Raw genomic sequence first — 120,077 nt, forward strand, 5'->3', positions numbered from 1 at the left:
CTGTTCATGCTTTTGAGTGAATGTGGTAATAGTCAATAGGAAATGGAAATTAGAAACACTAAAATGTGGAATCTGAAGTGGCAGCTATCTAATTGGCCACCAGAGATCCAGACCAGCCAGTTAGCACAAAAGCATCATTGCCCTCACTGATTTGTGCTTCTCCCCCCCACAGTTCTGATCACTCTGTGTCTGTATCCAGTCGTTTATAAAGCTGCCTGGTTAACATACAAACGCAGCCATGCAGGATTTGTCAGAATTTGGTGAGGCTGCACCTTTCCTAAGGAAAAGTGATAAGGAACTAATGGTTCTTCAAACCATCGCCTTTGACGGTAAGCTGCCAACTGCATTCACATTGTTTATCCCTCCTCAGTAAAACACAAGCTAAATGATGCAGCCTAAGGAACGTCTCCAATTCTCCATGCAGAGCTGTGCTGTTTATAACCCAATAACCCAGTGAGTCAGCTCTGGGCAGAATACAGTGGAGAGGAGCCAGGTGTAAGTCCTGGCTAAGTGAGCTGGTCTGGTGCTGGGTGAATTTATAACACATCTTGTGGAGGGTTGCAGCAGTTCCTTACTATTTGGAGGCAATTGTGATTCCTCCCCTGACCAGTAGCCAACAGTCTGGCAAAACATGAGAATCCATCCATTTTGTGTATAACTACCTAAGCAGGTCTGAAATGCTCAAGTGCTATACTGACAAGTGAAAAGACAAGTTTCTGCTCCATTCCTGAGCCTTTCCTTACAGAATTACTAAAGTGTAGAAACATTGAGCACACAAGCACACCATTCACCTATTGCCTCTGTGCCCAGTGGGTCCTCCAATGAATCCCACCCCCACAATTTTATTTCCCATTCAGTATTTGTCCAGTTCTCTTTTGAGAGTTCCTTTCTAAATTTGTTTCCACAGCCTCCTCAGGCAGTGCCTTCCAGGTGATAGCAACTCTGTGAAATATTTTACTAAATTTCCTTTGCACACTCACCATGGTCTTGACATCCTTTCCAGAGCATGTTGCCCTGAAATGGGCAAAGTAGTGCAATTGGCACCAAACCTGTGAATTGCAAAGGTTCTAGCAATGTCCTTGCCTTTGTTCTCTATGTCTCTGCTTACTAAACTAAGGATGTTGTGCTTTGCAAACAAGTTCTCAACATGCCTGGTTAAGAATTTGTGTGCACACACAGCCAGGCCCCTCTGGTCCTTGCTGCAATTTAAGCAGAAATCTTATTGGTTTTCAGGACATGAGATAATATACGAATTCAACTTTTACTCTTGGCATTCTTGGTCTTTAGGCAAGAAAAGGTGCTGGATTCCTGATGAAAAGGAGGCTTATATTGAGGCTGAGATAATTGAAAGAAATGGCCCCAAGGTCACTGTGGAAAACAAGAATGGCAAAGTAAGTGAGATTGATTCGTAAAACGTTACTCCTTGCCTGGGGACATATGACAAACTATTACCTCAGATGCACCCTATTGTCCAGAGTCTGTGCCACTGTTCAGGAATTATCCTACTGTCCCAGGTCTGTTCTACTGTCCAACTTCTTGTTCAAGGATTATCCTACATTCCTGAGTCCAGCCTACAGTCTTGGGTCTATCCTGCAGTCCAGGGCCCATTCTACATTCTTGTGTCCACCCTACAGTCCTGTGTCCTTCCTACAGTCCCGGGTCTATAGTGCTTTTCTTTTCTATGTCTGACCCTTTTTTTATTTTTTTTCCAAAAATAAATTTATTACTAGTACTACAATACTACAACACTATGACAAAACACTATAAGCTACAACAATAGTCAACATAGACTAAATTAAAATATTTCCATCCTCATCTAGGATGCAGTTAGTCCCCTGCAGTGCCCAATGGTCCAGCAACACCTCCATGTTGCCCGTGGACACCGCATGCTCTTTTTCCAAGGAAACCTGGGCACGGACTACCCTAAGTCCTGGGTTCATTTTACAGTGCTGGGTCCACCCTACAGTTCTGGGTCCGTCCTGCAATCCTTTTTTTTCTACAAAAAAATAAGTTTATTTCAAGTTCTACAATACAACAAAACACTATTAACTACAACAATAACAAACACCAACTAAATTTGAATAGTTCCATCCTCATCTAGGATGCAATTTATCCCCTGCGGTGCTCAATGGTCCTGGAACACCTCCATGGTGCCCGTGGACATTCTGCAATCCTGGGTCCACACAGAAGTCCTTTATGTTTCAAAAACAAGTTTATTACAAGTACTACAATACTACAACACTATGACAAAACACTATAAACTACAACAATAATTATAACAACAACTAAATTAAGACATTCCCATGAAAAACACTATAATGCTGGAGGAACTCAACAAGCCAGGCAGCAGGATGGACCCAGGAATGTAGGATAGACCCAGGACTGTGGGGTGGACCCAGATTTGCAGAATGCCCACGGGCGAGCACAATGGAGGTGTTCTGGGACCATTGGGCACCGCACAGGATAAATTGCGTCCTAGATGAGGTTGGGAATATTTTCATTTAGTTGGTGTTCAGTATAGTTGTAGTTAATAGTGTGGTGTTGTAGTATTGTAATATAGGAGAGAAAAGCAGAGCAGTGATGGCTGGACAGAAGAGGGTGATAGGTGGTGATAGGTAGATGCAGGTAAGTGACAGTGATGGGCAGGTGCGGGGGAGGAGGGGAGAGCAGATCCACCGGAGGATGGGTCAAAGGTAAGGAGAGAAAGGAAAAAAAAGGTAGAAAAGAGAGATAGGCTAGGAAAGGGAGGGGGTTGTGGGGAAGGGGGTGGGAATTACTTAAAGTGGGAGAATTCAATGTTCATGCCATGAGGCTGCAAGGTTCCAAGATAGAAAATGAGGTGCTGTTCCTCCAGTTTGCACTTGGAACTCTCCTGGCAGTGGAGGAGGCCGAGGCCTGACATATCAGTGATAGTGTGGGAGGGGAGTTGAAGTGACCGGCAACGGGAACACTCTGATGCTGGAGGAACTCAGCAGGCCAGGCAGCATCTGTGGAGAAAAGCAGGCGGTCAACATTTCGGGTCAGAACCCTTCTTCAGGACTGAAGATAGGAAAAGGGGAAGCCCGATATATAGGAGGGAAAAGCAGAGCAGTGATAGGTGGACAAAAGAGGGGAGGCGGGGTGGGCACAAGGTGGTGATAGGTAGATGCCCCGTTGTCAGGCACTTCAACTCCCCCTCCCACACTATCACTGATATGTCAGTCCATGGCTGCCTCCACTGCCAGGAGAATTTCAAGTGCAAACTGGAGGAATAGCATCTCATTTTTCATCTTGGAACCTTGTAGCTCAGTGGCATGAACATTGAATTCTCCAACTTTAAGTAATCCCCCCCCCCTTCCCCCCAACGCCCCCTCTACCATGCTTCTTCTCTTCTTCCATTTCCTAGCCTATCTCTTTTTTCTACCTTTTTTCCCTTTCCTTACCTTTGACCCATCCCCTGGTGGATCTGCTCTCCCCTCCTCCCCCCCACACCTGCCCATCACTATCTCTTACTTGCATCTACCTATCACCACCATGTACCCACCCCACATCCCCTCTTTTGTCCATCTATCACTGCTCTGCTTTTACCCCCCTACATATTGAGCTTCCCCTTTTCCTATCTTCAGTCCTGAAGAAGAATCCTGACCTGAAATATTGACCGCCTGCTTACCTCCATGGATGCTGCCAAGCCTGCTGAGTTCCTCCAGCATCATAGTGTTTTTCTTCTAGATTCCAGCATCTGCAGTCCTTTGTTTCTCTAAAATATTCCCATCCTCATCTAGGATGCAATTTATCCCCTGCAGTGCCCAACGGTCCCGGAACACCTACATGGTGCCCGCGGACATTCTGCAATCCTTTTCTTTCCAAAAAGTTTATTATGAGTATTACAATACTACAACACCATGACAAAACACTATTAACTACAACAATAACAAACACCACTAAATTAAAAGATTGCCATCCTCATCGTGGATGCAATTTATCCCCTGCAGTGCCCAATGGTCCCAGAACACCTCCATGGTGCCTGTGGATATTCTGCAATTCTGGATCTACTCAACAGTGCTGGGTCTACCTGCAGCCTTGAGTTCATCCTACTGTTCAGGGATTTTCTTACAGTCTCAGGCCTGTTCCATTGTTCCAGGATTATCCTACAGTGTAGGCTGATCTATAGTCTTTAATACTGAATCCTTCCACACATACACAGATCATTGAACTATCAGATAACTGAACTCATTCATATTTGCACTGATCAATAAGCCCACTCACCACCAAATTCCCTCAACATTGACCCCAACCAGTAGTTGCCTGACAATGGAATCCCTCCAAACACCACCACTACATTAAATTTACTCATAGAACAGAGCAGTACAGTACAGGAGTTGGCCCTTCAGACCACCATATCTGTGGTGACCATGATGCCAATCTAAACCAGTCCCATTTGCCTGAACATGTTCTGAATCTCTCATATAACCCTCAAACAATGAACCCTGCCCAGACAACTACTGATCAATGAACTAATCCACACCTCTCCTGATTATCAACCTACTATTGGAGGAATTAATGGAACTGAAAAATGGTAGATCTCCCTATCTGATAACTTATGATTTAAGATTTTGAAAGAGCCAACAGCTGAAAGCCCAGTCAACTACGGGAGAAAGGAAGTGGCTGTCACAAAAAATGTAAGCTATTTCAGAATGACTGTTGAGGAAAGTTTCATCATCAGATCAGATACGACAGAGCCAGAGAAACTGGGAGAATAGAATGGAGTCCTGAGGAGGAGGAGGGTGGGAGGAGATGGAGAGAGAAATGTTAACAAAAGAAAGGGAAGAATCAGGGATGGTTCGTGTGAAAGTGAGAGCAAGATAGAAATTTACTGACAGAATATTATAGCACAGGAGGACATCAGTGCGTCAGGTCCATGCAGGTCTCCACCAGAATAACTCACTAGTTCCATCCACTGGCCTTTCTCTGCATAGCCTTGCAAATATTTCCTCATTATATTTTTATCCAGTTCCCTCTTAAAGGTCACAATGGAAACTGCCTTCACATATCTATGAGCAGTGCATTCCAGATTCCAACCACATACTGTGTATCAAACGTTTCCTAATGTCAATCTTAATTCTCTTCTCCATTATTTTGTACCTGTGACACTTTGTCCTCCACCCCTCCACCAAAGGGTACTGCCTCCCACTACCCACTCTACCCAGCTTCTCATCATTTTCTGTACTTTATCAAATATCTCCTTAATCTTTCTAAAAATAAATCACAGCCTCACTAATCTGTCCACGTACCTGCAGTTTCTCAACCCAGGAACCCTTCTTGTAATTTTTTTCTGGAACCCCTCCAATGCTCTGACATCCTTCCTTTAATAAGGTGACCAGAACTGACCATAATACTCCAGTTGAGGCCTAGCCAATGATTTATAAAGATTCAGCATTACTTCCCTGCTTTTATTCTCTATGCCTCTATTGATAATGCCCCAAATTGTGCTTATCTTATTGACTGCTTTCTCAACCTGCTCTGTCATTTTAATGATTTGTGCATCCTTGTCTGCTCTTGTGACCATTTCAGAACGGTAGTTTCTATTCTATTTGTATCTCCTCATTCTTCTTACTAAAATGCCTCATCACACAGATCCCCACATTAAACTTCATCTGCCATGTATTCGCCCATTCCTCTAGCCTATTTATATCCTGCCTCAACTTATCACTATCCTACTCGCAGCCTGCAATACTGTCATTTGGCAGCAAAAATAATGACATTTTTGAGTTGTGTGTGAGTGCAGCAAGCAGGACCAATATGGGTATCAATACCAGGTTCAAATCCGGCCACTGTCTGTAAAGAGTTTGTACGTTCTCCCCGTGTCTGCATGGGTTTCCTCCGGGTGCTCCGGTTTCCTCCCACATTCCAAAGACGTACAGGTTAGGAAGTTGTGGGCATGCTATGTTGGTGCCGGAAGCGTGGCGATATTTGCGGGCTGCCCCCAGAACACTCTACGCAAAAAGATGCATTTCACTGTGTGTTTCGATGTACATGTGACTAATAAAGATATCTTAAAAAAGAGGTGAGGGAGAGGGCCGGATATCCCATGATGAACCGGGCATAGCTTGGACCCATGGGAGTTCCCATAGCTATACCTATGATTTTGAGGAAGTGAGTGGAGTTAAAAGAGAAGTTATTGAACATAAGAATGAATTCAGCCAGGCAAATGATGGTGGTGATGAAGGGGACTGATTCAGCCTCTGTTCATGGGAAAAGTGATAGTCCTCAGACCATCCTGATGTCAATCTTGATCCATCCTGATCCAGAGACATCGATTTAAGGTCAGAGGAGGAAGGGTTAGAGGCAATGTCAGAGGTAAGTTTTTTTTACACAGAGAGTGGTGGGTGCCTGGAACACACTGCTGGGGGTGGGGGTGGAGGCTGATACAATAGGGACATGTAAAAGACTCGTAGATAGGCACATAGAAATTAGAAAAATGGTGGGTTATGGGATGTGTTGGAGGGAAGGGTTAGATTGATCAGGGAGTATGCGTTTATATAGGTCAGCACAACACTGTGGGCCGAAGGGCCCGTACTGTGCCGTACTCTTCTATGTTCTATGTGCAAATGGAGCAGTAGAGGAATGGTATGTGCATGGTGAAGATGTGCCAGTTGGGACCAGGAAACTGTCAAAGTGCAAGAGGACATCAGGGGTGTCAGGGTGTAAATGGAGGTGGTTTGTACAAGGGAAGAAAGAGTAGATACAAGGGAGGAAGAATTAAGTTCTATCAGGCCAGGAGGGTCAACACTAGCTTAATGTCAGGATCAGCATGAGGCAAAGCTAGTGAAGCTGCAGCACAGGTTTACATGTATGCTAAACAGCAAAAGCAGCATGCAATAGACAGAGCCGAGTGATCTCACAATCAACAGATCAAATTTAAGCTCTGCACTTCCGCCACATCTGGCCATGAAAAATGGTGGACAATTAAACTGTCGAATGGACAAGGCTTCAAGAATATCATCATTTTCACTAATGGTGGTGCCCAAAGCAAATGCTAAAGACAAAGTTGAAGCATTCACAACCAAGTTCAGCCGGGAGTCATAGAGTCATACAGCATGGAAAAAAGTTGCCCCTCAAGTTCCTATTTGATCTCTCTCCTCTCACCTTAAACCTATGCCCTCCAGTTCTTGATTCCCCAACCCTAGAAAAAAGACTGAGTGTATTCACTCTAACTATGCCACTCATGAATTTATACACCTCTCTAAGATCACCTCTCAGTCTCCTATGCTCCAAGGTGTAGAAGTCCTATCCTGTCCAACCTCTCCCTATAACTCAGTCCCTCAAGTCCTGGCAACTTCCCTGTAAATCTTTTCTGCACTCTTTCCAGTTTAAAAACATCTTTCCTATAGCAGGGTGACCAAAACTGAACACAATACTCCAAGTGTGGCTTCACCAGCATCTCGTGCAATCCCTGTTTCACTGGTTTAAACTTATCTGAGTAGAACTAGTGAACCTCCCTGCAAGGATATTGGTTCCCCTTCACTTTAGCTGCAATGTGTTCTTCTTGTACAGGTCACCCCTGCCCCAGGAGATATCCCAATAATCCAAATACCTAAAACCCTATCACCTGCACCAGATCATTAGCCATGAATTCAGCTGTCCTTTCTTCCTTTTCCTATACCCACTAGCTTGTGGCACGGGGAGTAATCCTGAGATTAAAAACCTAGAGTTCCCACTTTTCAACTTTCTACCTAACTCCCTAAGTTCTTGGTTAAAAGACCTCATCCTTCTTCTTACCCAAGTTAACCAACATGGACTACAATCATTGGCTGCTCACCCTCTTCTTTCAGAATGTCCTGCACCCGCTTCAAGTCATCCTTGACCCTGGCACCAGGGAGGCAATGCACCATCCTGAAGTCTTGCCTGTGGCAACAGAAATACCCCTCTCTCCCCTGGACTATCCCCCTATTTCTATTGCTTGTCCCTTCACACACATCCTGCCCACTGACCCCATCCATACTTCCCTAACCAGTAAAGAAAGGCAAACAAACTCTAACAATTAACCACCAAATCCCCTGACCCATGAATCTCACCACATTGCCCCTGACTACTGAAGTCTTCCACATTCCTCTGCTGAATGAAAATCTCCACATTTCTACTGACCATCAAACCCTTTCACACTCCCCCTTTTACTTCTGAACCTATCCAGCCTACCCTGACTACTGAGCTCATCTACACTCCTTCTCACCACTGAAACTCTCCACACACATCCTGACCAATGGACCAACCCACTTGCCCCCAACCATTGATCCCCAGACCAGTGAACCCAGCCACACACCCTAACAAATGTAACCTACCACAATCACTGACCACTGAACCAGCCCTCACACCTCCTCACCACTGAGCCCCTCCTCACTCCCCCTTTCCAGTGATCCCATCTTCCCACCACCTGACCATTAAAACCCTCCATGCAATCAAAGCAATCACAGAATCTTTCCACGTAATCATGCTACTGAATCCATCAGAATCCTCTGACCACTGAACCTATCAGACACACATTGACCAGTCAACACCTCCCACTAACCTGTAAACACAAGCATACATCCTCTGACCACTGAACGCCTTGATAGAACCCCATTAACCCACTGACGTATCATCTGACCTACTAATCTTCTCCACACCCCTCTAGCCAATGAACTGCTTGACACGTGTTCTGACCACTAATCTCGTCCATCTCCTGAGAATTGACCCCCGTCCACACCAACTGACCTCTCAAACCCTACATACCCCTGGCCAGTCTCCTTCACCTGGACCACTGAATCCTTCCACAGCTTGACCAATAAACCAATCTGTTCAATCTGCTCCAAAGACTGATCATCATCTCATCCTTCTGCCCAATATACTAATCTCACACACCCTGATCAATGAACCTCTCCATGGTCCCAATCACCATCGACACCATCCATAGTCTTCTTAACTACTGGCTCTATCCACACTCCCTCCTCACCACTGAGTTCATCTACCTTCCACATACCCCAATCCATTAACACAGACCTGACCATTACAATGGCTGACCCCATCCACACAGCCTGACCACTAAACCCATCAGCATATTCCATGACCTAGTGATCCCTTCATACTCCTTGACAATTGAAGCACTCCTCATACACACTGACCACCTGAATCCATCCGCTCAGCTACCGTCCATTCAACTCCTCCATGTGCCCACGGAGCCCACCAAACACTGAATCAATCTATGCACCCCAATCTCTGAACTTTTGAGACAACCTCCTGACCATTGATCTCGGCAACACTGCTCCTCACCAGTGAATGCCTCCATGCACACAATTCTTATCACAGTATTCCTTGGCCTGCTTTAACTCTCCTTTGACTGCGTCCTTGCTAAGCTAACTTGGCATTATTTGTTTGTTCTCTGATATGATGCTACATATTAAGGCTGTGAACATCCACAGCTGGCTCTCATTATACACCATTTAGCCATGTGGCCAATAGGATGTTTGCAGTTTATCCTCCTGCCTTCAATGGGAGAGAATTCTGTTTCTGCACAACCAGCTTAATTTGCAGAGTCTCTCTGACAGTCATTTAAGCCTGTGTTTCTCTGGCTCTTCCTCCATCTCTCTTTCAGACACTGACAATTAAAGAAGATGATATCCAGCTGATGAACCCACCAAAGTTCGACATGATTGAAGACATGGCCATGCTGACAAACTTGAATGAGGCATCGGTCCTGTACAACCTGCGCAAACGTTACAGTAACTGGATGATCTATGTAAGGACGCCCACATACTGAATGGCAGCAATTAAATGAATTCACACTGTAAATAGGGTGGCATTTGTATGATTAGCACTGTTCTCACGGTGAGAATTTCCTGGCTGATTCTCAGAGTCACGTTGAACTAGGCAGAGAAAATGGAGTCACTCAGTAATGGCAACTAAGGTCAAAGGCTCGTCTCTAGCTCTGACTTTCTAGTAGGCAGGTGGATAAGGACAAGGGGCAATGCTCCAAGACAAAAGAGGAAAATGACAAAGTATCTACACAAAAAAAAATCCTGACTTTTTTTACTAAATCCTGGAATGTAGGCATCCCAGGCTAGGCCAGCTATCATTGTCCTTAAAATTATAAAGTCAAGTTAACCATCAGCCATATTGCAAAGAGATTCTAATCAAGCTATGAGAGTAAAGTGGGAGAGCAGATTACCTTCTCTGAGAGACATGGATTAACCAGATGGACATGAAGTATTGGAGGATAGCTAATGTTGTTCCATTAATTAAGAAGGGCAGTAGGCACAAGGCAGGTAACTACAGGCCAATGTGCCTTATGTCAGTGGTAGGGAAATTATTGGAAAAAATTCTAAGGGACAAGATTTATTTATACCTGGAACAGCAGGGACTGATTAGAAATAATCAGCAAGGCTTTGCACATGAGAAATCGTATCTCACTAATTTGACTGAGTTTTTTGGTGTGGTGAGTCAGAAGATTGATGTGAAATAGATGTTGCCATGTACCCCCTGCCAACCTTGCCTTTCAATCTAACAGGAACATGCGGCAGCTGAACTCTCCCTAGCTCACTTTTAAAAGCCTCCCATTTGTCAGACGTTCCTTTACCTGCAAACAGCCTCTCCCAATCAACACAAATTCCTGTCTAATGCCATCAAAATTTGCCTTGGCCCAATTCAAGACTTTAGCTTGTGGACCAATCCTATCTTTTTCCATAACTATTTTAAAACTAATAGAATTATGGTCACTCGTCCCAAAGTGCTCCCCTACTGACACTTCAGCCACTTGTCCTGCCTCATTTCCTAGTAGGAAGTCTAGTACAGTAACAAATTAACCTACCGTCACATCTTTACAATATAGGAGGAAACCAGAGTTTATGGGAAAACCCCCATACAGTGACAGCCAGAACAGGCCCACTCCAGACAGACAGCACCCAATGTCAGGAATGAACTTGGGTCACTGGAGCTCTGTGCTTGTGGCACTAACTGCTGCACCACTGTGCTGCCCCTCATACAGCAGGCGCCTCATAGCAGTGTTATTGTATTGAGCAAGAAGGCAGAGGAGAGCTCCCAGGTGCTTCTGGATCATAGTGAAAGCTCCTGATGTGAGTGAGACAATTCTGCTGTAAACATTGGGGGCACAATCCATGAATTTGTCAAGGTGCCAATTCTTTCTGGTATCTCAGACTTCACTGATGAACACAGACCATTTCAATTCCATGAGTGTGGTCAGAATTTGAACCTAGATCCCTGAAGTGAAAAGACAATTAGCTTGTGTGCTGCCCACATCTCACAAAGCTAACCTGGATTTGGAAGTGTGGCCTAATTCTACCTTTTCCTTCTTGACAGACCTACTCTGGGCTGTTCTGTGTAACTGTGAACCCATACAAATGGCTTCCAGTGTACAGTGCTCCTGTGGTTGCTGCCTACAAGGGCAAGAGACGCTCTGAGGCTCCACCTCACATCTACTCGATTGCTGACAATGCCTACAATGACATGGTCCGAAGTAAGTAGAACCATCAGCAGATTTTAGACCAAGCTACAAAATGTGTGGAATTATGTCCAACTACACCTTTCGGGGCATGAAATATTAATGGTCGAATTACCAGAATGGTAACTAGGAGCTGGTCTTTGATCTAGAGACATGAGTTTGAATCCCACAATGGCTACTGTGGCACTTAAATTAAGTACATTTGGAATTTGAAAGCTAGCATCAATAACATTGGTGAATTAATAACGGGAAACAAAGAAATGGCAGATATGTTAAATTAACTATTTGCATTAGTCTTCACTGTGGATGACACTGTATATATCCCAAAACAACAGATGGGCTAACTTCAAATAAGAGGGAGGAGCTTGTAAAAATCCCAATCACATGGGATAAAGTATTAGAGAAATTCACAGGGCTATAGGTGGACAAATCACCCAGACCTGATGTTCTACACCCAAGGGTTTTAAAGGAAGTGGTTGCAGAGATAGTGGACCCATTGGTTGAAAATATTCAGAATGTGTCAGGTATCAGATTGGAAAACAGCCAATGTGACTCCTTTGTTTAAAAAGGTGGGGAACTATAGGCCAGTTAGTTAAAAACCTATTGTTGGCAAGATGCTAGAGTCAATAATCAAAGAACTATTTCATCATTTAGGAAAACTGAATATAATTAAACCTAGTAAACATGGTTTTGTGAAAGGTAAATCATGTTTGACAAATTTTCTCTAACTCTTTGAAGATGTGACAGCGAAAGTTTATTGAGGGGAACCCGTTGATGTCATGTATTTAGATTTCCAAAAAGCATATGACAAGGCGCCACATTTATGCTGATGCATAAATTAAGAGCCCAAGGTATTAGGGGAACTATTTAGCCTGAATTGAAAACTGACTGTCATATAGTAAACAAAGTGTTAGAATAAATGGGTGCTTTTCAGACTGGAGGGATATAATATAGGAAGGATGTGACTAAGCTAGAGAAGGTGCAGAAAAGATTCACAAGGATGTTTCCTGGACTGGAGGGTTTGAGTTCTAGGTAGAGGTTGGAAAGCGTGGGTGTGCTTTCCCTGGAGTGAAGAAGACTGAGAGGTGACATGATAAAGGTGTGTAGAATTACGAGAGGCATAGTTAGGGTAGATAGCCAGTGTCTGTGCCCCAAGTTAGGGGTGTCTAAAACCAGACAATATAGGTTTAAGGTGAAAGGGAGGATGTTTAAAAGGGTACATTTTTCACACAAGGACTAGCTGATGTCTGGAATGAGCTGCCAGATGTGGTGGTGGAGGCAGGAACAGTAACAATATTTAAGAAGCACTTGAATGAACAAGAGATAGAGGGATATAGAGGCAAGTGGGATCAGAATAGATAAGCACGATCGTCGGCCTGGACATGGTGGGTTGAAGGTCCTGTTTCTATGCTGAACGCTATGACTCCATAACTTGTGGAGTGTCCCAGGGATCTGTTTCTTTACTATTTATAGTAATGAACTGGAGGAGGGAATGAAATGTAAGATTTCCATGTTTGTCAATGATGCAAATATAGAGGGTAGAGCATGTTGTAATGAGGACATTCTGCAATGTGATATAGATAGATTGAGTGATTGGGTGAAAATCTGGCAAATGGAGTTTAATGTGGGGAAGTGTTAGTTCATGCACTTTGGTAAATGAAATAAAAAGATGCATTATTATCTAACTGGAGAGAACCTGCAAATGAGTGAAGTTCAGATGGATCCAGATGTCTAGTGCATGAATCACAAAAAGTTAGCAGGCAGGTCCATCAAGTAGCTAAGAAGGCAAACAACGTATTGGGCTTTAATGCAAAGGGGTTGGAGTATAAGAATAGAGAGGCTTTGACAGAGTTGTACTGTATATGGTGTTGGTGAGGCCATACCTGTAATACTGTGCACAGTTTTCATCCTCTTACCTGAAAAACCTTACAGTAAAGCATTCGCAGTCAGTATTGGGAAAGTTAAAATCCCCACTACTACTACCGTGTTGTTTTCACACCTTACTGCAATCTGCCTATATATCTGCTCTTCTACTTCCCACTGACTAAATAGAAGGCCTATAGTATAACAGCATTGAAGTGATTAACCCTTTCTTATTTCTAAATTCTATCCATATAGTCTCATTGGCCGATTCCCCTAGGATGTCCTCCCTGAGAACTGTTGTAATGCTCTCCCTGTTCAGCAATGGAACACCCTTCCCCTTTTTTACCCCCTCTGTCACATCTGAAACTTTTATACCCCAGAACATTGAGCTTCCAGTCCTGCTCTTCTCTCAACCACATTTTTGTAATCATGTGCTGGTCCTAGCTCTCAGCTCACCCGTCTTACCTGTGAGGCTCCTTGCATTAAAGTAAATGCAGTTAACTCTAGTAACCCTCCCATGCTTCCCCACCTGTCTCTGTCATCCTTATCTGGTCTAGCCTATATGTAACTCCACATGAATCAATCCTATTAATTTTTAGCTGTCCTCCAAAATGGTTGAGCAAGTCATTCAGTTTAAGGACAATTGGGGATGGGTAAAGATGATATGGACTGAGAAAGCAGGCAATGAGCTGCACTGTGTCCTGTATCACGTGAAATGTATGTTATGGACTGTGAGAAGGAAGCACCAGGTAGGAGAGTTAATAAATTATGATTAAATTTTCAGATCGGGAGAACCAATCAATGTTGATTACGTGAGTCCTTAACTTTTATTTGTTGATTCTAATACTTATTAGCCAATGATTGTAACTTATCAGCATTAATTAGATCTAAGCATGAATAATAATTCTTAGTACCTTCTCAAATATTAACCTTGATTAAGGTTTACCTGGTCACTGATTGGTTTGTGGTCCCATAGTTTAATATCTGGGTTGCTAGGCTGATCTTGACTATGTAACGCTGTGCATTTGCAGAATGCATGATTATGCAACATTTAACATTGCAGTGTAACACTCCTGTCAATATCATAGCAAAACACAGTGAATTACTGAGTGTTATGCTCCCATATTAATTATGATAACACACCATCTTTTCCTGGATGTAACACCATGTAAATCATAAAATAATATGTTCTATTAATGAGTTTAACACTGCATATATTGCAATAATATCACACCATGTATTATTTAGTTGTAACTATATATATTGTATAATTGTATACTGTGTGATCTTGGGTACAACAGTCACAACATAACACCATGTTAAATAATTACACACCATAAATTACTTGGTGTAACTCTCCTGTATATATTTTAGATAACAAGGGATGTATTACTGGTATAATACACTTGTATGATTTTACTATAAAAATTCTTACATCTGTGTAGACTATGGAACTTTGCTTCCCATTATTACATTATATTTTGTTTTGCAATATTTTGACTTACAAAATTCTGTCCACATTTAGAATGGGAAACTCCAATTTAAACCTGTCATTATGTAATTACATGCTTCTACCAGAAGTGGCAGTGCAGTTGGTGTACTGCAACTCCCCAACCGTACAACACTTAATTGTTCATCTGTAAGGAACAAGAATAAATTTAAGTATTATAACATTTGGAAATGAATTGGGCATGGCTCCCTGTTCCATTTTCACTGGAAAACTACATTCAATGTTCATTCTGGTGTGAGTGCCTCAGGACATCAACTAATGCATATTTCTAATAAGTTTGGTTTTGCCACTGCAAATTAGACCTCGGGCTTAACGTTAGTTATTGATGAGTCAAAATCCAATGTCCATAAAAGTATGTAATCCAGGCTCAGACTGTGCACAGTTGAAAGTTGGCCTAAAGTTGGTATGAAGTGAGGGTCTCTTCCAAGCACAACCAATCCTGAGCTGCTTCCAATCAGAAAGTCAGATCTACGTGGTCTTTAAACAAATCACCAACAAAGCATCTCATTCAAAAATACTTGCCAGCTGAAAGTGAAGCCAGCCATATTGAAATGATTCTCTCAAATCCAGTGTAGTACAAAAGCATGGCAGTGATTCTCAAATACCACTGACCACATTCCCTTCCTGATATCATCCCTCAAGACAGAGAAAGAAAGACAGACTGACATAGAAAGATTGAGAAAGACAGTCAGAAAAAGACAGAAGAGCAGATAGAATGTCCAATCTTCTGTAAACTAATTTCAAACAAAATTATGTTTATATTATATTACAACAGCATGCAAAATGTAAAGACTCACCTCTAGGGTAGGGACATGTTCGGTACAGCTTTGTGGGCTGAAGGTCCTGAATTGTGCTGTAGTTGTTCTATGTCCTATGTTCATTCAGTGCAAAAACATATTAATTGCTAAGAATGAAACTTCTTTCCAAAAAACTGGATCTTTTCTTTTTATATTTGACATTTTTATTGATTATATGAATATTTTGCTACACAATTTTGATTTTTTGGGGTTTAACTTTTTCACTTTTTTCCTTTCTGGGTTATGGTGGTGCCCAGCGGGGAGTCTGGAGCTGGGAAAACTGTCAACACTAAACGTGTTATTCAGTACTTTGCTATTGTTGCTGCCATGGGCGATGGAAGTGGAAAGAAGGGCGTAAGATCAATTCTTTCAAACCTCTTCACTTTTTCATGCTCCATTTTTGCCTTTTTCTTTAAAAGTGATTTTTGTCTCCGATTTGCTTTAATATGCAGTAATTTATACACAGATTGTACTTTACAAAGTAAATATTTTTTGCCCTGACGTTTCTTTTTCTTCTTTTATATGTCTTTAAAGCAAAACTTTTTAAATAATAGTTTTTTGTTTTTTTTACTCAAAACAAAATTGAAGCTTTTTCAGTAAAAGAAATTGTTTAAAGTTTTAAACAGAAGTGGATCAGATTTATTATTCTCTTTTTTCTATTTTCTCCAAGTCCCAACCAGCCACCAAGACTGGGGTAAGATTGCCTGTGCATTCACAGTTGTCTGTCAGTTTTGTATGCATGTTGTTATCTCCACAAAGCTAGTGAACAAATCCCTCCTTCAACACTGGATGCAGACACATTTGATCTGCTCTATTAATATTGCAATGCTCTGTGTGTGTGTGTGTGTGTGTGTGTGTGTGTGTGTGTGTGTGTGTGTGTGTGTGTGTGTGTGTGTGTATCTGTGGGGGGGGGGGGAGGTGGGGAGTGCTAGGGTGGGAGTGGTGAAGGGCTTTCCAGCTCATTGTTAAGGTTCCATATCCTTTGTCAAAGACATATCCAATTCCCTTTTAATTGAACTGAGGTTCAATTAACTGAACTGCACTCTCAATAATTCCAGAAATCTCTGTACTGACTTCTAGTTGTACTAGTAAATTTAAGACAGTTTGCTACTGCTTTGCTAACCAGTGGTCAGTTACCACACCAATTACCTCCCCAAATACTTTCAAAATGAACACAATCTGTGATGTCATGGAAGAATCAGGGAATCAGACTATCGTACAGTACAGAAACGGGCCCTTTCAGCCCACCTCGTTATGCCAGCAGTGATGTCCATCTACGCCAGTCCCATTTGCCTGTATTAGGCCGTTTCTGTCCAAATAACTGTCCAAATACATTTTAAATGTTGCAATTGTGTCTGTCGCCACCACCACCTAAGGTAACTTGTTCCATGCAACCAACACCGTCTATGTGAAAACTTACCTCTCAGATCTCCTTTAAAATTTTCCCTTCTCACCTTAAATCTGTGCCATCTAGTTCTATCCATCCCTGCCCTGGGAAAAAATTCTATCTATCCTATCTAGTCTCCTCATGACTTCATAAAACTCTGTAAGGGCACTCCTCAGCCTCCTACATTCTGGTGAGAACAAACCCAGCCTATTCCCTTGTAACTATAGATTTCCCCTCACCCCATTCCATTCCATTCCAGGCAACATCGTGTTGAATCTTTTCTGCGCTTTCTCTATTGCTACCACATCCTGCAATGAGGTCAGCCTGTTGGAAATTACTTGCCATTATGGAACTCTAGATGAAAAACTCTAGATGATAGAGCTCTAACTGATGCTGAGAGAACCACTGCATGCACTATCAAGGCCAAACACCCAAGGAACCACCCCTCATAGCCAGGAGTAGAGAAGCCTCACCATGAACAACTGGGCAGACTTCAGCACCTACTTGGACTGGCCAGCAGCTGACTAGCATTTTAAACATTACTCGTTCTTTTACTTAAAAAAAGATGTCTTTTTTATTATTTTGCATCGACCAGATTCAATGCTTGTGTTTCTAATTTCCTAAACTGAAGAGATATATTTGAGTTAACTTACCTCCACTGGAAGATTTCCCATGCAGGCCGCGCACGGCTGCCCTGGTAACGCTGCCTTGAGTTTATTCTCACTGGAACGTAGGAAGCTGAGGGCGACCTTATGGAGGTTTATAAAGTCATGAAGGGACTAGATCGGGTAGACAGTCAGAATCTGGCTGCCTCAGGAAAGGTTGTCGGCACTTCAAGTGACCACTGCAGGCCTCCAGCAACGGGGCACGGTGAAACCATGGTGTCTGGCAGAGAGGGCGTAGCTCAGGCCCCACATGGGTCGCTCCCTCATCCCCACAGCCATCCTCGACCCTGATCACAACCTTCAGCAAGATTCTGACTGAAGTTGGTGGAACCCGTGAGCTCATTCTTCTCTCTGGTTAAGAGTTGATGTCAGGAAACAGGAGTGTGAGGGAGGGAGGGGACAGTTGGCAGGAGGGAGGTGGAGGCCGAGTGCGGCCGCAGTCCCACTGCACGTCTGGCCTGACTCCAGCCTCATTCATATCCCAGGGGACTCTGGAAGACCAGATCATCGAAGCAAACCCAGCCATGGAGGCGTTTGGGAATGCCAAGACATTGAGGAATGACAACTCCTCCCGTTTTGTGAGTATTTAACTGAACGAGCATCACCCACCCATTGCACGTTAAACAATAAATAGAGTTAATAATGGATAATTCACCGGCAGTAAATACCGGTGCAGTGATGAATCTTTTTGTTGTGCAGGGGAAATTTATCCGGATCCACTTTGGTCCCACAGGAAAGCTTGCATCGGCTGATATCGACATCTGTAAGTGTAGAGAACACTTTGCTGCAAAGTTCAGACACAAACCAGGGACCGGGTATTGTCACCAGTTAGTGCAGCCAAATGTTCCTTACCAAACGTTGCCCACATTGATCACCCAGATAGCTGCCTGTGCCCCATTACTAGAAAAAAGACACTACCACCAAAGGCACCAGAAATAGAGGCAGGGCACATTGGGACCCAGTTTCCTGGGTTGGGGCTAAGATACATTAGGTTGGACAACGGAGGGAGCTTTATTTAATTAGTTGCGCTATACCTGGATATGCAGTGGGAAAAGTATTAGAACAGAAGAGTATGAGAAAATAGGAGCAGGAGTAGGCTACCATGCCCCTCAAACCTGCTCCACCATTCAATATGACCGTGGCTGATCCATGCTGGCCTCTTCTGCACCAGTTCCCTGTAACCCTCAATTCCTTGATCTTTCAAATATTTATCTATCTCCACCTTATGTATATATCAGAACAAAATGTTCACACCACCAGTCACACCTTGCCCTCTCCTGCCCTTCCTGCTTTTCGCTGGGACCACTCTCTTCATGACTTCCTGGTCTGCTCATTCCTTCCCACCCACTTCTTCTTGTTCCCGGCAGTTTTCCCTGCAACCGTAAGAGGTATAGCACCTGTCCCTTCACCTCCTCCCTCACCACAATTCAGGGACCAACACAGCCCTTCCAAGTGAGGCAGAGATTCACCTTCACCTCTTTCCAATTTGGTCTAGTGCAATTAGTAATCACAATGTGGCCTTCTTCTACATTGGAGAAACCAAGCATAGACTAGGCAACTGGTTTGCAGAGCAACTGCACTCTGTCCGCAATGGCCATCTCAACTTTCCATTTGCATGAGTTTCCATCTGCTTGTCATTTTAACTCTCCATCCCTCCCACAGTGCCCTTCTCCATTGCTCTGGTAAGACCAAACACAAATTGGAAGAACATCTCATATTCCACTAGGGTAGCTTGCAGCCCAATGGTTCGAACATTAAGTTTTCTAATTTCAGGTAACCTACACCCCTGGTGTTCTCCTCCCACGTTTACTCACCTGCTCACTTTGGTTTCTCCTCCCTTTGTTTACCTTTTCCATCCCCTCCCACTTCCCACCTACCCACATCTGACTCCACCTTTCACCTACCAGCCTCTGTTCCACCTGTCCCTCATATATACTGGCAATCATTCCTCTTCCTTCACAGTCTTGATGCAAAGTTTTGACCCAAAATGTCAACATACACCTTTTGCCTCCACAGATGCTGCTTGACCTGCTGAGTTCTTCCAGCATTCTGTTCTCTGTTACTCGTTGGGCCTGCTTGCTAACTTTTGATGCACTAGTGCACCCAGATCCTTCTGAATTTCACTCATTTCGCAGTCTCTCTCTATTTAGATAATAATTCCCCTTTTTATTCCTCTCATTGAAGTGCATTACCATATACTTCCCCACATTGAACTGCATTCAGCAGGTTAATCTATCAGTGAATCACAAATGTCTTTATCACGACATACCCTTCCACCAATCTTCATCTCATTGGCAAACTTGGAAACCTTACATTTTGTTCTCTACTCCAGGTCATAATGTAAATCATAAAAAATTGAGAGCCAAGACTGATCCCTGGGGTACTCCACTAGTTTCATTCCTCTAGTCTGGAAATGACCCATTTATTCCAACTCTAGATAAAAGAATTGGAACCCTCCTCTGCAAATTATTCAGCTTATGGAAGGGTCTGATAGAATAGATACGGACAATATGTTTCAACTTGTGAAGAAGAACAAGTCAAGGAGGATAAAATACAATTTCTATTTAACTCCAAACAACCCTGAAGAACCCCATACTTATCTGCAAGAGCTGTATTGTGACTTGTGATTACTCAGTGAAGCCCTGCTTCAGTGCCCTGCCCTGTTCACTCAGTGAACACTGAGTAATCACTGAAGCCCATACAGGTCCCAGTCTCAGAAGTAAGTTCTCATATTGTTTCTTTGAAGTCCAGTTTAGTTGTGCTGCATGGAGCTGGTTACAACCATTCTGTTTGGTAAGAAGGCAAATATATTGAACTGTCATAATATTTAACCTTTGACTTTCAGATCTCCTTGAAAAATCAAGAGTGATCTTTCAGCAGCCTGGTGAAAGGAGTTATCACATTTATTACCAGATCTTCTCTGGCAAAAAACCAGAGCTGTTTGGTGAGTGGAAATGGAAATAACTTGGCATCATTCCCAAATGATGAAATGCTCTCCATTCTAATAACTTGTAAGCATTCCCAACCTCAAAGGGTTCATACAGTGTTGAGGCACTTAGGTGAGGAAAGGCCAAATTTTAAACCCTGGATTGATTATCAAGGTGGCCACTTTTCTGCAGAAATAGTTCAAATAGCCACAGCAGCCTATGTTATCCAAGGTCAATGTCAACCAATGTTTTCCTTTTCAAGATCCAGTGGCCATTTTTTGCTAAATGGATATCAAGGATCTGGATTAGGTTGGGTTAAATATCACTGTCCTGCCTCATACTGGGGAATGGTGATTTGAATATATAGAATAGAATATAGAACATTACAGCACTGGACAGGCCATTCTGCCCACTATATTGTCTCGATTTGGGTGAGGATGTCATTTAAACACTGCACTGCAAGAATCTGGGTCTGATTTGGCTGAATTGGGGAACTGAGCCATCCCAAGCCAAATCCCATTATTTAAACTTACAATTAAACATTTAACTTTTCACAAGTTCTTGTCTAGGAGTGCACTGAAAATGGTTGAACAATGGTAACAGCACATCAGAAACAATGGGATCAACAGTGTGGTCTAAACCAATTGCTTGATGGGATTAGGAAATAAACAGTGTAAAGGCTGGGAAGGAAAATGAATTGGAGTCACTTAAGTACAGAAAGGAAAGTAAAGGGAAAATAAACTGAATTGAGAGAGAGGAAAAATAAGGACAGAGAGAACAAGATCAGACATTTTAAAATCTCCTGAAACAAGTAACCTGCTGAAGGAATGGGGCTTCCCATTGGGCTGGAGAGCCATTGATGGTTGTCATTTTGTGAAGTATTCACCAGATTTGTTTCTCTGCAGAATTTAATCGACAATTAATATTTTGTAAAATTGAAGGTGGTTAAAGGTGTGAAGTTAACACTGGAGCAGTACAAATCATCATGAATATTGTGGCTATTCAGACATTTAGTGAACTCTGGCTGTTAAGTGAAGAAAATTGGAGAAAATTTAATTTTTACAAATAGAACAATGTGAAAGAGGGTGGATTTCAACATCAACATTACTTCCTGGCAATAGACAGAACACTCTTCCTACCATCTCCAACATATCATTGCTTGCAGTTTTAATCAAGCTCTTCTACGTGGAAATGCAGACTTAAAGACTCTGAGAATATTATATAGTCAGAATCTGTTGTAAACCAAAAAAAAAAACAAATGTTAGAAATCTGAAACACAAGCAGAAAATGCAGGTAAAACTCAGCATTTGTGGAAAGAGTTAGCATTTCAAAACTAAACATTAGCTTTGTTTCTCTTTCCGCAGGTACCCTCAACCTGCTGAGTGCTCCCATCATTTTCTGTTTTTATTTCAGTATTTATTGTAGATTTATTTGTTGTTTCATGGGCTTTGTCTTTGTGGACCCATTTCTGGGCACCTCCCTTTGCTCAAAAGAGATTGTACCAAGTGTCATTGTTAATGGCCCATCCTGCCAGCAAAGAAATTCACTCTAGGGTTTTATGCATATTTCTGTATTTGAAAGAAAATTATAAAAAAAATACATGGCAAATGAGGTTGGCGCACAGAAGGACTGTGCCCACCCATCAAAGCCTTTGAGGTGAACACACCTGGATTTGTCATTGAAACTCTGTGTATATTCTGGTTCAAAATCATTCAGATGGGAGATCAACATGATCCTACAACTCTAGCAGAGTACAACCATTGGCATCTCTCATCCCTTACTGCAGGATTGTTGCCCTATCCGTGATCAGGAAACTACCAGTGAAGCATTTTCCCGTTCTTCACCTCATGCCACCAACAGGGAACCATGTAAAGGAGAGGCTGCCACATTGCATTGGATCTTGAATAGTTTCACCTTGGGTTTGCCAACACTCTTTACCCACTATCCTTTAGGCAATTAGACTTTCTGTAAGAAGTTTGCTCCACTGCATTTTTCCAGTAAATTTCATCCTTCCCCAATTTATCAACACTCCCATAATAGTCTTGCTCTCTAGAATAAGTCAGAACTCCACTGGAGGTTTGTGGATTATTATGGTCTGTACTAGATCTAAGGCGCAGGTAAGTAAGATACATAGAACTTAATTTCATCAGGATCTAAACATCTGTTCTTCATATCACCAAAACAGAGGGAAAGGAAAGTCTATGTTTCAAATGACGACAGTGCTTAGCCCTGAAAATACTATTTTTGGGTATTAGAATTTCCTCACTGATGATGTTTCTCTTTTCCAGATATGTTACTGGTGAGCAACAATCCCTTTGATTATCACTTCTGTTCTCAAGGGGTTGTTTTAGTGGACAACCTGGATGATGGGGAAGAACTCATGGCAACTGATGTAAGTATTTCATATGATGTTAATCAGTAATTGGGGAAAGGAAAAACAGCAACACATAAGAGGCTGGTACACAAGATAGAAGTTCACAATAATGGGGGGGATGTGCGTTAGCATGGATTGAAAAGAGGTTATCACATGGAGCACAGAGAGTTGGAATAAATGTGTGCTTTTAAGTCAGGAAGAATGTAAGGATTAGTTCTTGGGCCTCAATTATTATTATCAGAGTGTAAGATATCCATGTTTGCTGATGACACAACAATAAGTGGGAGGACATGATGCAGTGAGGACATTGGACTTTGCAACAGGATACAGATACGTTGAGTGAGTAAGGAAAAACTGTGGCCAATGGAGTTTAATGTAGGAATATGCCAGGTCATCCACTTTGGCAGGAGGAATCAAAAGGCAGGCTGTTATTTAAGTGGAGAGGGATTGCAAATGAGTGGAGTGCAGAGGAATCTAGGTGTTCTTGCCCATGAAGCACAAAAAGTTAGCAGGCAGATACAGCAAGTAGTTAGGACAGCAAATGGATTATTGTTTTTTTATTGTAAGGAGTCTGGAGTTTAGAATAGAGAAGTATTGTACAATTGTACAGGGTGTTGTTGAGGCTAAACCTGTAGTATTTTGTACAATTTGGATCTCCTTAGAAAAATATGTAGTAGCCATGGGGGGAATCCAGAAGAGATTTATGTTTAATTACTATGATGAGAGAATTGTCCTATAACAGAGAGCTAAAAAAAGTTATATCTGTATTTGAAATTTAGAAGAATGAGGTGTGATCTTATTGAAACATATAAGATCTTAAAGGGGCATTACAGGGTAGATATTGAGATGCTTCCACTGTTGAGAGAGTTTTGAACAAGGGAACATCATTGAGGTTGTTTAGGAGAGGTGAGGTGTGATGCATAGGAATTTCTTCACGCAGAAGATGGTAAACCTCTGGAATTCTCCACATTGGAGTGTTGTGGATACTGGATCACTGGAGATATTTAAAGATAAATTTTTGAAAGATCAGGGAATTGAGGGCAATGTGGAACTGGCACAGAAGAGGAGTTGAGGTCTGGAGCAGATCAGCCATGATTATATTGTACAGCAGGACAGGCTTGAGGGGCCACATGGCCTATTTCTGCTCCTATTTTCTTGTATTCATGTGTTGCAATTTTTAGCCATAATTACCACCTGTCACAATAAATGCTTCCTTAACCACTCTGACTTCTTCCATCTCCAATCTCCCATTTCCCTCAAAAGCCTATGATTGTGCAGCCTCTCTCAAACCTTCCTCAGAATCCCATGTTAGAATCTCTCCAGTCAGGCTTCTCCTCCAGCCTCAATATTGAAGCTCTTTGTTATCAAAATCACAGCAAGGCTGCAGGAGATGCCCATTAGGCATGGCTACACTAACAGAGAAAGAAAAACTGAGCCAAAATGATGACAGACAAGAAATGACCTGTTCTAATAAAGGGAGACAGGAAGACTGAGTTACTTCAATTTGGGGAATTCAGTATGGAGTCTGGATGACTTCTGCATGCTTTCATTGGGCCGTGTTGTAAGAGTGTTGGAGGCAACAGACAGATGAGTGGGATAAGGAGTGAGAGTGGCAGGCAACCAGAAGCTGAGGTCACTCCTATGGACTGAATGTAGGTGCTCCGCAAAGCAATCACGCATTTTGCATTTTGTTTCTCCATCGGAGAGATCACTGAATGCAGTACATTAGATTGGAAGAAGTGCAAATAAATCACAGCTTTACCTGGAAAGACTGTCCCTTACTGGTGGGAAGGGAAGAGATTAAAGTACAGGTGTTGCATCTCCTGTGGTTGCATGGGAAAGCCTCTTAAGATGGGGAACGATTGGGGACTGAAGAGTGGACCAGGGAGTTGAGAAGGAAGGAATCCCATTGAAGTGGTTAAAAGTGAGGGGAGGGTAATATATGTCTGGCAGTGGAATCTTGTTTAAGCTGGCAGAAGTTGCGAAGGATGGTCTGTTGAATGAGGAAGCTGGTGGGGTAGAATGTGTGAGGATGAGGGGAACATTGTTCCTACTCTGGGAGGAGAGGAAGTGAGAGCAGAGGTGTGGAAAATAGATGAGATGTGGTCAAGGGCTGTGGAGGGGTGGCCACAGTTCAGGAAGAAGGAAGATATTTCAGAGGCACCTGTGTGGAATGTTTCATCAGTGGAGAAAATGCGATGGAGATTCTTCTGTCATCTGCAAGTTTACTAATCAGATGTCTGACCTTCATATCCAAACAGTAAGAATCCCACCATTGATCCCTGTGATACTCTACTTGGTCACAGGCTTCCAATCCTAAAAACGGCTTCCACAATCACTCTCTGCCTCCTATTAACAAGCCAATTTTGGATCCAATTTACCAACTTGCTTTGGATCCCTTGGGCTCTAACTTCTTCATTTGGGTCCTTGTCAAAGGCCTTAGAGGCTAAGTGGCTCTAGTTCCCTGTTTTTACCCCATCTTTTTTTAACCACTCTGTAACATTTGCTATCTTTCAAACTGTGAGAACTTTTCTAGAATCTATGGAATTTTGGAAGATGACAACCAGCATTCACTACTTCCATTGCCACTTCTGACAAAGTTTTGGGATACTGGTCATAGTGGGGGTTTATTGATTTTCAGTCCCATTAGTTTCTCCAGTAGGAGACCCCCACATTAGGAGGTGGGGCAGTTGCATTCCTAGAAAACGGTCTGTATCACTGTTTTCCATAACACAAAGCCACGTCATCTGCGTGTGCATCAAGAAATGCATGTGAAAAGAATACATTCTGTGTTTATTTATTTACTTTCACATAAATTCTGTAAGAATGAGTTTTTATTCCGTATCCCAGATTTTTTGGTAGTGATTTGTGAATTCCACAAGGGCAAATATCCACTACCCGAACTTGCGTAAGGTGGGGGTTGCCTATACCTACTTTTATTAATACTAATTAATAAACACAGTCTCATCCACAACAGACCTGTTGTTCTCCACTGTTTCCAGGAGTCTTTCTATGTCTTCTGTGAAGACGTATACTAGATATTTGATTAATTACTCTGCCATTTCCTAACTCTCCAACATAATTTCTCCTGTTTCAGTCCATAAGAGGCCCACGTTAACTTTTGCTAACAATGCAAAGCAACATCTGCCCCATGAAATCAAAGTTTGTAAATTCCTGGAGAATCTTCCATATTAAGATTCCTGTATTTTCCTGGAGCTGTGTTTCCAGCAGTGGGAAGGCAGGACAAGGTGATGGAATTACTCATCTCCAGTACACATGAAATATTAATGATTGATCCTTACTGACTCAATAAACAAATGTGATCCTCCTGACCTCTTTGGCCTTGTGTTTAATTCCAAGTTAGTACTGAATTAACTGGTGCCTTGAACAACAAGATTGGTTATTTGATGTTAACTATTGTATCATTCATTTCATGTTAAATGAGGAATATCAGGTGCTATAAGAAATGTGCTTTTGTTATCAGACAAAATATTAAATGAAAATATTTAGGCGGTGGTTGAAGCAGTAAAGGCGGTAGTATTTTCTCAGTTTAGTTTCTGCGTTTGCTCTGTTACTTGGTTCTTCTCACCGGGGCAAAGTTTATAATAATCCACATTAATCAACAGTGTTATGGGAAGAGAGTGGGATGAGAGGGACAATTGGATTTCAATTTCAAAGAGCAGACATAGAACTATATATTTAGTCCCAGCTACCAACCTAACTTAAACCCTTCCCAACAGTTCCAGCAAATCAGAAAGAGATGATGTTGGCCCTGCCTCCGTTGAGGTGCAATCTATCTGGGCTATGTAGGTCCTACCTTGCCAGACTGGCAACAATGCACCAAGAATCTACACCTCTCCTTCCAACCAATTGCCTTCTTATTGCTATATATGCTGATGCATAGTATGAAGAGTCATTCAGTCTTATTTCTTATCTCATTCCTAACTCCTTAAAAGCTTCCTGCAGACCTTCATCCTTTTTCTACCAATTTTGTTCATATTGATTGTGGACCATAATCTGGTTGATCTGTCTCCTGTTCCAAAATTCCAAAAAAGGGAGGCAACATAACATTCTGGAATTATATCTGTGACTAGAAATGGTTGTCTGCTCCCCAAACTATGGTATGTCCAAGAACTATTACTCCCTTGAATACTCTCCTTCCTCCCTGTACAACCTATGTTGTTAAAGTTATGGCTGTGGCCACACTCCCCAGAGGAGCCCTCTACTCTGACAAAATACTCTCGAGGATCTGCTGAACCACCTTCCTGCTCCATTTTGTCTGTCTGGCAGTCATGCGGTCCATCTGTCTCCAAGGTCATGTGATGTGAGGCAACCATTTCCTGAAATGTTTAATGGCTGAAATACTCAGCTTGGTGGGTGCACTTCAGTGATATCACCTGGTCCTGGACCTGGACCTGGTCCTGGAATTCCTTCAGTGATGATACTTCCTGCACCTGTGGTTGTTGAGGAATGTGGAAATTAAGTACCAGAACAACATTTCCCCAACTCACTGCACCGAATTCATTTACTCACAATCGTCCAGTTTTACTGAAGCAATACTCCGCAGAAGTGGTCTCCATGCTCCTTACTGCCTATATTAGTAAAATCCTTCTAAAGTTATTCTAGCTGAAATTCCTGAGAACTGAGTCAGTCTCTGCTGATAGTAATTATCTGGCATCCAGGTCTCCCTAACCACCTAATTGTGCAACTGCCACCAGTAAGCAACGTATTTACCTCTAATTCATAGTTTCTTTCACATGCTTAATCAATGTCAAAATTAACTTATGTGTTAAATGCTAGTTGGAAAACCTAACTATAGAAAGAGATCAACCGCTAAAACTCTTTAAAATCCAGAGTGTCATACTATGTGGAGCTTAAAACTTGGGTGCTGGTCAAGCTGCTCTGTCCTCATGAAACTGTACTTAGCTAGGCAAGTGGAAGGCATCCTGTCATACTCCTGACTCATATTTGTGAAGTCAGTATGTGAGTCCTTTGACACAGGATACCCAGCCTCTGGCCTCTCTTGTAGCCATAATATTTATGTGGCTGGTTTGGTTGGGTTTCTGGTCAATGGTGATGGTAGGGAACTGAGTGATAGTTATGCCATTGAATATCCCAAGTAAATGGTAAGACTCACCCTTGTTGAAGATGTTCACCGCCTGTCACAAATCTTACTTACCACCTACCACCCTGTGCTGAACGTTGTGCAGATCTTGCTGCATGCAGACATGAAATGCTTCATTTCATGAGTTGCAATTGGAATTGGTCATTGTCCAATCATAAGTAAAAATTGCCATTCTGACTTTTGAATGGAAGAAGGTCATCACTGGAGGAGTTGAAGATGGTTGGGTGTAGGATACTGTCTCAGGATGCAACCCTAAAGCTGGTAGTAGCAATTCTGCAACATCTAGAGGTAGTCAAATCATGGTCCGGAGAACAATAGTGCATTGTCAGAGACTGACATGGAAATAAATATAACCAGGGAGAATTATTTATATCTGATTTTTGTTTAAATAGCATGCCATGGACATATTGGGCTTCAGCGCAGATGAGAAGTATGGCTGCTACAAGATAGTGGGAGCGATCATGCACTTTGGAAATATGAAGTTCAAACAGAAACAACGAGAGGAGCAGGCTGAACCAGATGGAACTGAAAGTAAGGCCAATGGCTTCTCTCATAGATACAGAGTAAAGTTCTATCTCTGCCGGAACCTGGCACAGACTCATGCCCTGCTTGCTGGTGCTCCAGCGGCAATGAATTGTTCTTTGCTTGGTGTGGGGAAGTTGACTGTGAGTTATGCAGGCCGGGATCAGTGGTGCAGTTCAGGGGTGTATCCTGAGTGCATGCCATTTGCTAGGACTGGTAGCATCTTTTCCATTTTTATGACGGACCACCCAGACGCTACAGCCTCCCTCATCACCTCCTGTTAGAGGTGCCAGAAGCTGCTGTCTACCCAGCCGTCCCTAACCCAATGTACTCACTGTGCTGGCCAGGATACAGGCCTGCACTAACCAACACCCGCCCCACAGGCAGTCTCTCCACATTAGGTTGTGGGTGATACGTTACTGCAGGAATGCCATTAGGGAAGGCAAGGGTTCACACCTAGTTCCTGACACTAAGTTTGCTGGCACAGCAAATGCCAGTCTTCCAGCACAGCAGCATTGTCAGTAGAGTATCATTCCATATATAATGACTCCTTTTAGCTCTGATTTTATTAACTCCCTTGTTCCTGAGTCCCTAACCCTAAGTGCTAAGCAAGATACCATTGTACATTGGAGTCCCAGGATGGAGAATGTTGGGCAGAGCAGTCTCATGCAACGTATTTTTTAAGATGGTTCATGGAATCGTAGGCTGACCGTCATTTCTAGGGCCTGGATGAGTCTGTGTGCCATATGTTCATAGAATGTGGGAGGCTGTTGTGCTTCTTCAAGTACCTGAAGGGGCTGTTTCTCAGGTTTTTATTGCACTTCAGCCACACGCTCCTGATTTTTGCCCACCTGGTGAGGGGGTGGTGGGAGGCGAGGTTGTCAGTGGCCACCTCATTGGTTTGCTCCTGGGACTGGTCATTCACAGATAAAGGGAGCAGGTTATTGAGTGAGTCCATCTATGCTGACTACCCCTCTTCTGATGTTATATTTATGCCTGGGTACTCCTGGGCAGGAAGCACACCACGTCTGCCAGCTTGCTTTAGGCCTTCTGAGACGTGAACACTGAAGATTGCTTCCTGAACACAGAGGAAAACATTTTAATTCGAGAATTTTGATGTGATACTTTATTAAGTTATTTTAAAAGAAAAAGGGTTAGATACAGAAAAATGCTTCCTTTACATTGCCTGTCACGCACTCCAAGGGGTTGGTCTATTTTACTGCCTGCTTTTTAACTTCACAGCAGAGTTTAGCCAAGCACTAGGGTTAGGTGCAGTGTTGCTGAGACAGATTATTAAATGTTTATTGGCCACAGCTGAGTCAGAAAGTCATAGAGTCATACAGCATAGAAATAACCTCTTTAGTCCACAATGTACATGTCAACCATTAATTATTCATCTACACCAATCCCATTTACCAGCACTTGCTTTGTAGCCTTCTATACCTTGGCAATTCAAATCTTCGTCTTAATACTCTTAAATGCTTAAATGTTATGAGAGTATTTGCTTCCACCAACCACTCAGGGAGTGCATTCCAGATTCCAACCAGTCATAGCCTGCTTGGAATACAGCACAGAAATGGGCCCTTTGGGCCCACTTTGTCCATGCCAACTGTGATGCCTATCTATGCTAATCCCATTTGCCTGCGTTAGGCCAAATCCCTCTATGTCATTCTTATCCTAGTTCCTATCCAACTGCCTTGTAATTGTATCTGCCTTCACTGCCTCCTCTGGCAGCTCGTTCCAGAAGTTCACCACCCTCTGTGTGAAAAACTTACCCCTCAGATCTCCTTTACAATTTTCCCCTCTCAACTTAAAGCTGTGCCTACTTCTAGACTACCCTGGAAAAAAGATTATGACTATCTGCCCTATCTATGTCCCTCATAATTTTGTAAACCTCTCACCCCTCAGCCTGCTACGTTCCAGTGAGAATAAACCCAGCTACCCAATTGCTCCATATAACTACAGCCCTCCATTCCAGGCAACATCCTGGTGAATCTCTTCTACACTCTTTCTGTTGCTACTACATCCTTCCTGTATGGCAACCACAACTATACACAATACTGCAAGTGTGGTCCAACCAATATTTTGTATGGCTGCAACATGTCATCCCAACCCTTATATTCAATGCCTTGGGCTATGACTGCAAGCATACCCAGTACCTTTTTCATTAGAGATATAAGAGACTGCAATTGCTGGGAGCTGGAGCAAAAAATAAACAACCTGTCCTGATGCAGGATCTTGACCTGAAACATTGACCATCCCTTTGCCTTCACAGATGCTGCTTGACCCGCTGAGTTCCTGCAGCAGCTTGTTTTATTGCTATATTTTTCACTACTCTATCCAACTGTGTTGCCACTTTCAGAGACCTATGGACTTGCACTCCAAGGTCTTTCTGTATATCATCGCTCCTATTGTCCTTGCCATTTACCTCATACTTATCTGGATTAAATTCCATCTGCCACCAGTCTGCCCAACTTTCCATGTCAAAGTAGGGAGAACAAAGCTATGAAGAAGCCATACGGCATGCTTGCCTTCATCAGTCATGACACTGAGTACAAGAGTTGGGATGTCAAGTTACAGTTGTACAAAATGTTGGTTAGACCACAGTTGCAGTATTGTGTGCAGTTCTGGTTGCCACGCTGTCGAAAGGATGTGATTAAGCTAGAGAGAATGCATGAAGGTTCACAGGGATGTTGCCTGGAATGGGGGGCTTGAGTTATAAGGAGAGAGTGGATGGGCTGGGGCTGTTTCCCCTGAGCAAAGGAGTCTGAGGGGTGACCTTATAGAGGCTTATAAAATCATGGAAAAAATGTGGTAGATAGCCACAGTCTTTTTCCCAGGGTAAAGGAGCAGAAGACTAGAGGGCGTAGGTTTCAGGTAAGAGGGGGAAGATTTAAAGGGGACCTGAGCGGCAAATTTTTCACACAAGGGTGTGGTGAATATATGGAATGAGCTGCCATGGTTTAAAGTGTTAGAGGCAGGTATAATTACAACATTAAAAGACATTTGGATAGGTTCATAGACAGGAAGGGTTTAGAGGAATATGGGCCAAATACAGGCAATTGGGACTAGCTCAGGAGGGCACCTTGGTTGGCATGGAGGAGTTGGGTCAAAAGTTTAACTCTATGACTAGATAGGGTAGATTTGAGAAACTTAGCAGAGGAGTCTATGATGAGAGGGCATACATTTAAGGTAAGCCAATAGGAGATTTAGAGCATATCTGGGGAAGAAGTTTTATCCAGAGAATGGTTGAACTCTGGAATGAGCTGCCTTGGAAGGTGGTGGAGTCAGGCGCTCTCACAACATTTAAGTAATCTTTAAATGCCTATGACTTTCTGTCATTCTGTAGTCCTGAGTAATTTCATCATTCATTCTTGGAGCCTAGTCAATCTCTTGTCTGTGGTCAGTGATTCTTTTGGCCTGGGGAAGCCAGCTTTGAACTCGTTTTGTTCTTGGTGGACTGATTATTCTCAAGGTAACTTGGTCCTTCATATTGTAGATGCAGACAAAGCTGCATACCTGATGGGGATCAGTTCTGCCGACCTCCTGAAAGGTCTCGTCCACCCACGGGTCAAAGTAGGAAATGAATACGTGACAAAGGGACAGACTGTTGCTCAGGTACTACAGCATGATGCATTTGGTTCAAAATTACTGGTGTGGATCCTTGTGTTGGTGAGTGGGCATGAGAATATGTGGTGTGAACTAGTGGAGGTGTAAATTGAGTGTGAATCTGAACAATTCTTTCACATCAATTTCCCTATCATGTGCACCCAGTATTTTCTTAACAACTGATTTAAGGTCAATCTGATCCAATGGTGCTCCATGTCTTCGACTCAACAAATTTTATTGATCAACCAAAAACTATGAGAAAATCTCACAGTCAGGAACCGAAGTTTGTTTGGCCAAGCACTTAGAGTACGGGTGTTTAGATCAGGGCATTCCAAAGCCTGGACTTCTTGCTTCCTGTGTGCATTTTCAGTGCTGACCACACCCGCTACATGATTATTGCAGCCTGAAGTCGCTGATCCTATTTCTTCATCTGGAATGTTGCAGACCAGGCTCGAATATCAGTTCTAACAATTTGTACCAATTGAGTACTCTTTCTGGAGCCCTAATGCTGCTTAGGCACTTCAGGGCATCTCACTGTCCTCTGCTTCTGATTCCACAGATGACTGGGCACCTGGCAGTGGGCTTGGGGTATCTGGTAGTGTGCTTGGGTTGTTGGGGTTCGGCACACTACAGGAGGGCAAGGAACTGATTCCCCTTCACACAATAATGAAAAATATTTGAGAGCTCTTGGTCAAGGCTCATCAGGAGAGCCACTATCAAGCACCTCAAGCTGGTTTAGCATACTAGAGTCTTGGCAGAAGGCAGACAGAGATAGGAACTTCCAGCATAGGAAATCCCTCCCTGTCTGTGCTTCACTCGAAGATCAGGAGCCATGTTTATTTTCATTATTTCATGACATGTGAGTATGATTTAGATTAATTGTCCATCTCCAAACACTCTTTAGATTGGGGCAGAATCATACAGTTGTACAGCACAGAAATGGGCCCTTCAGTCCACTGTGTCCATGCCAAACTTTTTGTCTATCTACACTGGGTACAGGGCTTTCCCCTGAAATCCTTAGATTCCTTGGTGGAAGTGCTTCCACAACACAGTTAGATTTGTGAGTTTTCGGATCCTAACACAGTTTACACCCTGAGTTTTGACTTCTGACCAACTTATACAGCAATAGATGTGGGACAAAATCCCCTAATGCTTCAGAAGTGTGACTGGAGGGATAGACATGACTCCTTGGTCCTGACTCCTAATCTCTCCTTATGTGGTTCACTGTTATTTGTTTGATAATGCTCTTGGGGTGTTTTGCTAAGTTACATAAGGTTATGTTGTTGTCAAAGGGGCAGTAATGCAGGGGTTGCTGGAACACATAATGGTTATTATTGATCCTCGGTAGAAAACTGTTCAGCATATGTGAAATGATATTTTATCTCCTCCAGGTTAACTATGCTGTAGGGGCACTGGCAAAGGCTACTTACGATCGTATGTTTAAGTGGCTAGTTCAACGCATCAATAAAACTTTGGACACAAAGTTATCAAGGCAGTTTTTCATTGGAGTCCTGGACATTGCAGGCTTTGAAATATTTGAGGTAAGATTTTCAATATGCAACCACTTGAGAGGTAACCTGATAGAAAGTTTCATGGCACCAGGTGCAGAGTCCACAGATTGTGATTATGTAGCAGATCTGACCCACAGCAAGTGTTGTTCTTATGCTGAAGAAAGATTTTGAAATGACCTCAGCAAAACTGTTCTCGAGCTTCAAGGAGTTGGTCACAGTCTAAAAATCTATCAGCACGGATAAACTAGAGAGACTATCTTCAATGTTGCAAACTGTGTACAAATTCACCAAGTGGTGGTGAGTTGCTGAGGGGTGGGAAAGAACCAGGGGAAGAAAAGAATCACAAGGAGACTTGAAGCTGAATGTATCAGATTTGGGTGGGGGAAATTGGGGGCAGGGATGTGGGTAGGGGAAGTTCGGGGTCCTTGTTGTTGGTGTGCCCAGGAGAGAAACAATGGATAAATCCCTGACTTGTTTTGACCTCCTTCACTTGATAACCTGGATTAAGCAGGGGGTTGAACTTCTCACACTGAGAATGCACTTAACAGCACAAGACACACAGTCTATGCTGAAAACTGCAGAATGACATTTACACCAGAAATTATTGCTCAGCTTTACTGTATTTGAGTTCATCAATCACATAGACTGAATACTTCATTAACTATAACACTCTCTTTTCTCCCCCCATCTTCCCTTTCTCTCCTAACTCTCTTTCCCTGGTTCTCTTTTCTTGCTGTTTGTCCTCCTCACCTTTCCTCTCTTTCCATCCCCTTTGTCCATGCTCCTCTCCCTTCACCAACCTCCCTTCCACTCCCTCCAACTGCCTGTTTTTTCTTTCTCTCTCCCTCCTGTCTTCCTTCCCTCTACCACCTTCCTGTCTCTCTGCTTCCCACTCTCGTCTGGCTTTTCCTCCCTCTTTCTCTTCTCAACACCTTGCCCCTCCTCCAATCCTTTCTCTCTCTCCTTTGCCTCATTCTTTCCTTCTTTCCCAATCCTTTCTATTCCTTTCTCCCTATCTATTTTCCCTCTCCCTCCTTCATGTTTTTTTTAAACCCCTTTTCTCCCCCTCTCTATTTCTCTGGACCTACAGTATAACAGTTTTGAGCAACTCTGCATCAACTTCACCAACGAAAAGCTGCAACAGTTTTTCAATCATCATATGTTTGTGCTGGAGCAGGAGGAGTACAAGAGGGAAGGTATCGACTGGGTCTTCATTGACTTTGGTCTGGATCTGCAGGCTTGTATTGATCTTATTGAAAAGGTATAAACTTGCACAAACCATTTATCTCCTTTAAGTATAAAATATGTGCTTGATGTTAGGGAAAAGATCAGTAGACATTCATATTTTTGTAACACTTGACAAATTGTTCTAATTTACTGATCTCTTCATAGGCTTCATCCTCGCAACCAAACATACTAAATCCAACTGTTCCACAAGGGGCAGAGAGTGTTTTAAGTGTTCTATTCCCTCCAAGGTTATGCCCCATCTTGTCTCTGAAATCTCCAGTCCGACAGCCCTCTGAGATCTCAGTGCTACTCCAATTCTGATTTCTTGTGCAATTTTGATTTTAATTACTCTGCACTTTTCACTGCCCGCAGTGCTCACCCTAGAGGCTCAGGAAGCCCCTGCTGGAACCCTTTCACTGCTCTTCAGCTCCTTCCTCCTTAAGGATGTTCCTTATGATCTACTGTGTAGTTTACTGTCTTCTGAATGCAGTGTCTGTGGGTGTGGACTTTGATGAGCAAGGCAATCTTTTATTTTCATTTTAAAAATGTGTTGAAAACATTTTAATCTTACCTTTAAATTTTCTCTTCACCTTGTAGTAATGATATAAAGTAGCCTTTAGTCCCCCAGGGAATTGGGTAACCAGCTAGAACTGATTAATTGAAGTCAGGTGACTTAGTTGGCATTACCTGGGAATATAAACCTATGGTCCCAACAAAAAGCAACATCATGTTTTTAGCCCAGCATCCTGAGTGCAGCAACTGTGTAATGTTGACTTTGAAAAAGACACTTCTGTGAGGTAAGGGTGATGGTGACAGAATTAAATAAAGTGATTAAACTAGAAAAAAATGTTTATTTACTGACATGGTAGGGCAGGGTGATGTATTGTACTTGTAATGTATGGAGTTAGTAGAAATCATCAGGATCCATAGTGTGTGCGTATGCACTGATGTCTACACCTCAATCAACTCTTCTCAGAATTGGTGCACTGGAGCCTGAGATTTGGAGAATGCAATGCACAAGGAAGGGGGAAAATTACCTGAACACCTTGTTCTAGGAGGCAGTCACACCTTAGAGTTAATATTGTACAATCTCTCAGTCAAGAGGGCAGGACTGTGTGACAACAAATGAAACAGGTGTGGGAATTCAGATGATAGTGTTGGAGAAGTCTGTAGTCCGAGAAGTAGATGTACTATCGTATGTTCTAAGTCTCAATTCTTGCAGCTGTCCAACAGGTAAAAGGTTCTTGCAGCCTTTGTGGCTGTGATCAGTTTGCTCAACTGCAGGATGGTTGAGCAATCTGATTACACCACCATTTTATAGAAGGCTGTTCAAGCTGGGAGGGGCTTGAAAGGAATCAGTGGTATTATAGGATATGGGACATTATAATTAGGGGGATAGATTTGTTCACTACAGCTGTGTGAGTAAGTCCTGAAGGGTGTGTTGCTACCCAGCGCTGGCACTAAGGATGTATCCTTGGAGCTGGAGAGGGAATTTTGAATGGAAGGGGAAAGATCCAATTGTTGTAGTCCATGTGGGAATCAATGAAATAGGACTAGGAAGAACGTTCTGCTGATGGAATACGAGCATCTATGGTCCAAATTAAAAACTAGAATCACAAAGGTGATCATTTCTGGATTATTATCTGAGCCAAGTGCAAATTGGCATAGGATATACAAGATCAGTAAAAGCTGGAAAAACTCAGCATGTCAAACAGCATCTGTGGAAAGAGAAACAGTTAAAATTTCATGGCTGAAGAGCCTCCATTGCTTCTGATGAAGAGTCCTTGACCTGAAATGTTAATTATTTCTGGACATGTCAGAGAGAATATTACAGGGAAATATGTGGGGAATGGGGTTGATAGGATTACTCTGTGCACATATGGACAATAGACAGATTGGCCTCCTTCTGTGTCATAAGGAAATGGTATAAAGAAGTTAAAGGTTGTATTAGATCAAAGGAAAGAAACAGTAATCCAGAGGGTATGGATAATTTCAGAATTTGAAATATCAAGGCATTGATGAGGAAAGGAGAAGTAGAATACGAGAGCAGTCGAGTGAGAAATAAACAGATTGTAAAAACTTCTATAGATGTAAAAACAAAAGGAATAGATTACACAAGTTAATGTTGGGGAATAAGGAAATGCCTCGCAGTGTCAGAGGCCAAGGTTCACAGTACCAGGTACCCAGGGTCACTTGACCCTGGGTGCTGTCTGCGGAGTTTGCACGTTCTCCCCATGAACATAGAACATTACAGCACAGTACAGGCCCTTCGGCCCACAATGTTGTGTCAACATTTTATCCTGCTCCAAGATCTATCTAACCCTTCTCTCCCACATAGCCACATGAATGATAGAGAAATGGAGAGCTATCTAAGAGTCTCATAAATGTCCCTAATGTATCTGCCCCCACAACCTCTGCTGTCAGTGCATTCCATGCACCCACCACTCTCCGTGTAAAAAAAAAAAACTTACCCCTAACATCCCCCTTATCTTCCTCCAATTACCTTAAAATTATGTCCCCTCGTGTTAGCCATTGTCGCCCTGGGAAAAAGTCTGACTGTCCACTCGATCTATGCCTCTTATCATCTTGTACACCTCTATCAAGTCACCTCTCATCCTCCTTCTCTCCAAAGAGAAAAGCCCTAGCTCGCTCAACCTATCTTCACAAGACATGCTCTCCAATCCAGGCAGCATCGTGGTAAATCTCCTCTGCGCCCTCTCTAAAGCTTCCACATCCTTCCTATAATGAGGTGACTAGAACTGGACACAATACTCCAAGTGTGGTCTAACCAGAGTTCTATAGAGCTGCAACATTACCTCGCAGCCCTTGAACTCAATACCCCAACTAATGAAGGCCAACACACCACACGCCTTCTTAACAATCCTATCAACCTTCGCAGCAACCTTGAGGGATCTATGGATGTGGACCCCAATATGCCTCTGTTCCTCCACACTGCTAAGGGTCTTGCCATTAACCTTGTATTCTGCCTTCAAATTCAATCTCCCGAAGTGTATCACTTCACACTTTTTCGGGTTGAAGTCCATCAGCCCAGGTCTGCATTCTATCAATATCCTGTTGTAATCTACAGCAACTTTCTACACTATCCACAACACCATCAACCTTTGTATCATCAGCAACCTTACTAACCCACCTTTCCACATCCTCATCCAAGTCATATATAAAAATCACAAAGAGCAGGGGTCCCAGAACAGATCCTTGTGGAACACCACTGGTCACTGGCCTCCAGGCAGAATACACTCCATCTACCACCTTTGTCTTCTACGAGCAAGCCAATTCTGAATCCAAACAGCCAAGTTTCCCTGGATCCCATATCTCCTGACTTTCTGAATGAGCCTTCCATGAAGAACCGTATCAAACGCCTTACTAAAATCCATGTATACCACATCCACTGCTCTACCTTCATCAATGTGCTTTGTCACATCCTCAAAGAATTCAATCAGACTTGTGAGGCACAACCTGCCCCCCACAAAGCCATGCTGAATCAACCTATGCTTCTCCAAATGCCCATAAATCCTGTCTCTAAGAATCTTCTCCAGTAATTTGCCCACCACTGAAATAAGGCTCACTGGTCTGTAATTCCCAGGGTTATCCCTACTCCTTTTCCTAAACAAAGGAACATTTGCCACCCTCCAATCATCTGGCACCACTCCTGTGGCCAGTGAGGATGCAAAGATCATCGCCAAAGGCACAGCAATCTCTTCCCTCACTTCCCTTAATAACCTTGGATATATCCCGTCCGGCCCCGGTGACTTATCTATCCTAATGTTTTTCAAAAGTTAAAGCACATCCTCTTCCCTTATGTTGACGTGCCCTAGCGTATCAGCCTGTCATACACTATCCTCACAAACATCAAGGTCTCTCTCTCTGGTGAATACTGAAGCAGGTTTCAGATCTCTCTGTGGGAGAGCATTTTGGAGATAATGACCATAAATCCTTGACCTTTACCATTGCCTTGGAGAGGGATTGGAGCAGACAATATGGGAAAGTATTTAACCAGGGAAGGGGGAATTATGATGCTATTAGGCAAGAGCTTGGGAGTGTAAATTGGGAGCAGATGTTCTTGGGGAAGTGCATGGCAGAAATTTGGAGGTTTTTTAGGGAGTACTTGAATGGGGTTCTGGAAAAGCATAGGCTGATTAGGGACAGTCAGCATGGCTTTGTGAGGGGCAGTAGGTGCAGAGTGTAGGAAGACTGTGAGGAAGGATAGGCTGTTGAAAGGGCAAAATCGCAGTCAGTTGGATGGGCGGAAGTGTGTCTACTTCAATGCGAGAAGTATCAGGAACAAGGTTGATGAACTTGGAGCATAGGAAAGTACCTGGAACTATGACGTGGTGGCCATTACAGAGACTTGGCTGTCGCAAAGGTAGCAATGGCTGCTGGATATTCCGGGGTTTAGTTGTTTCAAAAGGGATAAGGACGGAGGTAAAAAGAGGTGGAGGAGTAGCTTTGCTGCCCTTTCAACTGCCTGTCCTTCCTCACAGTCTTTCTACACTCTGCATCTACTAGTACACTAAATGAACCAACTTCTGACCTATCACTCTTCTCCCTATCCCCATGCCAAACTAGTTTAAACCCTCCCCAACAGTTCTAGCAAACTTGCCTGCACGAATATTGGTTCCCCCTCCTGTTCAGGTGTACCCCGTCTCTTTTGTACAGGTCACACCTTCCCCAGAAGAGATCCCAATGATAAACTAGTTTGCAAGGGGGATGGGAACCGGAGGGATAGGTCAGTGGAAGAAGTGCACGGAGTAAAGTCAGATCTAACATATAGAGAGGCTTTGAGGAGGGAGAAGCAGAGTAAAGGGTATAAAAGTAGTGAGGTGGATGGGCTAAAGTGCATTTACTAAAATGCAAGAAGCATCAGGAATAAGGGTGATGAACTGAGAACTTGGATAAATACATGGAACTATGATATTGTGGCTCTTGCAGAGACTTAGCTGTCACCAGGGCAAGAGTGGATACTAAATATTCCCGGATTTCAATCTTTTAAAAGGGATTCGGATGGTGGGGGGAGAAGAGGAGGAGGAGAGGCGTTACTGGTCAAAGATACCATTACAGCTGCAGAAAGGGTGGATAATGTGGCAGGATCCTCTCCAGAGTCAGTATGGGGGGAGGTTAGGAACAAGAAAGGAGCAGTTACTCTACTGGGAGTATTCTATAGCCACCCTGGTAACAGCAAGGATACTGAGGAGCAGATTGGGAATCAGATTTTGGAAAGGTGCCAAAATAACAGGGTTGTTATCATGGGAGACTTCAACTTCCCAAATCTTGATTGGCACCTGTTTAGTACCAAAGGTTTAGACGGGGCAGAGTTTAAGTGTGTCTAGGATGGATTCCTGTCACAGTATGTTAACAGGCCGACTGAGGTAATGCCATATTAGATCTATGACCCGGGTCAGGTGACAGATCTCTCAGTAGGTGAGCATTTGGGGGACAGTGACCACCGCTCCATAACCTTTAGCATTGTCATGGACAGGGATAGGAGCAGAGAGGACGGGAAGGTATTTAATTGGGGAAGGGCAAATTATGAGGCTATAAGGCTAGAAATTGCCAGAGTAAATTGGGATGACATTTTTGAAGGGACATGTACTATGGGGATGTGGCCATTGTCCAGGGATCTCTTGCAGGATGTTTGGGATAAATTTGTCCCAGCGAGGCAGAGAAAGAATGGCAGGGTGAAGGAACCATGGGTGACAAGAGAGGTGGAACATCTAGTTTGGAGGAAGAAGGCAGCACACGTAAGGTTTAGGAAGCAAGGATCAGGTAGGTCTTTTGAGGAATGTAGGGTAACAAGGAAGGAACTTAAGAAGTGGCTGAGGAGAGCAAGAAGGGGATGTGAAAAGTCCCTGGCGAGTAGGGTTAGGGAGAATCCCAAGGCATTTTTCACTTATGTGAAGAGCAGAAGGATGACGAGAGTAAAGGTCGGACCGATTAGGGATAAGGTTGGGAAAAAGTGCCTAGAAGCTGTGGAAGTGGGTGAGGTGCTCAATGAATACTTCTCTTCACTATTCACCAAGGAGAGGGGCCTTGATGATGCTGAGGACAGTGTTGGTAACGTTGATGTTCTCGAGCATGTTGATATCAAGAGAGAGGATGTATTGGAGTTGTTAGAAAATCTTAGGGTAGATAAGTCCCCGGGGCCTGACGGAATATTCCCCAGGCTGCTAGGCGAGTTGAGGGAGGAGATTGCTGCGCCTTTGGATAGGAACTTTGAGTCTTCGTTGTCCACGGGAATGGTACTGGAGGATTGGAGCGTGGCAAATGTTGTCCTCTTATTCATAAAAGGTAATAGGGATAGTCCAGGAATTACAGAGCAGTGAGCCTTACGTCTGTGCTAGGCAAGCTGTTGGAAAGGATTCTTTGAGGTAGGATCTATAGGCATTTGGAGAATCATGGTCTGATCAGGGACAGCCAGCATGGCTTTGTGAAGTTTGATTCATGTCTCTCAAGCCTGATAATGTTCTTTGAGGAGGTGACCAGACAGATTGATGAGGGTAGTGCAGTAGATGTGGTCCACATGGATTTTAGTAACGTGCTTGACAAGGTTCCACATGGTAGGCTTCTTAAGAAGGTCGGAGGGAATGAGATCCAGGAAAGCTTGGCCGTGTGAATTCAGAATTGGCTTGCCTGTAGAAAGCAGAGGGTTGTGGTGGAGGGAGTGCATTCAGATTGGGGGGGCTGTGACTAGCGGTGTCCCACAAGGATCGGTCCTGGGACCTGTGCTTTTCGTGATTTTTACTAATGACTTGGATGAGGGGGTAGAAAGGTGGGTTGGCAAGTTTGCAGACGACGCAAAGGTTGGTGGTGTTGTGGATAGTGTGGAGGATTGTTGAAGATTGCAGAGAGATATTGATAGGATGCAGAGCTGGGCTGAGAAGTGGCAGATGGAGTTCAATCCGGAAAAGTATGAGGTGGTGCACTTTGGAAGGACAAACTCCAAGGCAGAGTACAAGGTTAATGGCAGCTGTTACACCTTATTCTGCAAATGTTATTGTTTTCCCTTGTACTACCTCAGTGCACTGTGTCATGAGTGGTTAATGGAAGTTGGAGAAATGGATGTTGATGCCGTCCAAGACATATTGGTGTTGGCAGACTGGTAGTGTGGTCATGTTGGGGAGCAGAGGGATCTGGGGATCCATGTCCACAGATCTCTGAAAGTTGCCTCACAGGTGCATAGGGTAGTGAAAAAAGCCTATGGGGTGTTAGCTTTCATAAGTCGAGGTATCGAATTCAAGAGCCACGAGGTAATGATGCAGCTTATAAAACTCTGGTTAGACCACACTTAGAGTACGGTGTCTAGTTCTGGTCACCTCATATAAGAAGGATGTGGAAGCGTTGGAAAGGGTGCAGAGGAGATTTACCAGGATGCTTCCTGGTTTAGAGAGTATGCATTATGAGGAGAGGCAAAGGGAGCTCGGGCTTTACACTTTGGAGAGAAGGAGGATGAGGGGAGACATGATAGAGGTGAACAGAATATTAAGAGGAATAGATAGAGTGGACAGCCAGCGCCTCTTTCCCAGGGCACCAATGCTCAATACAAGAAGGCATGGCTTTTAAAGTAATGGGCGGGAAGTTCAAGGGAGATATCAGAGGAAGGTTTTTCCCCAGAGAGTGCATGGAATGCGCTGCCTGGGGCGGTGGTGGGGGCAGGTACATTGGTCGAATTCAAGGGATTGCTAGATAAGCACATGGAGGAATTTAAAATAGAGGGTAATGTGGTAGGAAGGGCTTAGACAGTCTTAGGCAAGGTTTAAAGGTCAGCACAACATTGTGGGCCAAAGGGCCTGTATTGTGCTGTACTGTTCTATGATTCTATGAAATCTGAAACCCTGCCCCCTGCACCAATTCCTTAGGTGCACATTCATCTGCCAAATCATCCTATTCTTACCCTCAGTGGTGCGTGGCACAGGCAGCAAACCAGAGATTACTGCCCTTTAGGTCCTGCTTTTCAGCTTCCTACCTAACTCCCTATATTCCCTCTTCAGGACCTCATCTCTTTTCCTACCTATGTCATTGGTACCAATATGTACCACGACCTCTGGCTGTTCACCCTCCCCCTTCAGAATGCTGTGGACCCGATACGAGATGTCCCTGACCCTGGCACGAGAGAGGCAACATACCATCAGGGAGTCTCTTTCACATCCACAGAATCTCCTGTCAGCCCTCCTTACTATGGAATCCCCTATCAGTAGTACCCTCCTCTTCTCCCCCCTTCCCTTCTGCACCACACGACCAAGCCCAGTGCCAGAGATCTGGTCACTGCAACTTTCCCCGGTAGGTCGTCCCTCCCAACAGTATCCAAAGTGGTATACCTGTTATTCAGGGGAACAGCCACAGGGGTACTATGCACTTTCTGCCTATTCTCAGTCCTTCTGACAGTCACCCAGCTACTTGCCTCCTGCAACTTAGGAGTGACTGCCTCCCTGTAGCTCTTATCTATGTACTCTACAGTATCCCGTAGGAGCCAAAGGTCATCCTGCTGCAGCTCCAGTTCCCTAACACCGTCTGTAAGAAGCTGCAGCTGGATGCACCTTGTGCAGATGTAGTTATCAGGGAGACTGGATGTCTCTCAGCACTCCCACATCTCACAAGCTGAACACACCACTGGCTCTGGAGCCATTCTCACTGCTCTGTCCTGGCACTGAAGGAAACACCCAAGCAAAAAAAGAAAGAAAGGAAGGAAGGAAGGAACTTACCATCACCTCTTCTCACCAAAGCCTCAATACCCCCACTTTAACACTGACCCACTCACACAATGGCTGCTCCACTTATACCTACCTTCCGTTTATTTGCTGCTGTTAATAAGCCAATCAACTGGTAACACTTTGCAAATGTACTTTGTTTAGACTCTTGCAAGGTGAAACTCACAAGCACAGGCACAGAGACTCACCCCTTTTCAAAGGTCCAGCTCCTTTGACTGCATGGGTTTTCTCTGGGTGCTCCATTTTCATTCCATTTCCCCAAAATATATGGGTTGGTCAGTTAATTGGCCTCTGTAAACTGTGTGGTAGAAGCTGGGAGGAGTTGATAATGTAGTTATGAGAATGTTGGGAAAACAAAAAATGGGATTACAGTAGGATTAGTGTAAATGGGTAGTTGATGATTGGTGCGGATTAGGTGGGCTGAGGGGTCTGTTTCCATGCTGTATATATCTCTGTGACTCTATGAAAATTAAAGTGCAGATTATTAGGGTAATATGCTAGAATGAATTGAGGATTGATTAACAAAGAAAGTGGGGCATAGGGATGAGAGTCAATTTTTGATCAGTCGGCTGTGACAGTTGGTTGTGGTGATCCCAGCTGTTCACAGTCCATGTCCATAATTTGGGTGAGTGTAACATATCCAGCTTTGATGCTGAGACACAGCTAGGTGGCAGTATGGGCTCTGACAAGGCTGCAGAGATACTTCATGGCTAAGTGAAGAGCAAGGTTATTCACTCTGGGGGAGAAAACTGGAGTACTCTTTAAATCATGAGAGGTGTTGCTATTCAGACAGACCTAGGTGTCCTCGTACACTTGTCACTGGAAATTAATGTACAGGCACAGCAAACAGTTAGAAAGCCAAACAGTATGTTGGTCTTTATTGCAAGAGGATTTGAGTGGAAGAATACAGGCATCTTGTACCAATTATAGAGAACCCTGGTGGGACCTCCTTGGGACTATTGGTACATGGCTGCTCTCCTTACATAATGGAGATATACTTGTGATAGACGGAGTGCAACGAGGGTTCACCAGATTGATTCCTGGGACTGCTACTGTTATATGAGGAAAGATTAATCCTATACTCTAACAATAACGGAAAATGGTATAGGTACTTAGCTGGTCAAACAGCATCAGTGAGGGAAAACACAGTTAGTTTTGGATCAAGGACTCTTCTTCAGAAATGGAAAAGTAAGAGGACAATGTGTTTGAAGTTGTGGAGCGTGCAGAGGTATGTCTGTAGCTGGGGCAGATCAAAGTTGTCAAGGGAGCAATTATTTTAAAAAACAGCATGTGGAGACAAAAGAGAAAACAAACAATTTGAAGCAGAAGGGTACGGACATATCTTTGAACAGAGGAGAAAAAGGGGGCCTTACCTGAATGTGTTAGATTTAATATTAAGTCCCTAGAATTACAAAAACCCAGGGTGAAGTTGACTGCTGTTCCTCGAGTTTATCTTGGGCATTGTTGGGGCAATATAGGAGGTTGAAGGCAGAGGTCAATGCGGGAGTGAGACAGAGTTAAATGACAGGAGACTGGAAGAGTCTTTTCTGTTTCTAGCTGCTGTTTCTTTAAAAATAATTGCTATCTTGACAACTTTTGCTCTGTCCCTTTCACAGACGTACCGTCTTCTCTCCACCCCCTCCCCCTCTATGCAAGTTAAAACATGATTGTCTACTCAGTTTTCTAGTTCACTTGATTTCTCACCCCACCTGATGCTGTCTGATGTGCTGAGTGCCTCTCACATGTTTTAAGGGGTCTAGTGGGGTAGTTGCAGAGTTGATGTTTCCATAGAACAATACAGGCCCTTCGGCCCACCATGTTGTGCCGCCTTTCCTGGTTGTTAAATCTGAAAAAAATGGAGTCAACCATTCAGAAATTTCTTCTCCCAGAGGAACTGAATTCTCTCCCCAAAAGGGCTGTGGAGGTTAATTCAAGACCAAGGTGATAGATTTGTTAGATATGAAGGGATTAAGGAGCTAATGCAGGATACTGGGCTTGGGTAAAAGAGCAGCCATAATTTTATTGAATGATGGAGCAAGCAGGATTGGCTGAATAGCCTGTTCCAGATTTTATTTCAAGTGTCCTTGTGTTCTCTCAACCAGGGAGACTAAACTTTAATCCCAAATTTGTGCACAACAGTGGACACAATTGCATTCACTGTATTTCCCTCCTGAGTCAATGGAGCTCCTACATGGAGTGAAGCCCAGAAGAAGAAGAAGCTTGTAGCTTGCCAAGAGCTGAGAAAGGAGGAGGAAAGAGCACCTGTTGTGAATCAAATATTACTGGAGTTTAGAGATGTAGATGCAAAGAGCTTTCATTCAAACAATATAAACTTTCAGGGAGAACTTTAGCAAGAGTCTCCTTGATGGTTTGAATAGATTGAGGTTTTTACAGTTATAGAGTCATAAAGCAATACAGCAAGGCTACAGGCCCTTTGGCCCAATGAGCCCATGCCAACCATGGTGCCCACCCAGCTAGTCCCAATTTCCTGTGTTCGGCCCATATCCCTCTCACCCCACCCCTCCATGTACCTATCCAAGTGCTTTTTAAATGATACTATTGTTCCTGCCTCAACCACTTCCTCTGGCAGCTCGTTCCAGATACTCGCCACCCTCTGTGTGGAAAAAGTTGCCCTTCAGGTCCCTTTTAAATCTTTCCCCTCTCACCATGTCCCCTAGTTTTTGACTCGCCTACCCTGGGGAAGAGACTGTTACCATCCACCTTATCTATGCCTCTCATAATTTTAAACATTTCTATAAAGTTGCCCCTCACTCTCCTACATTCCAAGGAATAAAGATGTAGCCTGGGCAACCTCTCCCTATAACTCAGGCCCTCTACCTTGGCAACATCCTTGTAAATCTTCTCTGCACTCTTTCTAGTTTAACCATGTCTCTCCTATAATGGGGTGACCAAAACTGTATGCAGTACTCCAAGTGTGGCCTTACCAACGACTTGTACAACTGCAAGTTAATGTCCCAGCTCCTATACTCAATGCCCAGACTGATGAAGGCCAGCGTGCTAAATGCCTTTTTCACCACCCTGTCTACCTATGATGCCACTTTCAACAAACTATGCACCTGTACTCCTGGGTCCCTTTGTTCCATTACACTCCCTAGTGCCCTACCATTCAAGGTATAAGTCCTATGCTGGTTTGACTTTCCAAAATGCATCACCTCACACTGTTTGAATTGAAATCCATTTGCCACTCCTCGGCCCATTTCCCTAACTGATCAGGATCCTCCTGTAATCTACAATAACCTTCTTCACTATAAACAATACCTCGTAATTTTGTGTCATCCACAGACTTACTGATTAAGCCTTGTGTTAGATGCAAAGACAATGATTGACATTCAGTTAGATACTAATATGACCGCTAATGGTTCTTACGAGTGGAGAGGTGACTATTTGGTACATCCCATTCTCCTGCTTGTAGGTTTAAGACAGAAGTCTCCTCCATCCCCACTCTTGTTATCTTAATGATACCAAGTTACTTCATTCCACATGTATTGTGGCCATAGTTCACAGCACATCAACATGTGATTCACAGCCCATCCATTTGTTCTTTGTCACCTTCATCTGTTGTCCTGTCCTTGAGTCTCTAATGAAACTAATGTTCCAATGATGACTGGTATATTTAATCATTTCAGTACTGAACTGTCGAACCTTTTGTTTCAGACTGGTTGTCAAATTTCTTAATATAAGCCAGAGTAATTAATGAGGGAGTTGGAAACTGGAGCTTGTAGTCTGTGTGTTTCTAGTGCTTGCCCTACCAAACAATATCTACAGACTACATCTAGTACCAATAGTGCCCAGTTCTGATTAACCGTTTGTTTTGTGTTTGATCTAGCCGCTGGGTATCCTGTCAATCCTGGAAGAGGAATGCATGTTCCCAAAAGCCACAGACATGTCATTCAAAGCAAAGCTGTATGACAATCACCTGGGCAAATCCCCCAATCTGCAGAAACCACGGCCAGACAAAAAACGCAAATATGAAGCTCACTTTGAGCTGGTTCATTATGCTGGTGTGGTAAGTTGGTCATTTTGTACACAAGTGTGATCACTTCACAGGTGTGAAAAAAATATAATGCACACGTAAAGATCACTGCACAAATGCAATAGTATATGAAAGGAAATGAGTGAGTAAAAGAGAGCAAAATAGGTTCAGGGCCAACGTGTTCTTGTAAGGATGAAAGGTAAGGACAGCAAGAAACCTAGGATGTCAAAGGATATTGAGGTCTTGATGAAGATAAAGGAAGCATATGGCAGGTACAGAGAACTCAAGGGTATAGAAAATGTAGGGGGTACTTGTAAAAGATATTAGGAGGGGAAAGAGGAGACACAAAATATCACAGTGGACAAGATTAAGGAAAATTCCAAAGCATTTTATGTTTACTATGGGCAAGAGGGTAACCAAGGAAAGAGTAGGGCACATTATGGACCAAAGTGGCAATCTGTGTGAAGAGTCAGATATAGGTGAGGTCTTAAATGAATATTTCTCATCTGAATTCACTAATGAGTGGGATTGAGTAGATGGAGAATTTGATGGGGGGAGGGGGCTGTGAAATTCTACAATGTATCTTTAAAAAGAAAAAAATACTCGATGATCTGGTGGGCTTAAAGGTTGATAACTTTCCAGGGTATGATGATATACATTGCAGACTAATATGGGAGGCAAGGGAGGAGATTATTGTGGCCCTGACAGAAATGGTTAAGTCTTTGCTAGCCGCAGGTGAAGTACCAGATATCTGAAGGACAACAGAAAAGAAAGGCAGCAAGGATAATGGTGACACAAGAGACTGCAGATGCTGAAAAATGGAGCTAAAAAAAAATCTGCTGGAGGAACTTAGCGGGTTAAGCAGCATTTGTGAAGGGAAAGGAATTGTTGATATTTCAGGTGAAGACTGATGCAGAGTCTTGTCCAAAAACAATCTGAGGGACAGAATTAATGAGATGGACTCTGACCTCACGATCTACCTTGTTGTGACCTTGCACCTTATTGCACTGCACTTTCTCTGTAGCTGGGACACTTTACTTTTTACTGTTATTGTTTTTACCTGTACTACATCAATGCACTCTGTACTAAGTCAACATAACTGCACTGTGTAAGGAATTGAACTGTACGATTGGTATGCAAGACAAGTTTTACACTGTTCCTTGGTACAGTGACAATAATAAACCAATACCAATACACGGAGGAGCAGGGATTAATCAAAGGTAGTCAACATTATTTTGTTAGGGGCAGATCCTGTTTGATCAACTTTTTCGGTGAGGTAACAAAACGTATTGGTGTAGTCTACATGGACCAGTAAGGTTTTTGACAAGGTTCTACATAGGAGACTGAAACAAAAGGTTAGAGCCTATGGATCCAAAGCAAGTTGGCAAATTGGATCCAAAATTGGCTTGGTAATGGAGTTGTACAGCAGAGAACTGGGCCCTTCAGCCCAACATGTCCATGCTGACCTTTTTGCCCATCTACACTAAACCCATTTGCCTGCATTAGGTCTGTATACTTCTATGTCTTGCCCATTTAAGCGCCTGTCTAAATGTCCCTTAAGCATAGTACAATAGGTTTTAGAGGTTGATGGTGGAGAGTTGTTCTTGTGATTGGAAGTCTGTGACCAGTGGTGTACCACAGGGATTGGTAGTGTATTATACTGTATACATTAATGATTTGGATATGAATGTAGGACATATGATTAATATGTAAAGATGACACCACATTTGGCATTTTAAGAGGCTTTTAGACAGACATATGAATGTGGAGGGATATGGATCATGCACAGGGAGAAAAGATTTAGTTTAATTTGGCATCCTGTTGGTCACGGACACCATGGGCCAAAGAGCCTGTTCATGTGCTGTACCGTTCTATATTCTATGGCTTTGTAGATGTATGTCTGTCTCCACAGGTGTTAAGGCAGAGACTAATTTTGATTTCCTGCAGGTTCCCTACAACATTATTGGGTGGCTCGATAAAAACAAGGACCCATTGAATGAGACTGTGGTGGCAGTCTTTCAGAAATCCTCCAACAAGTTGTTGGCATCATTGTATGAAAATTATATCAGTGCCGAAGCAGGTAAATTATTTTCAAATTGCTGTTATCTGAATCTATGCTTGTACTGCCCAATGTAAGAAATTTTTCAGTAGTCCATTCTCTCACCTAGGGCTCTTCTCATGAAAGTAAGTCCTGTCTTCAAATTCTGGCCTTTTCTAAGACATTATTCCTACCACACACCTGACACCATCCCAAATTTCCATCCTTATCCTTGACACTAATTTCAAAGTCGGGCAGAAGAAGTTACAGGTGTGGCATTTCCATTTCCTTGGTAGTAGTGACCATGGGTGTGGGAGGTGTTGTAGGAGTACCCTTGAAAAATAACTGCAGTGTATTTCAGGGATAGTATGAATTGCAGCCATAGTGTGAACTGCTGAAGGAGATGAATGCTTAGGATGGTGGATTGGGTGCCAGTAGAGAGGACTACTTTGTCCCATCATTACATATGTTCAAGGAGGGGGTAGATATTTGTTTTAATGGTAAAAGGATCAATGGAAATAGGAGATAGGAGTGGTGTATTGAAATGGATAAACAGCCATGATTGGTTGAAAAGTGGAGCAGGCCTGAAGGATCAAATTGCCTACTGCTACTTCTATATTCAATGTCTGGAATGGCATTGAATTTCCTAAGTGTTGTTGGAGACACAATTTTCCAAATGAGTGGAAAGTATACCATCACACTCCAAAATCATATTTAGTAGATGGTGGAAAAGCTTTGAGAAATCTGGAGTTGAGTCACTTGCTACTGATCACTTGCCCTCTGACCTGCTCTTGTTGCTGCAGTAATTATGAGGCTGATCCATTTAAGTTTTTGGTCAAAGGGGACCCCCCAGGATGTTGCTGGTGAGAGATGCGGTAATGCCATTGGGTATCCAGGGTAGGTGGTTAAACTTTCCTTTTGTTGGAGATGGATGCTACCTGGCAGTCGTATAGCATAAATGTCATCCAACCCTTTTCAGCCAATGCCTGAAAGTTTACAAAGTCTTGCCACTTGCAGGCTTGGCTCCTTCATTTTCTGTTGAGTTGTGAATGGAATAGATTATAATACAATCTTTAATGAACATCCCCAATTTTGACCTTGTGATGAGAGAGGAAGTCACTGTTGAAGTAGCTGAAGAAGGTTGGGCCATGGACACAGAGCTTGCAATAATGTCCTGGAGCTGAGATAAATGACATCTAACATCCACAACCATCTATTTTGCAAAGTCTGACCCCAGTAATGGTACGGATCTTAGGAGTGTTGATATACAGAGGGACCTTGGAGTGCAAGTCCATAGCTCCGTGAAAGTGAAAACACAGGATAGAGTAGTGTAAAAGGCATTTGGTGTGCTTGCCTTCCTAGGCTGGGGCATTGAGTATAAACGTTGGGACATGTTGCAGCTGTACAAAACCATGATTAAACCACACTTGGAGTATTGTGAACGGTTCTGGCTGTCGCACTACAGGAAGGATGTGGTACTAATAGAGTGAATGTGAATAAGAGATTCACCTGGATGTTGCCTAGATGGAGGGCTTTACTTATAAAGAGAGATTGGATTAACTGGGTTTATTCTCCCTGGGATGTAGGAGGCTGAGGGGTGACCTTGGAGGTTGATAAAATTATGAGGGACATATAGTCAGAATCTTTTTCCCAGGGCAGGGGATGTAGAACTAGAGGGCACAGGTTTAAGGTGGGAGGGAGAAATTTAAAGGAGATCTGAAAGGTAAGTTTTTCACACAGACAGTGGTGAATACCTGGAACAAATCTCCAGAGGAGGCCATGGAGGCAGATACAATTACAATGTCTAAAAGGTGTTTGTGCAGGCACTTGGATAGGAAAATGTGGGCAAATGGGATTAGCGTGGATAGGCATCGTGGTCGACATGGATGAGGTGGGCTGAAAAGACCCATACTGTGCAAAACATTTCTATGATTCAATGAACCAGCTGTGGAAAGTTTTTCTTTGATTCCACTGCACGATGATCACAGTATCAGTATGTCAATTTTTCTCTTGAGCCATTAAATGCATATCTTGCTCACACCAGTAAACTCCTGTGTGACCATAAACGATTCTGGAATATGAGTTGTACTTACTGTCATATCTTTTCCCACTGATTCTCATCTGCTGAGTGTTTTAGTTTTTCTCCTTTCATTCTAGCCATGGATCAGGCCAAGTCAGGAGCAAAGGAAAAGCGGAAGAAAGCTGCCTCCTTCCAGACTGTCTCCCAGTTACATAAAGTAAGGTTCAACTCTACTTACAATCCAGCTTCAAAGTGGCCTCCCACACACATGCTATTCTCCTCAAATGTGTTCAGTTGTAATCTCTTATAGCCATGCTGGCACGTAGATCTCTTCCCTGAATATGTGTCAATACACTCCTTTGCTAATAGGAATAATTTGCAAGTGTTTGATTACATGTCACTTTAGATTTTAAACTGTGAGAATAATCCAGCCATCAATGACACAGACATAGATTTCACAGACTTCAAAGGGAAAAACTGAATGTCAGTGTCCACATAGATAATCAAATGTTCACTGACTGAAACCGTGCACCATCGTAAACCATAATCATTGTGAACCAATGAGCTGCCAGAGGAAGTGGTTGAGGCAGTTACATTAACAACATTTAAAAGGAACCTGGACAGATGCATGGATAGGAAAGGTTTAGAGAGATATCGGCCAAACGTGGCCAAATGGGACAAGCTTAGATGGGAATCTTGGTCGGCATGGACCAGTTGGGCTGAAGGGCCTGTTTCTGTGCTGTATGACTCTATAAGTAGCTACATAGAAAAGAAAATGCAGACTGTTTATAAAATTTAAAGTCATTCACATCTAACAATTCGACATACCACAAATTAGAAATTCCTCAACATATAAAATGGGTTTTAAAGCACTTTTGTGAAGTTCCAAACTCCATCATTCCACTGTACATAATGTCCAAAGCATTGTGCATGCCCAATATTCTTCATGCATAGACCAGCGAACCAGACTGATGATCTGGAAGTGCGATGCTTGTGGATAAAATAAGTACAGTTGAGTTTCTATAACATCCTTTCACGTATGAAAGCATTACAGCACATGATAGAATTTTTAGCTTCGGTTCTTTTAGCTCTGGGTTCCCATGTCACCATGTATTTGTTTTTGTTAAATAAAATTGTTTAATAATTGAAATGGTGTTATAGAAAAGGTACTCAAATTCTCTAACTTTATTACTGTTTGAGGATGAAGCAGAAACTGGACAATGAGGAATTTTGATTCTCCATTAATCAGTCAATGTCTCTGTTTAATTTGTATTTCTTAAAATATTATGGCAAGAGATAATAGTAAGGGCCACAACATTCAGGTTTTTCCTGATGTGTCTGAAATGATATTTGGGTTTGCCATCCTGCATTCCACATATGAAAACTTGTTTTTGATCAAGTTTTAGTTCCCATCAAGGCAGATCTTCACACCATTGGATAAGTCTGAATTTAGCAACCAGTGTCCAAAAAAGAATAGAAATGACGGTCTTCAATAGATGATTCCTTTATTGTAAATTGGTTTCTATACAACTTAAAAAAAAACTTTTCTTCAGGTGCTTGAGTTATCATATTGTTTGTACCTACAGATAGCTACCAGTGGGCCATTTCTGAATTCACAGCTCCAAACCCCATCAAACTTTGTTTAGTCAGCATATAATCATCTTGGAACCATACTCAAGATTCCAAGAGAGAGAAGAAGGTTAAACATTTCACTCGTTGATCCCATCATTACCCATATGTTTAGGCTTCTAGGAGGGAACTTTGCTCAGTGGGAATATAAGAATTTTGGGGACGTCAGGTTTCTGGATGGCTGAGATGAAATGGCCCAATAGCTTCCTATGTCCGAACTGATCACGTGATTTCTCTCTGACCTGTCAAGGAGATCAAGGTGGTTAAGACTTGCAGTGATGTTTAGCTGATTTATGAATGAACATCACTTTAAGTCTGTGCTATCTTTCTACTCACAAGCTGCTGAAGAGTAGAATGCGGTAAGTATGGAGAAAAAACAAAAGCCGGAAAAGAGCTAATGAGGAAAGTCACGAGTTGTCATCCCAGACCTGACGTACCCATTAATATCTCTCCAAACACCATGCCAGAGGGAATCCCTATTGAGCAGAGGTAATTCACTGGGAATCCTCTTTTAACCAGTGTGTATCCCCTATTAAAAGCTATAATAAATCTAGTCAAAAGGAAAAGAAAAGCTTACAAAAGGTACAGAGAACTAGGTAATGTTAGAGATCTGGAAGAGTATAAGACTAATAGGAAGGAGCTTAAGGAGGAGATTAGGAGAGACAGAAGGGGGCATGAGAAGGCCTTGGCGGGCAGGATTAAGGAAAACCCCAAGGCATTCTACAGGTATGTGAAGAGCAAGAGGATGAGATGCGAAAGAATAGGGCCTATCAAGTGCAGCAGTGGGAAAGTGTGTATGGATCCGGAAGAAATAGCGGAGGTACTTAATGAATACTTTACGTCAGTATTCACTACAGTAAAAGATCTGGGGGATTGTAGTGGGGACTTGCAGCAGGCTGAAAAGCTTGAGTGTGTAGACATTAGGAAAGAGGAGGTACTGAAACTTTTGGAAAGCATCAAGTTGGATAAGTCGCCGGGACCGGATGAGATGTGTGGGAGGCGAGGGAAGAGATTGCGGAGCCTCTGACGATGATTTTTGCATCGTCGGAGACGGGAGAGGTTCCGGAAGATTGGAGGGTTGCGAATGTTGTTCCCTTATTCAAGGAAGGGAGTAGGGATAGCCCAGGAAATTATAGACCGGCGAGTCTCACCTCAGTGGTTGGTAAGTTGATGGAGAAGATCCTGAGAGGCAGGATTTATGAACATTTGGAGAGGTATAATATGATTAGGAATAGTCAGCATGGCTTTGTCAAGGGCAGGTCCTGCCTTACGAGCCTGATTGAATTTTTTGAGGATGTGACTAAACACATCGATGAAGGGAGAGCAGTAGATGTAGTGCATATGGATTTCAGCAAGGCATTTGATAAGGTACCCCATGCAAGGCTTATTGAGAAGGTAAGGAGACATGGGATCCAAGGGGACATTGCAGTGTGGATTCAGAACTGGCAAAGAGTGGTTGTTGAAGGGTCATATTCTGCATGGAGGTCGGTGACCAGTGGTGTATCTCAAGGATCAGTACTGGGACCCTTGCTCTTTGTGATTTTTATAAACGACTTGGATGAGGAAGTGGAGGGGTGGGTTAGTAAGTTTGCAGATGACACAAAGGTTGGGGGTGTTGTGGATAGTTTGGAGGGCTGTCAGAGGTTACAGAGGGACATAGATAGGATGCAAAGTTGGGCTGAGAAGTGGCAGATGCAGTTCAACCCAGATAAGTGTGAAGTGGTTCATTTTGGTAGGTCAAATATGATGGCAGAATATAGTCTTAATGGTAGGACTCTTGGCAGTGTGGAGGATCAGAGGGATCTTGGGGTCCGAGTCCATAGGACGCTCAAAGCAGATGCGCAGGTTGACTCTGTGGTTAAGAAGGCATATGGTGTATTGTCCTTCATCAATCGAGGAATTGAACTTAGGAGCCGAGAGGTATTGTTGCAGCTATATAGGTCCCTGGTCAGACCCCACTTGGAGTACTGTGCTCAGTTCTGGTCGCCTCACTACAGGAAGGATGTGGAAGCCATAGAAAGGGTGCAGAGGAGATTTACTAGGATGCTGCCTGGAATGCGGAGCATGCCTTATGAAAGTAGGTTGAGGGAACTCGGCCTTTTCTCCTTGGAGCGACGGAGGATGAGGGGGGACCTGATAGAGGTGTATGAGAGGTATTGATCTGGTAGATAGTCAGAGGCTTTTCCCCAGGGCTGAAATGGTGGCCACAAGAGGACATAGGTTTAAGGTGTCGGGGAGTAGGTATAGGGGAGATGTCGGGGTAAGTTTTTTACTCAGAGTGGTGAGTGCGTGGAATGGGCTGCCGGCAACGGTGATGGAGGTGGATACGATAGGGTCCTTTAAGATTCTGTTGGATAGGTACATGGAGCTGAGAAAAATAGAGGGCTATGGGTAAGCCTAGTAATTTCTAGGGTAGGGACATGTTCGGCACAGTTTTGTGGGCCGAAGGGCCTGAATTGTGCTGTAGTTTTTCTATGTTTCTAAATGGAGGGAATCACCTTTAACCAAATGTGAGCCTCTAATAATCAAAAGAAATTCCTCATCAACTGGCAGTGGTCCCCTTTTAACCAGAGCAATATCCCTGATTCGAGGGAATAGACTTTTAACTGGAGGGTATGGTGGTGGTGCAATGATTAGATTACCAGACCAGTAACCAGCCATTGGGACTAACAATCCAGGGACCTGAGTTCAAATCCTGTCATAGCAGGTGAAATTTGAATTCTGTTATTAATTTGGAATTTAAAAAAGAACAATTAGTCTTGTTAACGATGAACAAGAAGCTACCAGATTATTGAGAAAACCCAGCTGGTTCACAAGTGCTTGCTGGGGAGGAAATCTGCTGTCCTTACCTGGTCTAGCCTATATGTGACTCCAGACTCACCAATGTGGTTGACTCTGAAACAGCCAAGCACACCTCTTTGTTCAGGACATTTAGGAAGGCCAACATCTCCTAAAATGAATACAACTGTTAGGATTTGTCTGATAACCAGATGGAATATATACCCTGTACTCAGAATGGTGACATCACAACTTCAGCATGGTTTAGGGTCAGGGTCAAGGTCAACCTGTGAGTAAGTTTGGGGGAAGCACTGCATTAATTATTTGTGAGAGGGGCTGATTATTGGAAATGGAATCATTCAATATCTACTGATATTGTGAAACATGGCTCCAGGAAGAATCTGGCTGGAGTAACAAGGTTTTATTTTATTGCTTCAGGAGAATCTCAACAAGCTGATGACTAACTTGCGATCAACACAGCCTCATTTTGTGCGCTGTATTATTCCCAATGAAACCAAGACTCCAGGTAGGCAACTTGTTTGCAGCACCATAGTTATATTCAGGGCTTGATGCTGTAGATATATAATATTGAACCTAAATGCAGGCCCATGTTAGTGAAATCACTCTCCAACTACCTTTCAAATACACGTGGAAGGGGGTTACAGGCCAAAGCTCTTATCACAACAGTATTTTCCTTACTCCCATCTGCCTTTTTCTCCCTTGCTCTCTTTATTTTCATTTTTCCTTTTTTATTTGTCCTTCTCTTTCTTGCATGTGTTTGTGCAGACGCACACACACACACGTGCACGTGCACGTGCATGCGCACACACACACACACACACACACACACACACACACACACACACACACACACACACACACACACACACACACACACACACACACACACACAGATGTATCTAAGGTAATCATTGAAAGGGAGGATTGTGTGGAAGTTAAGGCCCTGAACTGAGAGAAGGCTGATTTCAAAATTGTAAGACAGCACCTGGCAAAATTAGACAGGGAGCAGCTACTTGCGGAGAGATCTACATCAAATTAGTGGGAGACGTGAAGATGATGAGAGTTCATGCTGAAAGGTAAAGACAGCAAGTCCAAGGAACCCTGGATATCAAGGGCTAGATAAAGGAAGCTTATGGGAGGTATAGGGAATTGAGAACAGAGTAGCCCTTCAGGAGTATTGAAAGTTTATGGAAAAACTTAAACAAAAAAGAAATTAGAACATAGAACATAGGACAATACAACGCAATACAGGCCCTTCGGCCCACAATGTTGTGCCGACCTTTAACCCTCGCCTAAGACTATCTAACCCCTTCCTCCCACATGTCCCTCTATTTTCAATTCCTCTAGTAATCTCTTGAATTATCTAGTAATCTCTTGAATTTGACCAATGTACCTGCCTCCACCACCGCCCCAGTCAGCACATTCCATGCCCCAACCGCGCTCTGAGTAAAAAACCTTCCTCTGATATCCCCCTTAAATTTCACACCCATTACTTTAAAGCCATGCCCTCTTGTATTGAGCATTAGTGCCCTGGGAAAGAGGCACTGGCTGTCCACTCTATCTATTCCTCTATCATGTCTCCTCTTATCCTCCTTCTCTCCAAAGAGTAAAGCCCTAGCTCCCTTAGTCTCTCCTCATAATGCATACTCTCTAAACCAGGCAGCATCCTGGTAAATCTCCTCTGCATCCTTTCCAACGCTTCCACATCCTTCCTATAATGAGGCGACCAGAACTGGACACAGTACTCCAAGTGTGGTCTAACCAGAGCTTTATAGAGCTGCATCATTACCTCGCAGCTCTTAAACTCGATCCCTCGACTTATGAAAGCTAACACCCCATAAGCTTTCTTAACTACCCTATCCACCTGTGAGGCAACTTTCAGGGATCTGTGGATATGGACCCTTAGATCTCTCTGCTCCTCTACACTACCCAGAATCCTGCCATTAACTTTGCACTCTGCCTTCCAAAGAGTACCACCTCACACTTCTCTGGATTGAACTCCATCTGCCACTTCTCAGCCCAGCTCTGCATCCTATCAATGTCCCTCTGCAATTTTTGATAATCCTCTACGCTATCCACAACACCACCAACCTTTGAATCATCTGCAAACTTGCCAACCCGCCCTTCTACCCCCTCATCCGTCATTAATAAAAATCACAAAAAGCAGAGGTCCCAGAACCAACGCCTGTGGGACACCACTAGTCACAGCCCTCCAATCTGAATGCACTCCCTCTACCACAACCCTCTGCTTTCTACAGGAAAGCCAATTCTGAATCCACTTGGCCAACCTTCCCTGGATCCCATGCCCTCTGACCTTCTGAAGAAGCCTACCATGTGGAACCTTGTCAAATGCCTTACTAAAATCCATGTAGACCACATCTACTGCACTACCCTCATCAATCTTCCTGGTCACCTCTTCAAAGAGCACTATCAGGCTTGTGAGACACTATCTGCCCTTCACAAAGCCATGCTGGCTGTCCCTGATCAGATCATGATTCTCCAAATGCCCATAGATCCTATCTCTAAGAATCCTTTCCAACAGCTTGCCCACCACAGACATAAGGCTCACTGGTCTATAATTCCCTGGACTATCCCTACTACCTTTTTTGAATAAGGGGACAACATTTGCCACCCTCCAATCCTCCAGTACCATTCCCATGGACAACAAGGACTCAAAGATCCTAACCAAAGGCTCAGCAATCTCCTCCCTCACCTTGCGGAGCAGCCTGGGGAATATTCCGTCAGGACCTGGGGACTTATCTGTCCTAATCTTTCCTAACAGCTCCAACACATCCTCTCTCTTGATATCAACATGCTCTAGAACATTACCCTTACCAACACTATCCTCAGCGTCATCAAGTCCCCTCTCCTTGGTGAATACTGAAGAGAAGTATTCATTGAGGACCTCACCCACTTCCACAGCTTCCAGGCACACCTTTGTCTCTAATCGGTCCTACCTTCACTCTTGTCATCCTTCTGCTCTTCACATAAGTGAAAAATGCCTTGGGATTTTCCTTAACCCTACTCGCAAGGCCTTTTCATGTCCCCTTCTTGCTCTCCTCAGACCCTTCAAGGAAGGAACTTGCTACCCTATATTCCTCAAGAGACCTATCTGATTCTTGCTGCCTACACCTTTTGTATGCTGCCTTCTTCCTCCTAACAAGATGTTTCACCTCTCTTGTCAACCATGGTTCCTTCACCCTGCTATTCTTTCTCTGCCTCACTGGGACAAATTTATCCCTAACATCCTGCAAGAATCACCCTTATTCCTGATTCTTCTTGCATTTAAGTAAATGCACTTTAGCCCATCCACCTTACTACTTTTATACCCTGTACTCTGCTTCTCCTTCCTCAAAGCCTCTCTGTGTGTTAGATCTGACTTTACTCCATGCACTTCTTCCACTGTCCTATCCCTCCGGTTCCCATCCCCCTTGCAAACTAGTTTAAACCCTCCCGAACCACACTGGCAAACCTGCCTGCAAGGATATTGGTCCCCCTCAAGTTCAGGTGTAACTCATCCACTCTGTACAGGGCCCACCTTCCCCAGAAGAGATCCCAATGCTCAAAAAATCTAAAACCGTGCCCCCTGCACCAACTCCTCAGCCACACATTCATCTGCCACCTCCTCCTATTCTTACCTTCACTATCACGTGACACTGGCAGCAATCCTGAGATTGTTACCCTTGTTCTGTTCTTCAGCCTTCTGCCTAGTTCCCTAAACTCCCTTTTCAGGACCTCATCCCTCTTTCTACCTACGTCGTTGGTACCAACTTGTATCATGACTTCTGGCTGCTTTCCCTCCCGCACAAGAATGCCGTGGACCTGATCAAAGACATCCTGGACCCTGGCACCTGGGAGGCAACATACCATGCAGGATTCTCGCTCATGTCCACAGAACCTGCTGTCTGTTCCCCTGACTATCGAGCCCCCTCTCACTATTGCCCTCCTCCTCTCTTCCCTTCCGAGCAGCAGGACCAGTTCCAGTGCCAGAGACCTGGCTACTGCCGCTTGATCCCCGTAGGTCATCCCCCTCAACAGCATCCAAAGCGGAATACCTGTTTTTGAGGGGAACAGCCTCCGGGGTCCTCTGCACTGTGTGTGCACTGTCTGCCTGTTCCCTTTCTCTTTCTCTCCCCTGACAGTCACCCCTCTATCTGCCTCCTGGACCCTAGAAGTACCTGCTCTAAGTGGAGTGACTGCCTCCCAAAGCAAAGCATCTACAGAACTCTCTCCCTCCCTGATGCTTCGCAGTGTTTGAAGCTGCAACTTCAGCTCATCAATTCTGAGCCGAAGTTCCTCCAGCCTCAAGCATTTACTGCAGATGTGGTCACCGTGCACCACAGTAGGGTCCACTAGCTCCCACATCATGCAGCTGCAGCACATCTCCTTGCCCTCCATCTGAACTATTTTTTTTCCTTACCTAGCTGTAGGTGATTTAAGTTATCACAATAACAGTAAACCTTACCTTTACTTACCAGCTACTCACCAGTGTTGTTGCAGATGGCCTCTGCCTCTTGATGCCGAAGCCTGTTGTGCCAAAGCCACTCACTCTGACTCTGTCCACTCCAACAAATGGCTGCTCCGCCTGACACGACCCCCTTTTTATTAGCCCTTCTTAATTCTGCAAGATAAAAAGCCTGCGAAAACACACAAAACAAATGAGCTTTTTAAATAGTTTGCCTGTACCTGTGAGGGACCCACTGCTCCAACATCTCTCCGGGCCGATTCTGTAAGAGGGGGCATAAAATATTACTGGCAGATAAGATTAAGGAAAATACCAAAGTATCTTGTAAGTATATTCAGGGAAAAAGTGGGTTTCCTGAGGGACCAAAGTGGCAATTTATATATGGAACTACAGTCACAGGTGAGTCTCAAATGAATAAGAGGAGATATTGGATGTTTTAGTGGACTTAAAGGTGGATAAATCCCCAGGGCTTGATGAGATGTATCCCAGGCTGCTATGGGAGGAAAGGGAAGATATTACTGGGGCCCCAACAGATTAGTAAATCTTTGCTGACCACAGGTGAGGTGCCAGATGACTGGCGGGGGGGGGGGGGGGGCAGCAAATATGATACCTTTATTCAAGAAGGACAGCACAGATAAGCCAGTAATTACAGGCCTGTGAACCTAATGTCGGTGGTAATGAAGTTATCAGAAAAAAATTTGAGGGACAGGATTAATCTGCACTTGAAAAGGCAGAGGTTAATCTCAGATTGCCTGCATGGTTTTGTTAGGGGAAGATCTAGTTTTAAAATGCCCTACCATGGGGAAAAAGTCTGTGACCATCCACCTTATCTACGCCCCTCGTGATTTTATAAATCTCTATAAGGTCACCCCTCAGCCTCCTTCACTCCAGGGAAACAGTCCCAGCCTGTCCAGTCTCTCCTCATACTTCAAGCCCTCCAATCACGGAAATGTCTTTGTGAACCTGTTCTGCATCCTCTCTAGCTTAGTCACATCCTTCCTATAATATGGTGACCAGAACTGCACACAATACTCCAGGTGCAATCTCACCAATGTTCTATACTGCTGCAACTTGATGTCCTAACTCTTGTACTCAGTGCCCCATCTGATGAAAGCAAGAGTACCATACGGCTTCTTCACACTGTCTATCTGTGTTGCCATTTTCAGGGAACTATGTACCTGTATTCTAAGGTCTTTCTGTTTTTCAACACTCTCTAGGCCCTGCCATTCACTGTGAAAGTCCTGCCCTGATTTAACTTCCCAAAATGCACGGCTGAGTTAAATTCCACCTACCACTTACTGTCTACTTCCCTCTTGCATTTCCTCACTTGCACAGAGTAAACTCCATCTGCCATTTCTCTGCCACTGATCTATATCCTGCTGAACCCTTTGACAACCTTCCTCAATATCACAACTCTGCCATTTTCTGTGTTGTCTGCAAACTTACTATTCAGCCAACCTACATTTTCATCCAAATCATTTATTTATGTATATATGACAAACAACAGAGGTCTCAGCACTGATCCTTGACACCACTGATGACAGTGGCTCTGGGAGTACTTGTCTTGACAGAATCCTTGGGGGAGAGGGTGACACCTTTGTTGATAGGATCTATGTGAGTGATACATCTGACAGAGCCTGAGTGTGATTCATTCATTGGCAGGAGCTCTGGGGTAGATATCCCTGATGTACTCCCTGAGAATGACACTTCTGTTGACAGGATCCTTGAGGATGTTACCTCTCATGGGATCTTAACGAGTGATAACACTGACAGTAGGATCCCTGATGGTAGATCCCAGAGATTGATAGGGTAACTGGTGGTTGATACCTTTCACAGGGCTCCTGAGGGTGCTATGTAACAAAAACATAAGAAATAAAAGCAGGAGTAGGCCTTTCAGCCCCTTGTGTGCTCTACTATTCACCATCACAGCTTAATCTTTTATCTCGATGTCACTTTCCTGCACTAGCCCCATATTCTATGATTTCCTTGAAATCTAAAAATCAATATATATTGGTCTGGAATACACAGTGACTGATCCTCCACAGCCCTCTTGGACAGAGAATTCTAAAGGTTCACTATTTCTGGGACGCCTTCTGTTGACAGGATCTCTAGAGGTTATTCCTCTAATTACACGTGACTCTTAGAAAGGGCCTAACTTAAGGGATCTTAAATGAGACTCCACTTAAAGGTGGCATTTCCATTTAGGTGGTTGACTCTTGCTAGCTGGGAAGTTAATTGGTTGTTGTCCATTTTGCAGGTGCAATGGACCCATTCTTGGTCCTACACCAGCTACGTTGTAATGGTGTGCTCGAAGGAATCCGCATTTGCCGTAAAGGTTTTCCAAACAGAGTATTATATGCCGACTTCAAGCAGCGGTAAGAACTGGCGCCAACTAACGTTAGGTTATGTTCATGCTAACTGATCTCTACTTCATTGTTCCTGCTGACACATGTATTACCCAGAGCAAATTCTTCAATCCTGGGTGACAACAATTTATCAGTCCTGGGAAAGAGGCAATGTTACATCAGCACCTTCTCACCTTTGACTCTTTGATTATAGTGGCTCAGGTAGATTCCTGAAAGTCAGCTATTTTCTCTTATCCTATAAACATTATTAAGTCACCTTACAGACATTCAGTGGGTTACTTTGCTGTGGTGAGTGCACTGTTGATGAACTACCATCACTTATCTGAACTGCCAATTCCTAATAAGACCTGATATTGTCATTGAGAAAATGTCTATAGCAAAACATAGGAGATCATGGCCCAAATTGTATCGATACAGTCTCACTACCTGTACCCATTCACTCATCATTCTCCTGAACTTACTTCAGCTAACTCCAGGTAGTCCATCTTTAAGATGGACAATGTGGAATGAGCTGCCAGAGGAAGTGGTTGAGGCAGGTACAGTAACAGCCTTTAGAAGACAGTTGGACAGGTACATGGATTGGAAAGGCTTTGAAGGTTATGGGTCATCTTGGTTGGCATGGATCAGTTGGGCTGAAGGGCCTATTTCCAATCTCTATTTGACTCTAAGACAGTTGCTTAACGTTGCCCCACGTGGTGCTGATCTGTTATAGTGCTCTTGGTCCAAGAGTCTGAACACTCACTGGTATTTTTCTCCCCCCACCACCCATCCACCCCACCCCTTACTCCAAAAAGAGACATCTGCTTGGCCTGCATGTCCCAGAAGTGAATTGCTCACAGCTTGAAGTGGAGGGGCTGCCTGTGAGGGCTGGTGTTGGGTGGGCTGGGGTGAGAGGTTCAGCTGTGGGGCTGGACCCTGGGGAGTGTGGCCACTGCTGGTGACTGACAGCACCAACTGCATGTGTAGATAGATCACCTGGAACACACTGATGTGGTGGAAGCTGCTCTCTCCCACTGTCTTTGGTTGGTTGCAAGTTCTCCCCAGTCTGGAGGTTCTTCTATTGTAACAGACAGCAGCTTCCATCACATCCAAAGGGTGGTAATGAGACAGACTGTGGTCCTTCAACATATGGAGCAGGTACAGTCAGTCCCCCACAATGACCTGCACTCAGGAAGGTGCAGCCCCAAGCCCCACACCTCAGCACTGGTCACCTGGCCTGCCCGATAGCAGATTGCACAGGCAACCTCTCTTCACGGAGCTGTGGGGCAATTCATGGTTGGAGGAGTGAATGTAGCATCAGGAAGGGCATGGGTTCGCACCAACTTCACGGCACAACAGCACTGTCAAGAAGGCATAACTCAATATATACTGTAATGCTTTAGTGGAGATTCCATTAGCCCTCTCATTCCTGGGAACATTTCGTCAATGCTAAATGAGATACTAGTCTACTCGCCAAAGTTCCTCTTAAAGTATGTCCCAAATTCACGACTAATACAGTCAAGAAAGACACGGGCAGCAAGTGCTTGGAAACACCAGCACCCACAAGTTCTTCTCCAAGTCTCACACCATCCTTGATTTTTCATTGTCATTAAGTCTATAGCTTGGAATTGCTTACCCAACAGCAATGAGGAGGGACATCACTGGAATGACTGCAGTGGTTCAAGGCAGCAGCTCATCACCACCACCTTGAGGACAATCGAGGAAGGGCAATAAAGCCCACATTTTATAAATGGATTGAAAAAAAAGACCTGTCAGGTCCAAAATAGGCATCCATGAGGTTCTGTGGGCCATCAGCAAAAGGGTTATATTTCATAACATCTTGTAACCTATGGTCCTGATTATATATGTTACCATTAAACAATTACTGTGTTTAAAAGCATTTGCACAGGTACCTGGATAGGAAAGGTGTAGAGGTGTACAGGCCTAATGCAGGCAAATGGGATTAGCGTAAATAGGCATCATGGTCGCCATGAACAAATTGGGCTGAAGGATCAGTTTCTGTGCTGTGCAACTCTGTGATTCTGTGAAACTAGCACAGATTCATTGATGGGTATTAAAGAACATGCCAAGAGCAGCATAAAGCTTACTGAAAAATGAGGTGAATTGTCATAAGACAACAACATTGGATTGCCTGCAAAACAGCTGAAGCTGTATCCATTGACAGAGCTAAGAAATCCAAGAAGCAATTGATCGGATCAATGTTCCACAGTCCTACCGCATCAAGTTGTGAGTGGTGGTGGATAGTGAAACAATGTAGTGGGAGAAGAAGGTTCCAGGAACACCTTCATCCTCAGTGATGGGAGAGCTAATCATGTGAATACAAAAGACAAGGCTCATGCATTTGCAACCATTATCAATTATGATGGATGATTCGTGTTTGATCTTTCTCAACGTCCCCTTCAGTTCCTAAAGATCACAAAGCAGTTTCGTAGGAACATATGGTCCTTTGATCCAGCTTCATCACTAAATAACATCATGGTGTACCCTGCACCTCATCCCCTATCCAACTCATATCCATATTCTTTGATTCCCTTTGTATTTTAAAACTTTAATGAACTCAATATCTTTCTAAGCATTCATATCCCTTTTGAGATCTCGTATTTCTCCACATTTCAATCCTAAATGTTCGACCCCACCCCCCACCCCCCCCCAGAGTCCTGAGTCCAAACCCCATCATTCTTTACACTTCAGTCTCCTCAGCCATTTCAATTCACTCTAAGTGATAGCAAGAAACACCTGAGAGCTCCAGCTATAGTAAAGGTTGTGGGTTTAGACAATATCCCAGCTGTCAAGCCTTCCAGAAAACAGCTGGCCCTGTAGTTCAACTGTTCTAGTATGGATTAAAAAACTGGTATACTAGTCCTGTCCTCAAAAGCAGGACAAGTCTGTTCCAGCCTGTTACTGAATCTACTTTCAATCATCAGCAAAGTGATGGAAGGAATTATACTGAAGCCTTTCAACGTCATTGTGCGTCAGAATACCGCAGGCAGTGCTCCTCATTGATTTGACCCTATCAGTATTGTTCCTGTTGGTGTGACAATTGCCGGTGTGATCCCCTACCAGTCTTCAACCCTGCCTCACTCCATTTGATTCCTCAGCACTGGCCTCAGTTCAAGTTCATTCACCTTTGACCTGGCTTGTTCCTTGCCAGTCAATAGTCCTCTTCTTTGGCATGAGACTGACTGGGTTCTTGGGATCAGGAATTGTGTGAGGGACATCCCATCCCCTGATAGCAGTTCTGCCTTTCAAGCTGTACAGAACAAGAATTCAGTAGAACCATCCAGGAAACCTGACAGATATTTGCAAAATGACTGTTTCATTTTAGCAGTTAATGAGTAAGAGTCATGGAGTTATACAGCATGGAAACAGGCCCATCAGCCCAACTTGTCCATGCCATGATGTCTACCCGAGCTACTCCCATTTGCCTGCATTTTGTCCTTATCCCTCTAGTCCTTATCTATCCATGTACTTGTCCAAATGTCTTTTAAACATTGTAATTTTACGTGCCTCTGGCAGCTCGTTCCATATACCCTCTGTGTGAAAAAGTTGCCCCACAGATCCCTTTAAAATTTTTCTCCTCTCACCTAAAATCTATGCCCTTTAAGTTTAGACTCCCCTGCCCTGGGAAAGATTGGCACCATCCACCTTATCTACTCCTGTTATGACTTGATAAACCTTTATAAAGTCACCCCTCAGCCTCCTACGCTCCAGGGGAATAAGTCCCATTCAGCTCAGTCTCTCCTTATAACTCAAGCCTTCCAGTTTCAGGAACATCCTTGTGAATCTTTTCTTCACTTTTTCCAGCTTAATGACATCCTATAGCTGGGTGACCAGAACTGCACACAATACTCCAAGTGTGGTCTCAGCAACAACTTGTACAGTTGTAACATGACTTCCTAACTCCTGTACTCAAAGCCCTGACTAATGAAGACAAGTGTGTCAAAAGCCGCCTTCACCACCCTGTCTACTATGTCGCCACTTTCAGGGAACTATGCACCTGTACCCCTCTCTGTTCTACAACACTCTCCAGGGCCCTACCATTTACTGTGCAAGTCATGCCCTGGTTTAACTGACCAAAATTCAATGCCTCACACTTGTCCGAGCTAAATTCCATCTGCTATTTTTTGACCCAATTGGTTTTAATCTTAGATAACCTTCTTCACTCTCTACTATATCACCAATTTTGATGTCATCCACTAACTAACTATGTTAACAACATTCTTATCCAAATTATTAATATAGATGACAAACAACAATGTACCCCTGCACCGATCCCTGTAGCACACCACTGGTCACAGGCCTCCATTTTGAGTAGCAACCCTCCATTCCTATCTCTGTCTCCTTCCACTGAGTCAATTTTATAACCAATTATCTTAGCTCACCCTGGATCCCATTTGATCTGACCTTCCAGAATAGACTATAAAGTTAGGCCAATCTACAGCACGTTCTTTAAACTGGTTTAAAAGTAGCTAGAGATCAACAGCAGTGGAACATTGGGAAGAACAAGGAGACACAAGATGCTACAGATGCTGGAATCTAGAGCAACACACAATCTGCTGGAGGAACTCAGTGGGTCAGGCCACCAGTCCAGATGAAGGGTCTCGATCCGAAACATCAACTATCCATTTCTCTCTATAGGTGCTGCCTGACCTGCTGAGTTCCTCCAGCTTGTAGTGCGTTGCATTGAGAGGAACAATCCTGGTATTCATCGACAGAGCTGTAAAACTGGTCATAGGTCGTAGAGTAATACAACATAGAAATAGGCCTTTTGGCCTAACTGGTCCATGCCACCCACAGCATCCTCCCTGCTAGTCCTAGTTGCCTGCATTCGGCCCATAACCCTCCAAGCCCCTCCTCTCCATGTACCTATCCAAATGCCTCTTAAATGTTGCAACTGTACCCGCCTTGACCACTTCCTCTGGCAGCTCATTCCAGGTACTCACTACCCTCTGTGTAAAGAAGTTATCTCTGAAATCTCTCCCCTCTTGTCTTGAATCTGTGCCCTCTAGTTATGGACTCCCCAACCCAGGGGAAAAGACTGACCGTCCACCTTATCCATACCCCTCATGATTTTATAAACTTCTGTGAGGTCATTCCTCATTTACCTACGCTCCAACGAATAAAGATCCAGCGTGGCCAACCTCTCCCTATAACTCAGGCCCTCTCGTCCAGGTAGCATCCTTGTAAATCTCTTCTTCACCATCTCCAGCTTGACAACGTCTTTCCTATAACAGGGTGACCAAAACTGTACACAATAAAGTGCGGACTCACCAACAACTTATATAACTACAACATAATGTCCCTACTTCTAAACTCGATGCCCTAACTGTTGAAGGCCAGCATGCTAAAAACCTTTTTTACCACCCTGTCTACTTGCGTGGCCACTCTTAACAAACTGTGTACTTGTACTCCCAGGTCCCTCTGTTCCACAACAATCATCAGTGCCCTGTCATTCACTGTATAAGTCATACCCTGATTTGAATGTCCGAAGTGCATCACCTCACACTTATGTAAGTTGAAATCCATTTGCCATTCCTCAGCCCATCTCTCTAACTGATCAAGATCTCTTTGCAATTCATTGTAACCTGCTTCACTACCAGCAAGACCCCTAGTTTAATTTCGTCAGCAAACTTGCTAATTGTGCCATGTGCATTCATACCCAAATCATTTACAACTGCTCTTCCAAATAAAAAAGATGTATGGAAAGTTGGCTTTAAATCTTTATTTGGACCTTTTAACGTGGCAATAATTGTCAGATGTGCAGGAATTACCCCTCTGCTGTCTTAACAGTTCAATCTTTGGACACGTGGAACAAAGACTTTGGAGGTAATATTCATTTTACTTAAAATCACATGTGATATTGACAATATTTGTCCTCTCAATCTCATCACCTTGAACTTGCCAGTTATAAGAAATTACCTTATGTTACTGTCTGTTCCTGGGGAGGGTGAAGATCACACTCTTCATTACCTGCCATCGCTGACCACTGTTGAGTATCTTACATCAAGAGTTAACACGATGAATAAGTGCTTTAAGGGGTTAGCATTTACCCGGAAGTGAGCTGCTGTGAACCAACCTAATCTTGCAGCCAAATACCATTGCTAACAATCTCACCTCTTCTTTGTCAAATTGCAGCTACCGTATTCTCAACCCAAGTGCTGTTCCTGAAGACAAGTTTGTCGACAGCAGAAAAGCAACAGAGAAATTGTTGGGCTCCCTTGATATTGATCACAGTCAGTACAGGTTTGGCCATACAAAGGTAAGGACAAAGGCTTTAAAAACTGCTGCCGGCTGATCTAGCACTGGCTTAGAGCATTCCCATTTCCCTACATTCAGACTTTTGGCTCCAAAATTAGAAATAACTTTATTACTGGGATATTAATTCTTAACTGTATTTAAGTTAATCATTTATTTGTGATCATTCTTGCTTCTCCCTCCTTTTGGGTTCTCTTAAGTTTTTCTAATTTTAATTTTGTTCTAATTCATTATTCCAAATGAAATAATTCCCTTGGATTTCCTCTTCTGCCTTCCACCCTTTGCTGCTTGTGTCCCCTGCTCAGGGAGTTCTTAAACCCCACTTCCCCACTCCATCTCAGTGCAGTTCTTCTCTCTCTCCTACTTATCCCAAACCTCCCTCTTCCTCTTTATCCACTATCATACCCCTCCTGCCTCCCACCACTAATCCTTTCACCCTCATCCACCATTCTAACACCCTTTCACCCCCTCTCTCCCACCTCTCCCTCTCACCCTGCCGTATTCTCTCCCCCCTTCCCCTGCTAATTCCCCCTATCCATGCCTCTGCTCCTCTCCCATTTGTAATAAACCAATATAAATTAAACAGAGACAGAGCTGCTCCTGAGAGGTGTTCTTTGATTTCTGTTTGAGAAAACTACATGTTCTACTAGAGGAATGAATTATTGCTTTTGATTATAACCCTGAATGAAAAGTGGGCATCAGTGGTTTAGTGGTCTGGTCAATATGTTCCTGACAGTGATCCTTCATTTATTGGCCAGGTGTTCTTCAAAGCTGGGCTGTTAGGACATCTAGAGGAAATGCGAGATGAACGATTGGCAAAGATCCTGACCATGATCCAGGCTCGGAGCCGAGGCAGGTTGATGAGGATTGAATATCAGAAGATCATTGAAAGACGGTAAATATCATCTTGCGTTGAGAAGGAGTTTGAGATGACCATACTTTTAATTCATCATGCATTCTAATAGGTCTCAAGCTTCAAGCAATTAGTTGAAACTATGCTGATAGACCCTACCACGAGAAGGCAGTGAATAGATGGATCTTCATCTCACCCTGTTGCCAAAGCTGAAAACTGTTTCTTTTTGGCAACCTTCATGTTTCACCATCGTTAACTCATCATTGAAACCTTAATCAATTGCTGTTTATCAACCCCTTTAGTTGTCAGGGCTCTGGTCGTGTTGTGACTGTGTAAATGAATTAGTAGTCCTGAGGCTAGGATTGCACATTCATTTCCCACCATGTAGCATTTGAGAATAAAGTTTATTTTAACAGTGATCAGAAAGCTGTTGGGTTTCATAAAAACCAATTAGGTTTTTTAACATCTTTTATAGAATGAGATCTCTGTCCTTATCCTGTCTGGATTTTATGAGACTTTGGTCTCACATCAATGTTGTTTACTCTGAAATGGCTGCTCATGTACTCAGTTGTATCAAACCCAGCCAAACAATGTCAGCTTTACGAGGAGCATTTGTATTAAAATATCTTAAAGATGGATTATGTCATAGATTAAAGGGCAATGGGTTAAATTCAAACCAACGAAAAAATTAATTTGTACCTAAACATTTTTTTTGCACTAGAGATGCACTGCTCGTCATCCAGTGGAACATTCGTGCTTTCAATGCAGTAAAGAATTGGTCTTGGATGAAACTCTTCTTCAAGATTAAACCTCTGCTGAAGAGTGCTGAGACTGAGAAGGAGATGGCAACACTGAAAGAGGAATTCCTGAAACTGAAGGAGGCTCTGGTAAAGTCAGAGGCGAAACGCAAGGAGCTGGAGGAAAAACAAGTTACCCTGATACAGGAGAAGAATGACCTGTCACTTCAGTTACAAGCGGTAAGACACGAAGTTTGCCCATTCCGTGGCCTCACTACAGTGGACACAGCAGCTTCCAGGTCCTAGTCATAGAAATGGGCTCTTCGGCCCAACTCATCTATAACTATGATGCCTATCTATGCTAATCCCATTTGCCTGCATTAGGCCTGTATCCCCCTACTTCTTTCCTATTCAAGTACCTGCTAAATGCCTTTTAAGTGTTTTAATTGTTTCTGCCCCGGCATCGTGAAAAGTTTGCCTCTCAGATTTCCTTTAAATATTTCCTTCTCACTTTAACCCATACCCTCTAGTTTTAGACTCCCTGCCCTGGGAGAAAGACTCTGTCTACCTTATCTATGCTCCTCATGATCTTATAAACATCTATAACGTCACCCGTCAGCCTCCTTTTCTCCAGTGAGAACAAACCCAACCGACCCAATCTCTCCTTGTACCTAATGCCCTCCATTCCAGGCTACATCTTGGTGAATCTCTTCTGCACTCTTTCTAATGCTACCACATCCTTCTTGTAGTCTGGGGACAGAACTGTTCATAATACTTCAAATGCAGCTTGACCAACGTTTTGTACAGTTGCAACGCGATGAAATAATTCTTAAACTCAATGTTTCAGTCTATGAAGGCAAGCATGCTGAACATCACCTTCACTATCCTATCCAATTGTGTGGCCATTTTCAGGGAAATATGAACTTGCACCTCAAGATCTCTCTGTATATCAATAGTCATAAGGTCCCTGCCATTTCCTATACATGTCCTGCCAGCTTGTGATGTACCAGAATGCATTATCTCACACTTGTCTGGATTAAATTCCATCTGCCACTGTTTGGCCCTCTTATGTTTCCCCACCTGTCTCAATCTGCTCTGCCCCCTGTACTTGTAATTTCTGTTTATGATTCCGTCTCCCCACCTCCTGTACTGATATTCTGGGTCTCAACTCCTGTCTCACTGGTTTAAACTTGACCAGGTAGAGCAAGTAAACCTCCCTGCAAGGATATTGGTTCCCTCCAGTGCAATCCAACCCTGTTGTGCAGGTCACTCCTGTCCGGGGAGAGATCCCAATGATCCAAATACCTGAAGTCCTCCCTCCTGCACCAGATATTTTCCTAGTCCTCTACTCATTAGTATGTGGCACAGGGAGATTACAGTCCTAGAGGACCTGCCTTTCACTTTTCTACCTAACTCCCTAAATTCCCTTTGCAGGATCTCTCTTCATTGTTAGTACATTTGAAAGACGTACGGGTTAAGAAGTTGCGGGCGTGCTATGTTGGCACCGGAAAGCATGGCAACACTTGCGGGCTGCCCCCAGAACACTCTACGCAAAAGATGCATTTCACTGTGTATTTCAATGTACATGTGACTAATAAAGATATCTGATCTTATCTTATCTTACAATATGGTTGATGACCTCCAGCTCTTCACACTCCCCTTTCAGAATGTTCTACACTCACTCCGAGACATTGTTCACCCTGGAACTAGGAGGCAACACACCATCCTGGAGTTTCGTTTGCATACACCATCTGTCCCGTTATTGAGTCCCTGATCACTATTATTCCCATAGACTTTGTCCCTCCATTCTGTATAGCAGAGCCTCCGGTTCTCATTTCCAGTAGATATGATTCCACTCTGGTTCCATCATCAGTGGACTTGACCATTGATGTTCCCATGATGACAGGGTAAATTTTAATCTGATTTATAATCATAAAGTGAAACTTTTTTAACTTTAGTTGCTATGAGCTGATTGATGGTGAATCAGACCCACAGTCTTCATTGAAAAAATGCGATCAGCTGATTTATCATCACCTAAAGTTACCAATATCCAAGGTAATGAGATTGACACCAGCCTGGTCCTTCTGCAAGACTGGGATATTTCCAATAAGTATTGATGGCAGGGAAGTTTTTCTATGACCGATGTGCACAGGATTAACCAGACTGTTTGGGCCAGTTGCTGCTGGTTTCTCAATCTGACAGACCTTGGTTGGATTACCCTAAGTGTCTTCTTTGAACGACCTCTGCAGCAAGTCCAGTAAACAACCCATTTAACATAGAAAGCTCTGAATGCTCCATATTCAGTCTTATTCACACATATTTTAGGAACCTGGAGAGCAGAAGTGTCAACAAGCTTGTGATTTGTCTTTCCAGGAGCAAGATATGCTTGCAGATGCAGCAGAAAGATGTGATCTACTGATCAAAGCAAAAATCCAGCTGGAAGCTAAAGTAAAGGAGCTGACAGAAAGACTGGATGATGAAGAGGAAATGAATGCTGAGATTACTGCAAAGAAACGAAAGTTAGAGGATGAATGTGCAGAATTGAAGAAAGATATTGATGATCTTGAAATCACCCTGGCCAAGGTTGAAAAGGAGAAACATGCAACAGAAAATAAGGTATGACTTTAGCAAAGATTACAAGTTACCAGGTAGCACTCTCTCCCCTAATTTAGTTTTTATAGTTTCAGAATGAATCCAGAAACTGGTCAGTGACCTTCTTTTCATTTGCCACCTATTTAGGGGGAAAGTATCCTACATCTTATCACACCATCTCCCCAACACCTCCACATCCCTCTCTTCAAGTCCACTACACCTACCTGGCTTCCCTTCTGTCCTCACTATCTCACTCTGCACCATCCCTCCACTTCTCGCCACTGGTGCTCACCTCCTCATCTGCCCTCTTCTCCCATTTTTCTGTTCCTTTTGCCCTTATCCTCCCATTCCCTTCACTCTAATCTCTCCAACTCACCTTTCCTTCTCCCACTCACTGCTTCCGTATTTTCCCTTCTGATGTTTCATTCTCTCCCCCCCACCTTGCCTTGCTGTTATATGATGACAGAGCTGTACTCAAAAATACAACACCCAGTATAATGTAGCATCAGACCCGACCCATCAGTACTGAATCTCAAGCTTTTTACAAAGACCTGAACGCATGTGTTATACATTTCACAACCATCATTACCAGTACTGTAAATGTATTTATACAGTGACAGACTAATCATGTATCAACATTGTACCCCAGTGTTATACAGTGATGATTCAGTATATACCCCATTGTGACGCAGGGACAGACTTGTACTTGCATTATTATGTTCCAGTGCTATACAATGATAGACCTGTACTCACCAGTACTGTTGTACCCTGCTGTTACACAGTTACAAACCTGCACCCACAATTACTGTACTCATGTTATACAGGGAGAGACATCCCTACTAGTATTGTACTTCAGTGTCATACAGCAACAGACCTTTCCCCACCAGTACTGCATTACATTGTTATACGAGGATAGACTTATACCCCAATTGTACAGGGACAGATCAGTCCAAACTAATACTATACCCAAATGTTATACAATGCCAAAACTGTATCCACTAGTAATGTTTCCCAGCATCATACAATGAGAGACTTGTCCTAGCTACTACTGTATACCACTCTAATACAGGGACAGATTTGTCCTCACCAATACTGTACTCCAGTGCAATCCAAGGATAGACCTGTCCCCATCAGTACTTAAGTTTTCAATGTAACTTGAATGTATTTTTGAAGAAGTCTGACTGATATGAAAGGTTAACATCTTCCATTGGTTGAGTGGAATAGCAACCAGTTATTGGATAATTTATATTTCCCATCATCATGGTGAAATTTACAGGTTAAGAATCTTACAGAAGAAATGGCCACTCTAGATGAAACTATTGCTAAACTCACGAAGGAGAAGAAGGCTCTCCAGGAGGCTCATCAGCAAACCCTAGAGGACCTCCAGGCCGAGGAGGATAAGGTCAATACACTGACTAAAGCCAAGTCGAAACTTGAGCAACAAGTCGATGACGTAAGTGAAATTGGTTAAGGTGATCATTCTTACAAATTTAGTTGAATGTTGACTCAATTTACAAAACTGGTTGATAAAACTGGTGCTACCTATCAATTAGAGTGAATCTGAATTGTTACTGTAGATACCTTGCTGCTTTCCCAAGAGGTTTCATAGGACCATAGTCAAACAAAGTTTGATAAACATAAGATCAAAATAGTGAGGGTGCACAGATAGTTCCCAAATTTCCACTCTAATGAGGTCTCTTCTGCTAGCCTCTTTTCAATTTGTGTTCCCAGTTTTTATGCAAAATTTTCAATACTTGATGTAGACTAGAAGTTTTGGACAGAACTTTCTTAAGATGGATAATTGATGGTTGTTGTGGAGTCAGTAGGCTGAAGAGCCTATTTCCGTGCTGCATCTCTGCAGGACGATGAAATTGGGGATAATGTGTAACAGAGTTTTTCCATTCCAGTGGAAAAGGATGAGGGAAATGGTTTGTCTGAATCCTCTTTGACTTGGTTTGCGATAAGTGGACCTTTGAAAATCCATCATATTTCACATAGATTCATGGTGGCATTGGATGGTCAGGGATGGGTGTTGTGACCAGATACAGTTGCAAGATCCCAAATCTTTTAATCAGAAGAAGAGCTTCTTGGATGTAGGGCAAATCTCTTGTTTTCAATCATCTCCCTCGCCCCTTTGTTGATGCTCAAAACCCAGATTCTTCCAATTTTCCCCCATTCCCTTGTGCTGACTGAGAGCCAGAAACAGGAAGGCTTAAAGGCCTAGTATGCACCCTTGCTCTGTGGCAACTCCAATCACTCCCCAACCCCACCCAACTCTTCCTCTGAATGTACAAGATGACTCTAAGTAGATACATACTTCTAATTTAACTTAGATTTTACTGATTACAGTTATGATATGTTTAACACTGACTACTAGTCATGCATCCTGAGGTTAAAATCAAATCTGGGTGCAAACAATAACACTGGTGATAAGCTTCTGAGCAAAGATGTGACCCTATTTGCCTGTGGCAAGATCATTTTGTACATCGAGAAACAGTGTAGTTAAAATGGCAGCTCACCACTCATTTGCTCAACTCTTACCCAATTATAGTTAGATGTACTGTCTCGCAAAGTTTCCCAAAGTTTCTCCTCCTGAATGATCAACGAGCAGTGCTAAAAATTCAGAAATCAGAATAAAACTAGATAAAAAATTGATTTGATTTAGGATCAGTCTGGTGATGTCATGTTGAAATTATATTTTTCAAGATTCTAGTACTGGGTACAATAAAGATCTGTTAATCTGGCACACTCGGGACTTTGACAGTGCTGGTCTGGTAGGTTTTCTAGGCTATTGGATTTTATTCCAATGAATAGTTGAACACACTTTTTTTAGGGGTTACATGGTATAATAAATTTTCCAGTGAACCTGGTAAATTTAAAGGGAGTGGAGAAATAGGATGCTGGTGAATTTAAAAGAAGCAGGGGAAACAGAACCCAGTACATTTAAGGGCAGCCCAGGAACCTGGGCCCTGGTGAGTGTAGAGGAACTGGAGACCTTTTATGTTAAAGAAAATATGTGAACAGGGCCCTGGTGTGTTAAAGGGAGTGTGGGAATCAGCACCCACTGAGCCAAATGCTACTGGATTTCTGAACAATTTAATAATGGATTATCAGAATTTTACTGTAGTTCCCTTGAATTATGAAAATATTCTCTATTGATATTTTCAATATACTCAAAGGTGCAGTCTATTTGAAGCCAATACATTAATGCCAAATTAATGGGGTGGAACAGTGGTGCAGCTGCCTCACAGCTCCAGCGATCCAGGTTCGATCCTGAACCACTGGTGCTGCCTCTGTGGAGTTCGTATTTTCTTCCTGTGACTGAATGGGTTTCTTTCAGGTGCTCCAGTTTCCTCCCATATCCAAAAAATGCATGGGTTGATAGGTTAATTGAGCACCATAAGTTGCCCTTAATACTTTGAGTGTAGACTCTTGGGTGTGGATGGAATTGAGGGGAATATCAGTAGAATAAAAACAGAGCAAAAACAAACTGCTGGAGGAACTTAGCAGGTCAGGTAGGATCTGTGGAGGCAGAAGGATAGGTGTCATTTAATGTAGCATTAGTGTATGTGGTGCTTGATATTTGACACGGACTTGGTGCGCTGTAGGGCCTGTTTCCGAGCTGAATCTCCCTCGCTCTCTGGCCCAGTTGTTGTCTGTTTATAAGCCTCTAACAATCTTTCACTTTCATGCCAGCTTGAAGGATCATTGGAACAAGAGAAAAAAGTCAGGATGGACCTTGAGCGAGCAAAACGGAAACTAGAGGGGGACCTGAAACTAACACATGAGTGTGTCATGGATCTAGAGAATGACAAACAGCAGCTTGAGGAACGGCTGAAGAAGTGAGTGTGCTACTCCCAATGAAAGACCACTGTCACTTCCAATAGGTTCCTCCCTCTCATTTGATTTTAAGCACAAGATATCCTTTTAACAAGGACAACATTACCCACTATTAGGGGCTTCTTGTTTCCTAATCTGTAACAATCAGCCAGACCTCTCACACAAATTGGGAGCACAACTGTTCACATGACATTGGACATAGATTTATTATAATTGAAACATATTTGCTTTGTCCTTCACAGGAAGGATTTTGAAATAAATCAGTTAAACTCAAAGATTGAAGATGAGGGAGCCCTTGTTGCACAACTCCAAAAGAAAATCAAAGAACTGCAGGTAAGTGGGAAGCTGCTGTTAAGAATCTAAAAGGAAAGGGGTCAAATTGGTTCACCATGGTGATGTCCAAGAAACAGTGAATGTACATGGAATAGTGATGTATAGTCAGTGACACTGACAACAGTCCATTTCCAATAAAAAGTAGTTGAATGAGGCTGTCTTTGTATCACTACAACAAGGCCCACTGTATGCCCATCACTGTTCCTGCCCATTGTCCAGTGATTACTCCATCTTACTGTAGTGCAAGGCTCCTGTGGAATGAATTTTGAATTCTTTCCATCCAGCTTTGTGAACATTGTCCCATAGATTTGATTAACTATGGGAGCAGAGTGAAGGGAGATTTTCTTCATAACTCACTTGTACAAACAGTGTTGAGAATGACACTGACTCGTAAAATGGAACCGTTAACAACATATCCTTTGTACGAGCTCTAAAATCAGATCCAATGTATGGAGTAATTCTCAATATGTCATCCCAATTCTCATCCTCTTACTTCTTGCTCTTTGAACTAGGCTCGAATTGAAGAACTCGAGGAGGAGTTGGAGGCAGAACGAGCTGCAAGGGCCAAGGTAGAGAAGCAAAGGTCTGACGTATCCCGAGAGCTGGAAGAATTGAGTGAAAGGTTAGAGGAAGCAGGAGGAGCGACTGCAGTACAGGTGGAGGTGAACAAGAAACGTGAAGCCGCATTTATGAAACTGCGGCGGGATCTGGAGGAGGCGACTTTGCAACATGAGGCAACTAGCTCTGCCCTGCGAAAGAAACACTCTGACACAGTGGCAGAACTGAGTGAGCAGATTGATAATCTACAAAGAGTTAAACAGAAGTTAGAGAAAGAGAAGAGCGAACTTAAAATGGAGACAGATGATTTAGGTTCCAACATTGAACATATCACTAAAGCCAAGGTAAGCAATTTGGAGGAACCTGGTCTATAATTGGCTAGTTTCACTTAATAAATGATTACTTGCACTCGAAATGGGAGTGGAATAACAATAGATTTAATTTGGCTAAAGATAATCTTAGATTTTTAAGTATTTATTTAAAAATCTGTCAAGACTTCTGGATTCTGGTTCTTTCACTGTTGCACATGAAGCATTTCCTGACTCAGCTGTGACCTTTCTAACCTTTCCAGTCATTCCTTTGATCCTAAACTTCATTGTCCACCTTGGACTTCAACAGCCATGGCATTAATTTTCACCAGTTCATCTTATTGAAGGCCATGCCAATGCTGCAGGTCACCTCCTAGCCTTCTCACCTCATTCCTGAAACTGTGATGCCTGGGATTGTTTTACTGAGCTTCCTGGACCTTTTCCATAATTCAAGGAGCTGGACATAAAATTCTAACCGTGACTTGACCAATGAATACAAAAATCCTGCACTACCCACCCCACTGCACTACACTTATCAAGTTGCATTTGATTTTTGGAATATCCTCCAAATAAGATAGCTTTTATTATTTTTTAATGCCCCATCATCCTATTCACTGGTTTATTTTCTGGGATTTACAAAATCGCTCATTTTGGAATCTGCTTCCCACAAAGTAATCTACGAGTCATTGTCTCTGTCAATCCAGCCAGCTCTGATATTGCATCATTATGCAGTACTAGTGACATTGCTCTTGATGGCAAACACCTCAATGGCATTCTGGCACTCCTGAGCAATGAGCAATCGCATGGAGAAACAGGTCAGAGGTCATGGAGGTGTTTGAGTCACGCCAAAGGCTGAGCCCCAGATTTAAAATCATAGAGTCACGCAGGACGAAAACAGGCTCTTTGGCCCAACTGGGCCAAATCTAAGCTAATCCCATTTGCTCACATTTAGCCCATATTAATCTAAACCTTTCCTAGCCATGTACCTGTCCAAGTACCTTTTAAATGTCGTTAACGTACCTGCCTCAACCACTTCCTCTGGCAGTTTGTTCCATATCACACCACCTTCTGGGTGAAAAAGTTACCCCTCAGGTTCTTAATAAATCTTTCCCCTCTCATACTGAAACCTATGCCCTTTAGATCTTGCTTTCCCAACCCTGGGATAAAGACTGTGTACATTGACCCTATCTGTGCCCCTTATGATTTTGTACACCTCTGTAAGATCACATCTCATTCTCCTACGCTCCAATGAAAAACGTCCCAACCTGTTCAACCTCTCTCCATAACTCAGTCCTTCAAGTCTTGGCAACATCCTCGTAAATCTCCTCTGCACTCTTTCTAGCTTAATGGCATCTTTCTTACAGCAGGGTGACCAAAACTGAACACAAAATTCCAAATGCAGCCTCACCAATGTCCTGTACAACTACCACATAACATTCCAACTTCTATACTCCATGCCCTGACTAATGAAGGCCAGCGTGCCAAAAGCCTTCTTCACCACCCTGTCTAACTGTGATACCACTTTCAGGGAACCATGTACTTGTACTCCTAGGTCACACTGTTCTACACCACTCCCCAGCACTTGACCATTCCCTATGAAAGTCCTACCCTGATTTGTTTTCCCAAAATGCAACACCTCGCACTTTTCTGAACTAAACTCCATTTGCCATTCCTTAGCCCACGTACCCAGCTGATCAAAATCCTTCTGTAAATCCTGATAACCGTCTTCATTGTCAATGACACCACCTATTTTAACGTCATCTGCAAACTTACTAATCATGCCTTGTACATTCTCATCCAAATCGTTGACGTAGATGACAAATAGCAATGGGCCCAGCATCGACCCCTGGGGAACACCACTTGTCACGGGCCTCCAGTCCGAAAAACAACCTTCCACCATCGCCCTTTGCTTCCTACCATCAAGCCAATTGTGTTCCATTCAGCTCACTTTCCCTAGATCCCATTCGATGAAACTTTCTATAGCAGCCTACCATGCGGAACCTTATCAAAGCCCTTACTGACTCACTTGACTCACTGACTTAACCAATGCAGGGGATACAAGAGTGTTCAGTCAAGTTCACCCTCAGTGGTTTGATATATGTATAACAAATAGATTAATTCAATCTTTGGGTATTTTAGGCCAATGCAGAGAAGATGTGCAGAACATATGAGGATCAATTGAATGAAGCAAATTCCAAAGTTGGAGAACTTCAACGCCAAGTGGCTGATCTTGCTTCACACAGGGCTAAGTTGGAGAGTCAGAATGGTAAGGAACTGGATTAGGAGGCAAGGACAGGAAGGAGGTGGCAGGACTGGGGCAGGGTAGGAGGAAGAGTTCATGACCTCTCCTTGGATATATCTGTCAAAATACTTCCTCTCAATGAGGATGGTGTGGAAATCACAGGAAAAGAGTATGTGGGAAGAGATGGAGGGCTAGAGGAAGTCTAAAAGAAAAAAGAACATAGAACAGTACAGCACAGTACAGGTCCTTCGGCCCACAATGTTGTGCTGACCCATGATGTTGTGCCGACCTATATAAACATAGTCCATGGTCAAGGTAACCCTGCCCTCCTACACAGCCCATAACACTCCATTTTTCTTACATCCATGTGCCTACCTAAGAGTTCTTTAAATGTCCCTATTGTATCAGCCTCCACCACCCTCGGCAGTGTGTTCCAGGCACCCACCACTCTGGTAAAAAAAAACTACCTCTGACATCTCCCCTAAACTTTCCTCTACTCACCTTAAACAGTATCCTCTGGTATTTGCTATTACCCTGGGGAAAAGGTGCTGGCTATCCACTCTATCTATGTCTCTCATAATCCTATAAACCTCTGTCAAGTCTGTCCCTAAGAATCCTCTCCAGTAATTCGCCCACTCACTGGTCTATAATTCCAAGAATTATCCCTATTACCTTCCTTGAACAATGGAACAACATTTGCAATCCTCCAATCCTCTATTACCACTCCTGTGGCCAGGGAGGACACAAAGATCATCGACAACGCCCCAGCAATTTCTTCCCTCGCTTCCTGTAGCAAACTGGGGTGTATCCCGTCTGGCCCAAGGGACGTGTATCCTCCCCCTCCCCTCACCTTCTTATTCTAGTTTCTGCCCTCTTCCTTTCCAGACCTGATGAAGGGTCTCAGCCCGAAACGTCGACCCTTTATTTCCCTCCATAGATGCTGCCTGACCCGCTGAGTTCCTCCAGCATTTTTTGTGTGCTACTCCAGATTCCAGCATCTGTAGAATTTTTTGTGTCTGTGTATCCTAATGTTTTTTTAGAAGCTCCAACGCTACCTCTTTATTTTAACCTCGACATGCTCCAGCACATTAGCCTGTTCTATGCTGACCTCACATTCGCCCAGGTACCTCTCCCTGGTGAACACTGAAGCAAAATATTCATTAAGGACCTCCCCTACCTCCTCTGCCTCCAGGCAAATGGTTCTCCCTTTATCCCTGAGCAGTCCTACCCTCACTCCAGTCATCCTCCTGTTCTTCACATACGTGTAGAATGCCTTGGGGTTTTCCTTAATCCTACTTGCCAAGGCCTTCTCATGTCCCCTTCTAGCTTTCCTAAGTCCCTTCTTAAGCTCCTTCCTGGCTACCTTATAATTCTCAAGTAGCAGTTAGAATAACGCTTTACAGCGCCAGTGACCTGGGTTCAATTTCGGCCGCTGTCTGTAAGGAGTTTGTACGTTCTCCCCATGTCTGCGTGGGTTTCCTCTGGGTGCTCCGGTTTCCTCCCACATTCCAAAGGCGTACGGGTTAGGAAGTTGTGGGCATGCTATGTTGGTGCCAGAAGTGTGGCGACACTTGCGGGCTGCCCCCAGAACACACTACGCAAAAGATGTATTTCACTGTGTGTTTCGATGTATGTGTGACTAATAAAGATATCTTATCTGTTGCTTCCTAAACCATACGTATGCTTCCTTCTTCCTCTTTTGAGTAAATGTTCCACCTCTCTTGTCAACCATGGTTCCTTCACCCTACTATCCGTTTCCTGTGTCAGTGGGACAAACCTATCCAGAATCCCATGCAAGTGTTCCCTAAATAACCTCCACATTTCTGCTGTGCATTTCCCTGAGAACATCAGTTCCCAATTTATGCTGCCAAGTTCCTGTCTAGTACCATTGTAATTATTCCTCCCCCAATTAAAAACTTTCCCATATCGTCTGCTTCTATCCTTGTCCGTGGCTATGCTAAAGGTCAGGTAGTTGTGGTCACTATCTCCGAGAGGTCTGCCGCTTAACCAGGTTCATTGTCTAGTACTAGATCCGGTATGGCCTCACCTGTAGTTGGCCTGTCCACATATTGTGTCAGGAATCCTTCCTGGACACACCTAACAAATTCTGCCCCATCTAAACCTTTTGCACTGAGGAGGTGCCAATCAATATTAGAGAAGTTGAAGTCTCCCATGACAACAATCCTTTTATTTTTGCACATTTCCAAAATCTGCCTACTTATCTGCTCCTCAGTTTCCTGGTGGCTATTGGGGGGCCTATAGAATACTCCCAATAGGGTGATCACTCCCTTCCAGTTTCTGACTTCCACTCACACTGACTCAGTAGATGATCCCATCACGACGTCCTCCCTTTCTGCAGCTGTGATACTTTCCCTGATTAGCAATGCACTGATTAGAAGAACAAGGTTATGAGTGAACTTTAAAGATAACTGTATGATAACTGCAGATGCTGGAAATCTGAAACCACTGGCGTACTGCAGGAATCGGTGCTGGGACCATCGTTATTTGTCATACTTATGAATGACTTGGATGGTCTGTGGTCTCATAAGAAGATTTGGTGATGACATGAAGATTGCTGGAGTTGTAGATAGAGAGGATGGTTGCCTTAGAGGGACGCAGATCAGCTGGAGTTGGGCCAAGTGGTGAAAAATGGACTTTAATCCAGATGTGTGTGAGGTAGGCACGGGTACGTTCCCCCAGTGACTGCGTGGGTTTCCTCTGGGTGCTCCGGTTTCCTCCCACGTTCCAAAGACATACAGGTTAGGAAGTTGTGGGCATGCTATGTTGACACCGGAAGCGTGGCAACACTTGCATGCTGCCCCTAGAACACTCCATGCAAAAGATGCATTTCACTGTGTGTTTCAATGTACATGTGACTAATAAAGAGATCTTATCTAGGTAATGCATTAAGTGGCAGAGGTCTTAGAAGCATTCTTGGGGTGCAAGTTCATAGCTCCCAAAAAATGGAGACATAGGTGGATAGAGTAGTGAAGAGGGTGTTTGGCTTGCTTGCCTTCATAGGCAGGGATATTGAGTATGAGAGTTGCAACTGTACAAGACATTGGTTAGGCCACACTTGGAATATTGAGGGCAGTTCTGGCCACCACACTATAGAAAGAATATGCTACAGGTCTCCCATGACAACAACCCTTTTATTTTTGCACATTTCCAAAATCTGCCTACTTTTCTGCAGAAGAGATTCACCAGGATGTTGTCTGGAATGGATGCCTGTAATTACAAGCAGAGATTGGAAGGGCCAGGATTGTTCACACTAGATCTGAGGACGGAGAGGTGACCTTATAAAAGTTTATAAAATTATGAGCGGCATAGATAGGCATTTTCCAAGGGTAGAGGAATCTAAAACTAGAGAGCACAGGCTTAAGATGAGAGAGGAAATATTTAAAGGAGATCTGAGGGGTAAGTTTTTCACACAGAGGGTGGTGGGTATATGGAACAAGCTGTCAGAGGAGGTGGTAGAGGCAGGTCACAGGATTTTAAGAAAAACAATTGGACAGGTACGTGGCTATGAAAGGAGTAGGCCAAATACAGGAAAATGGGTTAGTGTAGATAGGCATCTGGGTCGACACCCAGGGCCTTTTGCTGTGTTGTACCACTCTCCAAAGCGGTGAGGCCACATTAATGGGGGCTGTTAAATGGTGATTGCACATTTATCTATGTTATGTGTTGCCAATACCAGGGCTGTGGGACAATGCCCATCAGCTCAGGATATACTAATGGAGCTAATATTGCAGATGAATGAAGTAAAAACAGAAAATGCTAGAAATACAACGATTTAGAAACAGCTTCTTCCCTTCTGCCATCAGATTCCTGAATGGTCCATGAACGCTAGCTTATTATTCCTTGTTTTTGCACTATTTATTTATTTCTGTAATTTATAATATTTTTTATGTCTTTGTATTGTACTGGGGCTGCGAAACAACAAATTTCACATCATATGTCAGTGATAATAAATCTGATTGTGATTCTACACAGCAGGTCAGGCTGCATCTGCAAGAAGAGAAACAGAGTTCATGTTTCAGGTCGAATTCCCTTCACCAGAACTGGGAAAGAGAGAAAAGAATCTTGTAAAGCTGCAGGAATGTTGTCTCTGTTGGGTAAAACCAGGGTGACCATGGTGATAAGCTGTAAACAATGTTATCTGGTCAATGAGTGAATGAGAGCAGTTAGAGAGTGAGAACATTGACAAAAGAACGTAGTCAAACGAATGTAAGAGTTGTGAAATGCAGAGCAGGAGGACGTGCCCGGCAGGTCAGGTTGGGTACGCCATCCATTCCCAGAGGGTAAAAAGAAAGGAGAAAAACAACAAACGAGCTGAACCAGTGTCACAGATGGACGACTGATACAGACAGAAATCATCACCTGAAGTTGTAGAATACAATATTAAGTACAGTAGGCTCAAAGTGCCCAGATGGAAGATGAGGTGCTGTTCCTCAAGCTTGTGTTGGGCCTCATTGTAACTGTGCAGGAGGGAACAGACCAATAGGTCAGAATGGGAGTGGGATGAAGAATTAAAGGGGTAGCAATGGGAAGCTCGGGATCACCCCTGTGGACTGAACACAGGAGCTCCACAAGACAGTCACCCAATCTGTCTTTGGTTTCTCCAGTGTAGAGGAGGCCACGTTGTGAACACCAAATGTAGTACACTAGATCAGAAGAAGAAGAAGTGAATTACTGCTTCACCTGGAAAGACTGTTTGGGTCCCTGGAATGTGAGAAGAGAAGGACAAGTGTTGCATTGCCTGTGGTTGCAAGGGCAAGTGCAGTAAGAAGGGGATTGTTGATGTTTCTCTGGAAGTGAGGATACACCCTGCCAGACATGTTTGGCATGTTTTCCTGTTCTGCATTTTGCAACTCCTAATACTTTTGTCTATGTTCTCGCTCTCTAACTGCTCCCTCTCACTTGTTGACAGCATCTCCCATTGGTCACCCTGGCTTTACCCTGTCAGAGATATCACCCCTCCCCTACCCTCCCTGCAGCTTTCTTTGTCTCCTTTCCAGATCTGGCGAAGGGTCTTCGACCTGAAACATCAACTCTGTTTCTCTTCCCACAGGTGTGGCCTGACCTTCTGAATGTTTCCAGTGTGTCCTGTTTTTATTTTATTTTAGTTTTCCAGCATCTTATCTGCAGTTATTTTGATTTTCACAGATGGGTGACTACAGCAATTGATCTGAAATGTTCACTCTTTCTGCAGATGCTCCTTGACTTGCTAAATGTTTACAGCATTTTCTGTTTCCGTCCTGATTTTAATTCAGGCAGAGTCAGCTGCTAGGCACAATGTTGTCTTGGACCCTGGGAACAATAATTGGAATGATGTGCCCTTTGTGGCTCCTCATCCCATTTAGTTCCATTGGCCAAAATCTACTTTTGCACTCAGGCCAGGGAGAAAGTCCTGTCAGCAATTTTAACCACCCGTCCACCTGATACTGACACAGCAGGTGTCAATACATGTGGGTGGGATTGGTTGGGCAGGGTTTCTCCCACACCAGTGCTCTTGTATTTTCATGTAAATGATGACTGTAATTCAACCCCAGTGAACACAAAGGATATCTACTTGAGAGATGCTGGAAACCTGTCTAGCAAGGTGTCAAAGCAAGCAAGAGGCATTCAGGGAAGTCCTGAAAGCAGAAGAGGGGAAATCTAATTTCCCCTCTAATAAGAGAGGAAATAATAAGAGGGAAATAATAAGAGAATCTAATAAGAGAGGCAGGCACGGTAGTGTAGCAGTTAGCGTAATGCTTTACTGTGCCAGCGACCCTGGTTCAATTCCCACCGCTGTCTGTAAGGAGTTTGTACGTTCTCCCTGTGTCTGCGTGGGTTTCCTCCAGATGCTCCGGTTTCCTCCCACATTCCAAAGGCGTACAGGTTAAGAAGTTGTGGGCGTGCTATGTTGGCGTCGGAAGCGTGGCGACACTTGCGGGCTGCCCCCAGAACACTCTACGCAAAAAATGCAGTTCACTGTGTGTTTCAATGTACATGTGACTAATAAAGATCTTACCTAATTATGTTCATTGATGAACTTATGAAATTGTTCTTTGATTATCATCAGGAGAGTTCAGCAGACAAATGGAAGAAAAGGAAGCTTTGATTAACCAGCTAAGCCGGGGGAAATTGTCTTTCACACAAAGTATTGAAGAGTTGAAAAGGCAGCTGGAAGAGGAGAACAAAGTAAGTTACAGGTTCAACAACTTGAATAAATATATTGCACATTAATGCCCTTGCACAGGACTGTTATCAAACCATTGGACACTATGCCATACATTAGGGCAGATGTCCAAATGTTTGAACAAACACCTGGATTTAAAGGGGCCTCAAGGAAGGAAAGAAAGGTGGAGAGGTTTAAAAAAGGAATTGTCAAGCTTAAGGCCTAGTAACTAGCGGTGTGGCCATTGATGGGCAAAGGGATGGGGGTGCACAACAGTCAGATCTGTAATTGTTATTAAAATAGAAAAGGTAAAAGCCATGGAGGGGGTAGAACCCAAGAATAAGAATTTTAAACCTGAAGTATTACCGACCAGAAGTAAGTGTCGATCAGAAGTACAGGTCTGGAGGGTGAACAGAAGTCAAAGAGTTGGGAGTGGGAGTTTTACAGCTGCAGCACTAGAGAGGCCAGTCATGATGTGTTGGAAGTGGTTAACTCACAAAGTAACAAAGCCAGGGATTAGGATTTCAGCAGTTGATAAGATGAGGCAGAATAGAATCAGATGATCTCTTAGAGGCTCAAACAGGTCCTCTCCATGATGGGGCAGATATGAGTTTTGAAGCTCATCTTGAGGTCAAAAATAAAACAAAGGTGACTGCGCTGATCTAACATCAGACAGTTGCTATGGAGAAGGACGGAACTGATGGCAAGGGAATGGGTTTTGTGGCAAGAAATGTGGATACCCGTACTGGTATTCCCTTTGTTTAATTGGAGGAATTTATTGCTTGTCGGATTGGGTGTTAGGAAAAGGGAAGGGATTCGAAGAGTTGGTGGTGAAATAGAAGTGTGGTATCAATTCCCATATCAGTATTTTTAGCTGGAGCTGGGGAGTGGCAGGACATAGATAAGATGAGGATGCCAAGAATAAATTCTGGGGATCACCCAAGATAAAAGGTAGGAGTGGGAAGGGAAAGATTCGAATACTACAAAAGCTACAGATCTGAAATAAAAACAATAAATGCTGGAAACAGTAGCTGGGGTACAGACCATAAGAGCTTATGGTACCACTTTACTCCAGCTGTGATCTAACATTGTTTTATAATGTGTGCAGTTCTGGTTGCTACACTATAGGAAGGATGTGATTGCACTGCAGAGGGTGCAGAGGAGATTCACTGGGATGTTGCCTAGGATGGAGCAGTTCAGTCAATGAGCAGATATAGGCTGGATGGATGTGGGGGGAGGGGGGTGGTGTGGGACCTGATAGATGTACAGAAAATTATGAGGGCATATTTCAGGTGAATGAGGAAACTTACCCCTTAGCAGAGGTATCTAAACTGAGACTGCATAGGTTTAGGGTAAGGGGTAAGAGGTTTAGAGGGGAAACAAGGAAGAACTTTTCAGGTGGTTGTAATTTGGCACCCACTGGACTGGTGGCACAATGACACTGCTCATAGAGTTGCTGTCTCACAGCTCCAGTGACCCAGGATGAATCCTGATCTCTAGTGCTGTCTATGTGGAGTTTGCATGTTCTTCCTATAGCTGTTTGGATTTCCTCCAGATGCTTCAACACAATATAATCTTATATGGCCTTCTTTAATTAACATCTTAAATAAATTTATAAACCATAGAACCATACAGAACAAAACAGGCTCTTCGGCCCACCATGTTGTGCCATCCATCAAACCACCCTCACACTATCTAACCCCTTCCTCCTGCATATCCCTCTATCGCAAATTCATCCATATGCCTATCCAACAAACTCTTGAACCTGTCCAATGTATCTGCCTCCACCACAACCCCAGGCAGTGCATTCCATGCACCAACCACTCTCTGGGTGAAAAACCTCCCCCTGACATCTCCCCTGAACCTCCCACCCATAACCTTAAAGCCATGCCCTCTCGTCTTGAGCCTTAGTGCCCTGGGAAGGAGGCACTGACTGTCTACTCTACCTATTCCTCTCAATATTTTATATACCTCTGTCATGTCTCCTCTCATCCTCCTCCTTTCCAGTGAATAAAGCCCTAGCACCTTAAGCCTCTCCTCATATTCCATACGCTCTAATCCAGGCAGCATCCTGGTAAATCTCCTCTGCACCCTCTCCAACACCTCCACCTCCTTCCTATAATGAGGCGACCAGAACTGAACACAGTACTCTAAGTGTGGTCTAACTAGAGTTTTGTAAAGCTGCATCATCACTTCGCGGCTCTTAAACTCAATCCCACGATTTATGAAAGCTAACATCCCATAGGCCTTCTTAACTGCTCTATCCACCTATGAGGCAACTTTCAGTGAACTGTGAATATGAACCCCCAGATCCCTCTGCTCCTCTACACTGCCAAGTACCTTGCCATTTACCTTGTACTCTGCTCTGGAGTTTGTCCTTCCAAAGTGTACCACCTCACACTTCTCTGGATTGAACTCCATCTGCCACTTCTCAGCCCAGCTCTGCATCCTATCAATATCCCTCTGTAAGGTCTGACAGCCCTCCACACTATCCACAACTCCGTCGATCTTAGTGTCGTCTGCAAACTTACTAACCCAGCCTTCCACCCCCTCATCTAAGTCATCTATAAATATCACAAAAAGTAGAGGTCCCAGAACCGATCCCTGCGGTTAGATTTTTATAAGTTTTTTCTAAGTAGTCGAGTGGGGGCTGGACTGCGCAGGCGCGATGCAGGCAGCTTAAAAAGGAGAGAAAAAAAACTTCGGAGGACTCGGGCTTCGGTTTGGAGGACTTTGGAGCAGCTAAGTGTTTTCTCTGTTTATCACTTTTATTAGGGTTTTTAGGTGTAAGGGTTAGTTTTTTATAAGTTTTTTCTAAGTAGTCGAGTGGGGGCTGGACTGCGCAGGCGCGGCACGGGCAGCTTAAAAAGCAAGCAGCCTATAGAGCGGGCAGCATCGGAGTGGGCAGCGGCGTGAGTGGCAGCAGAGTGTTCTGGGCTTTGGCTCAAGGGGCTTCGGCGTGAAGGGGCAAGGAGGGTAAGTAGCTGGTAAGTAGGTAAAGGCAAGGTTTACCTGTTGTTCATTATAGATTTGTAGGTAGGACTAACTAGGGAAAAAAGAAAGGTAGTCAGATGGAGGACATGGTGGTGTGCTGCAGCTGTTTGATGTGGGAACTCGTGGACCTTGCTGTGGTCCAAGATGGCCACATCTGCAGTAAGTGCTTGAGGCTGGACGAACTTCTGCTCAGAGTTGATGAGCTGGAGTCACAGCTACAAACACTGCGCAGCATAAGGGAGGGAGAGAGTTTTGTAGACACGGTGCATCAGGTGACAGTCACCCCCCTTAGAGCAGGTACATCTGAGGTTCAGGAGGCAGATAGAATGGTGACTGTCAGGGGAGGGAAGAGGAAGAAGAAGTCAGGCAGGCAGACAGAGCAGGGAACCCCGGAGGCTGTTCGCCTCAGTAACAAGTTTTCTGCCTTGGAGGCTGTTGATGGGGATGACCTGCAGGGGCCTAGCTGCAGTTACCAGGTCTCTGGCACTGGGACTGGTACTGCTGCTCAGAAGGGAAGGGTGGGAAAGAGACATGTGGTAGTGATAGGGGACTCAATAGTCAGGGAAACAGATAGGAGGTTCTGTGGCAGTGAGCATGAATCCCAGATGGTATGTTGCCTCCCAGGTGCTAGGGTTCGGGATGTCACTGATTGGGTCCACAGAATTCTTGAGTGGGAGGGTGAGCAGCCAGAAGTTGTGGTCCATATTGGCACCAACGACATAGGTAGGAAGGGGGATGAGGTCCTGAAGAGTGAGTTCAGGGAGCTAGGCAGAAAATTGAGGAACAGGACCTCAAGGGTAGCAATCTTGGGGATTGCTGCCAGTGCCACGTGATAGTGAAGGCAGGAATAGGAGGAGGCGGCAGATAAATGCGTGGCTGAGAAGCTGGTGCAGGAGGGAGGGTTTTAGATTTCTGGATCATTGGGATCTCTTCTCGGGAAGGTGGGACCTGTACAGAGAGGACAGGTTACACCTGAACCAGAAGGGGGCCAATATCCTTGCGGCAAGATTTGCTAGGGTGGTTCGGGAGAGTTTAAACTAGTTTGTGAGGGGGAAGGGAACCGGAGGAGTAGGTCAGAGGAAGAAGGGAATGGGGAAAAGTTAGATCAAACAGGTAGAGAGGCTTTGGGGAAGGAGAAGCAGAATACAGGCTATAAAAGTAGTAAGGTAGATGGACTGAAGTGTGTTTACTTAAATGCAAGAAGTGTCAGGAATAAGGGGGATGAACTGAGGGCTTGGATAAGTATGGGGGACTATGATATCGTGGCTATTACTGAGACGTGGCTGACGTCAGGAGAGGAGTGGATATTGAATATTCCTGGTTTTCGGTGTTCTAAGAGGGATAGGGAGGGCGGGGAGAAGAGGACGAGGGGTGGCGATACTGGTCAGGGACACTGTTATGGCTGTGGAAAAGATGGATGTTGTAGAAGGATCATCTCTAGAGTCCGTATGGGTGGAATTAAGGAACAAGAAAGGAGCAGTTACTCTACTAGGAGTATTCTATAGGCCCCCCGGTAGCAGTAGAGATATAGAGGAGCAGATTGGCAGGCAGTGTTTGGAGAGAAGCAAAAATAACAGGGTTGTTATAATGGGAGACTTCAACTTCCCAAATATAGATTGGAACCTGCTTAGTGCCAAAGGTTTAGATGGGACGGAATTTGTTAAATGTGTCCAGGAGGGATTCCTGACGCAGTATGTTGACATGCCGACTAGAGGGAATGCCATGTTAGATCCAGTTTTAGGAAATGAACCGGGACAGGTGAAGGATCTATTGGTGGGTGAGCATTTGGGGGACAGTGACCATTGGTCCATAACCTTTAAAATTGTCATGGACAGGGACAGGTGCAGAGAGGACAAGAGGTTTTTCAATTGGGGAAGGGCGAACTACGAGGCTATAAGGAGAGAACTTGGGAGTGTAAATTGGGATGTCCTTTTTGAAGGAAAATGTACCATGGAGATGTGGTCGATGTTCAGGGATCTTATGCAGGATGTTAGGGATAAATATGTCCCGGTGAGGCAGAGAAAGAATGTCAGGGTGAAGGAACCGTGGATGACGAGAGAGGTGGAACGACTTGTTAGGGAGAAGAAGGTAGCATACGTGAGGTATAAGCAGCAAGGTTCAGACAGGGCCCGTGAGGAATATAGGGTAGCGAGGAAGGAACTTAAGAAAGGGCTGAGGAGGGCTAGAAGGGGACATGAAAAGGCTTTGGCTAGTAGGGTTAAGGAAAATCCCAAGGCCTTTTTCAAGTACGTGAAGGGTAGGAGGATGGCTAGGGTAAAGGTAGGTCCGATTAAGGACAAAGGTGGGAGAATGTGCCTGGAGGCGGCGGAAGTGGGAGAAGTTCTCAATGAATACTTCTCTTCGGTATTCACCAGGGAGAGGGGTCTTGATGATACGGAAGGGAGAGCTGGTAGGGGTAATGTTCTTGAGGTTGTAGATATCAAGAGAGAGGATGTGTTGAAGTTGTTAAATAATATTAAGACAGATAAATCTCCGGGGCCTGACGGGATTTTCCCCAGGCTGCTTCGAGAGGCTAGGGAGGAGATTGTTGAACCGCTGGTAAGGATCTTTGAGTCCTCGTTGTCCACGGGGATGGTGCCAGAGGATTGGAGGGTTGCGAATGTTGTCCCCTTGTTCAAAAAAGGTAATAGAGATAGTCCAGGGAATTACAGACCGGCGAGCCTTACGTCTGTGGTGGGTAAGCGGTTAGAAAGGATTCTGAGGGATAGGATTTATGAACACCTAGAGAATCATGGACTGATTAGGGACAGCCAGCATGGCTTTATGAAGGGAAGATCTTGCCTCACAAGCCTGATAGAGTTCTTTGAGGAGGTGACCAGGAAGATTGATGAGGGCAGTGCGGTGGATGTGGTTTACATGGATTTTAGTAAGGCGTTTGATAAGGTTCCTCATGGTAGTCTTCTTCAGAAGGTCAGAGGCCAAGGGATCCAAGGAAGCTTGGCTGTGTGGATTAGGAATTGGCTTGCCTGTAGAAAGCAGAGGGTTGTGGTGGAAGGAGTGCCCTCGGATTGGAAGGCAGTGACTAGTGGTGTCCTGCAGGGATCGGTTCTGGGACCTCTACTTTTTGTGATATTTATAGATGACAGATGAGGGGGTGGAGGGCTGGGTTAGTAAGTTTGCAGATGACACTAAGATAGGCGGTGTTGTGGATAGTGTGGAGGGCTGTCGAAGCTTACAGAGGGATATTGATAGGATGCAGAGCTGGGCTGACAAGTGGCAGATGGAGTTCAATCCGGAGAAGTGTGAGGTGGTACACTTTGGAAGGACAAACTCCAGGGCAGAGTACTGGGTGAATGGCAAGGTACTTGGCAGTGTGGAGGAGCAGAGGGATCTGGGGGTTCATATTCACAGTTCATTGAAAGTTGCTTCACAGGTGGAAAGAGCAGTTAAAAAGGCCAATGGGATGTTAGCTTTCATAAATCGCGGGATTGAGTTTAAGAGCCGCGAGGTGATGATGCAGCTTTACAAAACTCTAATTAGACCACACTTAGAGTACTGTGTTCAGTTCTGGTCGCCTCATTATAGGAAGGAGGTGGAGGCGTTGGAGAGGGTGCAGAGGAGATTTACCAGGATGCTGCCCGGATTAGAGAGTATTGAATATGAGGAGAGGCTTAAGGTGCTAGGGCTTTATTCACTGGAAAGGAGGAGGATGAGAGGAGACGTGATAGAGGTATATAAAATACTGAGAGGAATAGATAGAGTTGACAGTCAGCGCCTCCTTCCCAGGGCACTAATGCTCAAGACGAGAGGGCATGGCTTTAAGGTTATGGGTGGGAGGTTCAGGGGAGATGTCAGGGGGAGGTTTTCCACCCAATGAGTGGTTGGTGCATGGAATGCACTGCCTGGGGTTGTGGTGGAGGCAGATATATTGAACAGGTTCAAGAGCTTGTTGGATAGGCATATGGAGGAGTGTGGGATGGGGGGATATGCGGGAGGAAGGGGTTAGATAGTGTGAGGGTGGTTTGATGGATGGCACAACATGGTGGGCCGAAGGGCCTGTTTTGTGCTGTATGGTTCTATGGTTCTATGGACACCACTAGTCACTGCCCTCCAATCCGAGGGCCCTCCCTCCACCACAACCTCTGCTTTCTACAGCCAAGCTTCCCTGGATCCCTTGGCCTCTGACCTTCTGAAGAAGCCTACCATAAGGACCTTATCAAACACCTTACTAAAATCCATATAGACCACATCCACCGCACTACCCTCATCAATCTTCCTCGTCACCTCCTCAAAGAACTCTATCAGGCTTGTGAGGCAAGATCTTCCCTTCACAAAGCCATGCTGACTGTCCCTAATCAGTCCATGATTCTCTAGGTGTTCATAGATCCTATCCCTTAGAATCCTTTCTAACAGCTTACCCACCACAGACATGAGACCCACCGGTCTCACCTGTATTCATAAGGAGAAGGATATTTTAGCTGGAGAACTCAGGTAGGGGAATGGTGAAATTCTAGAACATGTTGGCATTAAAAATGAGGAGATTTTCGGGTTTTTAGTGGGTTTAAAGTTGGATAAAGCCCCAGGGCCTAATGAGATATATCCTGACTGGTATGGGAGACAGGGGAGGAGATTGCTGGTGCTCTGACAATGATTTTTAAATCTTTTCTCGCCACAGTTGAAGTACCAGATGACTGGATGACAACAAATGTTGCTCCTTTATTCAAGAAGTCAGCAGGGATAAGCCTGGGTGTCTAATGGTGCTAGTGTGCTTGAGAAGTTATTGGAAAAAAATTCTGAGGGACAGGATTAAACTACACTTGGAAAGGCAAGGGAAATATAGTCTGCATGGTCTTGTTTGGGGAAAATTCTGCCTGCCCAATTTGACTTGGTTTTTCAAAGAAGTAATAACAGGTATTGAGGAAGGCAGTGCAGTTGATGTAGTCTACACATGGACTTAGACACGGTTCCATGTGAGAGATTGTCCAAAAGGTTAGAGCCCACGGGATCTAAGGCAGTTGGCAAATTTAATCCAAAAGTGGCTTGATGATAGGAGGCAGAGGGTTTTGGTGGAGAGTTGTATTTCTCATTGGAAGCATCTGATCAGAGTCTTACCACAGGAATTAGTGTTGGAACTTTTACTGTTTATCTTGTACATTAATGATTTTGGATATGAATGTAGAAGGTATGATTAGCATGTTTCCAGATGACACGAAAACTAGTGGTGTTGTTGACAGAAGGATTGTCTTCAGTTACTGGAAGATATTGATCAATTGGGAAAATGGGCCAGACAATGGCAGATGGAATTTAATCCTGATGAGTGCAAGATGATACACTTTAGGAGGAGTAATAAGGTACGACAAACACAATGAAAGGTAGGGCCCCAGGGAGTACTGAAGAAAGAGGGACCTTGGTGTATGTCCAAGGATTCCTGAAGGTGACAGCACAGATAGATTAAGTGGTGAGGAAGGGGTACAGGATACAACCTTCATTAGCTAGGGCATAGAATCTAAGAGCAGGGAAGTTATGGTACAGCTTTGTAAATCTTTGGTTAGATCACAACTGAAGCCAGTGTGCAGTTCTGATTACCACACAATGGGAAGGACATGAAGGCACTGGAGAGGGTGCAGAGGGATTCATGTGATGTTCTCTGGGGTGGTAATCACTTTTGAGGAGAGACTGGATCGATGGAGTTTGTTTACTTTGGAACAGAGGAGACTGAGAGGGAATCTGACTGAGGTATACTAAATTTTGAGGGATATATTTAATGTAGATAGCAAGAGACTTCTCTCCATAACAAAGGTATCGAAAGCTGGAAGACATGGGTTTAAGGTAAGAGGAGTGAGGTTTGGAGCGGATCTAAGGAAGAATTTTTTTCATGCAGAGAGTGATTTGAACCTGGAATACACAGCCTGAATAGGTGGTGGAGGCAGGTACTCTCAACATTTAAGAAGTATATGAATCACCAGGACATGGAGGGCAATGGACCAAATGCTAGTAAATGGGATTAGTGCAGCTAGTTACTTGATGGGTGACCTGGGCATGGTGGGCAGAAGGAATATTTCTGTGCTGTGTGATTCTGAGCTTGTTGGGGTCCAGTCATCTTTAGTTTTTTGAGGCGGTGACTAAGAATTTTGGGGGCAGGGTAGTTGATGTTGGCTACATGGACTTAAGTAAGGCTTTTGACAAGGTTTTGCATAGTAGCCTGGTCCAGAAGGTGAGATCATATGGGATCCAAGGTGAGCTGGACAATTAGATGCAAAATGGGCTTAGTGGAATGAGTCAGAGGGTGGTAGTGGAGGTTTTTTTTTCAAATTAGGAGGCCTGTGACCAGTGATGTGCCACAGGGATTGCTGCTGGGTCCCCTGTTGATTGCATCCTTCAGGTAATTATTTGGATGAGAATGTGGTCGGCATGAATAGTAAGTTTGCGGATGACCCCAAGATTGGAGCTGTGATAGACAGTGAAGAAGGTTGTCTAAGGTTACAACAGGAACTGGACCAACTGGGAATGTGGGCAAAGGAATGGCAGGATGGAATTTAACTTGAACAAGGGCAAAGTCATGCATTTTAGGAAGTTAAACCAGGAGCAGACAGAACAATGTAATATCTCAACCAAACTCTGTGTGGTGGTAAATGGAAAAGCTTTCCACACAAAGGGTGGTGGCTATATGGAAAAAGCTGCCAGAGGTAGAAGTGAATGATAGTGCACTGGGGAGTGTTGATGAACAGAGAGACCTAGGGGTACAAGTACATTGGTCCCTGAAAGTGGCGACGCAGGTAGACAAAGTGGTGAAGAAGTCGTTTTGTGCGCTTACCTTCATCAGATGGGGAATTGTGTACAAGAGTTCGGATGTCCTGTTACTGCTGTACAAAACATTGGTGAGACCACACCTGGAATATTGTATGTAGCTCTGGTCACCACACTATAGGAAAGATGTGATTAAGCTGGAGAGGGTGCAGAAAAGATTCACAAGGATGTTGTCAGGACTGAATGGCTTGAGTTACAAGGAGAGACTGGATAGGCCGGGACTGTTTTCCTGGAGTGAAGGAGGCTCTTTAGAAGGCTGACCTTATAGGGGTTTATAAAATCATGAGGGACTTACAGAAGTTCATAAGATACGGTGGATGGTGGCAGGGTAGGGGAGTCTAAAACTAGAGGGTACAGGTTTAAGGTGAGAGGGGAAAGATTTAAAGGGGTCCGGAGGGGCAGGCTTTTCACACAGAGGGTGGTAGGTCATAGAGTAATATAGCACGGAAACAGGCCCTCTGGCCCAACTGGTCCATGCTGACCACAGCAACCTCCCTGTTAGTCCCAGTTGCCCACATTCAGCCCATAACCCTCCAAGCCCCTCCCCTCCATGTACCTATCCAAATTCCATCTTAAATGTTGCAATTGTACCAGCCTTGACCACTTCCTCTGGCAACTCATTCCAGGTACTCACTACCCTCTGTGTAAAAAGGTTACCTCTCAGGTCTCTTTGAAATCTCTCCCCTCTTGTATCTGTGCCCTCTAGTTTTGGACTCCCCAACCCTGGGGAAAAGACTGTGATTGTCCACCTGATCCATACCCTTCATTGAACCATATGGACGAACCGTACGGAAAACCTGGCAAATATGGCGAATGCACATACGCACACCTGTGTGCATGCGCATGCTGGTCGATTGTCCAGCGGATTGATGGCGTGAATGTGGCAGTATGCATGCGCATGCCTATACCCTGGTGCACTGGCCGGCGGATCGCTCGGTGAAGCGATAACGCCCTCTGACGCGTGCAACTTCACCGGGGATTCGCGTGCTTCTAGGTCTCCCCAGACCTTCTTGTGGATCTACAATTGTAAATTGCTCAGCTTTTGTATTTTGATTAATATGAATCAGTAAAGATGTTAATTCTTCTGCACCATTGTCCTTCTTGCTCCGTTCATATGTAACACTCACCATTTTATAAACTCCTATGAGGTCACCCCTCATTCTCCTACGCTCCAAAGAATAAAGATCCAGCAAGGCCAACCTCTCCCTATAACTCAGGCCTTCTAGTCCATGCAGCATCCTCATGAATCTCTTCTGCACCATCTGGTATATGGAAGAAGCTTCCAGAGGAAGTGGTAGAGGCAGGTACAATTACAAGATTTAAAAGACACTTGGACAGGTTCATAAATAGGAGAGGTTTAGAGAATATGGGCCAAATGCAATCAAATGGGACCAGATCAGGTAGACACCTTGGTTGGCATGGACAAGTTGGCCAAAGGGCCTTTTTCCCTGCTGTATAACTCTCCTACTCTAGTTTTAAATTGCTAAACCTATTCTGCAGCAGATATGTTTAAGCCTTGATTTGAGGAACAAAGGATGGGAAATGTAGGGGAATGGCCAGAATAGATGGGCTTTATAGGGAGGAAATGTGAAATTAGGCAGCAGTTGAGCTGAATATCCTCATAAGCAGGTGAACAATTGGCAATTTCGAACTGCATGTTTAAGTGAAAGAAAGTCCAAGACCATCTGGTTATCCAGTCATCACTGATCTCAGCAAACTGGCAATACTTAATGAGGAATCAGAGGCGATCAGTTTCATGTATCTGACCCCCATTCTGTCACAACCCAAACTTGCACAATTGACTAGGTTTCCTGATCCTAATCACATCATCTGGGAATTACTAGGATGTGATCAGGATCAGGAAATCTAGTCAAATATTCCTCTCCAATCTGTAGCATGATGGGTTGTAGTGCTTCACTGCTGAAATACTGCTCAACATGGATAGCATTGTATCTGGGACCTCATTGATATTTACAATGCAGTATAATATGGAATGATGGCTTTAGACCTAAGCTATCAAGAGGGCTGATTGCTATATACTTCCTTCCCTCACTGGGCCACAACATAGGATAGTCATGATGCAATGGACAAAATGTAATTGCCAGGAGGACTTACAAGATTTCAATGGTTTTTGATTTCTTTTTGTGCTTTCATTAAAGAGCAAGAATGCCCTGGCTCATGCTTTGCATGCTTCCCGACATGATTGTGACCTTCTGAGAGAACAGTATGAAGAGGAACAGGAAGCAAAGGCTGAACTACAGCGAGCATTGTCGAAGGCCAATACTGAGGTGGCACAATGGAGAAATAAATATGAAACTGATGCGATCCAGAGGACAGAGGAACTGGAGGAAGCAAAGTATGTGCAGACGGGCATCTAGAATTCCATCTGGAATTCATGATGTTTCATATTGTTTTCACTGAAGCTGAATGTTTTAGTAACTTCTCTGATCTTCATGTCCTTGAAACCAATTAGTGCTGCTACCACATAGCTCTAGTGAACCATGGAGTCATAGGAATGGAGGGCTTTAGTTACAAGGGGAGATTGGATAGGCTGGGATTGTTCTCATTGGAGTGCAGGAGTTTGAAGGGTGACCTTATGGAGGTTTATAAAATCATGAGGGCCATAGATAAGGTAGATGATCACAGTCTTTTCCCAACTGGGGGATTCTAAAACTAGATGGCATAGATTTCAGGTGGGACAGGAAAGAGTTAAAGAAGGACTGAAGGGCAAGTTTTTCACATAGAGGGTGGTGGGTGTATGGAACAATCTGCCAGAGGAAGTGGTAGAGATGGGTACAATGATAATGTTTAAAAAGAATTTGGGCAGGTACATGGATAGGAAGGGAATAGAGGGATATGGGTCAAATGCAGACAAATGAGATTGACTCAGATGGGCATCACGCTCGGTGTGGATAAGTCAGGCCAAAGGTCCTATTTCTGTTCTGTATGACTCTCTGTGACAGGACTTAATCTACTGGTTGATTGCAGGAAGAAGTTGGCCATCCGTCTACAAGAAGCCGAGGAGGCAGTGGAAGCAGTAAATTCAAAGTGCTCCTCACTGGAGAAGACCAAACATCGTTTGCAGACAGAAATGGAGGACTTAACAGTTGATTTGGAGAGGGCAAATTCAGCTGCCATTGCTTTTGACAAGAAGCAACGCAACTTTGACAAAACAATTGCTGACTGGAAGCAGAAGTTTGAGGAGACCCAAGCGGAGCTGGAGATGTCACAAAAGGAGTCTCGTAGTTTGAGTACAGAGCTCTTTAAACTCAAGAATGCTTACGAAGAATCTCTGGACCATTTGGAGACCCTCAAAAGAGAGAACAAGAACCTTCAAGGTATATTAAAGCTACAGGTCCTCATCTGTGATACAGCTTCTGTAACTTGGGTGAACAATATTATTATATTACCAAATCTGTGGCATTGTGGATGAGGAGGGGGAGAAGCTGGTTGGAGCTAATGGAATGAGGTTGTAAGTGTTTATTAAGGTTTCCCGTTTTAATGCAGAGAATGTTATAATGGAAGAATTATATGCAGAAATTTATAGTGGGATAATTACATGAAATGTGACTAAACATGAAAGCAAGAAGTAATGTTCCATTACTCCTTGCTTTTCATGACATGAGATAAAGGGGAAATGGATATAAATTTTATGTCATGAATTGAATATAAATTTACTACTGTTAAATGACTTATTGACAGGATGCAATAGTTTAAATATTTTGTTTAAGAAGAATGATTTAAAGCTAGTTCCTATAATTTGTTTGAATGAACACTGTCTCATAGATCATAGAATTGTACAGTACAGAAATGGGCCCTTTTGGCCCATCTTGTCCCTGTCGAACGTGATCCTGTCTATGCTAATCCCAATTTTGCACGCACCAACATCCCATAGAGAGCAATGAAAGAACAACTAATCAATGTTTAATGGAGTTGCTGAGAGAGGAATGTAGGTGAGAATTTGGAATAATTCCTCACTCTCTAAAATATTGCCACAAGATCTTTATTATCCACTGGAGTATCATGTTTCTGTTTTTTGCAAGCATATGAAGCTAGGTTTACACTTCACTGCAGACCAAGCAGGCTGCTGCAGTGTCAGAGGAGCTGTCACTGGCATGAGACGTTAAATCAAGGCCCAATTTTTCCTCAGATGGATGCAAGAGGTACTGTTTAGAAGAAGAATAGGGGAGTTATCACTGGTATCCAGGCAAATTTATCCCTCAAATGACAGTATTAAAGCTTCTTCCCCCACCTTGATGAGCTGCCCATCTTCTCTCCTCCATTCCTTCATCCTTTACTCCATGGTCCACTGCCCTCTGCTACAAGATTCCTCCTCCTTCAGCCCTTTGCCTCTTCTACTTATCACCTCTCAGTTTATTACTTCTCCCCCTCCCACCTTACCATCCCCCTCTCACCTGGACTCGCCTGTCACCTAAACTCACCTATCCCCTGCCTGCGTGTGCTCCTCCCCCTCCCCCCACATTCTTATTCCAGTGTCTGCCCTCTTCCTTTCCAGTCCTGATGAAGGGTTTCAACTCGAAACGTCAACTGCTTTTTTTTCCCTCCACGGATGCTGCCTGACCTGCTGAGTTCCTCCAGCACTTTTTGTGTATTGCTATTAAAGCAAATTATCTAGTCAAATCACACTCCTGATTGTGGGCACTTGCTGTGTACAAATGGGCTGCTATGTTTCCCGCATTACAACAGTGTCTATATTTTAAAAATGTTTTGTTAGCACTTTGAGAAGTCTCAAGATTGTGAAAGGTGCTATAAAAGTGCAAATCTCTTAGTATTCCATCTAACAGTTGACACTTCCTCTGATGGTGCTGTGCTCCCTCATTGATCTGCTGTAGTCAGCCTTGATTACATTGTTGAGGGAGGCTCAAACCTACAAAATGTGCAAACCTACTATTGCTCGATGGGAGCTCAAACAGTTGTTTACTGGAAAAACAGATTCTATTTCTTGTGACAACAGATGAGATCTCAGACTTGACTGACCAGATCAGTGAAAGCAGCAAGACTATACATGAGCTGGAGAAGGTGAAGAAGACCCTAGACCAGGAGAAGAGTGAAGTCCAGGGAGCGCTGGCTGAAGCTGAGGTACATGTGCAAAGCTCAAAGCAAGGTCAGGAAGATGGCAAAGAGTGGAAACCAGCTTGTCTCACTCTTGCTCCCTGCTATGTCAATATTGGGAACAATGTATAGAAGATAACTGCATGGTCAATTGTGAGAAACTAGAGCATAAACTACATAATATTGCCAAAAGTCGATTTGAAAAATCTACCCCTTAGCAGTGCTGTTCTGGTTACTGAGGATGATGGTCATCAGGCCTGCGTCCCAGATTTTTCAGTTTTTGGGATATGAGCAACATTGGGCAAGGCCACCATTTATTACTCATTCTTGGTTGCCTTTGAGAAGGTGGTCAGCTACCTTGGAGAACTGCTGCAGTAACTCTGGTGAAGATACCCCACGGTACAGTTGGGTTGGAAGTTACAGGATTTAGACCGGGCAATCAGGAAGGAATGGTGACATATTTCTGACTGAGGGACTGGGGAAGGAAACACTGGTACTGTGATATGAATTTATCGCAGCGAAATGAGTGGGCCTCTGCCAGAATCTGTTCAGGTCTGAGGGAGTTCTGTTCCCACACTCCAAAACTGCAGAAACTAAAATTGGCAGAAAATTCCTTAATGATCAAAATTTAATTTAAATTCAGTCAACTGCTAAAAACTCAATAAAACACATTATAAAAACAGTTTTACAAAAGTAGCACCACACAGTGACTTTATGGGGGATCTGGCTTGGTACCACAGTAAAAAAGTGCCAGAGCTATGAGAACAGATGGGGCTCTCAGTAAATACAAAACCATGACCACCCGATTTCATTTGTTCCAAGGGTGCCCTTGAACATGAGGAAAGTAAAACTCTGAGGATCCAACTCGAACTGTCACAGACCAAAGCTGAAATTGAGCGAAAACTGTCAGAAAAGGATGAAGAAATTGAAAATCTACGGTGAACAGAATGTTTTTGTATATTATTCATTTTGCTTGCTGTGTTAAAGCAAATTGGTTAAGCTGCCAAAATCGTAAATTTAACTTAGCATGAGTTCCTTCACTCCACTCTGTATCACTGGTTGCCCTTCCTGCTTTACACAATCTCTCCCTAGGCTGAGTTCCCAACTCCCATCCTTAAGTTCAAGTCCTTGACTAACTTCTGGTCTCTGCCATAATTAACAAGTTACTTGAAGATCATAAAAATATTTAAATGCCAGTTCAGGATTATTTCACACAAGTATGGTTGATGGAAATTCATGAAAACAATAGGATGGCACTCACAAATATTTCATCCTCACCACAATGGATCCTCCTTGAACAGTAATATTTACAAACGTCAAGCGGGTTTCTTCCTGGTTGTTCCTTGGGTGACTACCACTCAGTTTTGTCAGTCCTGAGGTGGCAAAGAAGGTCAATGTGGGATCTGCAGACTCTTCCACAAATGGGGCAGGAAGTGTAGGTTGTGAGGTGGTCTGTCAGTTCTGCATGACCTCGAGGTTCTCAAAACGCGTCCACCACCAACCATTCCAAATGCTCCTTACTAACTTAGAGAGATCATGGGTAAGAGATTTCCAGGAGTCAGTAGAGTTGTTGCATTTCTTCAGAAAGGCTTTGAACCCATTCTTAAATCCTTTCCGCTGTGCACTTGGTAATTTCTTCCCATACCAGAGCTTGGGATAGTCTGGTGTTGAGCATGCAAAAAATATGGCCCATCTGATGTATTAGTATTGGTATTGGTATATTATTGTCACTTGTACTGAGGTACAGTGAAAATCTTCTCTTACAAACCGATTGTACAGATCAATTCATTACACAGTGCAGTTACATTGAGTTAGTACAAAGTGCATTGAGGTAGTACAGGTAAAAACAGTAACAGTACAGAGTAAAGTGTCACTTTAGAGTAAAGAGTAAAGTGATGTTGCCAACTGAGTGGAACTAGGGTGAAAATTCTAGGGACGTGGCCTGGGAGAAGACACTGACATTGGTTTGCTTGCCCTTCCAGTGAATTCAGAAAATTTTATGGAGACTGCATTAGTAGTATTTTACAGTACCTTGGGATGCTTGCTGTAGGTAGTCCAGTTCTCAGAGCTGCATAGGAAGACAGGGATCACTGAACTTTGTGCCAGGTCTAAGGTCCTGATCTCCAAATACCCTTTTCCTGTTGAATGGTTAATTGCAGGGACATAAAAGACTGCAGATGCTCAAATTGGAGCAAAAAAGCAAACCGCTGGAGGAACTCAGCAGGACAGGCAGCATCCGTGGAGGCAACAGATAGTTGATGTTTCAGGTCGAGACTCTGCATCAGGACTGAGAGTGTAGAAGGGAGAAAGCCAGTATAAACAGATGAGGGGAAGGAGTGAGGCAGGCGTTGGCAGGTGATGGGTGGAACCAGATGAGGAGGGAGATGATGGGCAGATGAAGCCAGGTGGGGGAGGAGAGAGGTGAAGACAGTGGCTGGTGGGTGATAGGTAGAGACAGGTAAGGAAAGCGAAAGAAGGGGCAGATGGAGATAGGTGGGGGAAGGGAGGAGGGTGGAGGCAGAGACAGATTGGAAGGTGATAAATAGAGACTGTAATACTGGAATCTGAAAAGTAAGGGTGGTGGTGTGGAACCAGATGAAGGAGCATTGATTGGCAGATGGAACCAGTTGGGGAAGGGATAGAACGCCCAGTAGGTACAGTGGTGGGGGTGATAGGGAGATGGACCAGGTGGGGAGGGCTGAGAGAACATGTGTGAATCTGAAGGAGAGAAAGAATCACAGAGTGCAGGTTACCTGATATTGGAAAATCCATTGTTCGTACCATTGGTTGTAGACTATCCCGGTGGAATATGAGGTGTTGTTCTTCTAGTTTGTGTTTGGCCTCACCCTGGCAGTGGAGAAGGCTGAGGTCAGAGGGATTTGTATGGGAAGGGGAGTTGAAATGGCATGCAATCAAAGAGTCAGGATGGCTGTTGCAGACAGAACAATGGGTAATCTCTTTGTGTCTCCACCCAAGTTCCCAACATAGACCCCGTTGCTCAGGAATTTCAGTATGTGCATACCCGCAGGTTTTGTCTTCCTCTTTTAAAAGAAGTGCAGGGTGATATAATTGAAGGTTTATTTTAAATCCATGATGTTCATTTCAGACGTAACCACCAGCGAGCCCTGGAATCGATGCAGGCAGCTTTGGATTCTGAGGCCAAGGCCAGAAATGAAGCGATTAGGTTAAAGAAGAAGATGGAAGGAGATCTGAATGAGATGGAAATTCAGCTGAGTCATGCCAACAGGCAAGCAGCCGAATCCCTGAAACTGCTGCGAAGTGTTCAAGCTCAGATCAAGGTAAGTTAAAGACAAAGGAGAAAGTGTTAGGTGGGAAAGTTCAGGAAACAGACATGTGTAAACTTTAGAAGGAAGTTTTGTATAGTTTCAGTCAGCTTCTGTTATTTAAGATGCTTGATCCAGAACTGTCATCAGTGGAAGTTAAATAAAATATGTGATTCATGTAGGACATCCAATTGGAACTGGATGAAACAATTCGACAGAATGATGATTACAAAGAACAAATTGCATCCGCTGAACGTCACAGTAACCTGTTGGTGGCAGAGGTTGGGGAGTTACGTGCTACTCTCGAACAGTCTGAGAGAAGTAGGAAACTAGCAGAGCAGGAATTACTGGAGGCAACAGAGCGTGTGAACCTACTGCATTCACAGGTACAGTGTGTTCTTTGTATCTGCCTGTGCACCCGTGCATTTAAAACATGAGGGTGGTAAAAAGGCTGCAAGAGGATGAAAAAGTAACAATCTTTTCCTTTGCATGTGTTCAGAACACTGGTCTGATAAACCAGAAGAAGAAGCTGGAAAATGACATTAACTACCTGAGCACCGAGGTAGAAGAAGCAGTCCAAGAATGTCGGAATGCAGAAGAGAAAGCTAAGAAGGCAATAACTGACGTAAGTAGTGAGGACTTGATGGCACAAGTTGTTTGTATAGTGGTCAGATCAGTGATAGTACAATAATCATAGAATCATAGAACAGTACAGCACAATTCAGGCCCTTTGGCCCACAATGTTGTGCTGACCTTTAAACATTGAATTGTTAAACATTGTTAGAACATTGAATACTGATATCACTAATACCCTCTATTCCTCTGCCCATTACTCACTGGAGTTTAGCATATTGGGAGGTGAGTTCACAGAGACATTAAAAAGTGTCAGTAGGATTGACAAGTTGGACTGAAAGATTGTTTCTTTAAAGTGAAGAGTCTAGAGAAGGAATATAGTCTCAGGACAAAGGGGTTGGCCAATCCGCACTGACAGGAAGAAGAATTTTTTCTTGGTATTGGTTTATTATTGTCACCTGTACCGAGGTACAGTGAAAAACTTGTCTTACAAACCGATCATACAGGTCAATTCATTACACAGTGCAGTAAACATTGAGTTAGTACAGAGTGCATTGAATGTAGTATAGTGTAAAAACAGTAACAGTATATGAGTAAATTGTCACAGCTACAGAGAAAAATGCAGTGCAATAAGGTGCAAGGTCACAACAGGTGATCGTGAGGTCATAGTCCATCTCATTGTATCAGGGAACCGTTCAATAGCCTTATCACAGTGGGGTAGAAGCTGTCCTTAAGTCTGGTTGTACATGACCTCAGACTCCTGTATCTTCTACCCGATAGAAGGGAGAGAAGAGAGAATGTCCGGGTGGGTGGGGTCTTTGATTATGCTGGCTGCTACACACCAAAACAACAAGAGGTAAAGACAAGAGTCCAAGGAGGGGAGGCTGGTGTCCGTGATGCGCTGGGGCTGTGTCCCACAACTCTCTGCAGTTTCTTGCGGTCCTGGGCAGAGCAGTTGCCATACCAAGCCGTGATACATCCAGATAGGATGCTTACTATGGTGCATCAGTAAAAGTTGTGAGAGACAAAGGGGACAAACCAAATTTTCTTCAGCCTCCTGAGGAAGTAGAGGCACTGGTGAGCTTTCTTGGCTGTGGCATCTATGTGGATTTGACCAGACAGGCTGTTGGTGATGTTCACAAACCCAGGAACTTGAAGCTCTCAACCTTCTTGACCTCAGCACCATTGATGTAGACAGGTGCATGTACTCTGCCCTCTTTCCTGAAGTCAATGACCAGCTCTTTGTTTTGTTGACATTGAGGGCAAGGTGTTGTCATGACACTATTCCACTAAGCTCATCTATCTCCTTCCTGTACTCCGACTCATCGCCGTTTGAGATACGGCCTACAACAGTGGTATCATCTGCAAACTTGTAGATGGAGTTAGAGCAGAATCTGGCCACACAGTCGTGAGTGTATAGGGAGTAGAGTGAGGGGCTGATGACGCAGCCTTGTGGGGCACCAGTGTTGAGAATAAGCGTGCTGGAGATATTGCTGCCCTATCCTCACTGATTGCGGTCTGTTTGTTAGAAAGTCAAGGATCCAGTTACAGAGGGAGGTGTTGAGTCCTAGGTCTCAGAGTTTGTGACAAGCTTGCTTGATTATTGTATTGAAGGCAGAGCTGTAGTCAATAAACATAGTCTAACATATGTGCCTTTACTGTCCAGATGCTCCAGAGCTGAGTGTAGGGCCAAGGAGATGGCATCCGCTGTAGACCTGTTTCACAGATAGGCGAATTGCAGTGGGTGAAGGTTGTCTGGTAGGCTGGAGTTGATGCGTGCCATGACCAACCTCTCAAAGCATGGGTTGTAAATCTTTGAAACTCTCTGCCCCAGAGGGCTCTTAATGCTCAGTCATTGGGTATATTCAAAGCTGAGTTGGCAAAGAATTGGAACCAAGTGAAGTACAAGATATGGAAATCTTTATGGAAAGTGAATGGGACAAGGTAAGCACATAATATGAGTGGTGGAGGCAAACGTGTTCTTATACATTCTTAAGTCATGGATTGTTTACTAAAAAAACCAGAGGTCCTTGGATGACAGGAGTTGGAAAACATAAGAGAATAGGGTGCATTTTGCATGCCAGTAAATAACTCCAGTGAGAAACAAGATGAATATAATAAACTGACAGGGGAAATTAAAAGGGGGTTCCGGATAGGTTTGTCCCATTTGAGGGAGGAAAAAGATGGTAGGGTGAGGGAACCATGGTTGACAAGAGATGTGGAATATCTAGTGAAGAAGAAGAAAGAAGCTTGCTTAAGGTTCAGGAAGCAAGGATCAGACAGGGCTCTAGAGAGTTGCAAGGTAGCCAGGAAGGAGCTTAAGAATGGACTTAGGAGAACTAGAAGGGGGCATGAGAAGACCTTGGTGGGTAGGATTAATGAAAACCCCAAGGCTTTTTACTCGTATGTGAAGAACAGGAGGATAACTAGAGTGAAGGTAGGACTGATTAGGGATAGAGGAGGGAACATGTGCCTGGAGTTGGAGGGGAGGTCCTTAATGAATACTTTGCTTCAGTATTCACCTTGACGTTTGTAAGGACAGCGTAAAATAGACTGAAAAGCTAGAACATGTCGAGTTAAGAAGGAGAATGTGCTAGAACTTTTGAAAAACATTAGGATAGATAAGTCCCTGGGCCGGACAGGAATATATCCCAGGATACTATGGGTAGCGAGGGAAGAGATTCATGAGCCCTTGGCAATGATCTTTGCATTCTCACTGGCCACCAGGAGTAGTGCCTGATGATTAGAGGGTGGCAAGTGTTATTCCTTTGTTCAAGAAAGAGAGTAGGGATAACCCTGGGAATTACAGACCAGAGAGTCTTACTTCAGTTGTGGGCAAATTTTTGGAAAAGATTCTTAGGGGACAAGATTTATGAGCATTTGGAGAGCATAGTCTGATTAGGGATAGTCAGCATTGCTTAATGAGGGGCAGGTCGTGCCTCACGAGCCTGATTGAATTCTTTGATGATGTGACAAAACACATTGAGGGTAGAGCGGTGGATGTGGTGTATATGGACTTTAGGAAGGCATTTGATAAGGTTTCCCGTGATAGGCTTATTCAGAAGGTCAGGAGGCACGGGATCCAGTGAAACTTGGCTCTGTGCATTCAGAATTGGCTTGTCCATAGAAGGCGGAGGGTGGTTGTAGATGGAGCGTATCCTGCCTGGAGGTTGGTGACCAGTGGTATTCCGCAGGGATCTGTCCTAGGACCCTGCTCAATGTGATTTTTATAAATGACTTGGATGAGGAAGTGGAAGGGTGGGTTAGTAAGTTTGCAGATGACACAAAGGTTGGTGGTGTTGTGGATAGGGTAGAAGGTTGTCGAGGGTTACAACAGGTCATTGATAGATCACAAAGCTGAGCTGAGAAGTGGCAGATGGAGTTCAACCCGAAAAGTGTGAAGTGATTTACTTGGAAGGTTGAATTGAAGGCAGAATACAGGGTTAATGTCAGGACTCGTAGCAGTGTGGAGGAAACGGAGCAATCACAATCTTTTGACTGTGTGTGACATCAAGGAGCCTGGGTAAAACTGAGGTCAATGGCATCAAGGGGAGACACTCCAAGGGTTGGAATCATACTATGCACAAAGGAAGATAGTTGTAGTTGTTGAAAATCATTTATCCCAGTCCCAGGACATCACTACAAGAGCTCTCTAGGGTGGTTCCTACACCTAACTGTCTTCAACTACTTCATTAATGACCTTCCTTCTATCAACATGTTAGAAATGGGGATGATCACAGATGAGGACATACACAGGATCTGGATAATATTCTGGCTTGGGCTGATTGGTGGCAAATAACACCGATGCCACAAAAGTGCCAGGCAATAAACAACCCAAACCTATGCTTGATAATCAATGGCATTACCATCACATACCCCACCATCAAATTCTAGGGTCTACCATCGACCACAAACTCAGTTGGACCAGCTACAGAGGATGTGAAAAGCCTTTCTGTAACATCCAACTCCCTATGTGATCTAGGATGCATCCCATCTGGATGAGATGATCCGATTAAGCATAGCTAGTATTTCTAGTATGCTGCCTTATTAATTTTCATCCCATCCCTTATCTGTTCTACCTCTCTTTCTACTGAGATTTTGACAGCATCTTCTTTCTTGGTAAAGATCAATACAAAGCATTAATTTAGTACTCAAACTATGCCTTCTCCCTCTGTGCATAGATTGCTAACTTTATACTGAACTGGTCTCATCCCTCCAATAGACAACCTGCATACTAATACATGCTTATAAAATTTGGAATCCCTTTAGTGAACCACCATCTGCTTCTCATACTCTCTCTGCTCATCTTATTTTCATAGAACATAGAATGTTACAGCACAGTATAGGCCATTTGGCCCACGATGTTGTGCCGACCTTTTAACCTAAGATCAATATAACCCTTTCCTCCCACATGCCCTTCCATTTTTCTATCATCCATGTGCCTAGCTAAGAGTATCTTAAATGTCCCTAATGTATCTGCCGCTACCAGAACCCCTGGTAGCACGTTCCACGCACCCACCACTCTCTGTGTAAAAAAAAAACAGCTCCGATATCCCCCTGTGCTTTCCTCCAATCACCTTAAAATTATGCCCCCTCATTTCTGCCCTGGGGATAAAGTCTCTGGCTGTCCACTTGATCTATGCCTCTTATCATCTTGTACACCTCTATCAGGTCACCTCTCATTCTCCTTTGCTCTAAAGGAGAAAAGCCCTAGCTCACTCAACCTATCCTCATAAGACGTGTTCTCCAATCCAGGTAGCATCCTGGTAGATCTCCTCTGCAACCTTTCTAAAGCTTCCACATCATTCCTATAATGAGATGACCAGAACTGAACACAATCTCTAAGTGCAGTCTAACAAGGGTTTTATAGACCTGCAACATTACCTTGCGGCTTTTGAACTCAATCCCCCGACTAATGAAGGCCAACACTCCACACACCTTCTTAACAACCCTATCAATTTGCACAGCAACTTTGAGGGATCTATGGACGTGGACACTGTGTTGAAGATTTTCAACAACCACAACCATCTTCCTTTGTGCATAGTATGATTCCAACCCTTGTAGTGTTTCCCCTTGATGCCATTGACCTCAGTTTTACCCGGGCTCCTTGATGTCACACACAGTCAACTGCTGCCTGCAAAGGCCTCATTTTCCCCATACCCCCTCCCACTCCTGATTCCATCTACCCACTACCCCCACATTTTACCCACTGGCTCCCCCTTCCTCCCCCATCTAGTCACAACTGCCATTCACCTCTCTAATGGTTCCCTTACTTATTAGATTCTAGCTTATCACCCTCCCTTCACCCCAACTGACTCCATCAGTCCTCCTACTTGTCTGCCTCCATCTATCACCCACCTGCCACGTCTTCCAACACCTCTCCCCCTCCCTACCTGGCTCGATCTGCCCCTCATCCTTCACCCCTCCTTGGTCCACCAGTCACCCACTGGCCCCTGTCTTACCACTCACCCTCTCCTTTGTACTGGTTTCCTCCCCTCAGTCCTGACGCAAGATTTCAACCCAAAATGTCAACAATTCCTTTTCCCCACAGATGCTGCTCAACATGCTGAGTTCCTCCAGCAGTGTTTTGGACAATGGATACAAGTGGGTTGCAAGGGATAATTTTTGTTTTAGTCAGTAGTTAATACCCTGAAAAGGGAATTGAAAAGAGACCAGGGCTACAGGCAAAACCCAGAGGAATGGAACCAATGGGATTGACGGCGCCATTCCGTGCCCTAATAGTTCTAAGAAACCACAATTCAAAGGATGATGAGTGCAACTCGAGTTTTGAGAACTGAATCCACAGAGCAGAGACGAGCTGCAAAGCCAGCTGTGAATTTATGGACCAGTAGTCTGCAGCCCATACATTACCAGATTATTTGGATTCCATGACTGATTTACAGTATCTGCATCTCAAAGGTTATATTTACTAATGTATACACATGGTATTAACAGCCATGTAAGTGTATGTACACATGATGCAGATATAACCTCCAAGTTATATTATATTATATTATATTACCTACCTGTTCTTTTGGCATCTTCACCCACATGACTGTTGTAACTGAGTGATGTGCAAGTTACTGGATGTGAGATGTCTCCCTTTACTGTGAGGTTAAATAGACCTTTACAATCTACAGATTCATGATGTCTGGTCAATATTTTGTACAAACTATGAACTTCAACCAACCAGAGTGGCAGAACTTCAACAATTTGATATTTCATTTGTGATCAGTTTTGAAGATTACAATTAACGAGCTTTCATGGTTTGCAGGCTGCAATGATGGCAGAGGAACTGAAGAAGGAACAGGACACTAGTGCACACCTGGAAAGGATGAAAAAGAACATGGAGCAGACAACCAAAGATTTGCAGCTACGTTTGAATGAAGCTGAACAGATTGCACTGAAAGGAGGCAAGAAACAAATACAAAAGCTTGAGACCAGAGTAAGTAACACCAAAAAGAGCATTGGAGCCATCTGGGTGATTGTATGCTCTCCTTTGGCTTCTGGTTTGTCAGGGTGTAGGGAACAGCATGCAACTCACCTGGTCTTTGAAATGATACCTTGAGGCCAATCAGAATCAGACTCCCAAGTGAGTAACAGCAGGAAACAGTACTTGGGCAGGAACCTACAGGAAACAGCCAACTACCCAGGAGTAAGGAGAGTGGATGTATCTCTAGTACAAGAATACACTATGGGAGTGGAAGGCTGTTTGGGATTTCCACCTCGCCCTTTCCAGTAAAACTGTAGGAAGTTCAATGATCTGCAGTGTTACATATTTGATTTGGGGCAAGAATCATACTGTCACCCAGCAAAACATGGTGAGCTTTATCTCTGTTGAAAGCCACATTAATGCGGAACCACTGCTGGAGATTATTAGGTATCTGGAATCAGCGAACTGCTTGGCATCCACTCTCCTACCAGTAACCTGCCATTGAATCTAATATGCATCTTTTTAGAGGGAATTTTAAACATTTGCCTTAAAGACCTCAGCACAAGGAGGAATTCATCAGGGAACTTTTTATTAGCCAGTGAAAATTCTTTGTTGGTGTCTTTCTTGGATTCACTCAATCCTACAAAGCTGATCCACGTGGGCTTTATCTAAGTGTATGGATGTAACATCCCTCCCATTGTGGTCCAAATCAGATATGCTCTTCTTATGGGCAACTCTTCAATCTTTCAGTCAGGTCAAGGAAACACTTGGAGAGAGGAAGTCTCATACAATTATTAAGATGTGCTGAATCACAATAAGGTGACCCCATTAGATCGCAATCAGACTCAGTTTAATCCATACGATTCCTTTTTTACATAATACAGAATAAAGAACACACTGCCATAGTCCACATCAGTGGGTCAATTTCTTTGAACAAAAGGTGGTCCTAAATAAACTTCAGGAATTCCAAGCCATTTATCCCAGGAAGTGCCTCCATAGCATTCCTATTTCCAAAAGCCTTTACCCTGTCAGTCCTATTCCCTCTTTTTATTTATCTCCTTTAAAAAGAACGTAAGAATTAAAGGCCAGACTAGACCATCTGGCTCTTTTCAACCTGCTCTGTCATTCATCAAGACCATGGGAGATTTTTTGCCTCAAGTACTATTTGCCTGCACTATCCCCATATTTCTTGATTTCCTTAATATCCAGAAATATATTAATTTTTGTTTTGAATGAACTCAATGCCCAAAGCTTTACAGCTCTCCATTTGGAGAATTCCAAAGATTCATCACCTCTGCTTGAAGAAATTTCTCCTGCTTTCCTAAATAGCTACTTATTCTGTGACTTCTGATCCTGGACTGTTGAACCAGAGGAAGTGTTTCTCTTGCTTCCACCCTGTTGAGCCATGTAAAAGAATTTAAGTTTTAATGAGATCACCTCTCATTCTTACAAACTCTAGATAATAAAGGCCGAGTCTATTCAATCTCCTCCAAATTTCCCAACATCATGCAATTGTTTTCCAATTATTTATACATTGCTTGTTCCATTTGTTCATTTGAAGAAAACTATTTAGTATTTTAAACCACTCATCCTTCATCTCAGTGCCTTTCATATTAAAACAAGCGAATACAGGCTTATTTAGACAAACGTTAAAAGTACAATTTAAAATCCATTCTCTAGAAAGATGACTGTGCTCAAATCAGGAGTTTTAGGTCATTTAGTGACAGGTTACTTGTTTCCTTTATTTACCAGGTGAGGGAGCTGGAGTCTGAGCTGGAGTCTGAACAGAGGAAAACTGCAGAATCATTGAAAGGACTGAGAAAGTACGAGCGGAGGATCAAAGAACTGACCTACCAGGTACAGTACCTAAGGAGCTTGTGACATGGTGTTGATAATGCAGAACCATTCACCTCACCTATCCCAGCTTTTGCTGTATCTCTGAGCAGGAACTTGAATTGCTCCACATGGAAGCAGACCTGCCTGAATTAGCACAAGCTTATTATGCCACTCAGTGAGAGGTTGAGTCTGGTCCAAGTACTTACTGTCTTTTCCCCACATATCCTTTGATATAAGTCTGTAATCTCAATTTTAAAATTAACAACTGATCTCACGTCATCTGCTGTTTGCAGAAGTGTTTCAAACTTTGACATACAAGGGGTCATTAGAATGTTTCCTAACTGCATTCTAACATCAATTTTTAGTTTGTATCCTCCCCCCGGCCTTGGACTCCCAAACCAATGGAATTTTTCATCTAATCCACTGTTGAATCTTGTACAAAATCTTTTGGGATAAGGAACCACAAGTAGTCCTGGGCTGTTAAAAAGTAGCCAACAGTTTGCAAAGTCTGCCCCGGCATCCTTCTAGGGAAATGTGTTCCACTTAAAATTTTGAAAACTTCCATAACAACCTAAATTCTAGTTAATATAATTAGTCCTAGTAATTTAAGATAGGAGTCATAGTAGGTGTTCGGTAAACCAAAATAATAATACTTACTGTTTTGAAAATCAGAAATCTCACCCCTGCTCTAGCATTCAGTAGTATGACCAAACTTGTACATTTTTCAAGTTAATGACCTCTGAATGTTAGAGGTCTGGATGAAAGGTTGTCAACCCTGAACTTACTCTCCACAGCTGTTGCTGACTTGCTGAAGGTTTCCAACATTTTCCATTTTATTTTAGAATTCTAGCATCTGCATGACTTTGTGTGTACTGTCACCTTCATCTCCCTCATCAAAACCCCAACTTGAAAACAGTTCTATTTGGAAAAACAGAATGTCTCCACATTCTGTTGTGCATAGTTTTATATGCACAGGTTGTGCATAGTTTTATAGCAGGCCCTGCAGAAAGCTACTTGAGTGACCTTATGGTCCTTACTATTACCACCACTGGATGAAAAGTTTCAAACATTCATCCATGACCTGAAGATTTGGTTTTAACCTGCCAATTTTTGCCCAGGGCGAGGAGGACAGGAAGAACATTGTTTGTATGCAAGACCTCATTGATAAACTGCAGTTGAAAGTCAAGAGCTACAAGCGTCAGGCTGAAGAGGCTGTGAGTTTGCCTGCACATTGCAAGTTTGTCACATTCATGCACTTTTCAGTCATCCAGATAACAGGACTGTGGTTTTATTACAGGAGGGAAATGCCAGCACAAACATCGCCAAGTTCAGGACATTGCAGCGTGAATTGGATGATGCCGAGGAACGTGCTGAGATAGCAGAGTCTCAGGTCAACAAGCTGAGAGCTAAAACCAGGGACATCAAGGTATGAAGAGAAACAGGCAGCTTCATCCTGGAAGGGTGGCATAATCAACTCACCTAGTATGCTAAAGGTCCAGTGTATCTGGATCACTCTGTGCATCTGCAGTTCACCACAAATATAGAGCAGTTGCAGAGTCGTACAATCAATTGTACAGCATGAAAACAGGCCATTCAGCCCAACTCATTCATGCTGGCTAGTGGGCACCCTTCAATATTAATCCTGTCTCCCAGCGCTTGGTCCATAGCCCTTCATACCTAAACGATTCAAGTACTTATCGAAACACTTCTTAAGTGCTGTCAGTGACCAGGCTTCAACCACTCTCTCAGGCCATGAATTCCAGGTACTCACCACTATCTGGATGAAGGTCCCCCTCAGATCCCCTCTAAATCTCTTCCCCCTTACCCTAAATCTACATTCACTAGTTTATCTACCTCTGATATAGGGAAAAATTTCCTGCAGTCTACCCTATCTGTACCCCTCAATCTTATATACCTCAATCATGTCCCGTCTTTGGTTAGCCAACAGTTGAAATACTGTGTGCAGTTCTGGTCACCGTGGTATAGGAAGGATTTGATAGCAGTGGACGCAGAGGAGATTTACAATAATGTTGCCGGGTCTTCAGGAGTTGAGTTATAAGGAAAGATTGAGCATGTTAGGACTTTATTCCTTGGAGCGGAGAAGAATGAGGGGAGATATGATAGAGGTTTATAAAATGATGAGGGGCATAGACAGGGTTAATGCAAGTAGGATCTTACCACCTAGATTAGGAGAGATAAGTACGAGAGGACGTGGCTTTAGGGTGAAGGGGGAAAGGTTTAGGGGGAAAGGTTTAGGGGGAACATTAGAGGGTACTTCTTCAGTCAACGAGTGGTGGGAGTGTGGAATAGGCTGCCATCTGATGTGGTAAATGTGGGCTCGCTCTTAACTTTTAAGAGTAAATTGGATAGATACATGGACGAGAGAGGTCTGGAGGGGTATGGGCTGGGGGCAGGTAAATGGGACTAGTGGAATAATGTTTCGGCACAGACTAGAAGGGCCGAATGGCCTGTTTTCTGTGCTGTAGTTTTCTATGGTTCTATTCACCAGAATTTTGGCTAGGATCTAGTGTTACCTGGGAGGACCGACTATTTAGGTTTGATATCTTTAGGCAGACCAGGCTGAAGGGGAAAATTGAAGAGTATAAAGTCATGAGAGGCATGTCCAGGCTAGTAAGTGAAATCTTTTCCCTGCAGCAGGAGGTGTTTAAAGCTAGAAGCCAGCTAAGTTTAGAAAAGGGGGTTGGAGGTGATTGGATGAATTTTTTAATTTCACCTGTAAAGCAGTTAAAACCCTGAACACTCAGTCCACGTGGTGGTGAAGGCATATACTCTCACAACATTTAAGAAACATCTGGACAAGCACTTGAATTGTCAAGGTATAGAAGGCGACAAATCATGCTGGTAAATGGGGTTAGTGTAGCTGGGTCCTTGGTTGACATAGTGGGCCAAAGGGCCAGTTTGTGCGCTGTATGACACTATGACTGGTTCCAAATTTATAGTCAGCAGCATCTATTGCCTTTATGATAGATTCCACCAAATTCCCAATGGGACCTTTGCAGGATCTAGGAAAGTTGGGCAGGCCATAATCAATGGATCCATCATCTCTGCAGATACTTGCAAGATCCCAGTGTGCAGATCATCAAGTCCATAGATCTTATCAGCCTTCACTTTCATTGGTTTGGTTATCTGCAAGTGTTTCGTAACAGTAAGGTTTTATGGATTGGCCCTTTTTTTTGTTCTGAGCCTTGGGATTTCAAGATGAAAATCTTATGGGGAAATTACTCAGACATGCATGTTTCAAGATGGTATAAACCCATAGGTATAGGTGTTTTTCTGTGTGACTCTACACAATGTGATACAGGAAGCATATCCATAGGCTGACATGAGCAATTGTCCAAGGTGGGGAAAGAAAGCAGTGCGTAATGAGGGCCAGTGGCAGCGTGGGGCCTGCAGAAGCACTGGGATGGAAGACCAATAAACTGCCAGTCCTCCTGCTCCATCCACCTCCCACCCACTACTCTCCCCACATAAATGGAAGGTTTAGTCAATTTTGGCCTATGCAGTGCTTTTTTTAAACCTCATCCCTTCCCACCAGCCAGGCAGTGAAACACATGAAGCAGAAATTCACCAGTAATTCTTCTAATGAAGCCTACAGCATTCTGCACTGTCAATGCAGAAATCACACACCAATGGGATGATTGCTTTACAGAATAGCTCCCTTCAGGTTGCAGTGGTGACCCTGACCTTGTAGTCACCTCTCACTTTAATTCTCCATCCCACCTCTCCATCTTTATCCTCTTACAGTTCCAAGAAAGCCTAATGTTAGGTTGAAGAACAGCACCTCATCTTGTCTAAGCATTTCACAACCCTCACAACTCAATATCAAATTCAACAATTTTAGATAGCCAATTCTGACATAAGGTCAAACCCTGTAATATTAAACTCAACTTTTCATTCCTCTCCAGATGCTGTCTGACCATTTCCAGCATTCTATTTTGTTTCAGATTTTCTGCAATTGCAGTGCACTGCATTAGTTTTAAAAGGCTATTTCAAATATTTTTACTATTTCTGCTTGGGCCAGCCATGAATCTATTGCTACTTTTTCCTTCAAAGTATAGGATGACACAGGTTATGAATTGTTCAAAGCCCCTTAGACAATAATCAACAATTGTACAGCAATTCTAGTTACAAAGTTTTATTTTTCAGCTACTGTCACCTCAAAGCCCAGCTTTTTTAAACAAGAGGCCAAGAAAGTAGGGGACAATTAGAGTGTTATGATTCCATCGTTCTGAAGTCTGCCAACATGGCATTACAGGAACTGCCACAATTTGCTCCCAGAACACTTGATCTCCAAGACTCAGCCACCCTCACTCTGAAGGGAGACTACTGATCCTGTTCGTATTTAAGGTTTTCTAATGTGTTTTTTTTCCTCTTTTCATCCACCCCTCCCCCCATTCAGCACGAAGAGTGAAGGTCAGATGTCAAGGAATATTTGACGCAGCACATTTCTGCTTTTTGTTCCTATGTAGTTTTAGTGCACCAAATCCTGTGTGAATAAAGCAAATTGTTATGCAATTCTCAATCTTGGGACTGATCCTTTTGAATGATAGGCCTTTAAAAATGAATTCTGGTAGACTCCTTGTTTGGTTATATTTAAGTAATAATCTAGACTAAATAATAGCTCACATACGAAGATAGTGATGGGGTAGTAGGTGGAGAATTCAGAGAAGTAGGTCAAAAGACTAGAGGAGATCTCCATTAATGAAGAAGAGGTAATCGATGCCTTGGTGTTTTTAAAGGTGGATAAATCCCCATGACTAGATGGGATTTATCCCAGGCTGCCAAGGGAGGCATAGGAAGAGAGATTGCTGGGGCTCTTGCTGAGATTCTTAAATCTTTACTGAAAACAAATGAGGTACCAGATGATGGAAGGATGACAAACACACTGCCCCTTTTAAAGGAAAAACCTGATAACTATAGACCTGTGAGCCTAACATCAGTGACAATGGAAGATGTTGAAAAAAAATCCTGAGGAAGAGGATTAATGAAAAGGCAGAGACTAATCAATCTGCTGGAGGAACTTATACACTGGAAACTGAAATGTCAACAATTCCTTTCCTCCCACAGATGCTGCTTGACTCACCAAGTTCCTCCAATAGATTGCTTGTTGCCCAAGATTCCAGTATCTACAGATTCTTGCATCTCCAGAGATTAACCGGCATGGCTTTGTCAAGGGCAAATCATGTTTGACCAATTCAAATGAATTCTTTGAAGAGGTACAAAGTGTATCAACGAGGGCAGGGCAGTGGATGTGATTTACATGGACTTTACTAAAGCCTTTGGCAAGGTCCCACATGGGACACTGGTTCAAAAGGTTAGGGTCAATGGTATCCAGGGCAAATTGGCAAAGTAGATCCAAAATTGGCTTGGCAATAGGAGAGAGAGAGGGTGATGTTAGAAGGTTGTTTTTAGGATTGGATGTCTGTGACTAGTGGTGCTCCATGAGGATCAGTGCAGGGACCCTTGTTGTTTGTTATATGTGAATGACTTAGATGTGGATATAAGAAACATGATCTGTAAGTTTGCTGATGACACAAAGATTGGCAAAGCTGTTGACAGTGTGAAAGGTAGTCTTAGGCTGCAGAGGGATATCGATGTGTTGTTGAAATGGGCCGGAAAACAGCAGATGGAGTTTAATCCAGACAAATATGAGGTGATACATTTTGGGAGCACTAGAGGCTGGGAGATGTACCATAAATGGTAGGGTCTTGGGGAGTATGGAGGAACAGAGGGACCTTGGAGTACAAGTCCATAGATCCTTGAAGGTGGCTAATACATGCAGATAAAGGTGCAGTGGAAATTCAGCAGAATCAGTTATGAGGAGAAGCTAGGTCTCTTCATGCAGCAGAGGGGGCATGATAGAAGGTTATGAGGGGTATTTTTCTCCATATCAGAGGTAGATAAAACAAGAGGACATAGATTAAGGTAAGGGGAGGAACTTTAGAGGGGATACAAGGGAGACTTTCGCCCAGAGAGTGGCAACTACCTGGAATGCACTGCCAAACAGCATGGTTGAAGTTGAGTCACTGACAACATTTAAGTGTCTAGATGAGCACTTGAATCTCTTGGGCAGAGAAGACTAAGTACTGGGTGATGAGATTAATACAAAAGGGTGCCTACTGGTTTGGATGGACAAGTTGGTCCAAATGGCCTATTTCCATGCTATAACAATTCTATGAACTGTATACAGCAT

The 120,077-nt window shown here is 43.6% G+C and overlaps 1 protein-coding gene across 1 annotated transcript; it reads left to right on the forward strand.

The window, feature by feature from the left end:
- The first annotated feature begins 238 nt into the window (after positions 1–238).
- LOC127578827 (myosin-7-like) lies at positions 239–118,391 on the forward strand. Its single transcript, XM_052031317.1, has 42 exons — positions 239–329; positions 1,288–1,391; positions 9,608–9,751; positions 11,329–11,485; positions 14,118–14,145; positions 15,898–15,994; positions 16,311–16,334; positions 18,178–18,270; positions 18,392–18,455; positions 20,538–20,636; positions 22,908–23,011; positions 28,511–28,649; positions 32,140–32,258; positions 33,641–33,790; positions 34,851–35,021; positions 47,558–47,737; positions 49,652–49,805; positions 51,900–51,979; positions 56,608–56,695; positions 62,913–63,030; positions 69,157–69,280; positions 70,035–70,171; positions 70,851–71,106; positions 73,240–73,482; positions 74,735–74,911; positions 77,155–77,300; positions 77,541–77,631; positions 78,144–78,533; positions 80,637–80,763; positions 86,807–86,925; positions 98,824–99,020; positions 99,653–100,002; positions 101,640–101,764; positions 102,560–102,675; positions 104,844–105,036; positions 105,204–105,407; positions 105,521–105,646; positions 111,869–112,039; positions 113,780–113,884; positions 114,982–115,077; positions 115,161–115,289; positions 118,284–118,391. Exons 1-42 carry the CDS (start codon positions 239–241, stop codon positions 118,293–118,295), a joined length of 5,838 nt encoding a protein of 1,945 aa, XP_051887277.1. The 3' UTR covers positions 118,296–118,391.
- Positions 118,392–120,077: the final 1,686 nt, after the last annotated feature.

The sequence above is a fragment of the Pristis pectinata genome, chromosome 16 (assembly GCF_009764475.1).
Source record: "Pristis pectinata isolate sPriPec2 chromosome 16, sPriPec2.1.pri, whole genome shotgun sequence".
In the NCBI taxonomy this organism is placed as follows: domain Eukaryota; kingdom Metazoa; phylum Chordata; class Chondrichthyes; order Rhinopristiformes; family Pristidae; genus Pristis; species Pristis pectinata.

What these genes read in the sequence shown, in the direction of transcription:
- LOC127578827 (XM_052031317.1), top strand. Translation starts at nt 239, where the DNA reads ATGCAGGATTTGTCAGAATTTGGTGAGGCTGCACCTTTCCTAAGGAAA. An exon ending in TAAATTATTTTCAAATTGCT is followed by an intron (nt 49,806 to 51,899) that starts GTTATCTGAATC and finishes CTTTCATTCTAG; the next exon opens with CCATGGATCAGGCCAAGTCA. An exon ending in CAGAAGATCATTGAAAGACG is followed by an intron (nt 70,172 to 70,850) that starts GTAAATATCATC and finishes TTTTTGCACTAG; the next exon opens with AGATGCACTGCTCGTCATCC.